This window comes from Oncorhynchus keta, chromosome 1 (genome assembly GCF_023373465.1).
Source record: "Oncorhynchus keta strain PuntledgeMale-10-30-2019 chromosome 1, Oket_V2, whole genome shotgun sequence".
Classification (NCBI taxonomy): Eukaryota; Metazoa; Chordata; class Actinopteri; order Salmoniformes; family Salmonidae; genus Oncorhynchus; species Oncorhynchus keta.
Window position 1 is genome coordinate 59,241,771 of NC_068421.1, and position 144,179 is coordinate 59,385,949.

At 43.1% G+C, this 144,179-nt stretch overlaps 2 protein-coding genes across 4 annotated transcripts in view; one reads left to right on the top strand and one right to left on the bottom strand.

Moving 5' to 3' along the window:
* Positions 1-637: 637 nt before the first annotated feature.
* On the top strand, positions 638-76,535 carry LOC118389438 (potassium/sodium hyperpolarization-activated cyclic nucleotide-gated channel 2). Its single transcript, XM_035779343.2, has 8 exons — positions 638-2,531; positions 8,021-8,444; positions 10,522-10,683; positions 29,165-29,383; positions 55,225-55,371; positions 57,095-57,335; positions 59,583-59,747; positions 69,747-76,535. The coding sequence occupies exons 1-8, from the start codon at positions 1,645-1,647 to the stop codon at positions 70,721-70,723; spliced, it is 3,222 nt and encodes a 1,073-aa protein (XP_035635236.1). The 5' UTR covers positions 638-1,644; the 3' UTR covers positions 70,724-76,535.
* Positions 76,536-91,279: 14,744 nt separating this feature from the next.
* The window catches only part of LOC118389446 (DNA-directed RNA polymerase, mitochondrial-like), a 98,932-nt gene continuing 46,032 nt past the window's right edge, over positions 91,280-144,179 (bottom strand). Inside the window, exons 12-21 of one of the 3 annotated variants that reach the window (XM_035779356.2) lie at positions 142,986-143,108; positions 140,994-141,173; positions 134,754-134,840; positions 133,191-133,304; positions 111,298-111,350; positions 98,082-98,180; positions 97,164-97,236; positions 95,706-95,797; positions 93,412-93,485; positions 91,280-92,191 (exon numbers count right to left, since the gene is read on the bottom strand). In XM_035779356.2, coding sequence (XP_035635249.1) covers positions 92,142-92,191; positions 93,412-93,485; positions 95,706-95,797; positions 97,164-97,236; positions 98,082-98,180; positions 111,298-111,350; positions 133,191-133,304; positions 134,754-134,840; positions 140,994-141,173; positions 142,986-143,108 — 945 coding nt within the window. In that variant the 3' untranslated portion in view covers positions 91,280-92,141. Of the gene's footprint in view, positions 92,192-93,411; positions 93,486-95,705; positions 95,798-97,163; positions 97,237-98,081; positions 98,181-111,297; positions 111,351-131,474; positions 131,565-133,190; positions 133,305-134,753; positions 134,841-140,993; positions 141,174-142,985; positions 143,109-144,179 lie in introns of those variants that run through there. The other 2 variants (XR_008147336.1, XM_052529575.1) reach the window with 2 other exon arrangements.

The following is a 144,179-nucleotide window of genomic DNA, read 5'->3' on the forward strand; positions in this document are numbered from 1 at the left end:
GAGGATGGCCTGGTGTCAAGAAGTGCAGCAAAGAAGTCACTACTCTCCAGGAAAAAATCAGGGACAGATTGATATTCTGCAAAGGGTACAGGGATTGGACTACTGAGGTAGTCATTTTCTCTGATAAATCCCCTTCCCGATTGTTTGGGGCATCCGGAAAAAAGTTTGTTCGGAGAAGAAATGGTGAGCGCTACAATCAGTCCTGTGTCATGCCAACAGTAAAGCATCCCGAGACCATTCATGTGTGGGGTTGCTTCTCAGCCAAGTGAGTGGGCTCACTCACAATTTGCCTAAGAACACAGCCATGAATAACGAATGGTACCAACACATCCTCCGAGAGCAACTTCTCCCAACCATCCAGCAACAGTTTGGTGACGAACAATGCCTTTTCCAGCATGATGGAGCACCTTGCCATAAGGCAAAAGTGATAACTAAGTGGCTCGGGGAACAAAACATCAATATTTTGGGTCCATGGCCAGGAAACTCCTCAGACCATAATCCCATTGAGAATTGATGGTCAATCCTCAAGAGGCGGGTGGACAAACAAAAACCCACAAATTCTGACAATCTCCAAGCATTGATTATGCAAGAATGGGCTGCCGTCAGTCAGGATGTGGCCCAGAAGTTAATTGACAGCATGCCAGGGCAGATTGCAGAGGTCTTGAAAAAGAAGGGTCAACACTGCAAATATTGACTGTTTGCATCAACTTCATTTAATTGTCAATAAAAGCCTTTGACATTTATGAAATGCTTGTAATTACACTTCAGTATCCCATAGTAACATCTGACAAAACTAAAACAGAGGCAGCTAACTTTGTGAAAATTAATGTCATTCTCAACTTTTGGCAACGACTGTATACTGGAACATTGCTAACGTTGTGGGAGGCAATTTATCTACTTAGGTCCCAGGGAGACTAGTAAATGAGTGGACTAAAAGTCCGATGTCATAGTCCAAACCGATAGACTCACTGTACAATATGACATCAGTAGGCCTACACATCCAAATCATTCTGAGAAGATTCGCCACCAGAGGGTGCCATTTAATCATCAGTGGACGAACCATTGTGATTCTATGTGGCATGGTTGACGTAGCCTATCAAGGTGTCTTGAATAAATCGACATCTGGACGTGAATATTGTAGCCTATATTGGCACATATTCCATTTCTCAGGTGAAGTAATCCACCAGTATTATTTGGGGATTACACATGCGTCCTATGCATAAAATTGAGTAAATTTGCCAATGTGCTTATCGATTGACCTTTCAAGGCTACTATTGCATTTGAATGTTTCACAAACTATTTGTATTGAAAATACAATATTCAAAACAGATAAAATATTTCACGCTTGTATTACTTTTTTTCCATCTTTCTCTAGTCCACCATGCTGTCATCTCACATTGGAAACTTCGCTTGGATGTCATTCGTGAGGAGGAGAGGAGGGCTCTGAGGTTATAGGTAATAGGACGGGCTCTCCGTTTCACTGTGACATGAAACGAGTAGCCTGATTGCTGCCATAGCAACGCCACTGGTGCTGTATCCTAAAGTGGTTTCCACTGGATACAATAGGCTGGGGCTGCTTTGAACTCGTCGCCGCCCAGCCACGCAAAGGTTCCGAAGGCGCGCGCACTATTCCTAGGCGCTGTCATGGACGAGGCTGAGGATGGAGAAGATGAGTCCAAATTCCAGCAGCCTTTATTGTGCGGAACCGGCTCCGTTGGTGGCGGAGGCGATAGGAACGGTCTAAGTTTGAAGATGAAGCAATTTACGCCAGGAGGGGGAGCATCATCAACAGCGCGCAAGAACTCCAACAATGAGCTGTGGTTCATGCAAGGCGAAGAGTCCGCACCTTGTGCTCCTACAGGCGCCACAAGCTGTGCTCTGTTGTGCCAGGGAGATGCTACTGCCCGTGGCGGCTCATACTATAGGGCTGGAGGGGACTTAGCCCCAGGGTCAGCGGTAACCGGGTTGGCTACTTGTTGGACAGGTGAAGGCACTACCGGTGTGATATGCAACAACAACGGAGATTGCAGAAGGGACCCCAACATTTCAGGGAGCCTGTCCTCCATCGTCTCTAGGCAGGAGAAACAGACCGGTGGAATAGTTGCAGCGGACAACGGGAAAAGGCCAACTAGATGTAATTCCAGAGTCGCCAGCATGGACGGTTCGATCACCTCAGTACAGGGGCAAGGGCCCGAGGTGGCCGGGGCCACAACGACTGGCAATGAGAAAAAGGACTCCAGAGTTTCATTCTCAAGTGCCCCTAATAGAAAAGCATCGTCCTCTGTGCAGAACCAACAGAACAGGAATTCTCTCGCATTTTTTAAATCTGAGGATGGACCCCAGATTGTGCCAGATGATGGGGAACCGCAGGACAATCGGACTTATATGCAGCGCCAATTTAGTTCCATGCTTCAGCCTGGAGTTAATAAATTTTCCCTGCGTATGTTTGGGAGCCAAAAAGCGGTGGAAAAGGAACAAGAGCGCGTCCAATCGGCGGGTAATTGGATTATTCATCCATACAGCGATTTCAGGTATGGGTTGAGTGAAGTGCCACTCTGAGGTGGGCGCAAATTGTTAATGTGATCTATGTGCTAAACAATTTACCCAATAAGTAACTTGAATATAAATTAACATAACCAATTTGATATTAAGCATTGGAAGTAGTTTATGAGTTGTTAAATTATAAGATTTGTTGACATCCATTTTGATGTTTGCTGTCAGTGCGGTCTGCTGCTTTTCATGAGTAATGCATTGCCACTAAATGTCAAATTAGGCAACATATATTGAGAGAACAACACCGAATCTAAAAGCTGAAAAGTTATGTTGCACATTCTCATTGCGCAGTTTTGATTTATTGGGGTCGAAAGACCTATTCCATGGAAATACTTGATTTAGGGATTAGAGTTGCGTTGCTGAAATCTCTGTAGTTTAAAGTTAAGGCCTATTTATGTCTCTCGATTTCCAGTGAGGACGCGTGTGTAAAACAGCTGACCACAAAGGCCTTGTTGTTGGTGAAGTTACTTGGCAAACATATACCGCATGAAATCAATCTAAAACACCCACGCAGTTGATAAAATGTGTCCCAGGTTATCACCTTTATGAAATGCTACATGCGCTTTTTATTAAGCTCTTAATGGTAGCCTATTAGAAAGCGTTTGTCTCAGATCCCCTAATAGTAGTCATATTTCAAGCAGGGATGGGCAACTTTGATGGGGGTGGGGGCCACACAAAAAAATCGGAGCTCATCATGAGAAATGTTTGCTGTTTTTAAAATGATATCCGAGTGAGACTAATAAAATCAATGGTGGGGGCCGCCATTAATTCGACGCTGATAACAAGTTTAGATAAGTGGCTTCTAAATTAATTTAGCAATATATATTTTTTTTAGCTGACATGGGCTAATTTACTGACTAAAAACTGCTGATGCACAGCCAAATCTCTGAATTGCACCTTGTGTAGTTTACTTCTCGAAATCGCAACAGTAAATTGAGACACTGACCAAGTTCTTTAAAATAAGTATATATATATTCAAGGGTTTCTTAATTTGGACTTTTCTACATTGTATAATAATAGTGAAGACATCAACTATGAAATAACACATGGAATCATGTAGCATCCAAAAAAAGCTTTAAACAAATCAAAATATATTTGAGATTCTTCAAAGAAGCCACCCATTGCCTTGATGATGGCTTTGCACATGCTTGGCATTCTCTCAACCAGCTTCATCTGGAATGCTTTTTTCAACAGACTTGAAGGAGTTCCCACATATTAACAGCACTTGTTGGCTGTTACTTGGTGTCCTTTAGTAGTGGTTTCTTTGCAGCAATTCGACCACGAAGGCCTGATTCACTCAGTCTCCTCTGAACAGTTGATGTTGATTTCTGTTACTTGAACTCTGTGAAGCATTTATTTGGTCTGTGATTTCTGAGTCTGATAACTCGAATGAACTTATCCTCTGCAGCAAAGCTAACTCTGGGTCTTCCTTTCCTGTGGCGGTCCTCGTGAGAGACAGTTTCATCATAGCGCTTTATGGTTTTTGCGACTGCTCTTGTGGCCTGATTGACTGACCTTCATGTCTTAAAGCAGGGGTGGGCAACTCCAGTCTTCGAGGGCCTGATTGGTGTCACACTTTTCTCCATCCCTAGCAAACACAGCTAATCGAATTGCATTCTAAACTGAAGATCATGATTAGGTGATTATTGGAGTCAGGTGTGTTAGATGTGGTTGGGGCAAAACATTGACACCAATCAGGCCCTCGAGGACTGGAATTGCCCAGACCTGTCTTAAAGTAATGAGGGTGTTGCTTATTTGAGCTGTTCTTGACCTAATATGGACTTGGTATTTTACCAAATCTTCTGTATACCACACAGAAGATCTATACCACATCTTCTATATACCACACAGAATATCTATACCACATCTTCTATATACCACCCAGAATATCTATACCACATATGCTGTATACCACCCAGAATATCTATACCACATATTCTGTATACCACCCCTACCTTGTCACAACACAACTGATTTGCTAAAATGCAATAAGAAGGAAAGAAATTCCACAAATGAACTTTTAACAAGGCACACCTGTTAATTGAAATGCATTCCAGGTGACTACCTCAAGAATCTGGTTGAGAGAATGCCAAGAGTGTGCAAAGCTGTCATCAAGGCAAATGGTGGCTACTTGGAAGAATCTCAAATGTAAAATATAACTTGATTTGTTTAACACTTTTTTTGGTTACTACATGATTCTGTATGTATGTGCTATTTCATGTCTTCCCTATTATTCTACAATAATAGTACAAAATAAAGAAAAACCCTTGAATGAGTAGGTATGTCCAAACTTTTGACTGGTACTGTATATCTTTTTTTGGGGGGTGGGGGGACTGATCCGAGGGCCTTCAAAAGGGTGTGTGTGTGCTGCCAGTTGCCCATCCCTGGATTACATTATCATACACAGACATCCGATATTGTTTTGTCACATAACTTGGTCAAACATGTTTCATATTTATTTTTGTCAATGCTTATTCATAAAATATGAATGTTACATGAATGGAACCGTGCATGACTCTTGACAGGATATTATTCCATGCAAATATATTCATATTAGATTTCATATTGAAAATACTAAATGCACCAACTAGTTTGATCTTTTGGATTTCGTTATGGGTAGGTGTCGGTGTTAATTCTATACTCTGTAATTAAAATCGGGAACAATTTCTTTCATGAATGCAAAATCAGCTTGAGCTATCTCACTGTAGCTGCTTCGTCCCTATCCCTCACTATTCTCCTCCCATTTCCTCACATCGCTCCACAATAGATTCCCATAAACATTTAGGCTTTTCCCCCGAAATCAGACGCTTCGGTCTAAGACAGACTCTCCCTCGTCTGGTGACAGCTATTTTAAGCCGTCTGATAATTAATTTCATTACGTGCATGTGTAATTATAAGAGGCACCATGATTTTTTATTAAGTCAATTCCAGGTCTTGATGTCAAGAAAGAGTCGAGGTATCATCTCTCTTCTAGGGTTAAGGTTGGAGTGGTTTTTAAAGTGAACAATGAATTGTGTTATTAAGCAGCACCCTGTCTCATTGCTCCCTCTTTCCGAAACATGACCTTTTAGAGAAACAAACAGGGACGTACACTGACCAATTACTCAGTAATACAAATGTAAAGTAGTACTGTTATGTATGTTTGTTAGGTAGCCTTCAGTGTGCAGGTCAGGTTTACATAGGGTGAGATACGCTACATGACCAAAAGTATATGGAAACCTGCTCGTCGAACATCTCATTCCAAAATCATGGGCATTAATTATTAATATGGAGTTGATCCTGCCTTTGCTGCTATAACAGCCTCCATTCTTCTGGGAAGGCTTTCCACTAGATGTTGGAATATTGCTGCGGGGACAAGCTTCCATTCAGCCGCAAGAGTATTAGTGAGGTTGGGCACTGATGTTGGGCGATTAGGCCTGGCTCGCAATTGGCGTTCCAATTCATCCCAAAGGTGTTCGACGGGATTTAGGTCAGGGCTCTGTGCAAGCCAGTCAAGTTCTTCCACACGGATCTCAACAAACCATTTCTGTATGGACCTCGCTTTGGGCATGGGGGAATTGTCATGCTGAAACAGGACACAAATGACTTCACCAAATTGTTGCCACAAAGTTGGAAGCACAGAATCATCTAGAATGTTATTGTATGCTATAGCGTTAAGATTTCATTTCACTGGAACTAAGGGGCCTTGCCCGAACCATAAAAAACAGCCTGCATTCAAAACTGTCAACATGACAGCATACTGTCACATACTGTGCGTTTAGACAGAGTGATTTTTAGGCCTATTTCACAACCATTAACTTCTCCGATACAGTAAATTTGAGCAATTTGCAAACTTCAAGGCAACATTTAGGGCATTTTTGTTATGTAGCCTACCGTAGCAATTTCTTGTTGGAAGGATGATCACTCACTCAGTGGAGTCATCGATGTCCGTTTCCGATCAGGCAGGATCATTCAATCAAGACATGACTCAGCGTCCCACCTATCAGTTACACTCTTTCCAAGCATTACCTTGGGTTGATTAGACAGCATTATTGATAGCCACTGATATTACACTAGGTGCACAATTCAATATGTATTTTCAGTTGAGCTCTTCAATATTAATCAATCTCTTACCTCACACATGTTATTGTCAAGTGTAACATTCCATATGCAAAATTCCATAAACTTGTAGTGTAACTATCTTACATAACCTGGCAGTCACAATAATTCAAATATACCAATATAGGCCTACTATTCTGGTTTCACCTATGCCACCCTTTGTCCTTGTAGCAAGGATTTAGAATCAATTCACCATCCAGCTGTACCCTTATATTACCCTCTTCCCCCATCGCCTCCCCTCCTGTCCTTGACATGACCTTGTCATGCATGAGCAGGAGGATGGACTTGATTTCTGACAGGTTGCAGTGATATGACTGTTGATTGTTAACTGTTTTGCGGCAGGCTATGCCACCAGCCTTGTTGTGTGTGTGTGTGAGCTTGCATGCACATGTTTGCTTGACTCTGTGCGTGTGTGTGTGTTATTGTCAGTGTGCCCCTGTCTGACAGCGGGTGCTGTGAGATGTGGACAGTAGAGAGCAGGCTGCAGTAAGTCGAGAGGGTACTTGTCAGAGTGATAAAGCAACATCAGCGACTTTTAGTGATTAGAGGGAAAAAATCCACACAGTTACATGTCGTGATATTATTTTTGGATGATACTATATTGATATTTGTCTCCAAGTATCGTTTATTTATTTGTGCCACTGTAGGTAAGGTAGCATCAGCTTGTACTAGTCGACTGTACCTGCATCCAAACACCAGTACTTTTCCTTCATAGCTTGTTCTCCATCTTTAAAAAAAAAGAAATAGGGAGCCAATTTCTTTTCAGCACTTATATTTCCCGGACTGATCATAACGCATTTTCTCACGCTCTCTCATGTCTCTGCAGCAGACATATAGTGAGAATATGTTTAGAACATCAAATCGCAATAAATGTAGAATCGTGATTCGTGTGAATGGTGGGAGTGTTGAGAATCGCAGTACATACAGTATCTTATCAGCTCCTCGGTATAGTGATAATGTATTGCGACGTTCCTGGCCATTCCCTACTACTTGCATGTGATATGCACAGCCAACAGAAAATAAGAACATTTGCTCATAATGAAAACAGTGATACTACAGTTTCTACTTGAACTAGTACTCATCATACCCTAGTCACTTACTGTACTGTTATTGTAGTATACTTACTAAGTAAAAGCACCTGTCAATTGGTCCCGCATAGATTATGTGATGACAGGAAGCCCTGTCTCCGAGGATCTTCCCTCGCGACAAGACCATTCCCCAAACAATTTAATAAAATGTTATATTGCATTCTTTGTTTTTAATTTAGTTAAGTCTGTACTCGATTGAACAGGAGTTGAAGTTCAGGTGTCCCGAGTTCTTCCACCATAACTGTCTCTCAGTCCCCTAACCTCCTTCTCCTGCCGTCTAGGTTCTACTGGGATTTCACCATGCTGATGTTCATGGTGGGCAACCTCATCATCATCCCCGTTGGGATCACCTTCTTCAAGGACGAGACCACCGCGCCCTGGATCATCTTCAACGTGGTCTCTGACACCTTCTTCCTCATGGACCTGGTCCTCAACTTCCGCACAGGCATTGTATTTGAGGACAACACCGAGATCATCCTGGACCCCAGGAAGATCAAGAGGACGTACCTGAAGACCTGGTTCTTGGTGGACTTTGTCTCCTCCATCCCTGTGGATTATATCTTCCTGATCGTTGAGAAGGGGATCGACTCTGAGTTGTATAAGACGGCCAGAGCCCTGAGGATCCTACGCTTTACCAAAATCCTCAGTCTGTTGAGGCTGCTCAGGCTGTCCAGGCTAATCCGCTACATCCACCAATGGGAAGAGGTAAACTGGGCTCTAGAACTTACTTTGACCTAACATAGCAGGCGTGAAAAAAAATGCCTGAAACTAGATCTCCTACATACTGGTCTTGAGGAGAAGAAAAATAACTGGGGAGGTTCTCTTCTGCACTGTTCAACTAATACATTAAATGTGGAGGAGCTTGTTGATGACTCGGCAGAGTCTAACTTTGACCAGTGGCAGGAGGAGATGGGATTGGCAATGTGTTTCTAGAATTTACAATGAGAGGCTACACACTATGGGTTAAGTACTTGCATTGACCAATGGAAAGAGGGGGTAGGCCGCAATAATACCCCTATGATACAAAGGCAGCAGTAGAAAGAATAAGCTCTTTTAGTTTGTCAAATCAGGGCAAGTACAGAAGGGAGTCAGATATGAACATCATCAGCCCAACCTACTTCAGAGTAATGTCCTTCCAATAATAGGCTAGTCTCACACTATCACAGGCCTTCAACACTGTTTTCTCTCTGTATCTGTAGTGATATACATCAGCAGGATGCTGAGATTCACAGCCTTGCTTTCTCAGTGACTGTGTTGGCCAGTTAGCCTCATCATCACAACATTTGACTGTGGTGTGCAGCCAATCACAGTGGCCTGTTTTACCCTGATGTGACTGGATGTGTAAAGCTGTGCTGGCCAAACAGAGGGGTGGATGGCCATACATACATTTATGCCCCTTGTGTGCTAGCTAAGATATTCCAGAAGAGGCTCTGAGCTGACCCAAGTCTGATGACTCATTTGTGTGTGTTCTGTACTCTACTTAATGGGACAATTATTTTCTTGATTCCAGAGTGGTAATTTGAGCCAGACACAACCCCCTAATTATTGAATCAACCCCTTGCGTAACCGAGTGCCTCTCACCCACTGCTCAGCTCTGCTCTGCACAGGGCAGCTGCTCACCTCATCTGGAGCATGAGAGGGCCAGTTAGACAAGTCACCGAATAAAGGAGGAACCTGAACTGCAATATTTTTCACAGCTGTTGTCATAGTGACTTCATTTTCTTAGAGAGCAATGTGCTCATCAAGATGTACCTGGGAACACGGTCTTCTTTACTACTGCATGTAGCTGACAGCTGTTTGGCGCACTCCTCTGATACCCTATCTAGACCCACGTATTCCCTGAGTGTCATCCCCTCTGCATTGGGCTGTTTGTGTGTACGTGCTTGTTAGTTTGTGTTCTAGGTGCTAGACAGGATGCAGCAGTAAAAACACTGAGGCTTTCTGAGAATAGGAAGCTTGTATCAACCTCTTCCATTTGCAGTCACGTCCAGACTGAGTGGATGTTACCTTTCTCATGAGCTGGGCTGGCCAGGCAGCAGTGCACTAGGCACTCTGGGATTGCGTTGTGGGTTCAGGAGGACTTTCACTTAGCGTGCTCTCATTTCTGATTCCCATCTAGAGCATTATGATTGAATCAGAATCCTTAAACAATTACATTTTAATTGAATTGATACAGTATTTCCATATTAGTGGCTGTGGAACTGTTGCGTAATGCTTTGCCCTGTGTTTCTATTTGTGTAATGGGCTGCAGGCCATAAGGTTCTTGTTACATCTGCGCTATGTGCCCTGGCCCTTCCGGCCAACTGACAGTGACACATGTTACATGTCATAGTTCTGCTAGTTAGCTGAAGACTTAGTTTTAGCCCATGATTGGATCCTAATCAAAATGCAAGGCCTTCAAGTGTTTTCTCCTCCTGTTGCTTGCGGGCAGTGAGTCTGATAGCAGAAGCATGAAGGGGTGAGTTGAGAGATGGCGAGCAACTGCCTGTGAGGGCACCGCGATACGCTAAACGCACCAATCTGAGCCCTCTGACCTTAATGGTGTAAGACAAGCCATTGCATTTATGTAGGTGTGTGTGTACGCTGCAGGTAAATTGTCCATAAACAGATACAGAAATAGCTGTACAGGCACCGTGAAAATAACCCAATACCACCCAAACTCAGTAATACAGGGATTTTGTGTTCATTGGCTATGTTAACAGGCTAAGTCCATGTGAAATGGTGAATGAATGAGGTGTGTAACACACCACTTACTCCTCTCTCTCTGACCCTCTCGTGACAGATCTTCCATATGACCTATGACCTGGCCAGTGCAGTGATGCGTATCTTCAACCTGATTGGTATGATGCTGCTGCTGTGTCACTGGGATGGCTGTTTGCAGTTCCTGGTTCCCATGCTGCAGGACTTCCCCCAGGACTGCTGGGTCTCTCTCAACAAGATGGTGGTAAGTGCTGCTTTATACACACTCTAGAGTGTAGTTCGATCCGGTACTCTAGGGGCCAATTCCTGGACACCAGACTGGACTACCGGGCAGACGTTTGGTATTTTAAGTAAATATTTGCATTTCCAATAAGTCTTATATGTTACATTTGGTATGGTTACTTAAGACAGAAACGATCGGAGGGACGTTTGACCGTCTAGCAATCCAAAGGTTGCGTGTTCTAGACGTGTCAGGGACAACTGTAGCATTTGAGCTAATCCATGTTCTAACCTTAACCCGATTCATCTAACTTTTTTACTTCATTTTCTGAACCTTTGTCATTTTAGTTCCCCTGACTTTTTACATATATTATCCTAACCTTTGTTGATATTTATCCACCAATGCAAATTCTCCCTGTAATTCTCCTTTGTTGTTACCATGCAACAAGCAACTTGGTTTCAGAGAAGAACGTATAATACTATACGTCCTTTAATTCGTATGATATATATATATATTGTACGACCACTATTCCATTCGTAATGTAACCTAACGTAGTGTAATGTTTCGTACTAAATGGAGGGGAACAGATTTACATTCCAAATCTTACGAATTGCCCTGAGGCTAGGCTGCGGACACAGATGAAGCCTATTCCTGGACTAAAAACACTTTCAGTGGTGATTCTTCACGGAGCATGCTTTATAGTCCAGGAGTAAGCTTAATCTAGGTCCGGAAAATCAACCATTCAAATGCTGCCGTGAAGGACTATTTCCTACCTCAAAAGAGGTCTGAGGTAGACGCTCATCCAAAATACCAGTGCTGGGAAAAGCAAGAATCCCAAGGCACAGACCGTATTAGGGTGAATATATTGTCTTTACTGAGACAAAAATATTAATGGACCAACAGGTGTTTCCTAACCAGCTCCTGCTAAGAACGACACAGTCACCCAGGCCTGCAGTAAACAAGCAATTATAGTAGTACTCAAGGGGCTTGTTGAAGGTTTGTTCTAGTCTCAGGCTCTCTCTAGTCTCAGGCCCGGACCCCAATCATTCAGCACACAACGCTTTCTCGCTGTCAGAAAGGAAGACAAAAAGGCCCTGTCATTCTCTCTCGGCATTCCGTTCCTTTTCTTTGCTTAGATGTCTGTGGACTCACAGATGATTCGTTGCTTGTGTCCACCTGCAGACTCCTCATAGAGAGAGGAGGCTGACAACACTACAGAGAGAATAAAGACAGAAGACGTGAACAGGAGGGGGCACTTTGCAGCAGCACACCGTTCTTCTCCTTCTCCACACATCATAGTGCTAGCAATCCATCAGCACTCACAAGCCATAAATCTCTGGCTGAGTGCTCACAGACAAATGTGTTTTGAACTGGCTGAGGGCTAGCATAACTGAGGATCAACATAGATGCACCTGGTTCAGAGATTCAACACATTGCTTGGTTCTGAGGTCCTTGATGATCTTCTTGGCTTTCATTTGACACTGGGTGCCATGGATGTCCTGGAGGGCAGTGTGTCCCCGGTGATGCGTTGGGTTGAACCAGCCCGACAGGATGCTCTCAATGGTGCATCTGTAGAAGTTTGTGAGGGTCTTAGGGGCCAAGCTGTTGTACCTTCTTCATCACACTGTCTGTGTATGTTCCCGCTGGCATCTAGCCCCCTCCGGCCTATACAACCCCTCCCATCTGGGAACAAAGTCTTTCTGGGGTCTGGGGCCATACCGAGTTAAAAAGGCATTTTTCAGCCCTACTCTCTGTCCAATAAATTGCAGTGATCCGATATGTTTAAACGTGTGTGTATGCCTGCATTCCTGTGTATTGATGTTCCCGTGCCTCTCCTGTGCCCTCCTCTGGGGTTGAGGAATAGAGTTCACCTGAAACGGAGGAGCTTTAGCAGACAGGTGGTGTGACTGACTGGGACTCCCGTACAGCTGAGAGAGTAGCTGGCAGTCCCAAAACCACCACCCCAGGTCTTCAGGACCTTTACTGCCATGCCATTACAACTAACAGCCATGCCATAAGCACTGTCTAACAACACAGGAGACACATTTATGTTCTACAAGCATAGAGTAACCTGCAACCTGTCGAGTTGCCTTAATGATATTGCTGTGCTGTAACATAAAACTCCAATGGGTAAAAACACATGCTTCTGCACATGCTGATTCCAAGTCCAAATAAGAAAGTATTGAGACACGTCCATGTGAAAACAAATCGTTCAGGCAGGAACTAAAAGAGCCACCCAAGCCACAGCCTGTTCATCCTGCTACCATGTAGAATACGGGGACAGTACAGGTGCATCAAAGCTGGGAATGACAGACTGAGAAATAGCTTCTATCTCCAGTCAATCAGACTGTTAAACAGTCACCACTAGCCGGCCTCCGCCCAGGACCTTGCCCTGAACCTTACTGTTCTAGTCGGCTACCACCCAGCACTCTACCCTGCACCTTGGAGACTGCTGCCCTATGTACAGAGTCATTGGCAAAGGGAAAGGGGGATACCTAGACAGTTGTACAAATGAATGCCTTCAACTGAAATGCGTAAGACACAATTAACCCAACTCCTCTGAATCAGAGAGGTGTGGGGGGCATTGCCTTAATCGACATCCACGCCTTCGGCGCCCGGGGAACAGTGGGTTAACTGCCTTGCTCAGGGGCAGAACATCAGATTTTTATCTTGTCAGCTCGGGGATTCGATCCAGCAACCTTTCGGTGGTCACTTTAATAATTTTTACATCCTATTTCACCAAATTTACATGTACAGTACCAGTTAAAAGTTTGGACACCTACTCATTCCAGGGTTTTTCTTTATTTTTACTATTTTCTACATTGTAGAATAATAGTGAAGACATCAACACTATGAAATAACACATGGAATAATTTAGTAACCAAAAAAGTGTTAAACAAATCTAAATATATTTTGTATTTGAGATTTTTCAAATAGCCACACTTTGCCTCGATGACAACTTTGCACACTCTTGGCATTCTCTCTCAACCAGCTTCATGAGGTAGTCACCTGGAATGCATTTAAATTAACAGGTGTGCCTTGTTAAATGTTCATTTGTGGAATTTATTTCCTTCTTAATGTGTTTGAGCTAATCAGTTGTGTTGTGACAAGGTAGGGGTGGTATACAGAAGACAGCTCTATTTGGTAAAAGACCAAGTCCATATTATGGCAAGAACAGCTCAAATAACCAAAGAACATCATTACTTTAAGACATGAAGGTCAGTCAATCCATAAAATGTCTAGAACTTTAAAAGTTTCTTCAAGTGCAGTCGCAAAAACCATCAAGCGCTATGATGAAACTGGCTCTCATGAGGACCACCACAGAAAAGTAAGACCCAGAGTTACCTCTGCTGCAGAGGATAAGTTCATTAGAGTTACCAGCCCAAATAAAAGTAACAGACACATCTTAACAGAGGAGGCTGCGTGAATCAGGCCTTCATGGTCAAATTGCTGCAAAAAAACACTACTAAAGGACACCAATAACAAGAAGAGACTTGCTTGGGCCAAGAAACACCATCAATGGTCATTAGACCGTTGGAAATCAAACCTTTCGTATGGGTGGTCCCAGTAGCTGAAAGGATGATCTGTGGGTGGGTCCCACCGTGAAGCATGGAGCCTGCATTGCTTGCTGTTTGGGGGTTTAGGCTGGGTTTCTGTACAGCACTTTGAGATATCAGCTGATGTAAAGAAGGGCTATATAAATACATTTGATTTGAATGAGGAGGAGGTGTGGCGGTGCTTTGCTGGTGACACTGTCTGTGATTCATTTAGAATTCAAGCCACACTTAACTAGCATGGATACCACAGCATTCTGCAGCGATTCGCCATCCCATCTGGTTTGCGCTTAGAGGGGCTATCATTTGTTTTTTAACAGGACAATAACCCAACACACCTTCAGGCTGTGTAAGGGCTATGTGACCAAGATGGATAGAGATGGAGTGCTGCATCAGATGACCTGGTCTCCACAATCACCCTACCTCAACACAATTTTGATGGTTTGGGATGAGTTGGACCACAGAGTGAAGGAAAAGCAGCCAACAAGTGCTCAGCATATGTGGGAACTCCTTCAAGACTGTTGGAAAAGCATTCCAGGTGAAGCTGGTTGAGAGAATGCCAAGAATGTGCAAAGCTGCCATCAAGGCAAAGAGTGGCTACTTTGAGGAATCTCATATATAAAATAAATTTTGATTTATTTAACCCTTTTTTGGTTGTAACATGATTCCATATGTGTTATTTCATAGTTCTGATGTATTCACTATTGTTCTACAATGTAAAAATAGTAAAAAAATAAAGAAAAACCCTTGAATGAGTAGGTGTGTCCAAACGTTTAACTGGTACTGTATATGCTGTATTCCAGTCATGGCTTATACTATATAACTCATTTTAGTATTTTTCTGGATTATGTGTGTATTGTTACTTTTTTAAAATTGCTAGATATTACTGCACTGTTGAAGCTAGAAACCGATGCATTTCGCTGCACTTGATTTGATTTAAACTAAAAGAGCTGTATGTTCCAGGTCTCTAGTTCCAGATGGCCACCATTACCCCATAGTAGAGAGCAGTGAGAGGGTGGAGGGTGGCTCTATCTCTCCCACATCTCCCCTCAGACTGGCCTGGGTGGACTGTGCCTGCCTGGGTAGACTGCTCCACTACTACGTGCCAGCTCTACATCACTGTCTCTGAACCAGGCCCAGGATTATGGCAAGCGCAGACGTTGACTCAGTGTCTCTTACTGTGCAGTAATTGTGTTTGGCCCCCTCCCCTACCTCCCTCCTTGATTTGGGATGGTAGCTAGGGTGCAGTGCTGTGTGTATACCACACACAAACACACACACACACACACTCTCTGACACACTGTGAGTGTACGTCGTGTACGCCTCGTGCAGAAACATACACACGAACCCATGCCTCTCGGTCCTGTTGATGTTCTGTTCCTCTGAGCTGGGCCCCTACCCTGTGTACTCCATGCCAATTTCCCTGAGAACAGTCGTCCTGGGCGATCGGGTGCAGGCAGGCGCAGGCTGGCTGGCATCTCCCAGCAACCAAGGTCAGCATTTCTCTGGAGGCGGATGGCTTCAAATGAGAGACGCAGCGTTAAATGATCCATCTCCCTGCCACTCGAGACTTGTTCACTTCGAGTGGCTGCCTGTCTACTCACTGCATCCTGGTCTGCATCCTTCATGCTGCTCAGAGAACAGAGACACACACATCTCTGTGGCCACAATACTTTTCACATTTTTGATGGTTTGACTGTATTTTATGTTTTTGAATAATAACAGTTCTACATTTGCTTTATGAGTAGTCTATGATCCTAGGGTGGCAACACATACAGTTGAATTCGGTTTACATACACCTTAGTCTAATACATTTAAACTCAGTGTTTCACATTTCCTGACATTTAATCCTAGTAAAAATTCCCTGTCATAGGTCAGTTAGGATCACCAATTTATTTTAAGAGTGTGAAATGTCAGAATAATAGTAGAGAGAATGATTTATTTAATCACATTCCCTGTGGGTCAGAAGTTTACATACACTCAATTAGTATTTGGTAGTATTACCTTTAAATTATTTAACTTGGGTCAAACGTTTCAGTTAGCCTTCCACAAGCTTCCCACAATAATTTGGGTGAATTTTGGCCCATTCCTGACAGAGCTGGTGTAACTGAGTCAGGTTTGTAGGCCTCCTTGCTCGCACATGTTTTTTCAGTTCTCCCCACAAATTTACTATAAGCTTGAGGTCAGGGCTTTGTGAAGGCAACTCCAATACCTTGACTTTGTTGTTCTTAAGCCATTTTGCCACAACTTTGGAAGTATGCTTGGGGTCATTGTCCATTTGGAAGACTCATTTGGAAGACCCATTTGCGACCAATCTTTAACTTCCTGACTGATGTCTTGAGATGTTACTTCAATATATCCATACAATTTTCTTTCCTCATGATCTATATTGTGAAGTGCACCAGTCCCTCCTGCAGCAAAGCACCCCCACAACATAATGCTGCCACCCCCGTGCTTCACAGTTGGGATGGTGTTCTTCGGCTTGCAAGTCTCCCACTTTTTCCTCCAAACATAAGGGTGGTCATTATGGCCAAACGGTTCTATTTTTGTTTCATCAGACCAGAGGACATTCCTCAAAAGTATGATCTTTGTCCCCATGTGCAGTTGCAAACCATTGTCTGGCTTTTTTATGGCGGGTTTGGAGCAGTGGCTTCTTCCTTGCTGAGTGGCCTTTCAGGTTGTGCCGATTATAGGACTCGTTTTACTGTGGATATAGATACTTTTGTACCTGTTTCCTCCAGCATCTTCACAAGGTCGTTTGCTGTTGTTCTGGGATTGATTTGCACTTTTTGCACCAAAGTACGTTAATCTCTAGGAGACAGAACGAGTCTCCTTCCTGAGCGGTATGACGGCTGCATGGTCCCATGGTGTTTATACTTGCATACTATTGTTTGTACAGATGAACGTGGTACCTTCAGGCGTTTAGAAATTGCTCCCAAGGATGAACCAGACTTGTGGAGGTCTACAATTATTTTTCTGAGGTCTTGGCTGATTTCTTTAGCTTGACATCATGGGAAAATCAAAGAGGCACTGAGTTTGAAGGTAGGCCTTGAAATACATCCACAGGTACACCTCCAATTGACTCAAATGTTGTCAATTAGCCAATCAGAAGCTTCTAAAGCCATGACATCATTTTCTGAAATTTTCCAAGCTGTTTAAAAGCACAGTCAACTTAGTGTATGTAAACAAAGTAGGTGTCCTAACCAACTTGCCAAAACTATAGTTTGTTAACAGGGAATGTGTGAAGTGGTTGAAAAAAAGTTTTAATGATTCCAACCTAAGTGTATGTAAACTTCTGACTTCAACTGTACATTCTAAGTGATTTCAATGGCTCTGTCTCCTTTCTGAAAATAAGCATTTTCATACATTTCTGGATTCCCTGCACTCATTTGAGATTATTTCCACACTGCCATGTTGGTCTGCACAATATGTGCAAAACATAGAGTCCGAACTATTGAAATTGCGATTTGACTTGCAATTGAAAAAGGGGAATACAATGATTATTATAATTCTATAGTTAGAATATAACAATAGGCACTTTGAATACCGTATTGTTTGACAACAAATGAAAAAGCCAGGGTGGCATTATTGTGACAGGGTCGGAACCAAAATGTTGGCCAGTGTTTCCAAGGAGACCCTTTAATCTAAATCAAATCAAATCAAATTGTATTTGTCACATACACATGGTTAGCAGATGTTAATGCGAGTGTAGCGAAATGCTTGTGCTTCTAGTTCCGACAATGCAGTATTAACCAACAAGTAATCTAACAATTCCTAAACTACTGTCTTATACACAGTGTAAGGGGATAAATAATATGTACATAAGGATATATGAATGAGTGATGGTACAGAGCAGCATAGGCAAGATACAGTAGATGGTATCGAGTACATTATATACATATAAGATGAGTATGTAAACAAAGTGGCATAGTTAAAGTGGCTAGTGATACATGTATTACATAAGGATGCAGTCGATGATATAGAGTACAGTATATACGTATGCATATGAGATGAATAATGTAGGGTAAGTAACATTATATAAGGTAGCATTGTTTAAAGTGGCTAGTGATATATTTACATCATTTCCCATCAATTCCCATTATTAAAGTGGCTGGAGTTGGGTCAGTGTCAGTGTGTTGGCAGCGGCCACTCAATGTTAGTGGTGGCTGTTTAACAGTCTGATGGCCTTGAGATAGAAGCTGTTTTTCAGTCTCTCGGTCCCAGCTTTGATGCACCTGTACTGACCTCACCTTCTGGATGATGGCGGGGTGAACAGGCAGTGGCTCGGGTGGTTGATGTCCTTGATGATCTTTATGGCCTTCCTGTAACATCGGGTGGTGTAGGTGTCCTGGAGGGCAGGTAGTTTGCCCCCGGTGATGCGTTGTGCAGACCTCACTACCCTCTGGGAGAGCCTTACGGTTGAGGGCGGAGCAGTTGCCGTACCAGGCGGTGATACAGCCTGCCAGGATGCTCTCGATTGTGCATCTGTAGAAGTTTGTGAGTGTTTTTGGTGACAAGCCAAATTTCTTCAGCCTCCTGAGGTTGAAGAGACGCTGCTGCGCCTTCTTCACGATGCTGTCTGTGTGAGTGGACCAATTCAGTTTGTCTGTGATGTGTATGCCGAGGAACTTAAAACTTGCTACCCTCTCCACTACTGTTCCATCGATGTGGATAGGGGGGTGTTCCCTCTGCTGTTTCCTGAAGTCCACAATCATCTCCTTAGTTTTGTTGACGTTGAGTGTGAGGTTATTTTCCTGACACCACACTCCGAGGGCCCTCACCTCCTCCCTGTAGGCCGTCTCGTCGTTGTTGGTAATCAAGCTTGAGTTGGAGGCGTGCGTGGCCACGCAGTCGTGGGTGAACAGGGAGTACAGGAGAGGGCTCAGAACGCACCCTTGTGGGGCCCCAGTGTTGAGGATCAGAGGGGAGGAGATGTTGTTACCTACCCTCACCACCTGGGGGCGGCCCGTCAGGAAGTCCAGTACCCAGTTGCACAGGGCGGGGTCGAGACCCAGGGTCTCGAGCTTGATGACGAGCTTGGAGGGTACTATGGTGTTGAATGCCGAGCTGTAGTCGATGAACAGCATTCTCACATAGGTATTCCTCTTGTCCAGATGGGTTAGGGCAGTGTGGTTGAGATCGCATCGTCTGTGGACCTATTTGGGCGGTAAGCAAATTGGAGTGGGTCTCGGGTGTCAGGTAGGGTGGAGGTGATATGGTCCTTGACTAGTCTCTCAAAGCACTTCATGATGGCGGAAGTGAGTGCTACTGGGCGGTAGTCGTTTAGCTCAGTTACCTTAGCTTTCTTGGGAACAGGAACAATGGTGACCCTCTTGAAGCATGTGGGAACAGCAGACTGGTATAGGGATTGATTGAATATGTCCGTAAACACACCGGCCAGCTAGGTCTGCGCATGCTCTGAGGGCGCGGCTGGGGATGCCGTCTGGGCCTGCAGCCTTGCGAGGGTTAACACGTTTAAATGTCTTACTCACCTCGGCTGCAGTGAAGGAGAGACCCCATGTTTTCGTTGCAGGCCGTGTCAGTGGCACTGTATTGTCCTCAAAGCAGGCAAAAAAGTTATTTAGTCTGCCTGGGAGCAAGACATCCTGGTCCGTGACTGGGCTGGATTTCTTCCTGTAGTCCGTGATTGACTGTAGACCCTGCCACATGCCTCTTGAGTCTGAGCCGTTGAATTGAGATTCTACTTTGTCTCTGTACTGACGCTTAGCTTGTTTGATAGCCTTGCGGAGGGAATAGCTGCACTGTTTGTATTCGGTCATGTTACCAAACACCTTGCCCTGATTAAAAGCAGTGGTTCGCGCTTTCAGTTTCACGCGAATGCTGCCATCAATCCACGGTTTCTGGTTATGGAATGTTTTAATCGTTGCTATGGGAACGACATCTTCAACGCACGTTCTAATGAACTCGCACACCGAATCAGCGTATTCGTCAATGTTGTTATCTGACGCAATACGAAACATATCCCAGTCCACGTGATGGAAGCAGTCTAGGAGTGTGGAGTCAGCTTGGTCGGACCAGCGTTGGACAGACCTCAGCGTTGGGAGCCTCTAGTTTTAGTTTCTGTCTGTAGGCAGGGATCAGCAAAATGGAGTCGTGGTCAGCTTTTCCGAAAGGGGGGCGGGGCAGGGCCTTATATGCGTCGCGGAAGTTAGAGTAACAATGATCCAAGGTTTTTCCACCCCTGGTTGCGCAATCGATATGCTGATAAAATTTAGGGAGTCTTGTTTTCAGATTAGCCTTGTTAAAATCCCCAGTTACAATGAATGCAGCCTCCGGATAAATTGTTTCCAGTTTGCAAAGAGTTAAATAAAGTTTGTTCAGAGCCATCGATGTGTCTGCTTGGGGGGGGATATATACGGCTGTGATTATAATCGAAGAGAATTCTCTTGGTAGATAACGCAGTCTACATTGGATTGTGAGGAATTCTAAATCAGGTGAACAGAAGGATTTGAGTTCCTGTATATTTCTTTCATCACACCATGTCTCGTTAGCCATAAGGCATACGCCCCCGCCCCTCTTCTTACCAGAAAGGTGTTTGTTTCTGTCGGCGCGATGCGTGGAGAAACCCGTTGGTTGCACCGCTTCGGATAGCGTCTCTCCAGTGAGCCATGTGTCCGTGAAGCACAGAACGTTACAGTCTCTGATGTCCCTCTGGAATGCTACCCTTGCTCGGATTTCATCAACCTTGTTGTCTAGAGACTGGGCATTGGCAAGAAGAATGCTAGGGAGTGGTTCACGGTGTGCCCGTCTCCGGAGTCTGACCAGAAGACCGCCGCATTTCCCTCTTTTTCGGAGTCGTTTTTTTGGGTCGCTGCATGCGATCCATTCCGTTGTCCTGTTTGTATGGCAGAACACTGGATCCGCGTCGCGAAAAACATATTCTTGGTCGTACTGATGGTGAGTTGACGCTGATCTTATATTCAGTAGTTCTTCTCAACTGTATGTAATGAAACCTAAGATGACCTGGGGTACTAATGTAAGAAATAACACTTAAAAAAACAAAAAACTGCTTAGTTTCCTAGGAACGCGAAGCGAGGCGGCCATCTCTGTCGGCGCCGGAAGTATCTTTGTCTTCATTAAATGTAATACAGCTAACATATTCATGCTTTGCCTATTTCTCTCTGATTTAGAAGATACTAATGCACAAACAACCAGCTAGCCAGCTAACTAGTGAAAAGCAATTGGAGCAAACATGATTTATTGTAGCTACAACTTGCTAAGAAAAGACAAACTAGCTGTTTGCAGACTGTAAGATACACAATCTAAGTGTAATTATAGAATACTTGTGGATTTATATTAGGAAGCAAAGTGGAATGGAGCAATGTTGTCAGTCTTGAACATGCAGACTGAAGAGTGAACAGCAAATGGTCGCGAAACGACAACTGCGCTCCTCGAGTCACATGGCAGGGTGGGGCTTGTTGTGTGAGAGAGGGAGAGAGACAAATTAAGTATAGCGAAGTAACCTATACAAACGGTCTTTACACGCTGCAGAGTGGAGTATCACATTTAACAAACCAAACAGTGAAATACCGTTATAGAAGTAAAAACACAAGCCGGTCCTTGCATCAATGCAAGTCTTCAGTATAGTAAAATATGGTATTCTACCCAGCTGTAACACACACACAAACACACAGGAAGCCACTTCTCCAGGTCCCTACTGGGCTAATTCACTGAGCCAGAGCATCAGGTGTGGGAGAGGCTTTCCTCCAACTATCTTAAGGCCCCGTGGGAGAGAATTACCAGGAGGTCCCTTCATCAAACAGCCAGTCAAATCAAATGTATTTATAAAGCCCTTCTTACATCAGCTGATATCTCAAAGTGCTGTACAGAAACCCAGCCTAAAACCCCAAACAGCAAGCAATGCAGGTGTAGAAGCACGGTGGCTAGGAAAAACTCCCTAGAAAGGCCAAAACCTAGGAAGAAACCTAGAGAGGAACCAGGGGTGGGGGGTGGCCAGTCGTCTTCTGGCTGTGCCGGGTGGAGATTATAACAGAACATGGCCAAGACGTTCAAATGTTCATAAATGACCAGCATGGTCAATTAATAATAATCACAGTAGTTGTCGAGGGTGCAGCAAGTCAACAAGTCAACATGTTAATATACCTGACCCTCCCTGATCTGACCACTGATAGCAGGTAGCCTAGCGGTTAGAGTGTTGGGCCAGTAACCGAACGGTTGCTAGTTTGAATCCCCGAGCCAAATAGGTCGAGCAAGGCAATTAACCCTAATTGCTCCAGGGTTGCCATTGGGTGTCTCGGGGAGTTGGGATTTCCAATTCACACATGAGTATGATACACACTTGGTACATGTCTGAAATAGGACAAATATAAGCACCCACCTCATTGTTATTAGATACGGACTGTTCTGCTATAAGCCAGGATTTAAGTTTATTGCCACCTGATCAAATTAAATAAAAATGTCCTCTCTGTTATGAATCCCAAGTCAGGGCCAGGTGCTTTCATCTCATATACCTTATCCTGTATGGCTCTTAGATCAATGGAATTATAATAAAGCCCTGGATCATCTCACTATCCATCTGCCCTTTATAATCTTAGACCTGAGATAGAGTAATCCGGATCTCATGCCAGGGTTCATCTGGCTAGAAGATGCAGGGCAGCCAGGGAAAATACAGTTACTAAGACGAGACTTATATCTCCCTCTCTAACTTTAAGCATCAGCTGTCAGAGCAGCTTACCGATCACTGTACCTGTACACAGCCCATCTGTAAATAGCACACCCAACAACCTCATCCCCATATTTGTATTTTTTTGTTGTTGTTGCTCTTTTGCACCCCAGTATCTCTACTTGCACATCATCATCTGCACATCTATCACTCCAGTGTCAATGCTCAATTGTAATGATTTTGCCTCTTTGGCCTATTTATTGACTTACCTCCCTAATCTTACTACATTTGCACACACTGCACATAGACCTTTTCCATTGTTATTGACTGTACGTTTGTTTATCCCATGTGTAACTCTGTTGTTTTTGTCACTGCTTTCCTTTATCTTGGCCAGGTTGCAGTTTTAAACTAGTCTACCTGGTTAAATAAAGGTGCAATGTATATATATATATGTATTTTATTTATTTATTAAAAAAACACATCAAATCAAATTTATTTATATAGCCCTTCGTACATCAGCTGATATCTCAAAGTGCTGTACAGAAACCCAGCCTAAAACCCCAAACAGCAAGCAATGCAGGTGTAGAAGCACAGTGGCTAGGAAAAACTCCCTAGAAAGGCCAAAACCTAGGAAGAAACCTAGAGAGGGTTGGGGTGGCCAGTGCTCTTCTGGCTGTGCCGGGTGGAGATTATAACAGAACATGGCCAAGATGTTCAAATGTTCATAAATGACCAGCATGGTCGAATAATAATAAGGCAGAACAGTTGAAACTGGAGCAGCAGCACGGTCAGGTGGACAGGGGACAGCAAGGAGTCATCATGTCAGGTAGTCCTGGGGCATGCACATACACACACATACAGAGCCTTCAGACAGTGTTCACACCCCTTTACTTTTTCCACATTTTGTTGTGTTACAACCTGAATTTAAAATGTATTAAATTTAGATTTTGTGTCACCGATCTACACACAATACCCTATAATATCAAAGTGGAATTTTGTTTGTAGAACATTTTCGAAAAAAAAAAAAAATGAAAAGCTGAAATGTCTTGAGCCGATAAGTATTCAACCCCTTTGTTATGGCAAGCCTAAATAAATTCAGGAGTTAAAATGTACTTAACATATCACAAAAGTTGCAAGGACTCATTCTGTGTTCAATAATAGTGGTTAAAGTAATAATGTAATATATTAAACTTTTATCCAAAGCAATTTAGTTGACAAAAAAATATATATATATATTTCACATTTATTTAACCAGGTAAGTCAGTTGAGAATAAGTTCTCATTTACAACTGCGACCTGGCCAAGATAAAGCAAAGCAGTGCGACACAAACAACAACACAGAGTTACACATGGAATATCCCTTTACGCATGGTGAAGTTATTTGTTAGGCTTTGAATGGTGTATTAATACACCTAGTCACTACAAAGATACAGGCGTCCTTCCTAACTACGTTGCCGGAGAGAAAGGAAACCACTCAGGGATTTTACAATCAAGACAATGGTGATTTTAAAACAGTTAATAGTTTAATGGTTGTGATATGAGAAAACTGAGGATGGATCAACAACATTGTAGTTACCCCAAAATACGAACCTAATTGACAGAGTGAAAAGAAGGAAGCCTGTTACAGAATACAAATATTCCAAAGCAAGCATCCTGTTTACAACAGTGTAAAACATTGCAAAGAATGTGGCAAAGAAGTTCACTTTTTGTCCTGAATGCAAAGCGTTACGTTTGGGCCAAACCAACACAACACATCACTGAGTACCACTCTTCATATTTTCAAGCATGGTGGTGGCTGCATCATGTTATGGATATGCTTGTCATCGGCAAGGAATAGGGATATTTTTTTTAGGATAAAATGAAACAGAATGGAGCAAAGAACAGTTAAACCTAAAACTCAAGGCCAAATCTAAATTGGAGTTGCTTACCAGGACGAGACCTAGTTACTTACATTTCTGTCTTAAATTGGCTTGAAAATCGATGGCAAGACTTAGAAATGGGTGTCTAGCAATGATCAACAACCGACTTAACAGAGTTTAATGAATTTTAAAAAAGGGCAAATATTGTACAATCCAGGGGTGCAAATTTCTTAGAAACTTACCCAGAAGACTCACATCTGTAATCACTGCCAAATGTAATTCTAACATATATTGTCTCAGGGGATTGAATACTTATTGAATCAAGATATATTAGTGTTTATTTGACACAAAAAAAAATAAAAAAATGTTAGGATTTTTCTTCCACTTTGACATTACATAGTATGTTGTGTAGATCGTTGGCCAAAAATGACAATAAAATCCATCATAATCCTCCTTTGTAACGCAACAAAATGTGGAAAAAGTCAATTGGTGTGAATACTTTCTGAAGGCACTGTATGTGCGCACACTCACCCACCCACCCACCCACCCACCCACCCACCCACAGAGCCACAGAGCCACAGGAAATATCCTTGTTTCAATGTCTAATAAGGATATCCTCCATTTATTAAATGACTGAATCCATTAGAGTGGCTCAGCATCTCAACCTCCTATCATGCCTACCCACGGTCCTTAGGGATGGTAAAGATGGCTGTACCAGTTTAGGCATCTGACATGGTGAATGTAGCTGAAGAAAGAGCCTTTTACTCAGCTCTCACTGTTATCCATCTATGAAGGCAGGCCACTCAGAGGTTAAACGTAAGCTCCGAGGCACAGCGCAGAAGTGAGGGAGCAATAGTGACAAAAAGTCCACAGACGCACAAACACACACATACACATGCACACACACACACACACACCATGACCCCTCCTTCCTTCTCCTTCCACATCTTACCTCCCTCCAGGATCTTGGAACAAATCTGTGTTTATCTCTGATTATGCCATCATAGCTCATGCACAACCCATACTGCATGAGTGCTCCTCTCTGTAAATGGATTATGTACAATTAGGCTTTGCCCCTGTTCCTTTAGCTGGGGAATGACTAATGCAATGGATGGGGGAGATTATGCTCTGTATTGCTGCTGAATTGTGAATAACAAAACAGAGCTCAGTGGCGTGCATCATGTAGTGAAAGGTGTAGTTTGATCCTAAGTGACGGTTGCACACTCGACTGGGGGATTTGATTTTTCTCTAGCATTTGCACCTTCTTCTCCTTGGCAGAGAATGTTGGGTTGTAGCCTGCTTCAATGGAGCTGTCGTGTGTATTCCACACTATCCCTCAGAGCCAATACCTTATGAGCTGGGTCCACATGTCACCCATTGTCATTGTAATGGGTTATTTTTAGTGGAAAGTGTATGCCTATATCATATCGGTGTGGGAATCAGAGTACAGAACAGAGATGATTCACCTGCTCCTGTCTAAACACCAGGCGGTCTGTTGACGTTATTGCTGTGGGGATTGGGGACTATGTTTCATCATTTGATCACAAATCTGAGCTCCCGTACCTGTAGGATGGATGCATGTTCTAATGGATTAGCATTTCTGTCAACTCCCTGTCATTATGGAAGCAGTAATGGTGCGGTGCGACACACACAGGCACACATACACACACAGTGCGGTGGGTAAAATATGGTATTGTCCTACCGAGACAGAGAAAATGGATGTGTCAGTACTGTGGAGGATGTTCAGTCATCTGCACTGGGGATTGGGTCTTTAGATCACAGGCGCTGTGTGTGTGTGCTGTGCTCAGTTCCTCAAACTCGGGAGTGCAGTGAGGCAGCATAGAGACGTTAGTATAAAAGCCTGGGTGAACATTGTAAATTCAGATAAGCTACTGCAAGCAGGCCGAGCCAGAGCAGCTCGCTACATCTGCCTGTCACATTCCTCAAAGGCATGTCTTTATCTGAATGTATTCCTTTTTCATCCATGTTGGACTGTTTCTCTGGTTCTGACAGAGTTATTGTAGCTACCTGCACATGTCAGTCAAACAGGCCTGGTGGTAGGGAGTATACATATCCAGGCTGTATCACATCCGGCCGTGAGAGTCCCAACAGGCAGTTAATAACCCACTGTTCCGTCATTGAAAATGACTTAACTGACTTGCCTGGTTAAATAAAGGTAAAATACATTTAAAAAAATAAAAAAATAGGGCGGCACACAATTGGCCCAGCGTTGGCCGGGGTAGGCCAATTCTTTTCTTAACTGACTTGCCTAGTTAAATAAAGGTTAATATATATAGATATATATAGATATATATTTCATCAGACAATATTTCAGCTCAGTCTTGAGACCACAGTCCACAATAGTGAACATTCGCTGCTAATTCTGTCCTGATCTGGCATTGGATGGGTGCGTGTGTTTGTGTGTGTGTGTGTGTGCTATTTCCGGCTCAGAGTTTGGAGCTCAGGGTGACTGGTTGCTGCTGCTGTTTGCCTGGCAGGCATGCTCTGTAGACAGCATGCTGATAGACCAGGGGGACAGAGAGAGAAAGAAGGAGATGCAGCTCTGCCTCTATTGCACACCCAAGGTATTGGGACCAGGTCTGAGGCTAAAGCTGCCCCTAGCAAAGAGAGAGAGAGGGAGGTTCCATATAACGACACACAAATACATCTCCATCTCTGCTTTGGCTCTTTACTGGCAGTCCCTCCTCAGTGCTGACTGCTGAGTGCTCCCAAGATCTCATCTCATCTCATCCCCATGCAATTCCACACAGTACCTATCTGTCCTCTTCCATTATTCCTTTCCATCCAATTCGCTCTGTCACATTTCAAAACAATCTGATGGTGCCTCGCACTCATTTCTCCTGATTTCCACCCCAACTCCTCTCCCAACTAAAGCATTTTGAATTGAATGCAAATGGTGTTCAAAGAAATTCAAAACCGATACAATCCGATCCAGAAGGAGTCAACCGTTGATAGTGGAGACTGCTCTGTTGGGCTCGGCTCTCTACGGCATGCAGATCGCAGATCCAGAAGGAGTCAACCGTTGATAGTGGAGACTGCTCTGTTGGGCTCGGCTCTCTACGGCATGCAGATAGCCGATCCAGAAGGAGTCAACCGTTGATAGTGGAGACTGCTCTGTTGGGCTCGGCTCTCTACGGCATGCAGATAGCCGATCCAGAAGGAGTCAACCGTTGATAGTGGAGACTGCTCTGTTGGGCTCGGCTCTCTACGGCATGCAGATAGCCGATCCAGAAGGAGTCAACCGTTGATAGTGGAGACTGCTCTGTTGGGCTCGGCTCTCTACGGCATGCAGATAGCCGATCCAGAAGGAGTCAACCGTTGATAGTGGAGACTGCTCTGTTGGGCTCGGCTCTCTACGGCATGCAGATAGCCGATCCAGAAGGAGTCAACCGTTGATAGTGGAGACTGCTCTGTTGGGCTCGGCTCTCTATGGCATGCAGATAGCCGATCCAGAAGGAGTCAACCGTTGATAGTGGAGACTGCTCTTTTGGGCTCGGCTCTCTACGGCATGCAGATAGCCGATCCAGAAGGAGTCAACCGTTGATAGTGGAGACTGCTCTGTTGGGCTCGGCTCTCTATGGCATGCAGATAGCCGATCCAGAAGGAGTCAACCGTTGATAGTGGAGACTGCTCTGTTGGGCTCGGCTCTCTATGGCATGCAGATAACTCTGTAAAGCATGTTCTGATCTCTGTTTTTTTTTAAATGTCGGTTTGTACTTCATGTATTCATGTTTATATGTTCACCTGCCAGGGGACTGCAGATGTAAATGTCTGCTAAAGCTGGTGCAATGGATCACTTCTCTTACTCTGAGACGTATGTTTTGTTGTACATTGTACCTGCCAAATAAACGGAATAACTAATACCGCCAGGCCAGTCTAACTCTGAACCAAAAGCACTGTAGATGGCAGAGGAGAAGATTAACAGTGACATTTCCCTGGATGAGTAAACCTGTAGCCAGGCAGCGTTTCTCAGTCAGTGTTGCTGTTTACGGCTGAGTAGACTGTTTATAATGACTCTAACATGACTAGTCTCACTGTATACACAAATCAAAGGCAGAGTGGAGGAGGCAGATGTAATGGCTCCTCATTAGAGCCCAGTCTGAAGAGGCCTTCTATACCTGACTCAACAACACTATGGTGGAGTGATTAGGCCTTCAACAAGCAGCAAGCTAGTACAATGGAGCCAAACTCCTTACCTACTCCAGAGGAGAGATCGCAGCTTTCTTTCAGGAACTTTCTCATATCCCCCCCCCCTCTCTCTTTCTCTCTCTTTTTAAAGGCTTTCTATTTTAGACTTTTAGGTTGGTATCATAGTCATGTTTTTTTGTACAGTGAGATTGAAAATGTGGTTTTAATGCAATGTTATTCTTTCTATATAATATCCTCTTTTGTAACAGAAACCCTGTTTTTTTTTCTCTCTCCCAACAGAACGACTCGTGGAGCGAGCTGTACTCCTTTGCCCTGTTCAAGGCCATGAGTCACATGCTGTGTATCGGTTACGGGCGCCAAGCCCCAGAGAGCATGTCTGATATCTGGCTGACCATGCTCAGTATGATCGTGGGCGCCACCTGCTATGCCATGTTCATTGGCCATGCCACCGCCCTCATCCAGTCCTTGGACTCATCCCGGCGCCAGTACCAGGAGAAGGTAAGACCGCCGTCGATGAGGACCAAGCCATGTGACCAGGAGAATCTCAGAGCCGTAGACATAGGTTATTAGTACGGCCTAGAGTTTTCCCTGGTCAAGTCACGTAGTCAGGGAAATCCCTGTCCCTGTCCCTACCAGCATCCACCAGTCTGTGTCGTCAGATCAAAGCATGTGGTCAAGTCTCTTAAGAAGGAGAACACTGCTCTATAAGGACATTGCAGCTGAGTCTCCATGGAGTTCTTAGATACTGGGTGATCTGGTGGAGTATTATTCAGTCTGTCAGCAGCACGTCCCCCTGGCCTGCAATCATTTGCCAGGCTTTGTTGTCTAATTGCAGCATCTGGCTAATGTTGAGAACAGAGGAGAACAGTGCCTCCGACTCCGCCTCTGTCATCTACTGTTTGGCTTCTCTTCAAGACCTGAGACAGGATTCCATCCTGTCTCTAGTTTCTGTCCCTCTATCTCAGTCTCCAATACCTTTTTGTTATTATCTTGGAGAGATAATCATCCTGTTTTCTGGTTCACAATACTAGGGAGCGACGAGGGGAAATTGTGTGCTTGAAACAGAATGAATTTGCATTTGAATGAGGGATTATATAAACCAAGTCTCCAATCAGATAACATTTAAGTCGGCTAGTACAGTAAGATAAAAGTTAGACTAAATTCACAGGAAAGGGTTTCCCTGAACCAATTTGACATGATCTGTATCATACACAAGTGCACCCGTTGTAAGTCATTTCACCCGCATGGGATAATGAATACAAACGTTCAATAGAGATGTGCTTCTCCCTATTCCTTACGCCCTAGTGATGGAGATACAACAGTTAGTGCTATGTAGCAATTTGTACCTACTCTCTAACTACACTACCTCTTTATGTAACTTCTCAAAAACATACATTTAGGCCACTTAATGTAGAGTGAAACCACACTCTCTGTTCCCTAGCTAAATATATGCCCATTACATTATCTCACGACTGTTCGGACCGGTTACAACAAGTATGCTCCTGACACCGCACATCAATCCCTACTACTCCCTACTTGGTGACCGAGATGGAGAGAGAGAGAGAGAGAGAGAGATCTCTAGCTGAAGAGATGCACACGCCTCCTATCACAGGAAGAGCACGTAAAGCCAGGAAGGCCCCGTTATTCCTGGAACTGCTCTCTCCCTCTCATGCTCCCCTTCTTCCCTAATGTCAGAACCAACGATGTTACTACCGTGATCCAGCCAAGACAGCTCATCACATCTAGATCTTCCTCAGGCCATCAGACATGAGGGTGTTTTATTCATCATCAGCTACTTGAGATACAGTATACTGGGATACACACTGATGCAGGCATCCGATTACACGGTGATAATGGCACAATGAGTCTGAACTGTCGCCTCCGATCCCCACAAAAGTGTTTCTTTGTACAGGGTAGTGTAAACACAGGCGTCAGTGCGTGGTCGTATTGACAGCGCAGTGTAAAAAGTTAGCCGTGGTTTCAGTGTTGAAACAGATTAGTCATGATACACTATATATACAAAAGTATATGGACACCCGTTCAAATGAGTGGATTTGGCTATTTCAGCCTCACCCGTTGTGTATAAAATCTAGCACATGGCCATGCAATCCCCATAGACAACATTGGAAGTAGAATGGCCTTACTGATGAGCTCAGTGACTTTCAACGTGACACCGCCATAGGATGCCACCTTTCCAAAAAGTCAGTTTGTCAAATTTCTGCCCTGCTAGAGTTGCCCTGGTCAACTGTAAGTGCTGTTATTGTGAAGAGGAAAAGTCTAGGAGCAACAACGGCTAAGCAGCAAGGTGGTAGGCCATATAGGCTCACAGAACGGGCCCACCAAGTGTTGAAGCGCGTAAAAATAATCTGTCCTCGGTTGCAACACTCACTACCGAGTTCCAAACTGCCTCTGGAAGCAACGCCAGCGCAATAATTATTCGTTGGGAGCTTCATGAAATCGGTTTCCATGGTCGAGTAGCTGCACACAAGCCTAAGATCACTATGCACAATGTGAAGCATCAGCTGGAGTGGTGTAAAGCTCTCTGGACTCTGGAGCAGTGGAAATGCGTTCTCTGGTGTGATGAAACACGCTTCACCATCTGGCTCTCCGACGGACGAACCTGGGTTTTGCCAGGAAAATGCTAATGCTAGTGCCAATTGGAATTTTTGGTGGAGGAGGAATAATGGTCTGGGGATGTTTTTTCATGGTTCCGGCTAGGCCTCTTGGTTCTAGTGAAGGGAAATGTTAACGCTATAGCATACAATGACATTCTAGATGATTCTGTGCTTCCAACTTTGTGGCAACAGTTTAGGGAAGGCCCTTTCCTGTTTCACCATGACAATGTCTCCATGCACAAAGCGAGGTCCGCACAGAAATGGTTTGTCGAAATCGGTGTGGATGAATTGGAACGCCGACTGCGAGCCAGGTCTAATCCCCCAACATCAGTGCCCGACCTCACTAATGCTCTTGTGGATGAATGGAAGCAAGTCCCTGCAGCAATGTTCCAGCATCTAGTGGAAAGCCTTCCCAGAAGAGTGGAGGCTGTTAAAGCAGCAAAGGGGGGCCCAACTCCTTATTAATGCCTATGATTTTGGAATGAGATGTTTGACGAGCAGGTGTCTACATACTCTTGGTGATGTAGTGTACTTCTGACACCCAGAAAATCCACTTTTACGTTGAGAGAAAGGTATTGTCATTGTTTGCAATGTCCACACTGTTAGACAATGCGTAGGCTACTGATTTATCAGAGTGTGGCGTCTGGGCCTTAGGCGGTCAGAGTTTCTGTTTCTCATTAGACATTCAGCAGCTCATTCTCAATGGCTCTCTAAAGGTATACATTGTCCCTCTCCATGTATCTCACCCGGTCACACATTCCATGTACACTCTTAGGAAAAAAAGTTTCAAAAGAGTTCTTCAGCTGTTCCCATAGGAGAACCCTCTGGGGAAAGGATTCCACACACACACACATACACACACACACACACACACGCATACACACACACACACACACGCACACGGGCACACACACGGGGGCACACACACGGGCACACACAGGCATGTCTGCTGGGTTTTCTCACATAGGAGACAAGGAATACCATCAACCTGTGTCCTAATCATCTGATGGTGTTGAGTAGAGGACACAGATACACTGTCGTAACGTGTCTGTCTCCCATATTGAGGACAGTGCGGCAACAGATGAAGCAGCAGCAGCATGTCCCTGTGTCCTCTCTTCCTCTGAGGTGACACAACCCCCATCCCCCTCGCACCTCTCCGCCCCCCCCCCCACCTCCCTCCATCTTTGACATCTAACTGGGTGAAACATCATCTGCCAGAGGACACAGCGTGCAAGTGGCCACACCGCCCAGAGCTTTAGGCTTTATGTAACTGTTACTACTGTCCTTCTCCTCCTCCAGAGGGATGCAGCAACACTGCTGAATAGGCTCTGAAGAAAGATGTTACCCAAGGGGCCTCTAGGGCAGAACAGTTCTCCACTGGGGTCCAGTCAACCTACTGTCTTCGTTGACTCAGCACAACCCCTGTGGTCTCTCTGGTACATGAGTCAATATTTCCATAGTGTGATTGGTATTTATTTGCTTCTTGTGAAAGCTCATTGGAATAAGACCAATAAAAAGTAAATCCTATGGAATGTGTAATGGGAAATGATGGTGAAGAAACACTTTACTTGTACAGTGGTTCCTCCTTTAATAGTTGCGAGCTTACGCCATGGGACTTCTTCATTGCTCCAGACCAGCGCAAGGGGGGAGTTAGAGCACTGATTATGATTTTGGGTCCTACCGTGTCTCTAACGGACTATGAATCGGCAACATAAACCTAAATAGAAACTGATAATTGTGCACGACTTCAGTATTACTTACTAAAACTGTTGTTACACTAAGGTTTTTATTATTTTATTTTGTTAGGATTATTTTGCTCTTACTGTAGTACTGTAGCACAACGCCTGAGTGGTGCAACGGTCTAAGAAGCTGTGTTGCTATAGATGCTGGTTCAATACCCCTGCCAGCCTCAACTGGGAGACCCATGAGATGACTGTAGGTTTTTGTTTTTTCTCCCTCTAAAAACAGAAATAAATCCTAAATAACAAACTGGATTTATTTATAAATTAGTAACAATGTCTCACCCCACCGTAGGCGACATGAATCTCACTAGTGTTGAGTAACGTGCTGTTAAAAGTGGTGTAGGTAGGTATTATTTATTTAAAGAGCATATTGAAGTTAGAAGCAAAAGCCTACAACTATTTTAGCATCGTTTCGTGCTGCTCTGAGACAAGCATGGGGACTGGTCTTGATAAATCAATGAGATTTTTATTTTCACTGAATCTCCATTTGGGTTTTTGGTTAGACTAGAATTAGAAAATCAGGGTGCAGATGTTATGCTCTTAGTTAAGAACAGGGACAGCCTACTCCTTCCTCCCCATCGGTGAATTGAACCCAGGTCTCCCGTGTGCCCTGCCCACACGACACAGGGATTTAGCTAAATAGCCCAGAACTGTACTCCCGACCGTCATATTGTACAGCGCCAGATTTTCCGTTCCATCCTAACGGAAACCCTGAGGGTTTTTCATTTTTCTTGGAATAGAAACATAATATTCATTAAATTAATTAAATTAAGCAAGTAACAGTCAAAAGTTTGGACACACCTACTCATTCCAGGGTTCTTTATTGTCACTATTTTCTACATTGTAGAATAATAGTGAAGACATCACAACTATGAAATAAGACATATGGAATCAGTTAAGAACAAATTCTTATTTACAAGGACAGCTTACACCTTCCTCCTCGTCAAGGAATTGAACCCCGCGTGCCCGCATTCTCTAGTACAGTCATTATTGAAGGCTATCAAATGCTTCTCAAAGATGTCCTCTGCTGGTCAAACTAGCACTAACTAGCATTAATGGTACCAGTGGTTTACACTTAAATAACGTGCCATGGAATTCTGCCGCAACATGCAAGCTGTGCCACAGTACACTGCAACTTTTAAAGTGTTAGCTCACTGTGTTAACTCATGTTTATGACTTTATCCCTATTCAGGTCCCCCTTTGTCCTTCCTTTGGAGCAGCATGCTTCATTGGCGGTGTAGCATGTGTCCTGGACGCTTACATTTCCGGCTCGTTGAGTTTTATAGGATCCTGACTTTATCGAACAAAACAAACATTTATTGTACAGCTGGCACTCTTGTGACTGCAACCATATGAAGATCTTCAAAGTTAAGTGATTAATTTTATCGCTATTTCTGACTTTTGTAATTCCTTTACTTGGTTGTAAAATGTTTGTATGCTTTTGTAAGCAGGGTGCTGACCTGGTGGTCTGCTTTTGCCGTAAAGCCTTTTTGAAATCTGACAAAGCGGCTGGATTAACAAGAAGTTTATCTTTAAACCGATGTATAACACTTGTATTTTTTATGAATGTTTATTATGACTATTTCTGTATTTTGAATTTGGAGCTCTGCAATTTCACCGGATGTTGTTGAGGTGGGTCGCTAGCGGAATGCCTGCGCCAGAAAGGTTAAGCTAAGTCAGTTCTGATGTGATCCACCTTTGACACCCCCTCTCCACACATCCACACATAAGTCATTGAGCCCCACCTCGTCCTGCCTGCCTATGGTATCCTGTGTTAGTTCAAGGGACAATTTAATTTCCTCCTATGGTTCTGTGGCAGCTCCCACTCCTAATGACAGTCATGCATCATGCCAGTACGCCACAGACCAGTAGCTTTATGTCCTATAAAATATATAAAGGAACTCTGAACTCTTCCTCCCCTAAGTCTACAGGCTGACGGGAACAGATTGGATTTCAGAAAATGTAATGCATCTTTATATAAGTGCAGGAAGAGATATAGCCCCGGCTCTGCCTGTATCTCTGCTCTGAGCCTAATTTCATAAGATGGACAGTGGCACAGAAATATGACCTTGGAGGACAAGCTATATTGTAGCAGACATGGAGGGTCACATGTCAGTGGAGCTTTAAAGAACTACACTTTCTGTCTGACTTATAGTGAAGTGGAATATCCAATGCAGTAACTATTGTATAACTGACTCTCCACAGACTCACATAGGTGTCCGTCTTACACAGGTATTGTATGGGGGGTCTTTGTCTTTAAACACAGTGCTGTACACTGTATGTTCTGTGTGTGTTTGATTGCCATGGGGGTCCCTTTGTCAAATACTGTACTTCCTCCCGGAGCTTTGTGACAGAGTGTGTGTGTGTGTGCTCAGTGTGATGTGGTGTCAGAGCTGCCCTTTGGCCTGCAGTGATACAGTGAGTCAGAGCTGTAGAGAAGATCAGAGCTGCTGACATTCAGCCACCGACGGCCTGGCAATTTAGTGGTAAAAAAATATACTTTTCCGTGGCGTATGTCTGCCCCAAATCTCACAATTCACCCTGTGCCTAAAGTGACAGTGGCAGGGGTTTTGGTAGGAATGTACACTACTGTTCAAAAGTTTGTGGTCACTTGGAAATGTCCTTGTTTTTGAAAGAAAAGCACATTTTTTGTCCATTAAAATAACATCAGATTGATCAGAAATACAGTGTAGACATTGTTAATGTTGTAAATAACTATTGTAGCTAGAAATTGATTTTTTTTAATGGAATATCTACAAAAGCGTACAGAGGCCCATTATCAGCAACCATCTCTCCTGTGTTCCAATGGCACGTTGTGTTAGCAAATCCAAGTTTATCATTTTAAAAGACTAATTGATCATTAGAAAACCCTTTTGCAATTATGTTAGCACAGCTGACAACTGTTGTCCTGATTAAAGAAGCAATAAAACTGGCCTTCTTTACACTAGTTGAGTATCTGGAGCATCAGCATTTGTGGGTTCGATTATAGGCTCCAAATGGCCAGAAACAAATAACTTTCTTCTGAAACTCGTCAGTCTATTCTTGTTCTAAGAAATGAAGGCTATTCCATGCCAGAAATTGCTGAAGGGAGTAGTACACAACGTTGTGTACTATTCCCTTCAATGAACAGAGCAAACTGGTTCTAACCAGAATAGAAAGAGGAGTGGGAGGCCTCAGTGCACAACAACTGAGCAAGAGGACAAGTACATTAGTGACTAGTTTGAGAAACAGACACCATACAAGTCCTCAACTAGCAGCTTCATTAAATAGTACCCACAAAACACCAATCTCAATGTCAACAGTGAAAAGGCGACTCCGGGATGCTGGCCTTCTAGGCCAATGTATATATAAGAAGGCTTGCCCCTAGACACTTGTACCTTCAGTGGGTGGCTCCATGCGGCTCCCCCAGCATCATACTTGAGTAAGCATATATGATAAAGTTGGCCTCAGGCCCTTTCAAAGTCCAAAATAGGCCAAGGCCACACCCCCCCAACATGTCACATGACTCCTCGGTCAATCGGAGCAATATCAGATTATAATTGTACTGAGCCCTTACTAAGTCCATCCATATACCTACTATATGCTCAGTTTGGCCAGGCGGCCAGCTCTAGGAAGAGTTGGTGGTTCCAAACTTCTTCCATTTAAGAATGATGGAGGCCACTGTGTTCTTGGGGACCTTCAATGCTGCAGAAATGTTTTTGTACCCTTCTCTAGATCTGTGCCTCAACACAATCCTGTCTTGGAGCTCTACAGACAATTCCTTCGACCTCATGGTTTGGTTTTTGCTCTGACATGCACTGTCAACTGTGGGACCTTATATAGACAGGTGTGTGCCTTTCCAAATCATGTCCAATCAATTGAATTTACCACAGGTGGACTCCAAGTTGTAGAAACATCTCAAGGATAAACAATGGAAACAGGATGCACCTGAGCTCAATTTCGAGTCTCATAGCAAAGGGTCTGAATACTTATGTAAGTAAGGTATTTATGTTTTTAAAAATGTATAATACATTTGCAAACATTTCTAAAAACCTGTTTTCACTTTGTCAATGTGGGCTATTGTGTGTAGATTGATGAGGAAAAAATAAGTTTTAATCAATTTTGGAATAAGGCTGTAAATGTAACAAAATGTGGAAAAGGGAAGGGGTCTGAATACTTTCTGAATGCACTGTACTTACAGAATAATAAGAAATTCTCTGAGACCAGGGTTGGTTGTGGTAGTTTATGTTTTAGGGTGAATTGTTTGATTCAAGTGATGCCACTGACCTTAATTTTCTCCACTCTTTATTCTATTCCAACTTCCAGTTTTCAAAACATCATAAAACTGGTTGATTGAATGAGGGGCTCCTGGGTAATTCTCCCACTGTGAGCTAAAGGCTAGAGCTGCCATATTCAAGGTGCAGGACACTGATCCGGACGCTTTTAATAAATCCCGCTATGCCCTCAGATGAACCATCAAACAGTCAAAGCGTCAATACAGGACTTAGATTGAATCCTACTACACTGACTCTGATGCTCGACGGATGTGGCAGGGCTTGAAAACTATTACAGACTACAAAGGGAAACCCACCCGGAGCTGCACAGTGACGCAAGCCTACCAGATGAGCTTGATGCCTTTTATGCTCGCTTCGAGGCAAGCAACACTGAAGCATGCATGAGAGCACCAGTAGTTCCCGCATGACTGTGTGATCACACTCTCCATAGCCGATGTGAGCAAGAACTTTAAACAGGTCAAATCAAATTTATTTATATAGCCCTTTGTACGTACATCAGCTGATATCTCAAAGTTCTGTACAGAAACCCAGCCTAAAACCCCAAACAGCAAGCAATGCAGGTGTTGAAGCACGTTGGCTAGGAAACACTCCCTAGAAAGGCCAAAACCTAGGAAGAAACCTAGAGAGGAACCAGGCTATGAGGGGTGGCCAGTCCTCTTCTGGCTGTGCCAGGTGGAGATTATACCAGAACATGGCCAATATGTTCAAATGTTCATAAATGACCAGCATAGTCAAATGATAGGTCTGGGACAGGTAGCACGTCCGGTGAACAGGTTAGGATTCCATAGCCGCAGGCAGAACAGTTGAAACTGGAGCAGCAGCATGGCCAGGTGGACTGGGGACAGCAAGGAGTCATCATGCCAGTCCTGAGGCATGGTCCTACGGCTCAGGTCCTCCGAGAGAGAGAAAGAAAGAGAGAATTAGAGAGAGCATACTTAAATTCAAGCAGGACACCGGATAAGACAGGAGAAGTACTCCAGATATAACAAACTGACCCTAGCCCCCCGACACATAAACTGCTGCAGCATAAATACTGGAGGCTGAGACAGAAGGGGTCAGGAGACACTGTGGCCCCATCCGATGATACCCCCGGACTGGGCCAAATAGGAAGGATATAACCCCACCCACTTTGCCAAAGCACAGCCCCCCACACCACTAGAGGGATATCTTCAACCACCAACTTACCATCCTGAGACAAGGCCGAGTATAGCCCACAAAGATCTGCGCCACGGCACAAGCCAAGGGGGGGCGCCAACCCAGACAGGAAGATCACATCAGTGACTCAACCCACTCAAGTGACGCACCCCTCCTAGGGACGGCATGAAAGAGCACCAGTAAGCCAGTGACTCAGCCCCTGTAATAGGGTTAGAGGCAGAGAATCCCAGTGGAAAGAGGGGAACCGGCCAGGCAGAGACAGCAAGGGCGGTTCGTTGCTCCAGAGCCTTTCCGTTCACCTTCACACTCCTGGGTCAGACTACACTCAATCATATTACCCACTGAAGAGATGAGTCTTCAGTAAAGACTTAAAGGTTGAGACCGAGTTTGCGTCTCTCACATGGATAGGCAGACCATTCCATAAAAATTGAGCTCTATAGGAGAAAGCCCTGCCTCCAGCTGTTTGATTAGAAATTCTAGGGACAATTAGGAGGCCTGCGTCTTGTGATCGTAGCGTACGTGTAGGAATGTATGGCAGGACCAAATCAGAGAGATAGGTAGGAGCAAGCCCATGTAATACTTTGTAGGTTAGCAGTAAAACATTGAAATCAGCCCTTGCCTTGACAGGAAGCCAGTGTAGGGAGGCTAGCACTGGAGTAATGATCCAATTTTTTTTAGTTCTAGTCAGGATTCTAGCAGCCGTATTTAGCACTAACCGAAGTTGATTTTGTGCTTTATCCGGGTAGCCGGAAAGTAGAGCATTACAGTAGTCTAACCTAGAAGTAACAAAAGCATGGATTAATTTTTCTGCATAATGTTTGGACATAAATTCTGATTTTTACAATGTTACACAGATGGAAAAAAGCTGTCCTTGAAACAGTCTTGATATGTTCGTCAAAAGAGAGATCAGGGTCCAGAGTAACGCCGAGGTCCTTCACAGTTTTATTTGAAACGACTGTACAACCATTAAGAGTAATTGTCAGATTCAACAGAAGATCTCTTTGTTTCTTGGGACCTAGAACAAGCATCTCTGTTTTGTCCGAGTTTAAAAGTAGAAAGTTTGCTGCCATCCACTTCCTTATGTCTGAAATACAGGCTTCTAGCGAGGGCAATTTTGGGGCTTCACCATGTTTCATTGAAATGTACAGCTGTGTGTCATCCGCATAGCAGTGAAAGTTAACATTATGTTTTTGAATGACATCCCCAAGAGGTAAAATATATTGTGAAAAGAATAGTGGTCCTAAAACGGAACCTTGAGGAACACTGAAATTTACAGTTGATTTGTCAGAGGACAAACCATTCACAGAGACAAACTGATATCTTTCTGACAGATAAGATCTAAACCAGGCCAGAACTTGTCCGTGTAGACCAATTTGGGTTTCCAATTTCTCCAAAAGAATGTGTGATGATCGATGGTATCAAAAGCAGCACTAAGGTCTAGGAGCACGAGGACAGATGCAGAGCCTCGGTCTGATGCCATTAAAAGGTCATTTACCACCTTCACAAGTGCAGACTCAGTGCTATGATGGGGTCTAAAACCAGACTGAAGCATTTGGTATACATTGTCTTCAGGAAGGCAGTGATTTGCTGCGCAACAGCTTTTTCAATTTGTTTTGAGAGGAATGGGAGATTCAATATAGGATGATAGTTTTTTATATTTTCTGAGTCAAGGTTTGGCATTTTCAATAGAGGCTTTATTACTGCCACCTTTAGTGAGTTTGGTACGCATCCGGTGGATAGAGAGCCGTTTATTATGTTCAACATAGGAGGAAGCAGCTCTTTCAGTAGTTTAGTAGGAATAGGGTCCATTATGCAGCTTGAAGGTTTAGAGGCCATGATTATTTTCCTCATTGTGTCAAGAGATATAGTACTAAAACACTTGAGTGTCTCTCTTGATCCTAGGTCCTGGCAGAGTTGTGCAGACTCTGGCCACCCTGACTATTTACATTGACCCCCCCCCCCTTTGTTTTTACACCTCATTTTACAAATTACTTTGATTTTGGATTACATTTTTATTGTTAATGACATGCTGGAAATAAAACATAATTGTCAATATTAAGTGAGACCGCTTTGTTCGTCCTTTATCAGCTGCAGTTGTTTGATAGCAGTAGAAAAGTAGACATGTCATGCCCTGACCTTAGAGAGCCTTTTTATTCTTCTATTTGGTTAGATCAGGATGTGATTTGGGTGGGCATTCTAGTTTGTCTGTTTCTTTATTGGCCGAGTATGGTTCCCAATCAGAGGCAGCTGTCTATCGTTGTCTCTGATTGGGAATCATACTTAGGCAGCTTTTTTCCCACCTGTGTTTGTTTGTTTTCTGTGAGTGTTTGTGTGCGCCACGGTTGCGTCACGTTCGGTTTTTGTTTACCTGTTTTTTGTGAAGGTTTCACTTCGATTAAAGATGTGGAATTACATGCACGCTGCACCTTGGCTCATTTATGACAGGGAGTTTGAAGGACTGGGGAGGAGATTATGGCAGGGGACAAGACCCTGTCATGGAAGCAGGCAGAGGCAGCGAAGTTAGGTCAAGAACGGAAGCCCGAGAGGCAGCTCCAAAACAAATGTAGGGCACACGGGGAGATTGGCTGTGTCAGGGTTTAGACCTTAGCCAACTCCCCGTGCCTACCGTGGGGAGCATGTGACCGGTCAGGCACCGTGTTATGCGGTAGCACACTGTCTCTCCAGTGCGCATTCACAGGCCGGTGCGCTCTGTGCCAGTGCCCCGCATTTTTTCGGGTGAAAGTAAGCATCCGGCCAGGATGGGTTGTGCCAGCTCTACACTCAAGACTTCCAGTGCGCCTCCACGTCCCAATGTATCCGGTGCCTGCTCCACGCACCAGGCTTCCAGTGCATCTCACCAGTCTGGTGAGACCTGTTCCGGTTCCACGTACCTGGCCTCCAATGATGATCCATGGCACGAAGCCTCCAATGATGATCCATGGCACGAAGCCTCCAGTGATGATCCATGGCACGAAGCCTCCAGTGATGATCCATGACCCAGAGCCTGTAGTGATGATCCATGGCACGAAGCCTCCAGTGATGATCCATGGCACGAAGCCTCCAGGGATGATCCATGGCACGAAGCCTCCAGTGATAATCCATGACCCGGAGCCTGTAGTGATGATCCATGGCACGAAGCCTCCAGGGATGATCCATGGCACGAAGCCTCCAGTGATAATCCATGGCACAAAGCCTCCAGTGATGATCCATGGCCAGGAGCCTGCATTGACGGTCCCACGTCCGGAGCCACCGGCGACGGTTTGTACCTGTTCTGGTATTGATTTGCACTTTTCGCACCAAAGTACGTTCACCTCTAGGAGACAGAACGCGTCTGCTTCTATCTGCTTCCTGGTAGGCCTTGAAATACATCCACAGGTACACCTCGAATTGACTCAAATGATGTCAATTAGCCTATCAGAAGCCTCTAAAGCCATGACATCATTTCTGGAATTTCCCTAGCTGTTTAAAGGCATAGTCAACTTAGTGTATATAAGCTTCTGAGCCACTGGAATTGTGACACAGTGAAATAATCTGTCTGTAAACAGTTGTTGGAAAAGTTACTTGTGTCATGCACAAAGTAGATGTCTTTTAACCGACTTGCCAAAACTATAGTTTGTTAACAAGAAATTTGCGGAGTGGTTGAAAAACTAGTTTTAATGACTCCAGTGTATGTCAACTTCCGACTTTAACTGTACCTTGATATTGACTACTACAGTGGCTTTAGAAAATATTGACACTGCTTGACTTTTTACACGTTTTGTTGTGTTACAAAATGAGATTAAAATGGATTCAAATGTTTTTTATTGTCAACGATCTACACAAAATACTCTGTCCATGTGAAAGAAACCCATTTGGAAAAAATAAAAAGTAAATACTAATATCTTGATTAGATAAGTTTTAAACCCCCTTAGTTATTACCGGAATTATAACGCATCGACTAATTCTCTCTAAACCATATACCTTTGACTAATCCGGAAACTATCACCTCGAAAACAAAACATTTATTCCGTTCTGTACTTTATCTGTCTCTCGGGTCTTATGCCATTTCTTTATTGTTTTTTTTCTTTCTCCCCCTTCATTTTGCTGTTCATTCACTTTAGGCAATGATTACAGTTGTAAGTCTTTCTGGGTAAGTCTCTAAGAGCTTTGCACATCTGGATTGTACAATTTACACATTATTATTTAAATTCATCAAGCTCTTTCAAGTTGGTTGTTGATCATTGCTAGACAGCCATTTTCAAGTCTTGCCATAGATTTTCAAGATGATTTAAGTCAAAACGCTAACTACGCCACTCAGGAATATTCAATGTCATGTTATCCTAAAACAACTCCCTAATCCTTGCCAATGACAAGCAGACCCCTAACATCATGCAGCCACCACCATGTTGACAATATGAATAGTGGTGTACTCAGTGATATGTTGTTTTGGATTTACCCCAAACATAACGCTTTGTATTCAGGACATAAAGTTAATTTCTTTGCCACATTTTTTGCAGTTTTACTTTAATGCCTTATTGCAAACAGGATGCATGTTTTGGAATATTTTTATTCTGTACAGGCTTTCTTCTTTTCACTCTGTCATTTGGGTTATTATTGTGGAGTTAAAGCCATTAAACTCTGTAACTGTTTTAAAATCACCATTGTTTTGATTGTAAAATCCCTGAGTGGTTTCCTTTCTCTCTGGCAACGTAGTTAGGAAGGGCGCCTGTATATTTGTAGTGTCTAGGTGTATAAATACACCGTCCAAAGTGTAATTAATAACTTCATCATGCTCAAAGGGATAATCTTTGTCTGCTTTTTTTTTTACCCATTTACAAATAGGTGCCCTTCTTTGCGAGGCTTCGGAAAGCATCCCTGGTCTTCGTGGTTGAATCTGTGTTTGAAATTCCGTTCTCGACTGAGGGAACTTAGAGATGAGGTAGTCCTAAAAAATCTATGTTAAACACTTTTATTGCACACAGAGTGAGTTTATGCAATTTATTATGTGAGTTTTTTGCCATAACAAAGGGGTTGAATGCTTATTGACTGAAGGCATTTAGCTTTTATTTTTTAATTTGTAAACATTTCTAAAAACATAATACCACTGACATTATGGGGTATTGTGTGTAGGCCAGTGACACAAAATCTAAATTAAATTAATTTTAAATTCAGGCTGTAACACAACAAAATGTTGAACATTTCAAGGGGTTTGTGACAAGGGGTGTGAAGACATTCTGATGGCGCTCTACATACATGTATGGGATTTGGAGATGATAGCAAACTGGCTACTGCTCTCTCCGGTGAACACTTTAGAATGACTTTATATAAGCAATCCTAAATATTTCTAAGCATTTTAAACATTCAAGCACGATAAATTACAAGAATCATAGGCAATAATAAATGATCAATAGGCATTTATTAGCCAATTGTTTTGATAGGAATCGGGAGTGAAAATTGCATGCTTCTATGGATGTTTATGCCAAAAAAAGCCAAGACCGATTGTAACTCATTTGGAATGAATTAGATTATGATTAAAATTGGATTACGTGGAAAACAAAAGGATTTGACTGAATGTTTTGAGGGGGATTTCCATACGATTAATGAATGATTTCAACATTCACATATCCAGATTGTGTGTGGATGTGTGTGTGGATGTGTGTGTATGTGTGTGTGTATGTGTGTGTGGATGTGTTTGTGGGCGTTTGTGTGGACGTGTGTGTGGACGTGTTGGTCTCCACAAGAATAGTAAATAAACAAAAATTTGACCAACTAGGGACATTTAGCTATTTCTACGGGGTGAAGGTTAGATTTACATTAAGGGTTAGGGGCTAGGTTTATGGTTACGAGCAAGGTTTAGGGTTCGGATCTAGGGTAAGAGTTAAGGTCAGGGAAAATTGGGATTTTGAATGGTACTGAATTGTGTGTCCCCACAAGGTTAGCTGTACAAGACTGTGTGTGTTTGTGTGTGCTCGTGGGTGCATGTACTCATGGGGGTGGGGATGTTTTTCTATTTGGCTATGAGAATTTTCTGTTTTACCAACCTTTTAATATTTCCTGTTTGGCAGATATTTCATAAATCAGTATTTTATCTTTTTGTATTTATGTTGACTTATTCTACTTATGTAATCACTCTCTTAATACTGTCCTATAATGTGTATATATATCAAAGCCTACCCTGGTGTTTTTGTAGAAGTAAAAATAGGTCTAATTATTATACAGTTGAGGAAGAAAATACATTTGTAGTCATGCTAAGTGTGATTGAAAGTGTTTCTGACACACCTTTGACTGCATGTACACTGAGCTTTACTTGGAGCTTCATTAAGAAGAGGTTGTCAAATACATAGCCAATTTATATTTTATCTCTATTTTCTTATAAGATGATATAAAAGTGAGAAGGATTATGCCAGATAACCCCACAACAAGGACTACAGCCCAAAGGGTCACAACTCTGTTTCTGACATTACGCTCTTCTCTGTAAGGGACAGATCGAAATGTATTGGGAGGAGGGGTGGTCCATAATAGAGGAGGGTTGTCAAACTTATTGTTTTTTTACTTGGAAATGGTTGTGTGTGTTTTTATTGGGCACAGGAGAGGTAGTGTGTTTTTTTCCCTGGTTTACATTCACTTTTCTGCTTGTATTTTTCCTATCAACAATGGCTTGACTTACTTTTGATATTACCCTAATAAAGTTTATGTAACGGCATTCATTAGAAGGTGAATACCAAGGTGCAGCGTGGTCAGTGTTCATCTTGTTTATTTAACTGAACACTGAATAAACAAAACAACAAAGAGAACAACCAAAACAGTTCTGTCTGGTGCGAAAACGCTACCTAAGTATGGTTCTCAATCAGAGACAACGATAGACAGCTGCCTCTGAGAACCACACCCGGCCAAACAACAAAGAAATCCAAAACATAGAAAATGAACATAGAATGCCCACCCTAGTCACACCCTGGCCTAACCAAAATAGAGAATAAAAGCCTCTCTACGGCCAGGGCGTGACAGTTTAGAAACATTTGTGAAGGTGTGGTTATTATTCAAATGTAGCTACTGCATAGACTATGATATGAAGGCAGTGTGCCCCGGCGCACTGACTCAACACTTGAGGTGAGGAAGTCTGTTTCAGGCCTACCAGAGTTACTCCTATAATCTAACAATAAAATGCTTATCTTTATAAAAAAAACAGTTTGATAAAAACGTACGAGTTACACTCCTTCTGTACTTCTATATTTGTATAGCAGACGCAGTAGCCATCTCACATACAGAAATACATGACGGTGTCGTAGGATGCCACCGGCATACTGTATCTTTATATCTCTGGGGTTAGGCCTAAACTTCTCTTCCTTTATATAGGCATTATATATAGTACCAGTCAAGTTAGGCACACCTACTCATTCAAGGGGTTTTATTTATTTTTTTACTATACTTTAGAATAGTAGTGAAGATATCAAAACTATGAATAACACAAAGCTGTCATCAAGGCAAAGGGTGGCTACTTTGAAGAATCTCAAATATAAAATGTATTTAGATTTTTCAACACTTTTTTTCTTACTACATGATTCCATATGTGTTATTTTATTGTTTCGATGTCTTCACTATTATTCTACATAGTAAAAAATAAAGAAAAACCCTTGAATGAGTAGGTGTGTCCAAATCTTTGACTGGTACTGTATAACTCATACAGTGGACACCTAAGCCTATAGGCCTTTGCATACAATGCCCTGATACATTTAGTGCTCAAATCTCTGACAGCTGAACCGCGAGGTGGACATTTATTGCTTTAAGAAAGTAGCCAAAAAATACAATAAAAATAAGCTACAAAGTTTTGTATATGCTACACATTGAAACACAAGTAATAGTGTTTTTGTCATTTGTTAAAGCCATATATGTGGCTCATTCAGCCAACATCACTGATTTATTGACGGAGCTGAATGCGCCAGGTTGGATCTGAATGCATATGGATGTGCGTAGAATTTGTCAAATCTCCGGTAAAGTTAAATCTTCCCTGTCATGTTGTCCGGCCCCAAATTTCGCTAAAGGAAACTCTGAAGTGGCATATTGTTTTCATAAGGATTTTAGAAAATTCACATGAAAATGTGTCTCCAATTGGATGGAATGTAGTAAGGTGCGTACTGGCGGCAGAGAAGACAGGCGCAGGAGAGCGGAAACTGATTTACAACGGTGTCCTTTAATATCCATAAACCACCGTCAACAGAACAATACAATAAATGGGTCAAACAAAACCCGGTAATCACCAGCATACCGTTGCACAAGCACTACATGAAACAATTACGGACAGGGACATGGGGGAGAACAGAGGGTTAAAAACACAACATGGAATTGATGGAATTGGAACCAGGTGTGATGGAAGACAAGACAAAACCAATGGAAAATGAGAAGTGGATCAGCGATGGCTAGAAGGTCGGTGACCTCGACCGTAGAACGCCGCCTGAACAAGGAGAGGGACCAACTTCTGCAGAAGTTGTGACATGGAAACCTAGCTGTAGACACCCTAAAGACTGACAAATGCATTAGTCTACTGTCACTTTGAACATGCCTGCACATCATGGTTCACTAGCAGCCCCAAACATCTAAATAATAAGTTACCAGCCCAACAAGATTGTAAGAATTGTACTTAAACTCCCCCCTCAGACTTATCTGGAGGTTAAGCATCTTTTTGTCTACAGTGCATCTTTGTGTCTATATCTATGTAATTGTATTTATGTTAAAAATAGGGACCACTGGAAAAAAGTCCCTGAGTACATTGTGCAATCCCGGTACCTAAAAGCCAAGATGTATTTTCTGTTTGTTGAGATTTACATTTATTGTGGTGTTGAAAATGCTAACCATGATATTGCTCCCATCTTCCCATTCATCCATTCATATACGTCATGAATGTTGGGATGGGCCATTGACATGCATGGAACACATCAGCACCATAAATTATTAAAGAATGGGGTTTGCATGTATGAAAAGTCTGATGCTGAACTGAATTCCCCAACTGCATGACCACAAACACGATAATAACATAATCACATAATTACATAATTAAACTCTTCTCATCAGCATGGCCTTATTTCTATTACAGCATATCGGATGATTGTCATTCATATTGCTTTCACCCAGTTCAATGTAACATCGATAGTTTCAGGCTACTACATGATACTAAAACTTTCCCTATACCCATCATGAGGTTGCTACAACCTAGCCTATGAATGAAAGTTTACAATGTAGGTGTACACAGGTAGAGAGAGAAAATCTTTACGTGACGAACAGTGACACATTCAAAACTCCCTTGCACACTCTTGCCCCGTATCTAGCTGATCTAGGGTGTAATAATTAGTCCAACAGTTTCTATTGGACAAATCCAGGTATGTTTATCCCTGTTTCGTTCTGTTTGCTTCTGTTTAAGAAATGTTTTACAACAGAATTGGTGGAAGGACTACACCCCTGATCACATGGTAACAGAGTTCACTTCATAACAGCCACGTTGTATTCCTTCTCGCATCTATGCGATCTCCTCCTCTCACCTTTTCCCTTCGTTTGTGGACTTCAATGCACAACACATCAGCTGTATGTGTATAGGCGAAAAAACCTTTCCAAGCAAAACCATATCATAACCGTCACACAGCCTACATAGTTTTCATCATATTAGCTAAAGTAACGTCATAGTCAACATAGCTAATAGAACTAACACGCTAGTGAACCCGCTACAATCATACAGTAATGTTACAGTGTACAGTTAGTAAGCAGTTCAATAAGCAGCTTAGCAGTTACACTGGCAGGCCCAGGTGGCAAGAAATTAGTAAAACCAAAAGCTTACCTTGATTTGGAAGATTTCCAGTGTTGTGTTGGATAGTCATAGCCAGCTAGCTACTATAGTATCCCTCTGTTTGAGCCGAGTCTTTGAGTAGGCTAAACTCGCTAGCTAGCTGCATTTGTTTGCTAAGTAGGTGAAGTGACAGCGAAAATAAATGACGAAATATAGTTCTCTCACTCTCTCTCTCTCTTGCTTCTCCTTCCTTTTTGAAGAAATTAATTTGTTGTTAACTGTTCAACTATTGTCTTTCTCTCTCTGAGTCAACTACTCACCACGTTTCATGCACTGCAGTACTAGCTATCTGTATCATATGCTTTCAGTACTAGATTCATTCTCTAATCCTTTGACTGCGTGGACAACACCTCCAGAAGTAGTCATAATTACTGTGGAAGTCTATGGAAGGGGTGAGAACCACGAGCCTCCTAGGTTTTGTGTTGAAGTCAATTTACCCAGAGGATGGAAGCTAGCTGTCCTCCGGCCATATCATGGTGCAGCCCTACAGAGTGCTGTTGAGGCTAATGTAGACCTTCATTGCAAAACAGTGTGTTTTAATCAATTATTTGGTGGCGTGAAAATATTTAGTATAGTTTGATCTGAAAAGGATAACTTTTTAAATGTTTCACTACTTTTATGAAATTGACTACAGAGGATGGTCCACTTCCTCCTCGGAGGATCCTCCACTGGTGGAGATAGTCTTCTGTGATGCATGCTGTATTTTTCATCCACACATGACACCGCCCTGACAATATTATACCATGGGAGTGGCCATGTGACGTATGTAGCTTTGATTCATTTCCTGCTTGACAGCTGACTTGACAGGAACAATCAATTTCAGCACACATTTCATAATGCGGTGTGAAATATTTACAAGCAAAGTAGTCATATTAGTAGGCTTGTGAAAAGTCCATAAAATTGTTTTCGCATTCAGAGCTAATCACTTTAAACGATAATCAGTATTTTTACATTTTTAATTTCACCTTTATTTAACCAGGTAGACTAGCTGAGAACAAGTTCTCATTTGCAACTGCGACCTGGCCAAGATAAAGCAAAGCCGTTCGAAACATACAACAACACAGAGTTACACATGGAATAAACAAACACACAATCAATAATACAGTAGAAAAATCTATATACAGCATGTGCAAATGAGGTAGGATAAGAGCGGTATAAGGCAATAAAAAGGCCATGGTGGCGAAGTAATTACAATATAGCAATTAAACACTGGAATGGTAGAATGTGCAGAAGATGAATGTGCAAGTAAAGATACTGGGGTGCAAAGGAACAAGATAAATAAATAAATACAGTATGGGGATGAGGTAGATTGGATGGGCTATTAACAGAGGAGCTATGTACAGGTGCAGTGATCTGTGAGCTGCTCTGACAGCTGGTGCTTAAAGCTAGTGAGGGAGGTAAAAGTCTCCAGCTTTAGTGATTTTTGCAGAGTCGGCCCGATCCAGTCATTGGCAGCAGAGAACTGGAAGGAGAGGCGGCCAAAGGAAGAATTTGCTTTGGGGGTGACCAGTGAGCTATACCTGCTGGAGCGTGTGTTACGGGTGGGTGCTGCTATGATGACCGGTGAGCTGAGACAAGGCGGGGCTTTATCTAGCAGAGACTTGTAGATGACCTTGAGCCAGTGGGTTTGGCGACGAGTATGAAGCGAGGGTCAGCCAAAGAGAGCATACAGGTCGCAGTGGTGGGTGTGTCGGAGGCTATTTTGTAAATGACATCGCCGAAGTCGAGGATCAGTAGGATGGTCAGTTTTATGAGGGTATGTTTGGCAGCATGACTGAAGGATACTTTGTTGCGAAATAGGAAGCCGATTCTAGATTTAATTTTTGATTGGAGATGTTTAATGTGAGTTTGGAAGGATAGTTTACAGTCTAACCAGACACCTAGGTATTTGTAGTTGTCCACATATTCTAAGTCAGAACCGTCCAGAGTAGTGATGCTGGACGAGCAGGCAGGTACGGGCAGCGATCGGTTGAAGAACGTGCATTTAGTTTTACTTGCATTTAAGAGCAGTTGGAGGCCACGGAAGGAGAGTTGTATGGCATTGAAGCTTGTCTGGAGTTTAGTTAACACAGTGTCCAAAGAAGGGCCAGAGGTATACAGAATGGTGTTGTCTGCGTATAGGTGGATCAAATAATCACCAGCCGCAAGAGCGACATCATTGATGTATACAGAGAAAAGAGTCTGCCCAAGAATTGAACCCTGTGGCACCCACATAGAGACTGCCTGAGGTCCGGACAATAGGCCCTCCGATTTGACACACTGAACTCTATCAGAGAAATAATTGGTGAACCAGGCGAGGCAATCATTTGAGAAACCAAGGATGTTGAGTCTGCCAATAAGAATGTTGTGATTGACAGAGTCGAACGCCTTAGTCAGGTCGATGAATATGGCTGCACAGTAATGTCTCTTATCGATGGCGGTTATGATATCGTTTAGGACCTTGAGCGTGGCTGAGGTGCACCCATGACCAGCTCTGAAACCAGATTGTATAGCGGAGAAGGTACGGTGGGATTCAAAATGGTCAGTGATCTGTTTGTTAACTTGGCTTTTGAGGACCTTAGAAAGGCAGGGTAGAATAGATATAGGTCAGTAGCAGTTTGGGTCTAGAGTGTCTCCCCCTTGATGATCGCGGCATTTTTCCAATCGATGGGAATCTCAGACGATACGAAAGAGAGGTTGAACAGGCTAGTAATAGGGGTTGCAACAATTTCGGCATATAATTGTATTAATATGACTATCCACTGTGTGTCTAACTGCTATGTTCAATGAAAAAGCTAAATATTTATAGATTTACAGTTTTCGAATCAAAGGCGATTTATTTGGATTTTATCACCATGGTTTACCCAAGTTCCCCATTATATAATAATTTGAACTGTTTATGATGTTGTACTTGGCACCAATGTAATCCCTGACCATAAAAACATAGCTGTAGACATCACCCTTCCTGTGGTGTCATGTTTGGTTCAGCAGATATGAAGAAAAATGCATTTTCCAGCTATGGCGGAATAGCAAAATGGCCGTCAGAGCTGCCAGGGGGGGGTGTTTTTTCGGTTGTACATGGCAAAATTGTAGTCCTTGACCATAAAAACATAGGAGTAGACATCACCTTTTCTCTATTATCATTTTTGGAGGAAGTACATTGTCCGGCAATGGCTCCTTTTCTGAAAATGTTCGGGACCCTAAACTGTACAAGTGTACCAAGTTTGATGCTTTTAAGAAAAAGTTAACATCCTTTTCACGTATAGCCTGGACTAAAACACATATATACCCCCCCAGGCCCATACATAAAGGCAACAAAATGCCTGTTCCATGTTGGGGCAGAGAGCGAGAGAAACCAAAGCCCTTGAGGTGGGAGGTGGCTGGATTGGCCCTTTGTCTCGTCCTTGGTGAGTCCAGTAGTGAGTACTGAATCTGTACTGCAGCAATTTCTCACAGCTGAACCCAGTCAGAGAGAAAGGAAAGGGAAATGGGATACCTAATCAGTTGCACAACTCAATGCATTCAACCGAAATGTGTCTTCTGCATTTAATCCAACCCCAGAGACAGAGAGAACAATATGGAGAAGGACAGATAAAGAGAGAAAGATAGAGGAAATGAGAGAGGGAGAGAGAGATAAAGAAAGGAAGAGAGAGCTTATGCAAAATCTTCCTCCTTCAGATGTGGCTAGCATTATCAACCCATGTGGCTTGTCAATTAGTCACTATGACTCTATAGGACCACAGCTTCCTGTTGGTTCATTCACGTGTGGATTCATTGATACTTGATGTAATGATGGGTGGGGACCGGTGGTATGAAAACCAAGGTTGTTGATTACAAACGCAACATATTTCACCATTGTTTCTGTCTGATTCTGCATCTTTATAGTACTCTATTCACGTTTTATAATTAAATGGAAGCTGAAAAGGTTGTCCGTGGTTGGAAGGCGGCGTTCACTGTATTGTTTTAATACACAGCTAAGTCACATGATTAAGCTACATTCTTCTTCTCTGTCCACGTGTTTCGCGTTGTGTGTGTGACAGGTGTGTGCATTGTTAACTGAAATCCAGTGATGCTTGAAACTAGAATAAAACCCCATTTTCTGCTCTTATATCAAGGGATGAGCAAATACCCTGCTTATTCTTCAGTTGCAGCAACAGACTGTACACATGAAAGGGCACCATTTTACACTACTGTCTATACATGAAAGGGCACCATTTTACACTACTGTCTATACATGAAAGGGCACCATTTTACACTACTGTCTATACACGAAAGGGCACCATTTTACACTACTGTCTATACATGAAAGGGCACCATTTTACATTTTTTTTCATTAAACCCAGCGTTAAATATGTTTTGATGAGACAGAATTGACACATTTCAATTGGCAGCTACCTCAAAGAGAGGAGGAAACACTGGATTTTAACACTGAATATGGTTTGAATCATTGAAATTCCATTTGAGCAGGGACCTTCTCTCCATGAACAAGCATAGAGTAAACTTAGAGTACTACAGTCCAGCCACCACTTTACAAACATCAGATCAGAATGGTAAACTAACCCTGTGCATATACCCATCAATTCCACTGGAAGTAACTTACATCTATGCCTCTTAGAATAGTACCCAAGTACAGGAATGCATGATGCTCCAATTAAAACCCTGTCCTCCACTGAATACAGTCATCATCATCATCACGCCAAAGAGTGGCTCCATGTCCAATCATATGACTACTGTTGCAAGATAAACAGTCATGGCAGGGTTATATTGGTGTGTGTTGACTGTTGTTTAATATATGTCAAATAGAGCCTGGTACACATCTGACATACTCTGACAGTCAATGACTCAAATGTAAATGTGGGAAATCTCTGGGGCTTTCTGGAGCTGTCACTTTTCCTCAACAAATGTTTTCCCTCTCCCACCAGCTCTGTAGCATAAATAGGTCAGGTGATTGCGGTGAACGTGTCTTCCTTGTCTTCCCTATGTATGTTTATGTTCAATGTACAGTAAGAGGTATAGGACCACATATGTTTAGCTCATGGTTTCATGGATATGCAATAGGTTGTTTATGGTGAATGGTATTGTATGAGAATGCATACAACAACCACAATACATTGAGTACTAGTGTTAATATTCTCATGACCTTAAAGTAATAGTTAGGTTAAATATACATTTATCAAACGTTGTCTAAGCATCTATCGGAGTCCAACACGTGAATGCGTACACACAGCAGTGTTCTAGAATATTGGACCGTTGGCTTTCATACTTTTCAAATTCTCAGCGCTGCTAGAGCAATTTCTCCAACCCTCACCCCGTTCAAATGGATGGCTGACGAGTGCGTGGAGCCGCATTGGTTGGGAATTTGGGGAGTTGCACATTCGGGCTGTGCATCGCCTGAGGACGTTGGTCTCAGAGCCGCATTGCTATGTCTGCCAAACATATTTTTATTTACAAACTGTTCCTTTAATAAGCAGGTGCTAACTCCAGTCCATGAGTGCCCCCAACAGTACATATTGTTGATGTGGTCCCGGAAATGCACACCTGATTCTACTTGTTAACTAATCATTGATCCCTTTACAAGTTGAATGTGGTGTTTTTGTCCGCGCTACAACAAAAATGTGTGCTGTTGACTCGAGGACCAGAGTTCGGAGACACTGCTGTAGAGCATATTCCACATTCTCCATTTATATCAACCTGCACTCAGGGGTAGACGTAACATTGTAAATGAAAATCCAGGACACTCAAATTAGTATTACATACCATACCAAATGTAACATATCATTTATTCATTTATGGATGTCCATCATCCATTTCATATGATATGTTACAAATTACAATTCATGATATGTTACAAATTACAATTCACATGATATGTTACAAATTACAATTCACATGATATGTTACAAATTACAATTCATGATATGTTACAAATTACAATTCACATGATATGTTACAAATTACAATTCACATGATATGTTACAAATTACAATTCATGATATGTTACAAATTACAATTCATGATATGTTACAAATTACAATTCACATGATATGTTACAAATTACAATTCATGATATGTTACAAATTACAATTCATGATATGTTACAAATTACAATTCATGATATGTTACAAATTACAATTCACATGATATGTTACAAATTACAATTCACATGATATGTTACAAATTACAATTCACATGATATGTTACAAATTACAATTCATGATATGTTACAAATTACAATTCATGATATGTTACAAATTACAATTCATGATATGTTACAAATTACAATTCACATGATATGTTACAAATTACAATTCACATGATATGTTACAAATTCCAATTCATGATATGTTACAAATTACAATTTGTTGTGACTAACATTAGCTAGGTGGCTAACATTAGCTAGGCTAGGGGTTAGGTTTAGGGGTTAAGGTTAGGGTTAAGGATTGGTTTGTGGTTAGGAATTAGGTTAAAGGGTTAAGGGTAGGGAAGGGTTAGCTAACATGCTAAGTAGCTGAAAAGCAGTAAGTAGTTGTAAAGTGGCTAATCAGCTCAAATGCTCAAGTTGTCCATGATGAGATTCGAACGCGCAGCCATTGGGTTGCTCGACGTTAAAAGCCCAACCAACCACCCTCCTTTCATTTTTGCCTTCAGTAATCTTCTGTCTTATGTAACCATACAAAACGTAACATATCATGCTAATTTGAGTGTCCCCTCTTTCTTCCCTCTTTCTTTCTCTTTCCCTCTGCCTCTATTTCTTGTTCTCTAGTACAAACAAGTGGAGCAGTACATGTCTTTCCACAAACTGCCAGCTGACTTCCGACAGAAAATCCATGACTACTATGAACACAGATACCAGGGCAAGATGTTTGATGAGGAGAGCATCCTGGAGGAGCTTAATGAACCACTGCGGGAGGTAAAACAACCAAACACACCATTAAAAACCCTGACAAGGTCTTACACTTAAAGAAAGGAACAAAGGAACTGAAAAACAATGTTTCTGCCCCAGATGTATTTTGCAAACATGCCCACTGAGAACTTCTGAAGTTCTGAAACACTTCTTTTAAATCACAAAAAAATCAAATCATACTTTATTGGTCACATGCGCCGAATACCACAGGTGTAGACTTTACAGTGAAATGCTTACTTATGAGCCCGTTCCCAACAATGCAGAGTTAAAAAGTAAGACAAATATTTGCTGAAATAAAAAGGAAATAGTAACTCAATAAAAACCATAAGGAGGCCATACACAAGGAGTACCAGTACCAGGTCAATGTGCAGGTGTACGAGGTAGCTGAGGTAATTGAAGTAATACAGTATTTACATGTGGGTAAGGATAAAGTGACTAGGCCATCAGGATATATAATAAACAGAGTAACAGCAGCGTGAGTGAAAGTGTGTCTGTGTACGTGGTGGTGTGTGTTGGAGTGTCAGTGTAGTAAGTGTGTGGGTAGAGTCTAGTAGGTGTGCAAGAGCCAGTGAAAGGGGGTCAGTGCAAAACCATCAAGATAAATGAAGAAGTAATAAAGGAGGTTAATTTAAATTGTCTGAGTGGCCATTTGATTGATCGACTGTTCAGCAGTCTTATGGCTTGGGGGTGGAAGCTGTTCAGGTGCCTTTTGGTCCAAGATTTAGCGCTCCGGTACTGCTTGCCGTGCGGTAGCAGAGAGAACAGTCTATGACTTGGGTGGCTAGAGTCTTTGATAATTTTTAGGGCCTTCCTGACACTGCCTGATATAGAGGTCCTGCATGTCAGGAAGCTTGGCCTCAGTGATGTACTGGGTCGTACGCTCTACCCTCTGTAGCACCTTGCAGTCGGATGCCGAGCAGTTGCCATACCAAGCGCTGGTGCAGCTGTAGAACTTTTTGAAGATCTGAGGACCCATGCCAAATCTTTTCAGCCTCCTGAGGGGGAAGATGCGTGCCCTCTTCCTGACTTTGTTGGTGTGTTTGGACCATGATATGTCCTTAGTGATGTGGACACAGAGGAACTTGAAGCTCTCAACCCGCTCCACTGCAACCCCGTTGATGTGAATTGGGGCGTGTTCGGCCCTCCGTTTCCTATAGTCCACAATAAGCTCATGGTGATTTTAGGCTTGTGTGATGCTGCTCGGCCATGGAAACCCATTTCCTGAAACTCCCGACGAACAGTTCTTGTGCTGACATTGCTTCCAGTGGCAGCTTGGAACACACTAGTAAATGTTGCAACCAAGGACAGAAGATGTTAAGCATTTCAGCACTATGCTGTCTCGTTCTGTGAGCTTGTGTGTCCTACCACTTCGCGGCTGAGCCGTTGTTGCTCCTAGATGTTTCCACTTCAGAATAATTGCACTTGCAGTTGACCGGGGCAACTCTAGCAGGACAGTAATCTTACGAACTAACTTGTTGTAAAGGTGTCATCCTGTGACGGTGCCACGTTGAAAGTCAGCTCTTCATTAAGGCCATTCTACTGCCAATGTTTTCCGAAGGAGATTGCGTGGGTGTGTGCTCAATTTTATACACCTGTCAGCAACGAATGTGGCTGAAATAGCCGAATCCACTTATTTGAAGGGGGGTCCACATAATTTTGTGTATGTAGTGTATGTTAGTCTTAGACTTAACAATTCAAATTCAGTTACATTAATTATATTTTCCCTCAGGAAATTGTCAACTTCAACTGCCGTAAGCTGGTGGCATCCATGCCCCTGTTTGCCAATGCCGACCCCAACTTTGTGACAGCCATGTTGACCAAGCTCCATTTCGAGGTCTTCCAGCCCGGAGATTACATCATCAGGGAGGGCACCATCGGCAAGAAGATGTACTTCATCCAACATGGTGTGACCAGCGTGCTGACCAAAGGAACTATGGGCATGAAGCTTTCTGATGGATCCTACTTTGGAGGTTTGCTCAACAATATATATATATATTTTTTATTTTTTTTATTTTTTTTTATTTTATTCAATTCAATTATATTCTATTGTGGTGCTGATAACATACTGTAGAACAGATATTATATAAGTTACAGTATATTCATGTAGACTTAATTCACATTCCTTTCTCGCTCTACATCAGGGATCATCAAGTAAAAAAAATTCTGGTCGGGGGGCCTGAACGTATTTACAAATCATTTGTAAATTGACCGAAAGAAGACCAAACCGATAAAATATCTGACTAAAACATAACATTTGTATACAATATTTTATGTGAAGGAATACTTGGGAACAGTTTTTAAAAATAAAAATGACTTGGAGCTGATTTTCTGGTGTTTTTACAGTCTTTTATGTCCAACAATACAAATTATTTTTTTAAATAAAAAAATAGAACCACCGGCGGCCCATCAGTTGGGGAACCCTGCCCTAAATCCTATGATCCAAACCACCAATGTCTCAACTATGTTAATATAAAAATTGTAGCAGGCAAGATAATAAAATAAAAACACCCTGACATTTGACTTCTTCTCGCTAGTCTTTTCGCCCTGCAGCCAGTTTTGTCCCCATTTCCCATGCAGTCTGTCCTCTTCCCTGCCTGTTTTTAGATGCATCGCTGCTGTTGATCCACAAAAAAAGCACAACTTTTCCCAATGTGTCTGGGCCATGGTCTGGGGGCATTCTTCACATCCGGGTCCTCTTCAGAAGAGTTCAGTTCAGTGGTGCTGTGGGTTGGGCTGTGAGGTGCCAGGAGCCAAAGGCGGATGCTGAAGGAGAGAGATCTACAGCAGCACCCACGGCTCATAAATAACAGCTAATTAGTCCACAGAACACCAATGACAGAGCAATTAGTAATGTTAACCGTCAACGTTCAAAGCCAAGCCATTATACTTTATGCCACCAGGAGGCCAACCCTTTTCTACATGGCATGGGCTAGACACAAACTTGAATCAGAATGTCTGTTGGATTTGTGGTGGCATTTGCCGATTCATCTGCTATTATTTACAATTAATAATGTTACTGGAGAAGATACCGTATTTTGGTCATGTTGTTGTAGTATGATGAGGGCATATGGAAAAAAGGTAGAAACTAGGCACTGTAATAGTTGCCCTGAGATAAATTAAATCTGGGCATAAGGGAAACGACATGCCCCATATTTGCTGTAATTTGTTTTTAAAGGAGGAAATACTGGAGTGAGTAAATGGGTGTAGAAGAGTCAGAATCACATCCCGGCATTGTGTTCTGCTGCTTGCCTCTGCAGCGCTCGCCACAGCGGAGAGAACGGAATCTCATTAATCTTGTGAAGAACTGTAAATCCCCCATCAGATAGCGGAGAGACACAGGGCCAGCGCTGGCACTCAAGGTCACACTTTAATACCCTGTGAATAAGGAGCCATTTTGAGAGTGGGAGGGGAGCTGGGTGGAGAGGGTTTGTCACTGCGGCTTACTGACAAGATTATTATGTAAATGTATAACTCATGAATGGAACATCCCTTTGTTGCTCCTTAATGGTATGTGGGCCTCTGTCCAGCCGGCAGGAGCTGATCTTTTACTTGACTGCGCTTCTTGTTAAATCCTATTTTTCCATGGTCCCCGGGGGGTTGCCTACCACTGTAAAAGCTGATATGTAGAGTGGAGCCAGTGCAGTTCCCCCATGCATACAGTAAATACCCCCCTTTACTGAGAGCCAGAGGATACCCTTCACACGCGACAGCAGAGCGAGGGGGGAGAACGGGGAGGCAGCAGAGTAAAAAGAGCATATGGTTGTCAAGACAACCATCAGTCACAGGCCAGAGAAGGAAGGGTAACACCTGAATGTAATGAGCCTTGGCTCTACTACGTATCCAATCCTGTAGCTCCCTCCATACACTAAGCAGTCTCAGCAGGGTCTTTGGTTTAAATGCCTTTCTCCTCTCTGTATTCATGCTCTGTATCCTCTCTGTAAATGACAATGTATCACACACATGTGATACATTGATACTGTAGGATTGTGTGTGCATTGTATTTGAATCATAGTGTAGCAGTGTTTTATAAGATAGAAATAAGAAGAATAACGAGTGTGACATGTCCAAGGGAACTTTGCCATGGGGATCATGACATTCGAATGGCTCATGTTTCTTTGACATGTTTTCTGTAGCTGAGTTACAGTAATGATGCTCCCTCTGGCCGCGTAGTAATTGTGTCTGTCTCTGACCGTCCTGTCTTTCTCTCTCTCCCTCAGAGATCTGTCTGTTGACCCGAGGCAGACGGACGGCCAGTGTGCGGGCGGACACGTACTGCCGTCTCTACTCCCTGTCTGTGGATAACTTCAATGAGGTGCTGGAGGAGTACCCAATGATGAGACGAGCCTTCGAGACTGTGGCCATCGACCGACTGGACCGGATAGGTGAGACCAGCCCACCCACTAACCAATAAATAAGCCACTGACCCATACAGGATTAGATATGCGTGTAGTTGAGGCATTTTGTCATTCACAGAATCAGCAGAACAAAAACAGACATACTGTGTTCTATCAATGGAACCTACTGTAACTATGCCACTAATCATTTCTCTTTGACTTCCCTGGTTCCTTTGATTTAATTTTGGACCCTTTATTTAGATGCAGCTGGTGTATCTTCAGCATATGATTTTCACAAGATATGATTATTATCTCAAAATGACTGTGTGTGCCGTCCTCCCCTGGGTTTACTGTAAATGTGCTCTCAGGAGGAGTGATGCTCATTTGTGAAAGGGACTGCTCAGCACACTGTCTAAACAGCTTCCTTATGCTCTCCTCTTCTGTGTGGAAGGGAGGAAGTTACCGTATTCTCTCTTGGTTGCTGCGTTACCTCCAGTGTTGCTACGCTGTCAGTCACTCAGCTATCATCAGAAAGCACCTGGTTAGTGAATTCCGAGCTTTGAGTGTAAACATATAAATGATTAAACAGTGAAGGCAAGGTCAATGTGATGCTGATGTCACCGCTCGGTGACGTGCAGGGGCCCTGCATCCACCACCTGCCAGCGGTTGCCATAGCAGCCAGATTCCACATCAAGTACGAGACATTCGGTTTCACACATTCAGATGAGATTGAGTTGTCTTTGATCTTTGACAACAGATTAATACCTAACCTGAATAGAGCATAGGGGAGCAAGAAAGGTTTCATATTCTGTTTAACCCATTCATGTCCATGACAGAAATGTAAAATGTATTTTAGTACACTTGTTCTCTGAGCTTACTGATGGACGAATATGAAGACATCTTTTAAATCAGCCAAAGCATTTGTCTACAATGTGAGTTGTTGATATTGTACTATATTTTGTCTCCGGACACATGGGGTTACTGTTTTTACACATTTCATGAATCACGTCATGTGAATGAATACATGTTTAAATGATTCAAACTTTTTAAAACATTTGGTATATAGATTGTCCAGAACAATATATACAGTGCATTCGGAAAGTATTCAGACCACTTGACTTTTTCCACATTTTACAGCCTGACACTAAAATAGATTAAATCATTTTTTCCCCCCTCATCATCTATACACAATACCCCATAATGACAAACACAAAAACAGTTTTTAGAAATGTCTGCAAATGTATAAACCCCATCCGCCTAAAATATCACCTTTACATAAATATTCAGACCTTTTATTCAGTACTTTGCTGAAGCACCTTTGCCAGAGATTACACCCTTGAGTCTTCTTGGGTATGATGCTGCCAGCTTAGCACACCAGTATTTGGGGAGTTTCTCCCATTCTTCTCTGCAGATCCTCTTAAGGTTGGATGGGGAGCTGCACAGCTATTTTCAGGTCTCTCCAGAGATGTTCGATCAGGTTCAAGTTCGGGCTCTGGCTGGGCCACTCAAGTACTTGTCCCAAAGCCACTCTTGCGTTGTCTTGGCTGTGTGCTTAGGGTCATTGTCTTGTTGGAAGGTGAACCTTCGCCCCAGTCTGAGGTCCTGAGCGCTCTGGAGCAGGTTTTCATCATGGATCTCTCTGTACTTTTCTCCATTCATCTTTCCCTCAATCGTGACTAGTCTCCCAGTCCCTGCCGCCACCATGCTTTACCATAGGAATGGTGCCAGGTTTCCTCCAGACGTGACGCTTGGCATTCAGGCCAAAGAGTTCAATCTTGGTTTCATCAGACTAAATAATCTTGTTTCTCAAGGTCTAAGAGTCTTTAGGTGCCTTTTGGCAAACTCCAAGCAGGCTGTCATATGCCTTTTACTGAGGATTGGCTTTCGTCTGGCCACTACCATAAAGGCCTGATTGGTGGAGTGCTGTGGAGATGATTTTCCTTTTGGAAGGTTCTCACATCTCCACAGAGGAACTTTGTAACTCTTTCAGTGTGACCATCATGTTCTTGGCCACCTCCCTGACCAAGGCCCTTCTCCCCCAATTGCTCAGTTTGGCTGGGTGGCCAGCTCTAGGAAGAATCTTTGTGCTTCCAAACTGCTTCCATTTACGAATGGTGGAGGCCATTCAACCTCATGGCTTGGTTTTTGCTCTGACGTACAACTGTCAACTGTGGGACCTTATATAGACAGTTGTGTGCCTTTCCAAATCATGTCCAATCAATTGAATTTATCACAGGTGGACTCCAATCAAGTTGTAGAAACATCTCAAGGATGATCAATGGAAACAGGATGCACCTGAGCTCAATTTTGAATCTCGTAGCAATGGGTCTGAATACTTATGTAAATAAGGTATTTCTGTTTTTATTTTGTATACATTTGCAAAAACAATTGAAAAAGTTGCTTACGCTTTGTCATTATGGGGTATTGTGTGTAGATTGGTGAGGAAATTGTTTTATTTTAGAATAAGGCTGTAACGTAACAAAATGTGGAAAAAGGAAATGGGTCTGAATACTCTCCGAATGCCCTGAGTATACCAAGCATTAGGAACACCTTCAGAACAGCCAATCCAAACACATCCAAACTCACTCTCTTATACACACACACCGCTAGAGTACATGCAGTATAAGGAAATCCAGTGCAAGTCAATGGAGACTGCAGAGTGAGTCATTTTACAGCAATTTCCTTAACTCAATATTAGGAAGGTTTTACAGAACATATATTGTGTTGCGCCCCCTTTTGCCTTTAGAACAGCCTCAATTCATTGGGGCATGGAGTCTACAAGGTGTCGAAAGCATTCCACAGGGATGCTGGCCCATGTTGGCTCCAATGCTTCCACAGTTGTCAAGTTGGCTGGATGTCCTTTGGGTGGTGTACAATTCTTGATACAAACCCAGCAGAGTTGCTGTTCTTGACACAAACTGGTGCGCCTACTCCCATCCCCCGTTCAAAGGCACTTAAATCTTTTGTCTTGCCCGTTCACCCTCTGAATGGCTCACATAAACAATCCATGTCTCTATTGTCTCAAAACTTCAAAATCCTTCTTTAAACCGTCTCCTCCCCTTCATCTACGCTGATTGAAGTGGATTTGACAGGGGACATCAATAAAGGATCATAGCTTTTACCTGTGTTTTTAATGCTTTGTACACTCAGTATATACAAAACAAATATCTAAAGAAATACATATAGAATATATGCTTTATAAGTAAATTCAATGGAGACTGGATCTTTCTCTCTCTCAGATCTTAAGAATTATTATGAATGTTTCTTTTGAATGTTTTGCATTCATACCAAACATAATTTGATTTGTGGCACGTTTTTGATATTGTGCTAAATATTGTACAAGCATGCGAATGGGTTCATTCGTCTGCTGTTTAGCTATTCTCTAGATTCACTGACAACAGAAGCATCCTGGATCGAAGGCTTACTGGCGGGTAGAAAGCTAATGAATTCCAGATCTAAACAGTAATTCAGAGGATGGTCATTCTCTGTTATCCTTGGAGTTATTTTGGTCTTTTTCCGACACCTTCACTTAAAACATCCAAAGAAATCATGTTTATAAAGTCTTGTAGTTTATGCAATGTAATGATCCTTCTGTTTAGCAGATCAGGGTGTGTACTACAGTGCTCTGGCGCCTTTAGATGTCTATGGAAGAGACAGTATACTAGATTCATTGAACTCTATCCTGACCCTAAGGAAACATAATAGACTTGGCCCTTTTGGCCTGGGGCCTATAGCAGCCAACCACTCTGCAGTCAACTGGACTGTGTTGTACCATGCTAGCTAGTTATGCAGCTTGAATTAGAGTTAATGTCCCTGTCAGACTGTATTTTCCATGTTCTCCCAGTCCCTCAGACTCATGTTTCAAATCCACCTGATGTTTTCATGTGGGTGTCACTCTATTTGTTTTTAAAAGCCCGACGGACAAGTTGAAAATCCCCTGCTGATAGGGAGAAAAACAGAGAGTAGTAAAGAAACTTGAGAGGGGGCGGAAGTAATAATCCTGGGAGTTTTTTTTAATGCGCATTCAACTAGAAATGTTTTGAACACTGGAGAGATGAGAGAGATGGATCTGTGATCTTACTTGGCCGCCTGCGTGAGCTCCGTGAAGGAGGCAATTTCAGCTGCAAATTGGTTTCTCCCCCAGCACCACCACCAACCCAGGCCTACACAACCACTACACACATGCACATGTTGATCCACCTCATGTTTGAGAAAACACAGGCCACCCATCCTCACACCCTTGTGTTTACAATTCAGGTGGTGCATGCTATAGATGGGACGATTAACTGAAAATTGCAGACACCAACATTGCCTGCATCTTACCAAAGCATTTTGCTTACGTCCGTAAACTGGTAATTAGGCTACACAATGTTTTTTAGGGTTCTATTCAAACCATTATTTGGTCAACTGTAATGTGCATTAACCTGCTTCCTGCAAGTAAAGTATCTGCCCCTCCACCCCTGTTTCGCTGCCCGCTCTCAATCCCTCCCCCCACCTTGTGCACGGAGTGAAGGGAGCATACGAAATGCAGGAAAAAGACTTTTTGCCTAATGTTACTGTTGTTAAAGAGAGGAGAGTCTCAGCTTTCTTTATGTATGAAAAACATTTCTCAACACTAAATATTGAGAAATTACCAGCGCTTTACAAACAGAGTATATAATTGAGGTGATGCGTTGGCGGAACCGAGCGCACCGTTTGTGGTGAATACATCATCAAGTGCCTACATCGGCCTAACCAAAGGAACGTTTTTTGTTGGATATTAATTAGATCAATTACATGGCTATCTAGCAACAATATCATATTTAGGGTTGGCAATCTAGCTAATATGTTTTGATTTCCACTTCCTTAGGTGTTGAATTATGTCGTATATAGCCTAAGCCAATATGCACAAAAAGATGCAGGTAACTTCATCTCTAAAGAGCCCCAAATTAATCTGATCATTCTAGATCCTGTTTTGACTCTGTCACGTCTGTTACATGTGCTCAGTGTGAACCTGCTTTCATCTGTGAAGAGCACAGGGCGCCAGTGGCGAATTTGCCAATCTTGGTGTTCTCTAGCAAATGCCAAACGTCCTGCACGGTGTTGGGCTGTAAGCACAACCCCCACCTGTGGACGTCGGTCCCTCATACCACCCTCATGGAGTCTGTTTCTGACCGTTTGAGCAGACACATGCACATTTGTGGTCTGCTGGTGGTCATTTTGCAGGGCTCTGGCAGTGCTCCTCCTGCTCTTCCTTGCACAAAGGTGGAGGTAGCGGTCCTGCTGCTGGGTTGTTGCCCTCCTACGGCCTCCTCCACGTCTCCTGATGTACTGGCCTGTCTCCTGGTAGTGCCTACATGCTCTGGACACTACGCTGACAGACACAGCAAACCTTCTTGCAACAGCTCGCATTGATGTTCCATCCTGGATGAGCTGCACTACCTGAGCCACTTGTGTGGGTTGTAGATTCCGTCTCATGCTACCACTAGAGTGAAAGCACCGCCAGCATTCAAAAGTGACCAAAACATCAGCCAGGAAGCATAGGAACTGAGAAGTGGTCTGTGGTCACTACCTGCAGAACCACTCCTTTATTGGGGGTGTCTTGCTAATTGCCTATAATTTCCACCTGTTGTCTATTCCATTTGCACAACAGCATGTGAAATTTATTGTCAATCAGTGTTGCTTCCTAAGTGGACATTTTGATTTCACAGAAGTGTGATTGACTTGGAGTTACATTGTGTTTTTTAAGTGTTCCCTTTATTTTTTTGAGCAGTGTATTTATATATATATATTCATTTCCTGAACATGTTGGATGAAATAGCTAACGTTTTTCATGTCTTACTTGGCACCTTAAAAGTCCTGCCGCTAACGGAAAGTGATTGTGCATAAAAAAATATACAGTACCAGTCAAAAGTGTGGACACACCTACTCATTCAAGGTTTGTCTTTATTTGGAATATTTTCTACATTGTAGAATAATAGTGAAGACATGAAAACTATGAAATAACACATATGGAATCATGTAGTAACCAAACAATTGTTAAACAAATCCAAATATATTTGAGAAGCTACCCTTTGCCTTGATGACAGCTTTGCAAACTCTTGGCATTCTCTCAACCGGCTTCATGAGGTAGTCACCTGGAATGCATTTCAATTAACAGGTATGCCTTGTTAAAAGTCAATTTGTCAAATTTCTTTCCTTCTTAATGCATTTGAGCCAATCAGTTGTTTTGTGACAAGGTATGGGTGGTATACAGAAGATAGCCCTATTTGGTAGAAGACCAAGTCCATATTATGGTAAGTACAGCTCAAATAAGCAAAGAGAAACGACAGTCCATTAATACAGTCCTTAATACATGAAGGTCAGTCAACCTGGAAAATTTCAAGAACTTAGAAAGTTTCTTCAAGTGCAGTCGCAAAAACCATCAAGGGCTATGATGAAACTGGCTCTCATGAGGACCGCCACAGGAAAGGAAGACCCAGATTTACCTCTGCTGCAGAGGATAAGTTCATTCGAGTTACCAGCCTCAGAAATTGCAGCGCAAATAAATGCTTCACAGAGTTCAAGTAACAGACACATCTGAACATCAATTGTTCAGAGGAGACCGCATGAATCAGGCCTTCATGGTCAAATTGCTGCAAAGAAACAACTACTAAAGGACACTAATAAAAAGAAGAGACTTGCTTGGGCCAAGAAACATGAGCAATATACCCTAGACCGGTGGAAATTTGTCCTTCGATCTGATGAGTCTAAATGTGCGATTTTTGGTTCCAACCACTGTGTCTTTGTGAGATGCAGAGTAGGTGAATGGATGATCTCCGCATGTGTGGTTTTTCAAGAGGACAATGACTCAAAACACACCTTCAGGCTGTGAAAGGGCTATTTGACCAAGAAGGAGAGTGATGGAGTGCTGCATCAGATGTCCTGGCTTCCACAGTCACCTGACCTCAATCCAATTGAGATGGTTTGGGATGAGTTGGACCGCAGAGTGAAGGAAAAGCAGTCAACAAGTGCTCAGCATACAGTTGAAGTCAGAAGTTTACATACACCTTAGCCAAATACATTTAAACTCAGTTTTTCACAATTCCTGACATTTAATCCTAGTAAAAATTCCCTGTCTTAGATCAGTTAGGATCACCACTTTATTTTAAGAATGTGAAATGTCAGAATAATAGTAGAGAGAATGATTTATTTCAGCTTTTATACCCTTCATCACATCCCCAGTGGGTTAGAAGTTTACATACACTCAATTAGTATTTGGTAGCATTGCCTTTAAATTGTTTAACTTGGGTCAAACATTTTGGGTAGCCTTCCACAAGCTTCCCACAACAAGTTGGTTGAATTCTGGCCCATTCCTCCTGACAGAGCTGGTGTAACTGAGTCAGGTTTGTAGGCCTCCTTGCTCACACACGCTTTTTCAGTTCTGCCCACAAATGTTCTATCGGATTGAGGTCAGGGCTTTGTGATGGCCACTCCAATACCTTGACTTTGTTGTCCTTAAGCTATTTTGCCACGACTTTGGAAGTATGCTTGACCTATTTGCGACCAAGCTTTCACTTCCTGACTGATGTCTTGAGATGTTGCTTCATTATATCCACATAATTTCCCCTCCTCATGAAGTGCACTAGTCCCTCCTGCAGCAAAGCACCCACACAACTTGATGCTGCCACCCCCGTGCTTCACGGTTGGGATGGTCTTCTTCAGCTTGCAAGCCTCCCCCTTTTCCCTCCCAACATAAGGATTGTCGTTATGGCCAAACAATTTTATTTTTGTTTCATCAGACCAGAGGACATTTCTCCAAAAAGTATGATCTTTGTCCCCATGTGCAGTTGCAAACCGTAGTCTGGCTTTTTTTTATGCCGGTTTTGGAGCAGTGGCTTCTTCCTTGCTGAGCGGCCTTTCAGGTTATGTCGATATAGGACTCGTTTTACTGTGGATATAGATACTTTTGTACCTGTTTCCTCCGGTATCTTCACAAGTTCCTTTGCTGTTGTTCTGGGATTGATTTTCACACCAAAGTACGTTCATTTCTAGGAGACGACGTCTCCTTCCTGAGCGGTATGACGGCTCTGTGGTCCCATTGTGTTTATACTTGCGTACTATTGTTTGTACAGATGAACATGGTACCTTCAGGCCTTAGGAAATTGCTCCCGAGGATGAACCAAACATGTGGAGGTCTACAATTTTCTTTCTGAGGTCTTGGCTGATTTCTTTTGATTTTCTCATGATCTCAAGCAAAGAGTCACTGAGTTTGAAGGTAGGCCTTGAAATCCATCCACAGGTACACTTCCAATTGACTCAAATGACGTAAATTAGCCTATCAGAAGTTTCTAAAGCCATGACATCATTTTCTGGAATTTTACAAGCTGTTTAAAGGCATTGTTAACTTAGTGTATGTAAACTTCTGACCCACTGGAATTGTGATACAATGAATTATAAGTGAAATAATCTGTCTGTAAACTATTTTTGGAAAAATTACTTGTGTAAAGCACAAAGTAGATGCCCTAACCGACCTGCCAAAACTCTAGTTTGTTAACAAGAAATTTATGGAGTGGTTAAAAATCAAGTTTTAATGACTTCAACCTAAGTGTATGTAAACTTCCGATTTCAACTGTATATGGGAACTCCTTCAAGACTGTTGGAAAAGCGTTCCTCATGAAGCTGGTTGAGAGAATGTCAAGAGTGTGCAAAGCTGTCACCAAGGTAAAGGGTGACTACTTTGAAGGATCTCAAATTTAAAATATATTTTGATTTGTTTAACACTTTTTTGGTTACTACATGATTCCATATGTGTTATTTCATAATTTTGATGTCGTCACTATTATTCTACAATGTAGAACATAGTAAAAATACAGAAAAGCACTTGAATGAGTGTCCAAACTTTTGACAATTATTTATGTATTGTTATCGAGCAAAATGGGTCAGGAATTCAATTGATCACAATATGACCTTTTGCCCAGCTCTAGTACACAAACACACACAGTTAAAACATCTACAGTGAGCCATTGACACATACGGAGGCTGGAGCTTATCTTCCCTTCTCAGTGAAAAATTCAGTAGCGAAGGTGCGTAAAGATGGCGTGTACTTACCACAGACACCTAATTTGCTAAGCTTGCTGTATTGTACAATGCTGTCCAATACTACTTTTTTGTATTGGCATTAATTAGCACAGTATACATGATCCCAATTTTAGCCCCAAGAAGGTGGCAATTAAAAAAAACAAAAAGTAGATTGTGCTGATTTACACATTAAACGCGTTGATTTACACGTTGCGCACCGTAGATTAAAAAGTCTGTGGATAGTGCAAGAACAATTAATTCAATTTTTCTTTTTACCCCCTTTTTCTCCCCAATTTCGTATTATCCAACTGCCTTGTCTCATCACTACAACTCCGAAGGTCGAGAGTCATGCGACCTCCGAAACACAACCCAACCAAGCCGCACTGCTTCTTAACACAGCGCACATCCAACCCGGTAGCCAGCCGCACTAATGTGTAGGAGGAAACACTGTGCACCTAGAGACCTGGTCAGCGTGCACTGCGTCTGGCCCGCCACAGAAGTCGCTAGTGCGCTATGAGACAAGGATATCCCTCCCGGCCAAACCCTCTCTAAGCCGAACGTTGTGCGTGGACCTCCCGGTCGAGGCCGGCTGCGACAGAGACTGGGCTCGAACCCAGAGTCTCTGGTGGCACGGCTAGCACTGCGATGCAGTGCCTTAGACCACTGCGCCACCCGGGAGGCCCAAATTCCTCCATCTTTATGCACCTTAGCCATTACAGACAGCCTCCAGATAGGCAGACTGAAAGGAGATGTGAATACATGTCTGTCCTGATCAGGTTAACTGCTTCCAACTGCCCCATACTCTGTTCTGCTATGCCAGCAACTTCTCTAATACCAACTAATCAGGGGGGAGAATGCTATTACTGTAGGGCACTGTTAGGAGTATTCATTGGACCATTTGGCTGTTTATTACTTTGTATAATGTATTGATTGTGCTGATTCTACAGTGGAACTGTGTCTGCTCAGGTAACAGAGTCTCATTTCTTCTCTTCTATTTTCCGTCCTCAGGGAAGAAGAACTCAATCCTAATGCACAAGGTTCAGCATGACCTCAACTCGGGTGTCTTCAACAACCGAGAGAATGAAATTATCCAAGAGATTGTGAAATATGACCGTGAGATGGTGCAGCAGGTGGACATGCAGAGGCCTCGTGCCATGTCCATGTCCAACCCCCCCACGCACGGGGGTATCTTCGCTCCTCCAACCCCACCTCAGAGCTCAGCCATCGCCACCCTCCAGCAGGCTGTGGCTATGAGCTTCTGTCCCCCCATGGCAGGCCCCCTGGTAGGGGCCGGGGCCCTGCAGTCACCTCGGATGGTACGGAGGTTCCAGGTGATGCAGAGCATGTCAGCCTCCCCTCCTCCCCAGACTGAGCAGACCATGCAGCCACAGCTACACGCCGGTGGTGCCTTCGCCTCCGCCCTCTCGAGCCCCCCCATCCAGAGCCCCCTAGCTGCTGGGGGACGGACATTCCAGTACGGCCACTCTTCTGGCTCCCAGCTCTCTCTGGTCCAGCAGATCGTACCCAGTCCCCCACACCGGCCCAACACCCATAACAGCACCCGCTCTCTGCACATGGGCAGTCTGAGTCAGGACGCCAGGGCACTGTCTGCCTCTCAGCCCTCTCTGCCCCAGGGAGGGGCTCAACCCGTGGCCCCGAGCCCATCACAGTCCAACCGTGTTTCCTCAACATCCATTGGTCCACCTCAGACCCCCCCGGGCTCTGTGGGGCTCAGGAGCGCTGTGACTCATAGGATGGTGCTGCCCCACCAGATGTCTGTGGGGGCGTTTCCTCTAGCCTCCCTCCCGGGGACTCTGACATCGCTGGGGACAGGCATGGGTGCGGGTATGGGAATCGGCATGGGAGTGGGCATGGGATCAGGCTTGCCGCCAGCCCTTCCGGACTCGGGTTTACCCAAAAAGGACTCCAAAGCCAGCCACCCTGAGACAGACCATGTCAGATCGAGGCTATCTTCCAATTTGTGACCTTTATTAGATTTCTGCAGAGCCAGGAGTTTTTGGTTGTGGGAACTGTGGAAGGTTTTGTCCTTAGACCCAATAATCTCCCCTCTCCCTGTCACGTGGGTCTGAATATGACTATAAGAATGTATGCTGTGGGACCTTGGAGAGGGAGACCGTAGCTGGAAGACAATGTATGACTAACAATATAGTTATTATCAGAGGTGGGATGTTTCTACTCCACCCACAGACATAGATTGTAGATACCGGCTGTACGTAGTAGTAGCACCTTCTCCCCACATCTCTCCTTTATTTACTCTCTTTACTGTAACCATATTCAACATAAATAGCACGCATCTCTCACCCATTATCTATATAGTCGAACAATACAAACTGGCAGGGACAAGAAGAAAATCAGGAACATGCTTCAGATGACAACGATGACATCAACGCTTTGCAGAAGTTCTTCTGGGATTTTATCTTTTCTCTACGGACTGGTTTTAACAAAAGTTCTACTCATGTCACTGTAATATTGTTTCAGAAAACAAGAAAATGTTTTTTTTAGACCATGTCTTAAATTATAGGTTTTTTTTTTTTTTTACAGGTCGGGCTTAATAAACAAAATGTTGCATTGCATTAATGGGATTAATAATGTATTTCTGAAAAAAACGAGTGGATAGATAATTTCACTGCCTTGATTTCAACATTTGAAGCCATATCCTTTGTGTGTGTGTGTGTGTGTGTGTGTGTGTGTGTGTGTGTGTGTGTGTGTGTGTGTGTGTGTGTGTGTGTGTGTGTGTGTGTGTGTGTGTGTGTGTGTGTGTGTGTGTGTGTGTGTGTGTGTGTGTGTGTGTGTGAATAAGGAATTCATATCTATAAATATATCTTCCCCCGTCCTCAAATTGTATTTGGAGATGACAGTGTAGGTAGAATTTCAGTATATTTCTTGGAGTCTACAGCCTACATTTCATTCTGGCTTGGCCAGAATACAGCAAGGGTGCAAGTGATATACACTACATGAGCAAAAGTATGTGGGCACATACTCGTCGACCACATCTCATTAGAAAATCATGGGCATTAATATGGAGTTGGTCCCCCCTTTGCTGCTATAACAACCTCTACTCTGCTGGGAAAGCTTTCCACTAGATGTTGGAACATTGCTGAGAGGTCTTGCTTCCATTCAGCCACATGAGCATTAGTGAGGTCGGGCACTGATGTTGGGCGATGAGACCTGGCTCGCAGTTGGCGTTCCAATTCATCCCAAAGGTGTTCGATGGGGTTGAGGTCAAGGCATTTCAACTGCTCCAGTATCCAATGGCAGCAAGCTTTAAACCACTCCAGCCTGCGCTTGGCATTGTGCATGGTGCTCTTAGGTTAGTGTGGGGCTGCTCGGCTATTGAAATCCATTTCCTGAATCTCCCAATGAACAATTATTGTGCTGACGTTGCTTCCAGAAGCAGTTTAGAACACTGCAGTGACTGTTGCAACCGTGGACAGACAATTTTTACGCTCTATGTGCTGCAGCACTCGGCAGTCCCAGTCTGTGAGCTTGTGTGGCCTACCGCTTTGGGCTGAGCCGTTGTTGCTCCTAGACATTTCCACTTCACAATAACAGCACTTACAGCTGACTGGGGCAGCTCTAGCAGGGCAGAAATTTGACGAACTGATTTGCTGGAAAGGTGGCATCCTATGACGGTGCCACGTTGAAAGCTCTTCAGTAAGGCCATTCTACTGCCAACGTTTGTCTATGGAGATTGCATGGCGGTGTGCTCAATTTTATACACCTGTCAGCAACGGGTGTGGCTGAAACATCCAAATCCACTCATTTGATGGGGTGTCCACATACTTTTGTGCATATAGTGTTTAAACCAAGTCATCCATCCCCATTGGTTGCTCGGCTATTGAAATCCATTTCCTGATCTGAGTTATGAATCACATGAATATATCAACATACTGTATCTCATTCAACCCTGATGGAAATGCGTATCAGGTTTTTTGCATAGCTGAAGTTTAGAATAGACAGATCATAGTTTTATATTTTATAGTCTGACTGATGTTCTGAAGGCACTGTGCAGTGTAATTACGCTAATATGTATTATTATACTGTACAGACTGATGCACCCTGGTCAGATCCACACATTACACCATTTAATGAATACATTGAACTTTTCGTCTCATCTGCATTGTCCCATCCATTCCAAGACTTTTTAGATTATTTGAAGTTTAAAACAAATCCATTTTCTTTTTCCTTTCCTCTCTAATTCTAACAGTAATATTGAATCAAATTGAGGTATATTTTGTGTGCATAAATTACATAATGCTTCTGGAATGCTGAAATCTAAATGACTCCCATTCTATTCTAATCTGCAGCAAGGACAGAGCAGACATTTTGGAGGGTGCATTTCAATGATGTGTCTCCGACCATAAGTGATGCCACTGAATGTGTGTACCGGCCTCCACTGATTAGTGTCCAAAAGTATTAGTGGAAGAGGCTTTCCAAGCGCTGATATCCACTTCATCTGCTGCTCAATAACCCCCACACCACCACCACCACCACCACCACCATTACTATGTAATGAGAGAGAAGATTGGATCCCCTCAGGCCCCATTTATTTTGGACTGTTATTACTTTCCATTGTGTTTCATCATAAGTTTTACTGTATCATCCACCTTGTCAGTGGCGCCAAGGTTGTGGGTTTGGAAGGGATTTGTTGCTGGAAATTATGCCCAATGAAACTTCTTTGGGAACTTTCATGTGTTTGAAGGTGGTTTTAATGGCCGAATTCCTTTTAGATTGCTGAGCAGGTTTTGAGACTATTTGTCTAGCAATAAATTAGGACATTTAACAAACATGTAATAAATACCATACAATACAGTGTAGATGAAAAGCCAAAATTGGAATAAAATGTCAATGTTTTTGAATTGCTTAATAAGATTTGTTGATGGGAAGCGTTTGGAAGTTCTTGTATCTACTGTACATGACACACTTAAGATGGTAAATGGTGGGAATATTTCATGCAATCCATATACACTGAATAAAAATATAAACGCAACATGTTAAGTGTTGGTCCCATGTTTCATGAGCTGAAATAAAAGATCCCAGAAATGTTCCATACGCACAAAAAGCTTATTTCTCTCAAATGTTGTGCACAAATTTATTTACATCCCTGTTAGTGAGCAATTCTCTTTTACCAAGATAATCCCTCCACCTGACAGGTGTGGCATATCAAGAAGCTGATTAAACAGCAAGATCATTATACAGGTGGACCTTGTGCTGGGGACAATAAAAGGCCACTATAAAATGTGAAGTTTTGTCACAATACAATGCCACAGATGTCTCAATTTTTGAGGGAGCGTGCAATTGGCATATTGACTGCAGGAATTTCCACTAGAACTGTCGCCAGAGAACTGAATGTTCATTTCTCTACCATAAGCCACCTCCAACGTCGTTTTAGAGAATTTGACAGTACATCCAACCAGCCTCATAACCGCAGACCACGTGTATGGTGTCGTGTGGGAAAGCGGTTTGCTGATGTCAATGTTCCTAGGCATGTGAAATCCATAGATTAGGGCCTAATTTATTTATTTCAATTGACTGATTTCCTTATATGAACTGTAACTCAGTAAAATCTTAGAAATTGTTCCATGTTGCGTTTATACTGTATTTGTGTTTAGTATACAATCCATTTACAATCCTATCTGAAGCATGTTCATTTTGTCAGGGTAGAATGACAGTTATCCTCTCCAATAGCTACATTTGTTGTCATGTGTTTAGCCTTTACCCAGCATTTTTCTTGGGATGTTTCCTTGCCAAATTGTGATTTAAACTGTAACTTGAATAAATATATGACGCAATAACAAGCAGTATAAGAAAGAGTCCTTGATGTTTTGGCTTACATTTCCAGGAAGAGACGGAAATAACTTTTTAAACCCTTACATTTACTGTACGTACTGTATAGGTCATATTCTATAACAATTAGTACAGGTTTTGTTCTATTCAGAGGAACTGAAACAATGAAATGTGTTGTACTGTTTTATTCATCGCTATACACAACAGAAACTCTATCAAGAATTTGAATGAAGTGTTTATTTGCTCATTTGATTTTTCCAGTGCAATACAATTACATGAAATATCTATCAACACTATCTTCAGGGCATTGTTGTCTCTCAGCTCTGCAAACATTCCTGACCACTTTTCCTTAAGTATCCTCAAACCAATTATCAATTTAGCCTTGAATCCTGACACTGGTGTAACCCTTTCTCTCACACTGTCAGAGAAAAGCTATTTTTCTGTAAAACAAATAATGCGCCTGAGCTTTTTACAGAAAAACACAGAACACCCCTGGGCCAAGTTAGGCATCTGCGTTTGTCAAAATCCGCAGCATCTGTGTTTTACAAATGCTTTATTAGCCCCCCATATTTCGTTCCCTCTGTCCAAATATAGTGTACTTTACAGAAACTGTTGCAGTTTTAGAAATGGCTTCAGCACAGTGAGTTAATTTAGGGAGACACTGATGACTGTTTTTTTGTTGTGTTGCCGAGCAGGTGATTGTGGAGAAATAGCATGTAAAGCTGGGACATAAATCAGGGAGAACATGGATTAGAGAAGGGCGACAATTTAATACTAATCAACCTCGCAAATAAAATATTCAAATAGCTGCGATTGGGAGAGAGGTAATTTTGAAGTGGCCAGTCATGGTGGAGAGAGAGGGTTTGGGGTGACTGTTACGTGAGCTGACATTTCACAGGCTTTGTAGTCTACCAGAAAGCTTGGCCCAGTCTTCAAACTCACATTTTAGGGGAGTTCCACAATCATCGTAGTGCTTAACTTGAGATTCATACTTGAACAGAAATCCCATTGACACTGCATGATGGGGGGCCTCTGGAATAATCACTCCACCAAATCAAATTAATGATCAGTTAGTCCTTTCAGTTTGACATTATATTGCAAGTGTTGCTGTGGTCGGACAAACATCTTTGACATTTGAACAAAATCCATTTCGGTGTATTACCAATATCCTAAACTGTAAGCAATGAGATAGATGGTATATTCATGAATGTTATTCCCCCCAAAAAGTGTGAATTCATGGCTTACAGCCATAGATGTGTATAATGTTCCCCATACTCATAACCTACACATCTCACTCTCATACAGTAGTTTCTGAAACAATACTCAGTATGGAACTAGCAGTGTGATTTTCTGTTTGAGACACTTTCCATCTCTATTGGCGGACGCTGTTGTGACCGATGTGATGTGAGCACATGTACAGTATGCTGCACAATATGGTCTTTGTTTTTGTTCCTCTCTAATGCTGACCCCATTTAACCTGTAATGTTTTTAGCTGCGTCACAGACTATATGATTCAATTTGAGTGCGTCTTTGAGTGGGTGTGGACATTGAGAGAGATTGGAGGGAGGTGACTGTATACAAATGGTGCTTTGAGCACAAAGTGGCAGAGTCAGCTGTTATCGCCTAACATTGTTCCTAAATTACAGCACTCAATTGACTTAACAGCTGATGGTCTCTTTTCAGAGCTGGTTGGAAACCCAGCCATGAAGAAAAAATATATATACTTACAGCTAGTCAGAGCAACAGAAACAATAAAGGTACATGCTAATCAGAATTGGGAGCTGGTTCTTTTAAAGAGCAGTAAATGTCTCATCTCTCTAGAAAAGGGATCCCATAACACGTGTACTGTATATACCTAGTGCCTAGCATACCTAGTTTCCACATACTACATCGAGTTCATTGTCTCTGTGGCTGTAAAACAAAAGCTCCCCAAATGCAAATAAATTCAGTTGTGATGTATATCTAACTGCAATACATGTAATAAGGAAAGCTAATAAATACCATTTGGATTACTAATGTTTGTTGTTGGCTGATCAGCTATTACATAATGCACATTGCACTTCTAACAAATGTTAATAGGGATTATATCATATATATATCATTATATTATACATATCCTTGTCATTATATAATCAACTGGTGTTCCCCTGTTCTCTGCACTCAACCAATACACCATTTACTGTGCAATAAAGCATTCACTCATAAGGTTACTTTTTCCTCCATTAGTGACACTTGCTGCATCAATATGACTAAGTGGTCATGACCCTTGACATTCATTGCCAATGTCTGTAATGATGGAACATCCTCTTGACTGTTCTTGATTCAATTGTAATTGTACACAGGGATAAATTGACATGGTTGTCAAAACCATACCTTATTGTTATTCTTCCAAGGTTAATTTGCTCGATGCAATGACGTCCCAGCACAATAATCTCACTCACTCACTCACACATGGCGTGCACTCGCACACACACACACACAAGCACGCACACACACAAACACTGCTACATCACTGAGCAGACAGTGACAATAGCTAGGGTCGCTGCATCAGTGATGAGGTGTGTGTGACAGTCAGTGAGCCACGCCACCCATTAGTGTGCGTCAGAGCTCTAGGTCAGAGTACCCCCTAACCCCCCTCTGGGGCTGCCAGTGGCCAGCGCCCCCCTGCCGGCTCTGCTGAGAGGTGGGCACTCATCACGCCACGGGGCAGCAGATACGCAGCGATACTGGGAGAGCTTGGCAGATGACCCAAAGAGCTCGCTCAGTGAGTGAGTGTCCTGGCTAATACATGGAGACATTTGGATCCCTTACAGCTTGAGCCATGCTAAAACTCCTCACACTAGGTTGCTTCAATAGCTAGGATACCCGCTACTGTGCACATTATGTACCATGACATCCGATCATTAGTTAAGTGTTTATAAATCCCTCAAATGTACACTACATCTTTTTGAAATCATGCATTAGAAACACTTTGGCTTAACAGCAAAGGCTGTTGTAAAACTATGTTCGGTTGCTTTTCATCAACACTTGTGTTGCTTTCACGTGCAAGCTTCATCTATCTATCTATCTATCTATCTATCTATCTATCTATCTATCTATCTATCTATCTATCTATCTATCTATCTATCGAACTTATCTGAATTCACCTGCTATGGAGTATAGCCATCGTTGCTTCAATGGTAGTTGTTCCAAGCGAGAGCAGGACTTATTTTATGACGCTGGACATCGTTTCTATTGCACGCATTTTCCGCCATGGATTATAGATTAGCATCGGCCTTGGAATTATAGTTTCGGGGAGTTTGCTGCGGTACTGTGAGTAATGTTGCCTTTCCATTTGTTTTCATCACTTCAGTGAGAGGTTTTAAGAGAGCACTCTATACCCAGGCTTTTGTTTTATTTCTGTATCGTGATTGTGTTGTGTGCCTAATAATTTTGTCTAATAATATATTAACGTTAATTGCATTCCTTGTGTAGTTGTATTTTTATTGAGTTATGATTGCATGGGAGAACATCCTGAAAACAGTCATCTCTGTGACTCGGATGGATCAGCATGGGAATAATTGTGAAAAGGACATCTCAGTAAATTAAATTCTATGATAATGACTTGCTAGGGGAAAAACGAGAGGCGAGGGATATTACTAATAGATATTTAAAGTTTAGATGATTGTTTTCAGAATAGATGTAGTATGAAAATACAACCACACACTGAATGCAATTTGACTTAAATGTATTAGTTAAAATAATAATGATTAGGTTTACAAACGCAATACAATAAAAAATAAAATCCTGGTTATAGAGCTCCCTCTTAAAACTCAGTCAATGACACTGTTTGACCTAGCAAGCTAATGTTGACTCACGTTGGAGCTCAATTAATGATTAAACAATGAATGTGAACACAATGTTACTCACAGTACCGCAGCAATCCCTTGAAACCAGCTGGCTGGAGTGTTACCGGACATATTCAATCTCTCCAAATCCCAGTCTGCTGTCCCCACTTGTTTCAATATGTACACCATTGTTCCTGTACCCAAGAAAGCAAAGGTAACTGAACTAAATTACTATTTCCCTGTATCACTCACTTCTGTCATCATGAAGTGCTTTGATAGGCTAGTCAATGATCATATCACCTCCACCTTACCTGAAACCCTAGACCCACTTCAATTTGCTTATTGCCCCAATAGATCCACAGACAATGCAATCTTACATATGAATTAACTATGCAAGAATGCTGTTCATTGACTATAGCTCAGCATTGAACACCATAGTACCCTCCCAGCTCATCATTAAGCTCGGGGCCCTGGGTCTGAACCCTACTCTATGCAACTGGGTCTTGGACTTCCTGATGGGCTGCCCCCAGGTGATGAAGGTAAGAAACAACACCATTTCTCTGATCCTCAACACAAGGGCCCCACAAGGGGGCGTGCTCAGCCCCCTCCTGTACAGATGCACAATTGAGAGCTTCCTGTCGGGCTGTATCACAGCCTGGTATGGCAACAGCACCGCCCGCAACCACAGGGCTCTCCAGAGGGTGATGCGGTCTGCCCAGCGCATAATCGGGGCAAACTACCTGCCCTCCAGGACACCTACAAAACCCAATGTCACAGGAAGGCCAAAAAGATTAAAGGACAACAACCACCCGAGCCACTGCCTGTTCACCCCGCTATCATCTAGAAGGCGAGGTCAGTACAGGTGCATCAAAGCTGGGACCGAGAGACTGAAAAACAGCTTCTACCTCAAGGCCATCAGACTGTTAAATAGCCATCACTAGGATGCTTCCATCTGGTTACATAACCCTGCACCTTAGAGTCTGTTGCCCAATTAACATAGACTTGAAATCACTGGCCACTTTAATAATGGAACACTAGCCATTTTTAGTCATGTTTACATATTTTTGCTTTACACATCTCATTATGTATATACTGTATTCTATTCTACTGTGTTTAGTCTATGCCACTCCGACATTGCTAACCCTAATATTTATATATTCCTTAATTCCATTCTTTTACTTTTAGGTTCTGTGTATTGTTGTGAATTGTTAGATATTACTGCATTGGAGCTAGAAACACAAGCATTTCCCTACACCCACAATAACATCTGCTAAACATGTGTACGTGACAAATAAAATTTGATTGCATTTTGATTTGAAACAATAATTCCAAGACTGATGTCTATCTATAATCCAATTGCGGAAAATGCCCTGTACGCAACAGAAGAGGCGACTCATCTCAGAACAAAGTCTTCCTCTACAGCTCCCGATCCGACGAAGCCAGGCTAACTTTTTGAAGCGATGACGGCTAAATAAATAATATTTAAGTAATAAAACCAAGATGGAGTAGCAGTCAGGAGTCTGTATTCGTCTTGTCGTGTCCCGTGTATATATATTTTTTCTTCGCATATATTATTATTATTTTTTTTTTTTACCTCAACTCCAACATACTCTCCTGCAACCCGCCTCACCTAATGTGGTATGAATCTGCTATATTCTTTACTTTAGAACTGGAACCCCCAACAGAAGCAAGCCAGCTAACTAGTTACTAACTAGTAGTCAGCTAGCCACTGCTAGCGGTCATCAGCTAACCTTTAGCCCGGACAACTCCTGCCGGTCTGCACAGCGCGATTCAACCTAGAGCATACCGTAGTCTTTTTCCTCACATCTACATACCCACCGCAAGCTCTGAACCTTTTCACCTGGATATATCGCAGCTAGCTACCTGCTATCCGAGTGGCTACTCCTGGCTAACGTCTCTGTCCCGAAGCAAGCACCAATTAGCCTGGAGCTAGACTATGCTAGGCCCATCTCCCGGCTATCTGAAAAGGTCCATCTGCCACTTCCTTGGGCTACAATACCCATTTTGCCAATTGGCCTGGACCCCTTTTAATGCTGATATGGAACCCGCCGATCCTTCACAACTGGTCTACCGATGTAATCAGCCCGAGGGGGTTTTCAACAGGCTTCTCCGTCGCAACGTTCCCTGATTTAAATGGTGTCTCTAGAGACAATACCTCTCTCATTGTCACTCAATGCCTAGGTTTACCTCCACTGTATTCACATCCTACCATACCCTTGTCTGTACATTATGCCTTGAATCTATTCTTCAGTGCCCAGAAACCTGCTTCTATTACTCTCTGTTCCGAACGCATTAGACGACCAGTTCTTTTAGCCTTTAGCTGTACTCTTATCCTACTCCTCCTCTGGTGATGTAGAGGTTAATCCAGGCCCTGCAGTCTCTGCCAACCCAGATGTCCTAGCTTTGTCTGAATCCTGGCTTAGGAAGGCCACTAAAAACCCTGAAATTTCCGACAAGACAGAACAGCCAAAGGGGGCGGAGTTGCAATCTACGGCAGAGATAGCCTGCATAGTTCTGTCATACGATCCAGGTCTGTGCCAAACAATTTGAGCTTCTACTTTTAAAAATCCACCTTTCCAGAAACAAGTTTCTCACCGTTACCGCTTGCTATAGACCACCTTGTGCCCCCAGCTGTCCCGTGGGCACCATATGTGAATTGATAGCCCCCCATCTATAGTTAGAGCTCGTACTGTTAGGTGACCTAAACTGGGACATGCTTAACACCCTGGCCGTCCTACAATCTAAACTAGATGCCCTCAATCTCACACAAATGATCAAATGAACCTACCAGGTACAACCCAAATTCCGTAAACACGGGCACCCTCATAGATATCGTCCGTAACAACCTGCCCTGCAAATACACCTCTGCTGTCTTCAACCAGGATCTCAGCGATCCCTGCCTCATTGCCTGCGTCCGTAATGGGTCTGCGGTCAAACGACCACCCCTCATCACTGTCAAACGCTCCCTAAAACACTTCTGCGAGCAGGCCTTTCTAATCGACCTGGCCCGGGTATCCTGGAAGGATATTGACCTCATTCCGTCAGTAGAGGATGCCTGGTTATTCTTTAAAAGTGCTTTCCTCAACATCTTAAATAAGCATGCCCCATTCAAAAAACAATTTAACCAGGAATAGATATAGCCCTTGGTTCACTCCAGACCTGACTGCCCTTGACCAGCACAAAAACATCCTGTGGCATACTGCATTAGCATTGAATAGCCCCCGTGATATGCAACTTTTCATGGAAGTTAGGAACCAATATGCACAGGCAGTTAGGAAAGCAAAGGTTAGCCTTCTCAAACAGAAATTTGCATCCTGTAGCACAAACTCCAAAAAGTTCTGGAACACTGTAAAGTCCATGGAGAATAAGAACACCTCCTCCCAGCTGCCCACTGCACTGAGGCTAGGAAACACTGTCACCACCGATAAATCAACGATAATTGAGAATTTCAATAAGCATTTTTCTACAGCTGGCCATGCTTTCCACTTAGCTACCCCTATCCCGGTCAACAGCCCTGCACAATCCACAGCAACTTGCCCAAGCCTCCCCTTTTCTACTTCACCCAAAACCAGATAGGCAATGTTTAGAAAGAGCTGCAAAATCTGGACCCCTACAAATCAGCCGGGCTAGATAATCTGGACCCTCTCTTTCTAAAATTATCCGTCGCAATTGTTCCAATCCCTATTACTAGCCTGCTCAAACTCTCTTTCGCATCGTCTGAGATCCCTAAAGATTGGAAAGCTGCCGCGGTCATCCCCCTCTTCAAAGGGGGAGACATTCTAGACCCAAACTGTTATAGACCTATATCTATCCTACCCTGCCTTTCTAAGGTCTTCGAAAGTCAAGTTAACAAACAGATCACCGACCATTTCGAATCCCACCGTACCTTCTCCGCTATGCAAGAGGAGCTGGTCATGGGTGCACCTCAGCCACGCTCAAGGTCCTAAATGATATCATAACCGGCATCAATAAGAGACAATACTGTGCAGCCATATTATAGACCTGGCTAAGGCTTTCGACTCTGTCAATCACCACATCCTTATCGTCAGACTCAACAGCCTTGGTTTCTCAAATGACTGCCTCGCTTGGTTCACCAACTACTTCTCAGACAGAGTTCAGTGTGTCAAATCGGAGGGCCTGTTGTCCAGACCTCTGGCAGTCTCTATGTGGGTGCCACAGGGTTCAATTATCGGGCTCTCTTTTCTCTGTATACATCAATGATGTCGCTCTTGCTGCTAGTGATTCTCTGATCCACCTCTACGCAAACGACACCATTCTGTATACTTCTGGCCCTTCTTTGGACACTGTGTTAACTAACCTCCAGACAACTTCAATGCCATACAACTCTCCTTCCGTGGCCTCCAACTGCTCTTAAAATGCAAGTAAAACTAAATGCATGCTCTTCAACCGATCGCTGCCCGCACCTGCCCGCCCGTCCAGTGTCACTACTTTGGACGGTTCTGACTTAGAATATGTGGACAACTACAAATACCTAGGCGTCAGGTTAGATCGTAAACTCTCCTTCCAAACTCACATTAAGCATCTCCAATCCAACATTAAATCTAGGATCGGCTTCCTATTTCGCAACAAATAGACTGACTATCTGACTATCCTACCGATCCTTGACTTCGGCGATGTCATTTACAAAATAGCCTCCAACACTCTACTCAGCAAATTGGATACGGTCTATCACAGTGCCAGCCATTTTGTCACCAAAACCCCATATACTACCCACCACTGCAACCTGCAACCTGCTCTTGTTGGCTGGCCCTCGCTTCATATTCGTTGCCAAACCCACTGGCTCCAGGTCCTCTATAAGTCTTTGCTAGGTAAAGCCTCGCCTTATCTCGGCTCACTGGTCACCATAGCAGCACACACCCGTAGCACGCGATCCAGAAGGTATATTTCCCTGGTCACCCCCAAAGGCAATTCCTCCTTTGGCCGCCTCTCCTTCCAGTTCTCTGATGCCAATGATTGGAACAAATTGCAAAAAAACACTGAAGCTGGAGACATATCTCCCTCTCAAACTTTAAGCACCAGCTGTCAGCAGAGCAGCTCACAGATCACTGCACCTGTACATAGCCCATCTGTAAATAGCCCATCCAACTAGCTCATCCCCATGCTGTTATTTATTTGCTCCTTGCACCCCAGTATCTCTACTTGCACATTCATCTTCTGCACATCGATCTCTTCAGTGTTTAATTGCGAAACTGTAATTATTTCGCCACTATGGCCTATTTACTCCCTTATCTTACCTCATTTCCACACACCGCATATACACTTTCTATTGTGTTATTGACTGTATGTTTGTTTATTCCATGTGTAACTATGTGTTGTTGTTTATGTCGCACTGCTTTGCTTCATCTTGGCCAGGTCAGTTGTAAATGAGAACTTGTTCTCAACTGGCCTAACTGGTTAAATAAAGGTGAAATAAAAAATAAAAAATAAATCCACAGCAGGCGAATTCAGGTAAGTTAGATATTAAACTAGAATTTCTCTAGACTGTAACATGTAAATAAGATTAGGCAACAGTCGTTTTGCTAAATAAATGCAATTCATATCTTCACAGATGTAAAAGTTTAAGCTCAACAAAAAGTGTCCTTCTCTTGTCTCAGCTCAAGCAGAGAGTCAGAAGTCCCAAAAAGTCTTCCTCCCAACAGAAATCCCCCAAATTCACACGTTATTCCAAAACGTAATGTTTATTGTTGGCTAAACCAAACCAGGTTGCTTTAGTTCACTTGAATGTAAAAGAGCAAAATAATTTAGTGGACGGCAAGAAATCTACCAACTTGACTGTTAGATTATTGCACATGAAAGCAACACTTGTTTGAAGTAATGCAATCACATAGGCTCAACAGCAACGGCTGTAGTAAAATGTAGTGTTTCTAAGCCTTTAAATATCTATTAGTAATATCCCTAGCCTCCCCTAGCGAATCAATATCATACAAGTTAATTTACTGAGATGTCCTTTTCACCATCATTTCCATGTTAAACTAGTCAAGTGTTTGGTGAGAGGGTTACCTACACCATTTCAAAACTGTCTACATTTGGAGGGCTTTGAGGGGTAAATGGGCTTGCGAATGTGATAAAACAGACTGAGGTATAAGTATAACAAGCGGAACAAGAGAGGGTCAAAACGAAGGGAAATCCTTCCGGGACTGCAGTGGAGTAGAAAGACACTACCATTACCCCATCGTTCAGGGCCTTTGAAGGCAGATAGTTTTTTTTTCTACAACAGAAGGGGGCTTACATCTCATTAAACCGTAGCTGGGGGAAACAGAATCAGGAGCTAGATAGGAACAGTACTAGTGCACTCAAATAACTGCACGGAGAGGATGAGTTCAAGCACACAGCCTCCTTATCAAGCATTACCCCCTTTGGTGGAGATGGCTTGTTTGGCCATGAAACTGATGCAGCGTGCTGGAGCTACTCTCTTTGTTCCACTAAAAGGAATTAAATAAAAAAAATACCTCATAATGACTAAGCGAAAAAACGTTTTTTAAATGTTTGCAAATGTATTAATATTAAAATTCAGAAATACCTTATTTACATACACTACCTTTCAAAATGTTGGGATCACTTAGAAATGTCATTGTATTTGAAAAAATAAATAAATAGTGTATTAAAATAACAACAAAGCTGACCACGACTCCATTTTGTTGCTCCCTGCCTATAGACAGAAGCAGGACTAAAACATATGATAAAAAATTACAGACCTCTACATGCTTTGTAAGTAGTAAAACCTGCAAAATCGGCAATGTATCAAATACTTGTTTTCCCCACTGTATGTGAGAATGCTGTTCATTGACTACAGCTCAGCATTTAACACCACGGTACCCTCCAAACTCATCATTAAGCTCGAGACCCTGGATCTCGACCCCACCCTTTGCAACTGGGTCCTGGATTTTCTGATGGGTCGCCCCCAGGTGGTGATACTCAACACTGGGGCCCCACAAGGGTGTGTTCTGAGCCCTCTCCTGTACTCCCTGTTCACCCACGACTGCGTGGCCATGCACGCCTCCAACTCAATCATCAAGTTTGCAGACGACACTACAGTGGTAGGCTTGATTACCAACAACGACGAGACGGCCTACAGGGAGGAAGTGAGGGCTCTCGGAGTGTGGTGTCAAGAAAATAGCCTCACACTCAACGTCAACAAAACAAAGGAGATGATTGTGGACTTCAGGAAATAGCAGAGGGAGCACCCCCCCATCCACATCGACGGGACAGTAGTGGAGAGGGTAGTAAGTTTTAAGTTCCTCGACGTACACATCAAGGACAAACTGAATTGGTCCACCCACACAGGCAGCGTGGTGAAGAAGACGCAGCAGCGCCTCTTCAACCTCAGGAGGCTGAAGAAATTTGGCTTGTCACCAAAAGCACTCACACACTTTTACAGATGCACAATCGAGAGCATCCTGTCGGGCTGTATCACCGCCTGGTATGGCAACTGCTCCGCCAACAACCGTAAGGCTCTCCAGAGGGTAGTCAGGTCTGCACAACGCATCACCGGGGTCAAACTACCTGCCATCCAGGACATCTACAAAATCCAATGTCACAGGAAGGCCACAAAGATCATTAAGGACAACAAACACCCGAGCCACTGCCTGTTCACCCCGCTATCATCCAGAAGACGAGGTACAGGTGCATCAAAGCAGGGACCGAGAGACTGAAAAACAGCTTCTATCTCAAGGCCATCAGACTGTTAAACAGCCACCACTAAAATTGAGTGGCTGCTGCCAACATATCGACTCAACCTCAGCCACTTTATTATTGGAAAAAATTGATGTAAAAAATGTATCACTTGCCACTTTAAACAATGCCACTTTTATATGTTTACATACCCTACATTACTCTTCTCATATGTATATACTGTAGTCGATACCATCTACTGCATCTTGCCTATGCCGTTCTGTACCATCACTCATTCATATATCTTTATGTACATATTCTTCATCCCTTTCCACTTGTGTGTATAAGGTAGTTGTTGTGAATTGTTAGGATACCCCGGTGCACAACTGAGCAAGAGAACAAGTACATTAGTGTGTCTAGTTTGAGAAACAGATGCCTCACAAGTCCTCAAATGGCAGCTTCATTAAATATTACCCGCAAAACACCTGTCTCAACGTCAACAGGGAAGAGGCGACTCCGGGATGCTGGCCTTCTAGGCAGAGTTGCAAGTTCCTCTGTCCAGTGTCTGTGTTCTTTTGCCAATCTCAATTTGGTCTTTTTATTGGTCAGTCTGATATATGGCTTTTTCTCTGCAACTCTGCCTAGAAGTCCAGCATCCCAGAGTCGCCTCTTCACTGTTGAGTTTTCAGCTGTGCTAACATACTTGCAACAGGGTTTTCTAATGATCAATTAGCCTTTTAAAATGATAAACTTGGATTAGCTAACACAGCGTGCCATTGGAACACAGGAGTGATGGTTGCTGATAATGGGCCTCTGTATATCTATGTAGATATTCCATTAAAAATCACCCGTTTCCAGCTACAATAGTCATTTACAAAATTAATAATGTCCACAATATATTTCTGATTAATTTGATGTTATTTTAATGGACAAAATATCTGTTTTTCTTTCAAAAACAAGGACATTTCTCAGTGACCCCAAACTTTTGAACAGTAGTGTAAGTATTCAGACCCTTTACCTAACATCCGTATGATGGTTTTTAAACTTTTTTTTCTGTGTTTTTGTTGTTGAATTTTACCCCTTTTTCTCCCCAATTTCGTGGTATCCAATTGTTTTAGTAGCTACTATCTTGTCTCATCGCTACAACTCCCGTACAGGTTGAAAGTCATGCGTCCTCCGATACACAACCCGACCAAGCCACACTGCTTCTTAACACAGCGCCATCCAACCCGGAAGCCAGCCGCACCAATGTGTCAGAGGAAACACCGTGCACCTAGCAACCTTGGTTATTGCGCACTGTGCCCGGCCCGCCACAGGAGTCGCTGGTGCAAGGAGTCGCAAGGATTTCCCTATCGGCCAAACCCTCCCTGTCGCGGCCGGTTATGACAGAGACTGGGCGCGAACCCAGAGTCTCTGGTGGCGCAGCTGACGCTGCAGTACAGCACCCGTAACCACCCGGGAGGCCCATGTTTTTTCAACTTGATTGGAGTCCACCAGTGGTAAATTCAATTGATTGGACATGATTTGGAAAGGCACAAACCTGTCTATATAAGGTCCCACACTTGACAGTGCCTGTCAGAGCAAAAACAAAGCTATGAGGCTGAAGGAATGGTCCGTAGAGCTCCACGACAGGATTGTGTCGAGGCACAGATCTGTGGAAGGGTACCAAAAAATGTTTGCAGCATTGAAGGTCCCCAAAAACACAGTTGTCTCAATCATTCTTAAATGGAAGGCGTTTGGAAGACTTTTCCTAGAGCTGGCCGCCCGGCCAAACTGAGCAATCGGGGGAGAAGGGTCTTGATCAGGGAGGTGACCAAAAACCGAGATGGTCACTCGACAGAGCTCTCGAGTTCCTCTGTGGAGACGGGAGGACCTTCCAGAAGGCCAACCATCTCTGCAGCACTTCACCATTCAGGATTTATGGTAGAGTGGCCAGACGGAAGCCTCTCCTCAGTAAAAGAGACATGACAGCCCACTAGGCACCTAAAGACTCTCAGACTATGAGAAACAAGACTCTGGTCTGATGAAACAAAGTTTCAACTCTTTGGCCTGAATGCCAAGCATCAAGTCTGGAGTAAACCTGGCACCATCCCTTTTTTCTTTTCTTGTAACAGGTAGACCTGCATTTGCTGAAGCATAGCCTATGCCACAGTAGTATAATGACCAAATGTGTGTCTAATTTACACATCTCCATCTGGCTTTCAGGGTCACCTTTTTTCATTTTTTTTTCTATCCCCAATTTTGTCATATCCAAATTGGTAGTTACAGCCTTGTCCCATCCCTGCAACTTCCGTATGGACTCGGGAGAGGCGAAGGTCGAGAGCCGCGCGTCCCCCGAAACATGACTCCGCCAAGCCGCCTGCTTCTTGACACAATATTCACTTAACCCAGAAGACAGCCGCACCAATGTGTCAACACCGTACACCTGGCGACCGTGTCAGCGTGCATTGCGCCCGGGCAGCCACAGGAGTAGGTAGAGCGCAATAGGAAAAGGACAACCCGGCCGGCCAAACCCTCCCCTAACCCGGACAACGCTGGGCCAATTGTGCGCCACCTCATGGGTCATCCTGTCCCAACACAGCCTATGATCGTACCAGGATCTGTAGTGATGCAGCTAGCATTAAGATGCAGTGCCTTAGACCGCTGCACCACTCAGGACGACTACCTCATTTTTTAATTGTAAAGGTGTCTTCATTTTTATTATTGCAGTTTTAAAACAGCCTATCACTAAAATGTTGTTGCTTTAAATCAGTTCACAAGCGAACACTCTCTTGCAGTCTTTCTCAATTTCATTCAAATTGCATCCAAAATAGATAATCCTGTTCTAGATTTATATATAGATGTCCTAGTCTACCTCTTTCAGGTAATAAATTCAATGCAGTATCAGCCTTTATATTAGTCTAATTAATGATGGGTTATGCATAATAAGCTTCTAACTTATAACTTGCACAACATGCAAGCACCTGTGCTCCGCTGGCCTCTCCATAAGAAAATGCTCCTTAGCTCTGAGTCCCATGCAGGAAAAGCTAGACTACAATAGCTTGCCGGGCTTCTTTTTATATCAATAAACTATTCAAAGGGGGATGCAAGTTCTTGTTTGCTGAATGCTAAATACAGCAGCCAATACAGATCACGTGTAGTTTGAAAGAAGAGCGAATGCGCAATGATGGTAGGCTATAGCAGTTATTTATTCAGACTCATAACCATTCAATCTTCATGAAGAGAAGTGAAAGCCATCTGCACCTATTTATAGTCCTATATTATGCAAGCATGTCATTAGAATGATGAAGATAAGGACAACAAAACGTATTTCATGTAATTGTTGAAAGCTAGGAAGGAATGAAGCAATAGAGAGAAAGAGGTAGGCTATAAAAGTAGGGGAAATATAGTATTAGAAAAAAGTATATACAGTACCAGTCAAAAGTTTGGCCACATCTACTCATTCAAGGGTTTTTCTTTCTTCTTACTATTTCCCACATTGTAGAATAACAGCGAAGACAACAAAACTATGAAATAACACATATGGAATCATGCATGTCCTGAAAAGTTTGCTGTTATTACAACGTCATTCTTGTCACATTAGCGCACGTTAGCAACAACCGTCCCATTATAGGGACTCCGATCTTACGGAATCCTTAAGAGGTTTTTAGAAGTTTAAACAAACTCATGTTTTTTTCTTTGTATTATCGTTTACCAGATCTAATGTGTTATATTCTCCTACATTCATTTCAAATTTCCACAAACGTTAAAGTGCTTCCTTTCAAATGGTATCAAGAATATGTATATCCCTGCTTCAGGTCCTGAGCTACAGGCAGTTAGATTTGGGTATGTCATTTTAGCCGAAAATGGGAAAAAAGGGGCAGATCCCATTTAAAGTATGGCTCATCAGGCTCAGGTAGCATCAGGCTTGAATTTTCGATCAAATCTCTAATCAAATCCAGACATAGGCCTATTTATATGCTTTTGAATCACGCTTCCGGTTTTGGTAAAATATTCAACCTTAGTCTGGTCTGTAAGGTGTTCTCCGAGAGAGAGAGAGAGAGAATCTGCCATAATGCATCAGAACAACAGATCATTATTGAAACTCCATGTAGCCATGCCTAGCAGCCATGTTCCATCAGCGCAGACATGTACAGAGCCTTTTCTGTTTGTCTGACAGATTAAAAACCCTTTCACCAATCACTTCTTAGTTCTCTGCTCAGATTTAGCAGACAGAGCTCTGTGCTCTGCGTCAGTAGCCAAGTTGTGAAAGGGGATATGCGTGAGTGTATGAGAACCTGAAAGCACTTCACAGCAACAATCAGAGCTGTGCCCTTGAACATGAACACTGACAGGGAGAAGAGAGAGCTAAGACATGCAAGGAGTGCTTTTTAGACCATTCGAGGACACCGACTTGATTTGCTTCGTCATTGAAATTACACAACGGTAACAGAGGACCTCTTACAATCAACAGGCTTATAACACAGCGAGAGGCATAGTGGGGATGGCCGAGTAAAAACCAGTCCGTTCAATTGAAATCTGAAAATGAACCAAGTCTAAGTGTGGAATTAATACAGATGGCTCTGAGGTGATTGCAAACAAGGCTCTTGAGTTAATGATAGAGGGCTTTGCTCAGAATATGAGGACGTATCCATGCCGAAAGAGCAAATATTACTTCTTTGTAATCACTTGTGAACATTATGAGGAGTTGGTAAACAGATGGCACGAGACAGATGGCATGCGAATTGTTCAGTAATACTATATTTATGAAATGGTTTAGTTTAAGTAGTGTCGCCGAAGTGTTCCGTTTCAACTGCAACACTAAAAGAATTCATCAACGCTACATACAATTGTAACTGTGTCAGATTCATGGCAAACAAATGACCAGTTACACAGACTGGAAAAGCAGAAGAAAAGAATGTGGCTTTCTTTTTTTTTTTCATCCATATTTCATGACGTCCTCCCTCTCACAGCCAGTTCTGTTTGGGTCTAGGCTACATTTGCATTTGAACATCGACTCAGCACCTTTTGTCTGAAACTGCTGTTGCGTTTGAAGCCCAGATCAGATACCATTTCTGTTTTTTTTTTACCTCTAGATGTGGGCACTGGCCCAGAAAAATATGATCTTTGTTGATTAGCAATTCTTCAAACCCTTTGTGGACCATCTTATGACGCTCGATACAATTAAAGGGTACAGATATAATGAAATAAACCCCCATGTCTGTAAACACATAATCCAATCAAAACTCTTATCATCAAATTAACAAGAGATGCTTTAAGAAATACATGTTTATTTAAAAAAAAATCTATTGCTTAATTACTCCAAAAGGTTAAAATAAAAACACGAAGTCACAGATTTCTCCCCCATTCCAATCCATTATTTCTATCTTCTTCCCTCTCTCTGTAAGTGAGAGTAACTGTCTCTATTGGAAACTTGTGATGTAAATGAAGTATCACTCGAAATGTGAGAGTGGGCATCTCTTCCTGGGTGCCTCTGAATCGATGAAAGGCAGGATCATGTGCTTTAATGACCCAGGTGTTAGCCGGAGGGAGAGAGCCGAGAAGGAGGGGGGATGGAGGGCACAGACCGACCACACTGGGCTACACCGTTGATCAACGCTCACTCAGAAGTCTCGCTTACTGTCTCTGGCTCTTTATGTAATGTGGGTATACCTGATAAGGGGAGGACACACAGGTGTGAGGAACACGAGCGTAATACAGTATAAAGCAACGTTCACATTCTCATCAAGAAATGTCATTCGCACACATTGACACACGGAAACGTTCTCTCACAACCACCCACACACTACAGTAATAGGAGAGTGAAAGTCATAGCATGGGTCATAATTGAGCTCTGTTGAGATCTTCAGTCCAGGGTGTGGGAGTTGCTCTGCTCTCCTCTCCTCCCACAATGGTCTGTGGCTAGCTGTCTGTCTGGGTCATTATGAGTGATTGAGCTGCTTCCGAAGGCCTTGCCTTCGCCCAGCGGGCTGTGGATCAATCAGCCGATGTCTGAGGGAGACAAGACCTCCCAGCCTCCCAGGCCCCACGCAGCCCTCCCAGTGTTCAGCCTCACAGCCTGTCAATCCCACTCATCTCCCTCCATTGGCTTCTGCTTCCTGTCTGCCTGTTCCTCTCAGCTGAAGAAGTAAGTGGATTCCTTTACCCGCTGGAGATCAAAGTTGCCTGGGAGACAAAAACAACACAAACACACCTCAGTGAAAAGTGATGATTGCTTAAGTTTTGATCTGTCAAATATTGTGGTCCAATTCGGAGTGACTGATCAGTCTAACATCAATCTCCATCTTCAGATCCGCATTGAATTCAACTCTGAAAAGTTGCCCCTGTACATGACTGTCGACTCCTATCGACACATTATAGGAGTCAATGCTTCCTCTACCATTATATAGCAGGGCCAGACTGCTGACTGTAACCTGTCATTTGTGAGTGTAAGAGCAGGGAGGGGCCTGTCTGTCTATATAAGGGACCAGATTATAATACTGATTCTGTCATTTAGAGGAGGGGAAATGACAGCTAGGCAAGACACCCACTCTGTGCATAGCTATTCTATCTCAACTAACACATGTAACCTACTACAGGAGAGGAACTAAATGTTCCGATTATGTTGTATAACAATGGGCGATGCTGAAATGAACCACGACCTGTTCAATGTAACCTGGCGGAGTGATGCAGAAAATCATCCTGGATTATGTCCAGCTAGTATTCATCCACTGTATCCTGTTAGAGGAGACAGCCAGGGGTTACCGTGGTGATGGCCTCTGTGTGATTCGGACACAAAACAGACCACCACATCTGCCTGAGCCATGTAAACAAATTATGAATGCGGGTGGAGGGTGGGTACAATTAATGGTAATCAACTTTATGCAATTCAGCTGCCGGTGCCAACCAGCCACTACAGATGGACAGAGAGAGAGGTTGAGTAAAGCCTCCTTCAGAACTGATGGATGGACGTGTTGCTGACAGAACAACGGACGCTGTTATCAATCATCCCCTATGTCTATGCTGTGGGAATTAGAGGTGGAATCTGATGGACAGAACACACAGGTCACATAGGGTGCAGATAGCGAGAGAGACAAAGATGCTGAGAGACAGACACACACAAGAGAGTCAGAGAGATGCAAAGAGAAAACGAGGCAGAGAGAGAACAAGACAGAGAGAGAGAACAAGACAGAGAGAGAGAACAAGAAAGAGAGAGAGAACAAGAGAGAGAGAGAACAAGACAGAGAGACAGACAGACAGACAGACAGACAGACAGACAGACAGACAGAGAGAGAGAGACAGAGAGAGACAGAGAGAGACAGAGAGAGACAGAGAGAGTCAGAGAGAGACAGACAGAGAGACAGAGAGACAGAGACAGAGAGACAGAGAGAGACAGAGACACTGACCTGTTTGGGGCACTTTGGCCAGCAGCAGCAGCATTCTCCGGTACTCCAGAAACTTTTTGCTTTTGACCTCGCTCCTGGAGGAGAAGGGAGGACACGATAAAAGCCTTATTTAAATGTTGTTGTTGTGGTGGTAAGAGGTTGGTCAGGAGTCCCGGTTAGTGAGAAGAGCAGGATAGTGGTGCAGGATCCTCAGGCTCATCTCCCTAAGCTCCAGCCTTCCTCAGTCTCTCCTCACCTCTCCTCCTAGGGACTAATGACCTCACGGGGCCTGGGCACAGGGGTGAAGGGCTGGCCTGAGGTGCCCAATTACCCCACAGAAGGAGCAGTGTGGATACCATGTACACTTAACCCAAGTCCAGGGGATTACCGTAAAAACAAAACTTTTTACAAGCAACCTCACTAACAGTAAAAAAGCCTTTTTTACTGTAATACAAGTAGTCTGTTGAGATTCTAAACACATTTATCTTCAAAGGCAGTCTGGGATCTGGGAATTTGTTGACATTAAAAATCATGTCTCTATTGGACAGCATAGTTAAAATCCCATCCAGCGTTTAGTATGTTTACCTTCTACAGTGCTTAAATTATTATTACTTTAACGATGTGTGTATGCTTTACCATGCAACTACAGTGCATTAGGAAAGTATTCAGACCCATTCCCCTTTTCCACATTTTGTGTAGTTACAGACTTAATCTAAAAACATATTTAAAACAAATAAAAAAACATCAATCTACAAACAATTGCCCATAATGACAAAGTGAAAACAGGTTTTTAGAGTTTTTGCAAATGTATTACAAATAAAAAACAGAAATACCTTATTTACATTAGTATTCAGACCTTTTGCTATGAGCCTCGAAATTGAGCTCAGGTGCATCCTGTTTACATTGATCATAATTGAGATGTTTCTACAACTTGATTGGAGTCCACCTGTGGTAAATTCAATTGATTGGACATGATTTGGAAAGGCACACCTGTCTATATAAGGTCCCACAGTTGACAATGCATGTCAGAGCAAAAAGTAAGCCATGAGGTTGAAGGAATTGTCCGAACGAGCCCAGAGACAGGATTGTGGGATCTGGGAATGGGTACCAAAACCTTTATGCAGCATTGAAGGTCCCCAAGAACACAGTGGCCTCCATCATTCTTAAATGGTTGAAGTTTGGAACCACCAAGACTCTTCCTAGAGCTGGCTGCCTGGCCAAACTGAGCAATCAGGGGAGAAGGGCCTTGGTCAGAGAGGTGACCAAGAACCTGATTCGCTGGTCTGATGAAACCAAGATTGATCTCTTTGGCCTGAATGCCAAGCGTCACGCCTGGTGTAAACCTGGCACCATCCCTACGGTGAAGCGTGGTCGTGTCAGCATCATGATGTGGGGATGTTTTCAGTGGCAGGGACTGGCAGGGACTGGGAGGGACAGCCAAGACAACACAGGAGTGGCTTCTGGACAAGTGTCAATGTCCTTGAGTGGCCCAACCAGAGCCCGGACTTGAACCTGATCGAACATCTCTGGAGAGACCTGAAAATAGCTGTGCAGTGACGCTCCCCATCCAACCTGACAGAGCCTGATAGGATCTGCAGAGAAGAATGGGAGAAACTCCCCAAATACAGGTGTGCCAAGCTTGTAACGTCATAACCAAGAAGACTCGATGCTTCAACAAAGAACTGAGTAAATGGTCTGAATACTTATCTAAACGTACTATCATTTTTGTTTTTCTTTATACATTTGGAAAACAAAAACACTATATTTGCTTTGTCATTATAGGGTATTGTGTGTAGATTGATGAGAAAAAAAACCCAAAACAATTTAAACTATTTTAGAATAAGACTAAAGTAACAACACGTGGAAAAAGTCAAGGGTTCTGAATAGTGTCTGAATGCACTGTATATCATTAACGTCCAGCTATGGCATGTCCAGGCTTAACAAGTACATAGCGTATACAGGGTGAGAGAGAGACCACAGCAGTAAACTCCCAAGTAGATGAATGTTTTGTACATTCTTTGCCTACATGGCTGAGAGAAAGTGAAAGGTTCATCGGCAGTGCTGTTGAATATACTTTTTGTTGAGTTATGTATTCTCAGTAAAAATGCTCAATGTGCAATAACAAGTTCTGGTAAATGCACAAAATAGGCCAGGTTTGCATATAAAGACATATACAGTCAGGTTTTTCCCCTCCCCAACACTTTTATCTCTCTATGCTCCTTTCCTCCTATCTTATAGCTAAATAAAGCATACTAAACTGCCAGTCTCAGTGTGGTGTATCAGTGGTCCAGTGTGTGTGGTGTGTAGAAACTTACTGTAGCCCAGAACAGTATTTCTTCAGTAGGAAGTTGGATAGCTCTTGAAGGATGGGCTGGCTGTGCAGTGCCACAAACTGCTCCCGGCAAACCTGGCAACCCAAGAGAGCACACCACACACAGTCACTCTACTGTACTCCCAACACTCATGCAATCACTCTATTCAACACTGGCATTTGACTGTACTGGGAGTTCTAGAGTGATCTGGCAACTCGAGAGAGTCACTCACTCTGTCCTCATGATACAAGCAGAACCAACAACACTACTCAACTCTCCAGCTTCATTGACACAGGACTCGATGTCACACTGCTGACTTGAGTTATGCTAATGATCTCCATTGGGGTTGTTCCATTTGTCCTCTCTAGTCCCGTCGGTCTCCATTGTGTGACTGGGGAGATCTAAACTAGGTTGATGACCCTGATACTACATAGACAACAGGGGAGGACAGGAGGAGAGGAGAGAAGGAGAAGAGGGGGTAGAGGTAGAAATGGAGGAGGAAAGGGATAGGAGACTAGCTAGAGTGATTGGGGACATTCATTTATGCTGCCAGGTCGGTGCCAATTTAATGCTTGCCTGAAGAACAGAAATATGATAATATAAAATCCTATGTCTTATGTTAAGGTGCGGACCAATATATTTAAAGTGCTGCCCCTAGCCTTTGTGTTCAATTGGCTATGTAATGAGGGAAGGGCACTTTGAGATTTAAACATGACAAGAAATAACCACACTGTGAAAAACCGCTTCAATGCTAATTATTGGAGATTGGATGAAGAAATAGCACTTTCCTTAAAATAATTCACACAGAAATACCATTATGGTAATTCGGCCATTTTGGATCTCAACAGAGCGTCTCAATTTAGTGTTGTTGACACCTCAGAGCGTCTCAATTTAGTGTTGTTAACACCCCGGAGTCACGCTAAAAAGGACAGGCCAACACAGCCCTCTACACTCCATAATGGCCCTCTGTAACAGGATGCAACTCTGGGACATATGGTGCTGTCTGCTGCCAATAGCTGTAAAGCCATGTATTAACAGCCAGGCAGGTGTAAAGTAATTGACTCTGGCCACCAGGGAAGGCCTATATGGGGTATTATACTCTGGGTAGTTCAAGCCTTGAATGCTGATTGGCTGACAGCTGTGGTATATGAGACTGTATACCACGGGTATGACAAAACCTTTATTTTTACTGCTCTAATTACGTTGGTAACCAGTTTATAATAGCAATAAGGCACCTCGGGGGTTTGTGGTATTTGTCCAGTATACCATGGCTAAGGGCTGTGTCCAGGCCCCCATCGTTGCTTTATGCGTAAGAACAGGCCTTAGCCATAGTATATTGGCCATATACCACACCTCCTTGGGCCTTATTGCTTAAGTATACTACCCCACCCAGCCACAAGGAGCTGTGTGCGAAGGTCAAAGGAGGAATGAAGCTGATAAAAGAAAATGAAGATGACGTACCTTGTTCATGGTGTCGACTGTGATGGCGTGGGTCCAGAAGCAGTCGTGGACGGAGACGAACGTCAGGCCGGCGCTGGAGAAGCACACAGAGGAAGAAAGAGACATGAGATATAGGGCTAGACGCGGTGGAAGGAAATCGTGGTGGAAACTGGACACCGTAACATGAGGTTACACAGCCTGGGAGACATACTAAGACTTGAATCAATGTGACATAGTATGACAACGGTTTATGGGTTCAAACAGAGATGGTTATTCAGATGGCTATCCCATGCAGAGTTCAGAGGGGTCATGAGAGCTGATACCGTAGCAGGCTAGAGCAGGGATGGGCAACTTTGATGGTGGTGGGGGACACAAAAAATCTCTGAACTCATGAGGGGCAGTGGCTCGAGGGTCTGCTTACCCACCCACACATGCAGTCAGAGCCGGCCCTAGCCTTTTGGGGGCCCCAAGTGACATTTTGTCGGGCCCCAATTCTACACATTTTGCCGGGCCCCAATTCTACACATTTTGCCATGGGGCGTAGAGAAAGTGTAGCAATTTTATAACAAATTTCTTGCAATTCTACACATTTTCCCATGGACCGGAAAGAAAAATGTGCAATTCTACAGCTTATTTCCTGCAACTCTACTCAGTTTGCCATAGGGTGCAGAAAAATCTGAGTGAGAGTGACTAAGAAAATTAATGAATGAATTAGTCTACGATTACTAAAAGTTTAGATAATTGAGTGAATGTCAATGAGTGACAAGAGAAAAACTGCTGATGCACAACCACATTTTAGAAATAGGCCTATTCTACTTTTCTAACTCTCAACAGCAAGTTGAGACCTCCTTGGAAATGGATGCGGCCTGCCACCAGTTTCCCCATCCCTGTTGTAGAGTGTGGTGTGGGTCAGAGGTTATAGGTTAGGCCTTAGTGTACCTGTAGCAGTAGAGAGCAGTCAGCATCATGTGTGTGGAGTCCAGAGAGTGGATGAAGTTAGGAGGGAAGGCATTCTTCTGTTTCACAGTGTCTGGTCTCCTGTGGATGAAAAACAGGACAGTTATTCACAACAGGAGAAGACACACACAGTCACACGCTAACTATGCTTCTCTCATACACCAACACATACCCCCCACTATGAAGTCCCTGATGATGCAAGGAACTGAAAAGCCAGTTTCCAAGTACATAAATCACTGATGGTAGATCAATATGAATTATGTATGAGTGACAAAGAAACAACAGAACAGATGTTCACGTGACAACGGCATCTCGCCAATAACAACTGCACTCTAAACTTCCAAATTCCTGTGCAAGCCTCCAGCTAATTGGGTGTTGGCGAGAAAAGAAAAACACATTGCAGTATTAGAAGCTGTTTTGGCAACTGTCATCCAACTGAAGGGTTGGAGAAATGTAAATGTGCTTCGACCTCTGCTGAAAGTGAGCACTTTCCCAATCTGTATATGCACACATTATCCTCATTAGCCTGGGCCTTGACCTCCCAACCCACTGCTCCAGTGCACTTGTAATGAGGATGGAGTACAGGGGGATAATAGCTTGGGATGCACCCAGCAGCACAGACTAGACATAGGCATGCCAGCTATACAGATGTCAACTCCACTCCCCTGTAACGCCGTTTGGCTGGGAACTGGCCAGAGTGATGGAGGAAATAGCCAAGCCTGTATCAGTGCTTATGGGTAACTTCTACCTACTCTGAAATCTATGCGATTGAAAACTATGCTGTTTACTTTGTCTCTATGGGGAATGGGATAGACTGGGAGTTTAGCTTCAAGCACTTTAGCAACAGTTAGTCAAGTCAAATCAAATCAAAATCGAATCAAATCAAATGTATTTATATAGCCCTTCGTACATCAGCTGATATCTCAAAGTGCTATACAGAAACCCAGCCTAAAATCACATTTTATTGGTCACATACACATGGTTAGCAGATGTTAATGCGAGTGTAGTGAAATGATTGTGCTTCTAGTCCTGACAGTGCAGTAATATCTAACAAGTAATCTAACAAAAATGACTACCTTGTACACACACAAATGGGATGTAAATAAGAATATGTACATATAAATACATGGATGAGCGATGGCCGTGTGGCATAGGAAAGATGCAGTAGATGCTGTAGAATACAGTATATACATATGAGATTAGTAATGTAGGATATGTAAACATTATTAAAGTGCCGTTATTTAAAGTGACTAGTAATACCTTTATTAAATCAATTTATTACATTTATTAAAGTGGCCAGAGATTTGAGTCAGTATGTTGGCAGCAGCCACTCTATGTTAGTCATGACTGTTTAACAGTCTGATGGCCTTGAGATAGAAGCTGTTTTTCAGTCTCTCGGCCCCAGCTTTGATGCACCTGTACTGACCTCGCCTTCTGGATGATAGTGGGGTAAACAGGCAGTGGCTTGGGTGGTTATTGACCTTGATGATCTTTTTGGCCTCCTGTGACATCGGGTACTATAGGTGTCCTGGAGGGAGGTAGTTTGCCCCCGGTAAATGCTTTGTTCAGACCCCACTACCCTCTAGAGAGCCTTACAGTTGTGGACGGAGCAGTTGCCATACCAGGCGGTGATACAGCCCGACAGGATTCTCTCGATTGTGCATCTGTAAAAGTTTGTGAGTGTTTTAGGTGGCAATAAATATTTCTTCAGCCTCCTGAGGTTGAAGAGGCACTGTTGCGCCTTCTTCACCACGCTGTCTGTGTGGGTGAACCATTTCAGTTTGTCCGTGATTTGTACGCCGAGGAACTTAAAACTTTCCACCTTCTCCACTACTGTCCCGTCGATGTGGATAGGGGGGTGCTCCCTCTGCTGTTTCCTGAAGTCCACAATCATCTCCTTTGTTTTGTTGACATTGAGTGAGAGGTTATTTCCCTGACACCACACTCCGAGGGTCCTCACCTCCTCCCTGTCGGCAGTCTCGTTATGGTTGGTAATCAAGCCTACCACTGTAGTGACGTCTGCAAACTTGATGATTGAGTTGGAAGCGTGGATGGCTACGCAGTCGTGGGTGAACAGGGAGTACAGGAGAGGGCTGAGAATGCACCCTTGTGGGGCCCAAGTGTTGAGGATCAGCGGGGTAGAGATGTTGTTTCCTACCCTCACCACCTGGGGGCGACCCATCAGAAAATCCAGGACCCAGTTGCAAAGGGTGGGGTTGAGATCCAGGGTCTCAAGCTTAATGATGAGTTTGGAGGGTACCATGGTGTTAAATGCTGTTCTGTAGTCAATGAACAGCATTCTTACATAGGTATTCCTCTTGTCCAGATGGGATAGGGCAGTGTCCAGTGTGATGGGGATTGCGTCGTCTGTGAACCTATTGGGGCAGTAAGCAAATTGAAGTGGGTCTAGGGTGTCAGGTAGGGTGAAGGTGAAATGGTCCTTGACTCGTCTCTCAAAGCACTTCATAATGACAGAAGTGAGTGCTACGGGTGGATAGTCGTTTAGCTCAGTTACCTTAGCTTTCTTGGGGACAGGAACAATGGTGGCCATCTTGAAGCATGTGGCCACAGCAGACTGGGACAGGGATTGATTGAATATGTTCGTAAACACACCAGCCAGCTGGTCTGCGCATGCTCTGAGGATGTGGCTAGGGATGCTGTCTGGGCCGGCAGCTTTGCAAGGGTTAACACGTTTAAATGTTTTACTCACGTTGGCCGTGGAGAAGGAGAGCCCACAGGCTTTGGTACTGGGCCGTGTCAGTGGCACAGCATTGTCCTCAAAGTGAGCAAAGAAGTTGTTTAATTTGTCTGGGAGCAGGACGTCGGTGTCCGCGACGGGGCTGGTTTTCTTTTTGTAATCTGTGATTGACTGTAGACCCTGCCACATACGTCTGGTTAGATGGTTAGAGGCCTGTAAGCACAGGAGAGCCAAAGCCAACCACACCACTTACTTACCCTAATAAAGGCCTTTTTAAGGCCTATACTGTGTGCGCGCGTGTATACAGTACATGTTTTCCTGCCTTATCAGGACCAGAATGTCCTGACTAATCACCAGAACGTCCTGACAAAGTAGGAAAACAGGAAACATTTTGTAAAGCCAGGAATTGGTTTTAAATGCTATTTTAGGCTTAAGGGTCAGGTTTAGGGTTTGGGGTTAAGGTTAGGGATAAGTTTAGGGTTAAGGTTTAGCAGTTATGAAAAATAGGATTTTGAATGGGAATACATTTTTGCTCCGCAAAAAGTCCTGAAAATTCACGAAAACAAAGCTGTGTGTATGTACACGAGTGAAAGCTGGGGAAATCAGCAGAGAGGAGGGAATGCTGAGCTCGGCTGTAACTGGCAGTGAAATATGGATACTTTCTCTGGCAGAAATCTAAGTTGAGAGGAATAACTCTATAAGCAGCAGCATCCCTCTGCACGCGCGCACAAGCACACACACTTTAGTTTGAGATAAAGAGGAGGAAGCTTTTTGTTGTGTGTCGCCGTGCTCGTGTGTGGCGGTGAATGTCAGGTCAGACAGAAGGCTGTCAATCTGTCTCCTCTCTTTCAGTCAGTGAGGTATTTATGGCCTCTCGATGTCAGTGCGGTATTTATGGTCTCTCTCGATGTCAGTGAGGTATTTATGGTCTCTCTCGATGTCAGTGAGGTATTTATGGTCTCTTTCAATGTCAGTGAGGTATTTATGGTCTCTCTCTCAGTCAGTGAGGTATTTATGGTCTCTCTCGATGTCAGTGAGGTATTTATGGTCTCTCTCTCTGTCAGTGAGGTATTTATGGTCTCTCTCGATGTCAGTGAGGTATTTATGGTCTCTCTCTCAGTCAGTGAGGTATTTATGGTCTCTCGATGTCAGTGAGGTATTTATGGTCTCTCTCGATGTCAGTGAGGTATTTATGGTCTCTCTCTCAGTCAGTGAGGTATTTATGGTCTCTCTCGATGTCAGTGAGGTATTTATGGTCTCTCTCGATGTCAGTGAGGTATTTATGGTCTCTCTCAGTCAGTGAGGTATTTATGGTCTCTCTCGAAGTCAGTGAGGTATTTATGGTCTCTCATGTCAGTGAGGTATTTATGGTCTCTCTCTCAGTCAGTGAGGTATTTATGGTCTCTCTCGATGTCAGTGAGGTATTTATGGTCTCTCAATGTCAGTGAGGTATTTATGGTCTCTCTCGATGTCAGCGGCAGACCTCAGAGTAATGGGGAAACTGTCACAAGGCATAGGCCTCACCCCACTGAGGGATCAGACAGTAGACTACAGACAGCAGCAATTAAAGGGGAGCTCTGCCCCAGTCACGAGCTGGATGAAATAGTCACAAAACATGTGTGGCTGTCAGTCAGCATGGACATTGTGAAGAACAGAGTATGAAATGAACTTTTTATTTTAAAGTTAGAAATGACCCATATGCATTTTTCCAATCTTAGTGATACAGCTCTAGTGTTTTGTGTTAAAGTGTAGGCACTCACTCAAAGATTTACACTAACTAGCCCAACTAGGCCTAGTTCCCTATGTTGCAGAAGAATATGTATAGGCTACTTAAAAAAAAGTTTCAAACCAAATACCCAACAAACAACAACCACGGTGTATTAACCTCCAGCTCTACCTCTGATACTAATCACACATTCAATGGCCCTTTTACAGAAATCATTCAGCGGTGACATTTTAGCCCAAATGCCACCCTACCCAGGGCTATCAGTGGCCTGTCTATCTGTCCGTCTGTCCATCTGGTGCAGATGGCCCCATTGTTTTGAACATATCTTTCCTTTTCAAGTTCAAAAAGTTCACATATACATTATAAAACATGTCAAGGATCGTTCACATCATGCTCTGTTTTTGGAAGAGAAAGAGACAGAGGGAAAGAGAGAGAGAGAAATAAAGTCATTTCTTACAAACTTTCCCTAAAAAGGACAAAAATACTGTAAGTAATACAAATAATAATTACAGCAGTTTACCTCAATGTCATTGAATAGAATTAACACACACGTTCCTGTTTTTGTCTATACAGTTATTTGGCAGGGTACAATATGTCTTTAGTCGCAACACGGCTGTTATAATTGACATTACATACACATTTTTCAATCTCTGAGTCCTTTGACTTACAGTTGGCGGCTGTGGTCATTTTCTGTCCAGTCACTAACAGTTCCCTTAACATGTACATCTGGTTTTCATCATCCAGGTTACAAGGTACTGCTCCCAATACAATCAAAAGTGATTCCAACGGTAACTAAAAGTCTAGGAGTGTCTTCAATAGTGCATTTGTGACTACTTTCACAAATTCTCTCCCATGATTGATCTTCCACCACCAAATTCATCTCTAGTTTCCATTTTCCTTTCACATCCTGCGTGTGAAACCATTTACATAACTGAGACACATATTTTTGGGCTTATTTGACCTTCCAATATGTTTATGAAATTTTGCGCGACACTGAATGCCGATTTTTTTATGACCTCTCATTTCTTGTGTCATTAGGTTGTCTTATCTGGAAGTACCTAAACATGTAATTTGCAGGTAGACCATATTTGGTTTGGAGCGGAGTAAAAGATTTGTGAACATTCACTTCAAAAAGCTGGTTAATTGACCCTTCGCTAAGCCCCACCCGCCTTGGTTACTATTGCAACCTCAGACAGCATTTTCCCAGGAAGCCCAATTCTCCATTCATCCACTGGCGAAATCCCCTCACAATGATCTCAAACTGTGTTTCTAATACACAATGAAATGAAACAGACGACCCCTTGCTAATCAGGAAACTATTGGGTATGGTGTGGTGGATTGTTGCTTCACGGGAAAGGGAACCTGGTAAAATTATGTTTGTAGTATAGCTAGCCACTGAATGGCTCTGAATTCACTGTCAGCATGCAGTGAAAGCTATAAATATATTTGGAGCAAACTAGCTAGCAAGTGCTCTAAAATCATACCCTGACGTTGACAGCAGATGGGAGTTGTATTCATAACATTGCTAACTTAGCTAGCTAACACACAGTACCGGTCAAAAGTTTGGACACACCTACTCATTCAAGGGTTTTGTTTTATATTTTCTACATTATAGAACAATTGTGAAGATATCAAAACTATGAAATAACACGTATGGAATCATGTAGTAAACAAATCAAATTATATTTTATATTTGAGATTCTTCAAAGTAGCCACCTGTTTCCTTGATGACAGCTTTGCACATTCTTGGCATTCTCTCAACCAGCTTCATCAGGAATGCTTTTCCAACAGTCTTGGAGCTCAAATAGCCCTTACAAAGCTGTCATCAAGGCAAAGGGTGGCTACTTTGAAGACTCAAGTATAAATATATACCGTACCAGTCAAAAGTTTGGACACCTACACCTTTTCTTTATTTTTATTATTTTCTAAATTGTAGAATAAGTGAAATGCCAAGAGTGTGTAAAGCTGTCAACAAGGCGAAGGGTGGCTACTTTGAAGAAACTCAAATATAAAATACATTTTTATTTGTTTAACACTTTTTTGGTTACTACATGATTCCATATGTGTTATTTCAGAGTTTTGATGTCTTCACTATTATTCTACAATGTAGAAAATAATAAAATAAAGAAAAAATCTTGAATGAGTAGTTGTGTCCAAACTTATGACTGGTACTGTACATTTTGAGAACATACATTTTATTGAGTGGCTAGCAAGCTATTTAGTATTAGCAACGTTTGTTGGTCAATGATAATGAGAGCTAGCTAAGCAGCGGAGTTAGAAAACAGTGTAACAAAAGTATAATTTTGTATTCGAAAAATACTTCAACAGGCTATGCATTTCAGGAATCACAAGGACAAGTACTTCTGGAACACTGTTAAATTATTTATCAATTTCAACATGTTTTTTTTGGACGAAAACTCTCCGTTTTTGCCATAGCCCTCATTGGCTTTCATGCAATATAAACATGAGCTTTTCCGAGGTGTTGGACTTGATGTCCGTTGCTATCCAGTTGCTGCTGTTGGTTCCCCGGAATTCTGGGGCTAACCAAAGGGTCAATTGTGATCAACCCTTTCTGCCATTATGGACGGCTGTCCATACCTTAAGAGTGTATCTTTTACATTCAGTCTTCAATCTAACTTTCCTCCAATGTAATGGGCCTAAAAACGGTAATGAAGGAAGGGGTATTCTCAGAAGTGAATTGTGAGCTGTAGCCATTCACTCTAACCCTGGATATAGGGTTGGGGATCCATACTCTAATCCTTAATAACCAATGGAATGAATCCCATTCTCAAAAGTGTTTGTTCTAGGTAGAACTAATCAACAGTATGAATGCATTCTCCGCATCTAGGCTGAGAAGCAAGGCTGTTGCATAGAAGCATCGCTGTTTGTTGTCTACCCTTAGCCAGTGACTGAATGTTTAATACCCTCCTAATATTGTTAGTAATTTGTCTGCCAAGTATAAAACCTGTCTGAACCGGGTTAATCAGTTTCCCTACTGTATATGTTTCTGAATTCTCTTAGTAAATTTCCGGTCCGTGGGGAAGAGACTAATATGCCTGAATGAGCTACACTGGGAAGGATCTTTACCTTCCTTGTGGATTACTGTTATGATTGACCATGTTTTGGGTGGGTCTTCCTTTGATAATGCATAGTTAGATACTATATATACTGCACAAAACCAGGGTAATATCCTCAATGAAGGTCTTCACCTCACCTCACCTTCACCTCATCTGTCCCCTGGTGATTTATTCTTTTGCAATCTCTTGATGGCTTCCTCAACCTCGTTCTCTATAACTGGCCATGTCATTTCGGCCCAATCTTCCTGTGATCATTGTGTGAGATTTAGGTTAGACAAGAGGGTTCAAATGTTTTCTTGTTTATGGTCTTGTTCTGCTGAATCATTAAGGTCTTTATAATATGCTGCAAACACCTCCGCAATGTCCATTGGTTTTGAGACTTCTGGTTTAGAGAAGGGATTCATTACTTTAGGGACTACTCTGCTAGCCTGGGCTTTTCTTAGCTGGAAGGCTAACAACCAGCTGTCTCTATTACCCATCTCATAATATCTTTGATTAGTAAATCTAAATGTCCCTTCTGTTTTGTAAGTCAATAACTTACATAACTTCTGTTGACATTCATTCAATTTATGCAAAGTATCATCTTCCCTTGTGTTTTTATGTTCTCGTTCAAGTCTCTTTAAACTATCCTCCAAACGCTGCTGCTTTTCAATACACTGCTTCTTTCATTTGGCAGACAAAGCAATTATCTTACCTCTTAATTACCGCCTTTGCCCCTTCCCACAAAATGGATTGATGATACATCATTATTAAAACGAAGAAGTAATCTTTCAAATGTTCATTGTAACTCTTGCTTTACAATATGTTATGTCAATATGGAGACAAAATGTTAAGTGCTTCTCCATTCCTAGATGTATCTTTAGACATACTTGACTGGGGTCCGATATAGTTTTCAACGCTGCATTCCTTTACTTTACGTAAATACTGCTTGGATATACAAAATAAGTATATTCTGGAGTAGCTGCCATGACCCTTTGAGAATTTATTTAAATTTTATGCTTTGAACGCCAAGTATCAATAAGCCCCAGTTCATTCATCATGGCAGCCAGGGCTTTAGATTTCTTAGAATGTGGACTGTGCTCAGCAGGAAGTCGGTCAAGTCGGTCAGGGCTCCGGGCAGCCGAGCGGAAATGGAGGTCCCCGCCTCCCTGCGGACCTGGCATCCTTTCATCCCTCTCTACATTTTCCTCCTCTGTCTCTGCTGCTAAAGCCACTTTCTACCATTCTAAGTTCCAAGCATCTGCCTCTAACCCTAGGAAGCTCTTTGCCACCTTCTCCTCCCTCCTGAATCCTCCCCCCCTCCCTCCTTCTCTGCAGATGACTTCGTCAACCATTTTGAAAAGAAGGTCGATGACATCCGATCCTTTGCTAAGTCAAACGACACCGCTGGTTCTGCCTCACTGCCCTACCCTATGCTCTGACCTCTTTCTCCTCTCTCTCCAGATGAAATCTTTCTTGTGACGGCCGGCCGCCCAACAACCTGCCCGCTTGACCCTATCCCCTCCTCTCTTCTCCAGACCATTTCCGGAGACCTTCTCCCTTACCTCACCTCGCTCATCAACTCATCCCTGACCGCTGGCTACGTCCCTCCCGTCTTCAAGAGAGCGAGAGTTGCACCCCTTCTGAAAAAACCTACACTCGATCCCTCCGATGTCAACAACTACAGACCAGTATCCCTTCTCTCTTTTCTCTCCAAAACTCTTGAGCGTGCCGTCCTTGGCCAGCTCTACCGCTATCTCTCTCAGAATGACCTTCTTGATCCAAATCAGTCAGGTTTCAAGACTAGTCATTCAACTGAGACTGCTCTTCTCTGTATCACGGAGGCGCTCCGCACTGCTAAAGCTAACTCTCTCTCCTCTGCTCTCATCCTTCTAGACCTATCGGCTGCCTTCGATACTGTGAACCATCAGATCCTCCTCTCCACCCTCTCCGAGTTGGGCATCTCCGGCGCGGCCCACGCTTGATTGCGTCCTACCTGACAGGTCGCTCCTACCAGGTGGCGTGGCGAGAATCTGTCTCCTCACCACGCGCTCTCACCACTGGTGTCCCCCAGGGCTCTGTTCTAGGCCCTCTCTTATTCTCGCTATACACCAAGTCACTTGGCTCTGTCATAACCTCACATGGTCTCTCCTATCATTGCTATGCAGACGACACACAATTAATCTTCTCCTTTCCCCCTTCTGATGACCAGGTGGCGAATCGCATCTCTGCATGTCTGGCAGACATATCAGTGTGGATGACGGATCACCACCTCAAGCTGAACCTCAGCAAGACGGAGCTCCTCTTCCTCCCGGGAAGGACTGCCCGTTCCATGATCTCGCCATCACGGTTGACAACTCCATTGTGTCCTCCTCCCAGAGCGCTAAGAACCTTGGCGTGATCCTGGACAACACCCTGACGTTCTCAACTAACATCAAGGCGGTGTCCCGTTCCTGTAGGTTCATGCTCTACAACATCCGCAGAGTACGACCCTGCCTCACACAGGAAGCGGCGCAGGTCCTAATCCAGGCACTTGTCATCTCCCGTCTTGATTACTGCAACTCGCTGTTGGCTGGGCTCCCTGCCTGTGCCATTAAACCCCTACAACTCATCCAGAACGCCGCAGCCCGTCTGGTGTTCAACCTTCCCAAGTTCTCTCACGTCACCCCGCTCCTCCGCTCTCCACTGGCTTCCAGTTGAAGCTCGCATCCGCTACAAGACCATGGTGCTCGCCACGGAGCTGTGAGGGGAACGGCACCTCAGTACCTCCAGGCTCTGATCAGGCCCTACACCCAAACAAGGGCACTGCGTTCATCCACCTCTGGCCTGCTCGCCTCCCTACCACTGAGGAAGTACAGTTCCCGCTCAGCCCAGTCAAAACTGTTCGCTGCTCTGGCCCCCAATGGTGGAACAAACTCCCTCACGACGCCAGGACAGCGGAGTCAATCACCACCTTCCGGAGACACCTGAAACCCCACCTCTTCAAGGAATACCTAGGATAGGGTAAGTAAGGGTAGGTAATCCTTCTCCCCCCAACAAGATTTAGATGCAAGTGGCTGTTCCACTGGTTGTCATAAGGTGTATGCACCAATTTGTAAGTCGCTTCTGGATAAGAGCGTCTGCTAAATGACTTAAATGTAATGTAAATGTAATTCTGTATGCAATTAAAAGTCCCCGCCAATAATAACCATCCCTTTTGCATTGTCTACGATTACAGTTGCGATATCTTTAAAGAACCCTGGGCAGTCCTCATTTTGATGCATTCAAGTTCAGAATAGTAATTTATGTCCCCACTACCCTCATCTACCCTGATTATCCCTCAACACTTTATTCTTGGCAAAGCACACAGATCTATTAAATAACATTGAAACACCTCTTTTTTTGCCCACCATGAAAAGATGCACAAAATACTTGATCTATCCATTCTCTTCTTCATTTTTTAGTTAATTATTTGTTAAATGGGTCTCCTTGAAATGTTCTACTGAACATTTATATTATAACTAATACAATAAACGAGTCGTTTAATCTGTTGTTTTGCGTTGATACATAACTCCCTCCTCAACTTGTACTCCCCTCCCTCATCATATAAATCCATTTTAAAAAGTAATGTCTGTGAAGTGCAGAAACTCACTCCTAAGCTCAATATGATGGTCAATGATAAATGGAACATAGAACATAACCAAGCAAAATCCCCCCCCAAAACTGGTTCTCTCAAATAAAGTCATGTTGTTGATTATCTGAAATAAAATACACCATCCCCCTTCGACATACAGTGGGGCAAAAAAGTATTTAGTCAGCCACCAATTGTGCAAGTTCTCCCACTTAAAAAGATGAGGCCTGTAATTTTCATCATAGGTACACTTCAACTATGACAGACAAAATGAGAGAAAAAATCCAGAAAATCACATTGTAGGATTTTTTATGAATTTATTTGCAAATTATGGTGGAAAATAAGTATTTGGTCACCTACAAACAAGCAAGATTTCTGGCTCTCACAGACCTGTAACTTCTTCTTTAAGAGGCTCCTCTGTCCTCCACTCGTTACCTGTATTAATGGCACTTGTTTGAACTTATCAGTATAAAAGACACCTGTCCACAACCTCAAATAGTCACACTCCAAACTCCACTATGGCCTCTCACATCTTTTTAGGTGGGAGAACTTGCACAATTGGTGGCTGACTAAATACTTTTTTGCCCCACTGTATGTTCAGAGAGCTGTGCCTTTCCTGTCTGTCTGGAGTAAACACAGACTGTGTGGATGCCATGATCCAAAAGAGTCAAATCCCCATCCTAGGAAGTTCCTGCTTAAACCCGGACTCCCACCACCCCACACACGACCCATTGAACTTATTTTAAGTTTTAAATAAAAGTTTTAGACTTGCTAACATACTATATATGTATACTATCTGTCGACAAAGTCATACAATAATTAAACCAAATAAAGTGGCCTACATCTACATAGCAAATCAATGTGTTCATTACCTCAGTGTAAACACATATTGTAATGTGGGGCAATACATTTCAAACGTCTTCCTGGATGAATGTCTTCAGATCCATATCTGACAGCACTATTCTGTCCCTGCCTCCTGCACCTGCCATCGGACTCTCTCGAAATCTCTCTCCAGACGGTTTCTTTCTTCCATCCGTACCGTGATTCCCAGCTCCCTCAGGGTCAGGATTGCATCCATCAAAAGGTCTTCGTGCCCGAGTTTAGTGTCATCCTCAGTTGGGCTGGGTATGGGCACTTCGCTTTTATGTTGTTCCCTCTCAGCTGTTTGATCACTTCTCGGACTCACATCCTTTTCTTCTGTAGGTCTGGGGAATAATCATGGTCAAAGTAGATTGTTTTCTCCTGAAATGTAACTTGCCTCTGCTCCCAGGCCTGGCGTAGAATAGTTTCTTTGACAGTAAAGTCCAGAAACCGCACTACAATGGACTTTGCCGGTGCTTCTGTATCTCTCAGCTTCGTAACCAGTGCCCTCACAAAGCTCATCATATCATTTATTTCAACGTATTCTGCTACCTGGTAGATCCGAATATTGTTACACCTCAGCATATCTTCCAAGTCGTCACACACCGTGGCTCTGTCCTCACCGGTCTCCTCTGGAATCTTTTGAACTGTGGTTATTTGTTGTTGTATCTACTTGACAAAGTCATTATTCAACTTTTCCTGCCACTTTGTTCAATATTTGCCACTCTTAATATATAGTACTACAGTAGTTAGCTAGTTTTCCATTTGGGTCGCAGCTGCGTCTTCTTTTCCCGTTCATGACGTCACCGGAAACTCCCTTTAGTCCACTGTTAATACAATCCCAAAATGTTTTGCATGTCAGCAGTCAAGTTAAGATATAGGATTTTCAAGACGCGTAGTGTCACTGGCCACATCATCCTGATGATGTGCTTGCTGTCGCTGAACGGATCAGGATGTGACCAATCAAAAGTGGTAAACATGTCTTGTATACTGTTTTTATACAGGGTCTACATGTCAAAGTCTCTAAAGCAAGTTGGAGATGAGTGGAGAGAAAGAAAATGAGCCCTGAGAAGATACCGATGGATAACAGGGTTGGGGTTGATTCCATCTAAATTCCAGTCAAGTCAGGAATGTAACAACTCAATCCCTATGGAGAAATCCCATGTCCAATGCAACTGACAGGAATATAAACTGAATTGATCCCAACTCTGGTAGTGTTAGAAGGATCTGGAGGGAGAGGAACTTACTCTTTAGAGTCGTGGGTGATCTGGAAACTCAGGTACTGGATGGTGGCCTTCAGCTGCAGGAGACATGGGGGGGGGGACATGAATGAGTCAGGTAGGTTTGATGATGTCATTTCGGTCAATGAAATGGTGGAGGTTGGGAGAGGGGACTGGATTAGTATTAGACATTCTGTAAAACACACACAAAGCAAACAGGGTAAACTTCTAACACCCAAAGCAGTCCTTCTGTTTGACATTTCTAACACATTGCTGGAAAATCAAACGAATGTGGAATCCATTCTTATTGAAAGCCTCTGATTGACCTACAAGTGCAACCCATTGATTCCCAGCCCACCTGCCACAGAAATGACAATAGAACACAAGACATTAATGACTGGTAAAACCTGACTTGAGCCAACATACAAGTGTACTGTGACATGCGAACAAACAGTAATTATCTCCTAGGACAGTAGTTTCCAACCTGTGAGTCAATTATAATAAATCAAAAAAGGGATCAAAATATCAATTGTCTTCCAAAAAGAATAACAGTTGGGAGCATCTAGATGTTAGAAACTGTCAAACAAAAATCCATCTGTAATAATAGGCATTTCATGTGTTACATTCACTGATAGAATTGACTAAGATATTTTATGTAAAAAATGGTGGTCCTCAAGAGATTGTGACAGTTATTTGGTGGTCCCCGGAAAGGAACAGGTTGGAAACCGTAGTCCTAGAAATAAACCTGACTAGGCTCAAGTCTCAACAACAGCTACTGACAGAGCAGACACACTAACTACTATAGGTTCTGCCACAGAAGAGAGTTTGGCCAGTCTGAGGTGAATAATGGAGCCCATAATTTTGGCCCTGTAAGAGCTGTAAGGGAAGCCATTTTGTCAAGAATGTGAGTGACTGCTCTCCACATTGGCCCTATCACTGTCACGCCCCTGAGTGCCTCAATCACATTACAGCTCAGATTAGTTTATCCCTGTCTCTCTCTCTCACACACACACACACACACACACACACACACACACACACACACACACACACACACACACACACACACACACACACACACACACACACACACACACACACACACACACAGAGAGAGAGAGCAGTAGAGGAGAGAGGTTCCCTGCTCAAGGTGACACTGCATTGAGCCGGGACAGAGAGAAGACAGAGAAACATGAGAGAGACAAGCAGCACACAGCCGAGAGGGACATCTGAAGTGCTGAGGATAGCTTGAGAGCTGGAGCTTGGGTGGAGTGTGTGTGCTGGCCATGAGGTAAATTGAGATGCAGTCCTGTGGGTGGTCATCAATCATTATGATTTATGAATCTATTAGACCCTAATAGAATAACCACTTAATGTAGGAGAGATGAGAGAAAGAAAGAGAGTGAGAGGGGGGGTCAGAAAAAGAGAGAGAGAATGACATAGAGTGTGAGAGAATTAGGGGTGAGAGAGACAAGGAGAGTGAAGAGACACCTTGCTCACTCACCTCGCTCATTAGTTATTCTGCTCTGCAATTCCTCTACAGGAGAGCTTCCAAAGGGGTGCACGTTTTTGTTTTCGCTCCAGCACTAAACACCTGATTCAAATAATCAACTCATCGAGCCTTTGGACCTGGGTCAGAGTGGAATCAGGTGTGTAGAGCTAGTGCCCTCCTTCGGCTCCCAGGAGCAGGATTAGAAAACACTGCTCTCCAGAGACAGTAGAAATAAAGAACAGAACAGTCTTTTATACTCAGGTTGAAGGTGAAGCGAAGTGATAAGACTAGCAGTGAATGGGAACCTCTACCCAAACAGGCTCTCTACGATAATAGAGTACCCTGATATAGACATAAATGGACATAACTTGAAAGGATCAGTTCAGGCCTGGGGAACTCCAGTCCTTGGTGACACACTTTTGCCCCAGCTAACATATCTGACTTGAATAAACCACTAATCATGATCTTTAGTTTAGAATGCAATTACTTTAAGTCAGCTGTGTTTGCTAGGGACGGGGAAAAAGTATGGCAGTACTCCAGCCTCCGAGGACTGGAGTTGCCCATCCCTGGATCAGGTCATCATCACTGTAGCAGTATATCTCCTTCATCTAAGAAAGACCTTAGTTATGGGTCAAAATGATGCCCATCTAAGAAAATCAAATTTGGGAGCTCGGAATCAAATAGGATTCTCTGCTTGCACTCCTACATCTAGCCATACCAAGGCAGCCAGGGCAGTCCTCCCACTGATACACCCTGGCAGTAGGCTTGTGTGATGAAAACATCTATCAACAACCAGATAAGACTGGCTTCAGACAGCAGACACTACTGCACATCATAGCACACATTACATGAACACTGCTGGTTCTGGAAAATAATGAATGTCTGTCTGCCCGCCACAAGTGAAGAGAACCATTCATTCGTCTGGAACTCCTGACTAACTGAAAGCTCTCCAAATGAAGTGCTCTCACTGACACTCGTTCACTTAACAGTAAATCATCAAAAGCACTGAGAACACTTAAAGACATGCTCCGGGAACTTTGGCGACTAAGTATTTTTAAACATCCCGCCTTGGGCTAAATGTGTCAATGTGTAGTTCATACAAACATCATTTTTTGTAGAATTACTGTCTTACCTAGATTAGCCACAAAATCCCTAGTTGAAAACAGTTTTTCTGGAAGATGGGCTGCGCCACTTTCCCTACATTTCCCCCCACATGGGGCAGCCCCCTAGAAATTCAAGTTCTAGCCAATAAGCTTCAGTCCCTTGCCATTTGAGTGACAGCTAGCAAGTTGAACACACAGCAGAGCGAGAGAAAGAGCAATGACGTGGTGCACATATGTGACTTAGTACGCACATGTCTGGGACCAGTTTTGGCTCGTGACCTCTACTTTCAGAACTACTGGATAAAAATAATACAAAAGGTGAGTTGGGAATCTTTTTAGAACACTTAAATCCATCACCCAGACTGTAGTGTCTCTAACTGAATGTGGTTAATTCATGCTTCCAGTTTAGAACCAGGGGAGAAAAGTGTCTGCAACTGCTTTCATGAATGGAAATGTGCTGCAAAAGCCTGTGTCCTATTCATTAGTGGAACCCGTAGTGAAACATTTTGCAACAGAAAATAAGCATTTGTTATTGGACAGGTTCAGATAGTGCCATCCTGTTTCTACCCGTTTTCTTCCACTTTGTGCCTAATAAAGGCAACCGTGGTCAGTTCTTTATACTAAATTAAAAATAGATAAATCAGGAATTAGGACATAAATCCAATCCCACAGTGACAAGCCTTCATGCAGGGTAGCAGCTCTCTTGATTTACCCAGCAAGCTGCCTCCTCTCCTGTCAATGGCTCCAGGGCACATTGATTTATTACAGAAACAACCAAACAGGTTGAAAATAGACACACACAGACACACAGGGCGATACATTCCCATCAGCATGTGCCATGTAGTGCGATCTCATCCATCAGCCCTCTAGGAGGAGTTGAAGGAAAGATGTGTCTATCACTGTGGCAGAAAGTCCTTCCGATCTCCCCATGTCCTCAGGGATACATTTAGGGAGAAAGGAAGAGGTAATGATGGAAGGATCTGCGGTTAACTCAACACACTACTCTATTGTACGTAGGGGCAGCAGGTAGCCTAGCGGTTAAAGGCAGGGTAAAGTGATTATGCATCAGGATAGATAATAATAGGTGTAAAATAAAGAACAGAATAGAAGCAGCAAATGTTGAGTGTAAAAGTGTGTGTGTGTATGTTTGTGTTGTGAATGTGTGGGAGTATCAATGTAGTGTGAGTGTGTATACAGTGCATTTGGAAAGAATTCAGACTCCTTGACTTTTTCCACATTTTGTTACATTACAGCCTTATTCTAGAAAGGATACAATTGTTTTTTCCCCTAATCAATCTACACACAATACCCCATAATGACAAAGTGAAAACAAGTTTGTAGAAATTTTTGCACATTTATTAAAAATAAAAAACAAATACCTTACTCATAAGTATTCCAACCTTTTGCTATGAGACTCGAAATTGCGCTCAGGCGCATCCTGTTTCCATTAATCATCTACAACTTGGAGTCCACCTGTGGTAAATTCAATTGATTGGACATGATTTGGAAAGGCACACACCTGTCTGTATAAGGTCCCACAGTTGACAGTGCATATCAGAGCAAAAAACAAGCCATGAGGTCGAAGGAATTGTCCGTAGAGCTCTGAGACAGGATTTTGTTGAGGCACTGATCTGGGGAAGGGTACCAAAACATTTCTGCAGCATTGATGATCCCCAAGAACACAGTGGCCTCCATCATTCTTAAATGGAAAAAGTTTGGAACCACCAACTCTTCCTAGAGCTGGCTGCCCGGCCAAACTGAGCAATCGGGAGAGAAGGGCCTTGGGTCAGGGAGGTGACCAAGAACCCGATGGTCACTCTGACAGAGCTTCAGGTTTTCTCTGTGGAGATGGGACAACCTTCCAGAAGGACAACCATCTCTGCAGCACTCCATCAATCAGGCCTTTATGGTAGAGTGGCCAGATATAAGCCACTCCTCAGAAAAAGTCACATGACAGCCTGCTTGGAGTTTGGCAAAAGGCACCTAAAGAAACAAGATTATTTGGCCTGAATGCCAAGCGTCATATCTAGAGGAAACCTGGCACCATCCCTACGGTGAAGCATGGTGGTGGCAGCATCGTGCTGCGGGGATGTTTTTTTTTGTTAGGATTGACGGAAATGAACGAAGCAAGGTACAGAGAGATCCTTGATGAAAACCTTCTCCAGGACACCGGGGCTAAGGTTCCCCTTCCAACAGGACAGCGACCCTAAGTATACAGCCAAGACAACGCAGGAGTGGCTTTGGGGACAAGTCTTTGAATGTCCTTGAGTGTCCCAGCCAGAGCCCGGACTTGAACCCGATTGAACATCTGTGGAGAGACCTGAAAATAACAGTGCCCTCGACGCTCCACAACCAACCTGACAGAGATTGAGAGGATCTGCAGAGAAGAATGGGAGAAACTCTCCAAATAAGGTGTGCCAAGCTTTTAGCGTCATACCCAAGAAGACTTGAGGCTGTAATCGCTGCCAAAAGTGCTTTAACAAAGTACTAAATTAAGGTTCTGAATACCTACCTAAATGTAATATTTCCATTTTTTCTGTGTAATACATTTTCAAATATGTCTAAAACCCTTTTTTTTGGCTTTGTCATTTTGGGGAATTGTGTGTAGATTTAAAAATATATATATATTTTAGAATAAGGCTGTAACTGTAACGGTTTTCTAGGTGTGGTGAAGGAGAGTCGGACCAAACTGCAGCGTGTAGATTGTGATCCATGTTTAATGAACAAAAACGTAACACGAATCTAAAACACAAACACTACAAAACAAAGAACGTAACGAAAACCGAAACAGCCTATACTAGTGAAAACTAACACAGACAGGAACAAGGACACTAAGGACAATCACCCACGACAAACTCAAAGAATATGGCTGCCTAAATATGGTTCCCAATCAGAGACAACGATAAACACCTGCCTCTGATTGAGAACCACTCCAGACAGCCATAGACTTTGCTAGATCACCCCACTAGCTACAATCCCAATACATACACACCAAAACCCCAAGACAAAACACACCACAATACAAAAACCCCATGCCACACCCTGGCCTGACCCAATACATGAAGATAAACACAAAATACTTTGATCAGGGCGTGACAGTAACGTAAGAAAATGTGGAAAAGTCAAGGGGTATGAATACTTTCCAAATGCACTGTCTATATAGTCTAGTGAATGTGCGTAGGGTATGTGCAAGATAGAGTCAGTGCAGATAGTAAGTTAATGGTACCCAAACTACTAAGCAGTCTGGCTATTTCGCAGGCTTGTGGGAAGAAGAGGTCTCAGAGCCTGTTGGTACGAGAGACGATGCTCCGGTAAGATTTGCTCACATCGGCCACAGACAGTGAGATCACACAGTCATCCGGAATAACATGGGCTTTCACGCAAGGCACAGTGTGATATTTAGCTCGTTTGGGAGTTCTGCATCGGTGGGTAACTCACGGCTTGGTTTCCCTTTGTAATCCGTTATCGTGTGCAATCCCTGCCACACATAATATTGCAGCTTTTCAAGTCTCTCTGATAGGAGACTCTCGAACAAAGCTATTCTTGAGTGACTGAAAATTTGCCAATAGAACGATGAGGAGTGCCGTTCAGTTCCCTTCGCCACAATTTGACCAGGATTCCATCTCGCCGGTGACGTTTTGGTAGCTTATGAAACAAAGGAATAGGGTTGAACAGTGGAATAGCTGAGTCGTGGAACAGTGAAACAGCTGTCGATCTGATGTCCAGAAGTACTTGGTGGTCATTATGTGATGATAGTATGAACTTTCTGTACAAAACAAATCAACATAAACACATAAAAGTCACTAAATAACAAAGTTGGGTTGGAGCTCGTAAGATGTCGCCCTTCTCTGTTGGCGCGCAATATCTGCGCTTGTGCACGGTTCGCTTCATGCTCATAGTGTGGGAGCCACGGGACCAAAACAGCAGAGAAGTTGAGCCTCGTGTTGTTTACTTTCTGCATACATGTCATATCGATGAGTCTACCTTGAAAATCTTGATCACTGTAATTTTCCCTAGGAATGGATCTGCAATATATCTTTGAAGAGAGAGATTTTAATTTATGTCTTGATTTGTACACTATACCCACATCATTATATTTGCACCAGTTTTGCCAGCCTAGCCCAATCCTTAGTTTATGATGAATTTGCCCTTGATACAGTGCAACATTCTCTCCATGGAGAATAGTCCCAAATCACCTGAGAGTTACTCTATCAGACAGCACCAGATAAAACAGTCATAAGTATCAGTGAAGAAGCAGCATTGTGCCGGAAGTGGGAGGATTCCCATCACATTACGACTCTGTTGTGGCAGTTCCTACCACAATCATCAGCAGTCCATGTCTAGCCCAGCCCTGCCTCCAGCCCAATGAGCCAACCACTCTACGCTAACCTGAGCATTCCTGGCCCGTCTATCTTACGCCAACTCTCTACCACGCTCACCCCAGCTGTCACTCACTCATCTTATTGATCACGGTGGTCAGACAGTCCACAGATGAAGTACAACACAATTATTCACCTCCCCCTGGAGAGACCTACCAAATTCCCATTGACCTTTTCCTCTCCTCCCCTCCATCCCTCCCTTCTCCTTCTTTTATCCATTACCTCCAGGGTGTCCTTGAAACTCCATCAGCATTTATTAGTTCACCCCAAAACCACGGGGAGTTGCTGGCTTTGGTTCTCGGGGAGTGAGGGAGAGGAGAAGTCAACATTTGGAGAAGTGCGGTATCATGGAATTAGAATAACTCATTCTGATTCTGTGTATGGTACAGTGCATATTCCACTAGCATACTCATCGTGACTACAGCAGCTAGCATGTTTCATCAAGACAAGGAGTTAGGATTGGAAAGGAAATCTTAAGTAGGCCTCCACACAGCAGGCAAAATAGTATGTAGAAAGACTGGAGAGTTGTCTTTAAACCCCAACATAAAGTGTTTTTAACAGTGGGACCCCCGATCCTTTGGGTTTCCACCAGTAAGGTTAGTTGAGGATACGGCGTAGATGGATTCCCTCTAGGGAAAAGACCCTTAATGGAAGGGTTTCAACTCAACATAGATCCACTGTCTGTCTCTCTGGGTAATAAAAGCATGGAGTAACCCCATAATCCACCACTCCTCTCCCCGGTGAAATCCACTTCTCCGGTTTCACTTACGTAACTCAGCCAGCGAGGGTGGAAAGGAGAAAAATCTTTGCCCAGGCAAAAGTGACCCCTAATCTGATTAGTTGCCTACAATCCCGTTAGGCAGCCATATTGATGCATGTCCACGCTGCTCGCAGCTTGCTACTGTCATTTCCTCCAACCTATCATCAGCTTGCTACTGTCATTTCCTCCAACCTATCATCAGCACTGGCCCACCTTCCCTCCCTCCACCACTGACTGATTATGGGACGCTTCTCTCCCTTCTCTTCCTGCTTATTTGTGTACTGGTTGTTCCGGGTGCTTCATCTTCTCCCATATTGTCTACTCTAATTAATGATCCACAGAGTCCATTTATGAAAGGAAAAAAAGATTGAGTCAAGTATGGTGGAATATTAGGGAGAAAAGGTGACCTTTGTAGTGTTTAATTTCTGTTGGCCCCATGATGCAAGTAGATGGAGAGGGAATAGAAGTATGTAGGGTATATAACACGAAGTGTGGGAATAATAGTGTAAGGGTGAGTTACATTCGTCTTGGTAGTGTGTGTGGGTGTATGTTTGAGGATGTTATTACTTACAAAGCAGACTATGATACACACATTTGCATCGGCAGCTAAATATATGATTCACACTACAGAAACAAATCACGTCGAGAGAGAGAGAGAGAGAGAGAGAGAGAGAGAGAGAGAGAGAGAGAGAGAGATCCTGCAGCTCTGTCGCACGCTGGGTATGTACATAGTCAACGGTAGGCTTCGAGGGGACTCCTATGGTAGGTACACCTATAGCTCATCTCTTGGCAGTAGTACTGTAGACTACTTTATCACTGACCTCAACCCAGAATCTCTCAGAGCGTTCACAGTCAGCCCACTGACACCCCTATCAGACCACAGCAAAATCACAGTCTACTTAAACAGAGCAATACTCAATCATGAGGCATCAAAGCCAAAGGAACTGAGTAACATTAAGAAATGCTATAGATGGAAGGAATGCAGTTTGGAAACCTACCAAAAAACAATTAGGCAACAACAAATTCAATCCCTTTTAGACAATTTCCTGGGTAAAACGTTCCACTGTAATAGTGAAGGTGTAAACCTGGCAGTAGAACATCTTAACAGTATATTTGACCTCTCAGCTTCCCTATCAAATCTAAAAATCTCAAATATAAAACCGAAGAAAATTAACAATAATGACAAATGGTTTGATGAAGAATGCAAAAATCTAAGAAAGAAATTGAGAAACTTGTCCAACCAAAAACATAGAGACCCGGAAAACCTGAGTCTACGCCTTCACTATGGTGAATCACTAAAACAATACAGAAATACACTACGGAAAAAGAAGGAACAGCATGTCAGAAATCAGCTCAATGCAATTGAAGAATCCATAGACTCTAACCACTTCTGGGAAAATTGGAAAACACTAAACAAACAACAACACGAAGAATTATCTATCCAAAATGGAGATGTATGGGTAAACCACTTCTCCAATCTTTTTGGTTCTATAACAAAGAACAAAGAGCAAAAACATATACATGATCAAATACAGATCTTAGAATCAACTATTAAAGACTACCAGAACCCACTGGATTCTCCAATTACATTGAATGAGTTACAGGACAAAATAAAAACCCTTCAACCCAAAAAGGCCTGTGGTGTCGATGGTATCCTCAATGAAATGATCAAATATACAGACAACAAATTCCAATTGGCTATACTAAAACTCTTTAACATCATACTTAGCTCTGGCATCTTCCGCAATATTTGGAACCAAGGACTGATCACCCCAATCCACAAAAGTGGAGACAAATTTGACCCCAATAACTACCGTGGAATATGTGTCAACAGTAACCATGGGAAAATCCTCTGCATTATTATTAACAGCAGACTCGTACATTTCCTCAATGAAAACAATGTACTGAGCAAATGTCAAATTGGCTTTTTACCAAATTACCGTACAACAGACCATGTATTCACCCTGCACACCCTAATTGACAACCAAACAAACCAAAACAAAGGCAAAGTCTTCTCATGCTTTGTTGATTTCAAAAAAGCCTTCGACTCAATCTGGCATGAGGGTCTGCTATACAAACTGATGGAAAGTGGTGTAAAACATACGACATTATAAAATCCATGTACACAAACAACAAGTGTGCGGTTAAAATTGGCAAAAAACACACATTTCTTCACACAGGGTCGTGGGGTTAGACAGGGATGCAGCTTAAGCCCCACCCTCTTCAACATATATATCAACGAATTGGCGCGGGCACTAGAAAAGTCTGCAGCACCCGGCCTCCCCCTGCTAGAATCCGAAGTCAAATGTCTGCTGTTTGCTGATAATCTGGTGCTTCTGTCACCAACCAAGGAGGGCCTACAGCAGCACCTAGATCTTATGCACAGATTCTGTCAGACCTGGGCCCTGACAGTAAATCTCAGTAAGACCAAAATAATGGTGTTCCAAAAAAGGTCCAGTCACCAGGACCACAAATACAAATTCCATCTAGACACTGTTGCCCTAGAGCACACAAAAAACTATACATACCTTGGCCTAAACATCAGCGCCACAGGTAACTTCCACAAAGCTGTGAACGATCTGAGAGACAAGGCAAGAAGGGCATTCTATGCCATCAAAAGAAACATACATTTCAACATACCAATTAGGATTTGGCTAAAAATACTTGAATCAGTCATAGAGCCCATTGCCCTTTATGGTTGTGAGGTCTGGGGTCCGCTCACCAACCAAGACTTCACAAAATGGGACAAACACCAAATTGAGACTCTGCTCGCAGAATTCTGCAAAAATATCCTCCGTGTACAACGTAAAACACCAAATAATGCATGCAGAGCAGAATTAGGCCGATACCCACTAATTATCAAAATCCAGAAAAGAGCCGTTAAATTCTACAACCACCTAAAAGGAAGCGATTCACAAACCTTCCATAACCAAGCCATCACCTACAGAGAGATGAACCTAGAGAAGAGTCCCCTAAGCAAGCTGGTCCTGGGGCTCTGTTCACAAACACAAACACACCCTACAGAGCCCCAGGACAACAGCACAATGAGACCCAACCAAATCATGAGAAAACAAAAAGATAATTACTTAACACATTGGAAAGAATTAACAAAAAAACAGAGCAAACTAGAATGCTATTTGGCCCTACACAGAGAGTACACAGCGGCAGAATACCTGACCACTGTGACTGACCCAAAATTAAGGAAAGCTTTGACTATGTACAGACTCAGTGAGCATAGCCTTGCTATTGAGAAAGGCCGCCGTAGGCAGACATGGCTCTCAAGAGAAGACAGGCTATGTGCTCACTGCCCACAAAATGAGGTGGAAACTGAGCTGCACTTCCTAACCTCCTGCCCAATGTATGACCATATTAGAGAGACATATTTCCCCCAGATTACACAGATCCACAAAGAATTCGAAAACAAATCCAATTTTGAAAAACTCCCATATCTTTTGGGTGAAATTCCACAGTGTGCCATCACAGCAGCAATATTTGTGACCTGTTGCCACGAGAAAAGGGCAACCAGTGAAGAACAAACACCATTGTAAATACAACCCATATTTATGCTTATTCTTTTTATCTTGTGTCCTTTAACTATTTGTACATTGTATATATATATATAATATGACATTTGTAATGTCTTTACTGTTTTGAAACTTCTGTATGTGTAATGTTTACTGTTCATTTTTGTTGTTTTTCACAGAGATAGAGAGAGACAGAGAGAGAGAGACAGAGAGAGAGAGACAGAGAGAGAGAGACAGAGAGAGACAGAGAGAGAGAGACAGAGAGAGAGAGACAGACAGAGAGAGACAGAGAGAGAGAGAGAGAGACAGAGAGAGAGACAGAGAGAGAGAGAGAGAGAGAGAGAGAGAGAGAGAGAGACAGAGAGAGAGCCCTCCAGAGGCCTGCCATCTGTCACCTCTGCTCCCCAGCACCTGCTGATGAGGTGCAGCTAGCCCAGCGCATCACCGCTGCTTGATGCCACACTACCAGAGCACGCTGGGCTAGCTGACAGACCTGCTTAGGATGTCTGTCTGCTCTCCGTTAGTGCTGAATGCCAGACACGTAAGCAGCACAGCACACACACAGCTTCACACACACAAACGGATCCATACAACCATATACACACCATTTTTTTGGTTATAACGGGGACAGTAACTTCAGTAATCTCAAAAAGTAATATCTAAAAGGGGGGGGGGTTCTACTAAACTATATGGAATACCAAGGATCATTTTGCTATTTGATTTTGAATTTTAAAGACCCCTTTAAGTATCAACAATAATAGTGAAGACATCAAAACTATGATATAATACATATGGAATAATGTAGTAACCAAAAAACTTTTAAGCAAATCAAAATATATTTTATATTTGAGATTCTTCAAAGTAGCCACCCTTTGCCTTGATGACAGCTTTGAACACTCTTGGCATTCTCTCAACCAGCATCATGAGTTAGTCACCTGGAATGCATCTCAATTAACAGCAGTTGAATTAATTACAAGTTATTTTGTGGAATTTTTCTTTCTTTCTTAATGCATTTAAGCCAATCAGTTATGTTGTGACAAGGTAGGGGTGGTATACAGAAGATGTGATATACATTTTCTGGATGGTATAAAGAAGATAGATCTATTTGGTAAAATACCAAGTCCATATTATGGCAAGAACAGCTCATAAGCAAAGAAAAATGACAGTCCATCATTATCTTAAGACATGAAGGTCAGTCAATCCAGAAAATGTCAAGAACTTTGAAAGTTTCTTCAAGTGCAGTCGCAAAAACCAACAAGCACTATGATGAAACTGGCTCTCATGAGGACCGCCATAGGAAAGGAAAACACAGAGTCACCTCTGCTGCAGAGGATAAGTTCATTTGAGTTACCAGCTTCAGAAATTGGCAATTAACTGCACCTCAGATTGCAGCCCAAAAAATTGCTTCACAGAGTTCAAGTAACAGACACATCTCAACATCAACTATTCAGAGAAGACTGCGTGAATCAGGCCTTCATGGTCGAATTGCTGCAAAGAAACCACTAGTAAAGGACACCAATAATAAGAAGAGACTTGCTTGGGCCAAGAAACATGAGCAATGGACCGGTGTAAATCTGTCCTTTGGTCTGATGAGTCCAAATGTCCGATTTTTAGTTCCCAACAGCCGTGTCTTTGTGAGATGCAGAATAGCTGAATGGATGATCTCTGCATGTGTGGTTCCCACAATGAGGAGGTGTGATGGTGTGGGGGTGCTTTGCTGATGACACTGTTGGTGATTTATTTAGAATTTAAGGCACACTTAACCAACATGGCTACCACAGCATTCTGTAGCAATATGCCTTCCCCATCTGGTTTGCGCTTAGTGGGACTATCATTTGTTTTTTTCAAAAGGACAATGACCCAAAACACACATCCAGGCTGTATAAGGGCTATTTGATCAAAAAGGAGAGTGATGGAGTGCTGCATCAGATGACATGGCCTCCACAATCATTCAACCTCAACCCAATTTTGATGGTTTGGGATGAGTTCGACCTCAGAGTGAAGGAAGAGCAGCCAACAAGTTCTCAGCATATGTGGGAACTCCTTGAAGACTGTTGGAAAAGCATTCCAGGTGACTACCTCTGGTTGAGAGAATGCCAAGAGTGTGCAAAGCTATCATCAAGGCAAAGGGTGGTTACTTTGAAGAATCCAAAATATATTTTGATTTGTTACAACACTTGTTTGGTTACTACATGATTCCATATGTGTTATTCCATAGTTTTGATGTCTTCACTATTATTCTACAATGTGGAAAATAGTAAAAATAAAGAAAAACCCTTGAATGATTAGGTGTGTCCAAACTATTGACTGGTACTGTACTTCCATACATTTTCCCCCACAGATACTGTGGGACCTTCAGACGAGTCTTGAGGCCTGTGGGCATCCTAGAGCAAAATGGAGAACACCATAGCGTTCATGAGAGTCACATATTTCCATAGAGGAAATAATAGATTATAGGCAAACCGTTCAGAGCTACCGTACAAAACATTCAGAGCTACCGTACAAACCATTCAGAGCTACAGATGATTTTGTGAGAAGACCGATTTTCGGGATGTCTTATGGTCTGACAAACACCGCTCTAGCTCTGTCAGCTTTCACCGCAGATGCAGAAGTGCAACATTGGTGGATTGAGACGCATCCAATGCAACAAAAAAACATCTCTCTAGCTTAAACTAACACATTTTTATGGGGATTTTTTTTATTATCATGCTAATTGGATTTCCGCAGGTGAGTGGACATTGACTCTAGGGGGTTAAAGGGCAAATCCACCAGTTTTCAGCCTCATATTCATCATCTCCAGCATTTCTATGATCTGTGGTTAAAAACATGAAGAAGAAAAGTCCTAAAAAATGCTTCTTTGTGACATCACAGGATAGGATTAAAAGTAAAGAACAATGATTTTCAAAACATGCAACAAGGTTCTTATACGAGAGTATTTCCTTGCTCGCCACATCACCCTGAATCTTATAGTGTTTAAAAACACACACATTTAATCTGTGTTAAATGTTTGATGTCAACAGGTAGAACTTTTTAACTTTAAAAATGTTTCTACAAAACGTAGAAATGCGACGTTTTCATATATGCTGACACTGGTATTGTGATGGAGAGAATGAAAATGAGGAAGAAAAGTGATGGAGTTGCCCTTTAAGGAAAATGTTTGTATATATTGCTTCATTTTAAATGTTTATGTTTAGCTCACATAATATAATGTCAAAGAATGCATTAAAAGTGTCTGTAATAGAATAAAATAGGCAAAAACGCATGTAGACAATAAATGGATTTATATAGCTTCCAAAATATTTTTTACACCGGTGGGGGACTACCAAGATGGAGGCCCGGTGGCTTCAACACAGCGCCCCCCATCAGTCATCTTTACAAATCTTTGGGTAGAACATTCCATACAAATGCACACACAACACACACACACAGATTGTTGGGGAAGAGCACCTTCAGCTGAACCCAGGTTGGGCAGAGACGGTTCACATCAATACACTGTATTATTATAATGAAGCCATAGACTTACAAATGCAATTGCAAGTCCTAGAAGCTTTTCCATTTCAGGTACTGCACTCAAAAAGCTTTTCAATTCCAAACCTTGCATTCAATGCACACTCAAATACACTGACTGTACTACAATATATCCAAGAAAGCACATTGCTTCTACTTAAGAATTGGCACATCAATTACAATCTCTGGCAGTCCTTTATCCAAGAAAATTGAAGGATATGGACCTTAACATGAACTCCAGGGCTACTGTCTGTATCCTGACACTCCAGTATTAGAGGCGCTGCAGGAAATCTGTGCTGTGGTGTCCTGGCTATAAGAGGACTGTGGTGGTGCGGATCTGAGGCGGTGTCCTGTCTTTAAGATTATTAATGGAATCCAGGCTGGTTCTGCATGAATCTGGCCAGGCACCGTGACATTTTCAAACAGGGAACTGGAACCCCTACTGAGCAAATCCAGAGAGAGACAGAGAGAGCGCAAGTGCTAAAGAGAGAGAGCAGCAGCACTGCTATCAGTATATAACTAGCCCATCAATGGTCAGTAAAGGTGAAGGAGCACGACACTCTAAATCCACTCTGAAATTCTGGCATTGTATAACATGTAAACCTGACTGGGCAAAGTAGGCTGTGGGGGGTAGATGGAATGGAGGAGTTATTGACAAGGGAAGACAATATTTAATTTAGCCCTCCCAGCCCTATGCTTGGCAATAGGGCACAATGACAAACAGCTAGCTCAAAGACAATCCAATTGTAAGGGCCGGGGCCTTCATACCCAGTTAGGTAGAGGCAAAACAGGGTAGCGTTCAACCACATTTATTTTTTCTAATTGTAGTGGTGCAAAAAATGTGTCAATGATAGACGTGACGATAGTTTACAGTGCACTCGGAAAGTATTCAGACCCCTTCCCTTTTCCACATTTTGAAATAAATGTATTTTATCCTCATCAACCTACAAACAATACATCCTTGAGATGTTTCGACAACTTGATTGGAGCCCACCTGTGGTAAACTCAATGGATTGGACATGATTTGGAAAGGCACACACCTGTCTGTACAAGGTCCCACAGTTGACAGTGGATGTCAGAGCAATAACAAAGCCATGAGGTCGAAGGAATTGTCCATAGAGTTCCAAGACAGGATTGTGTCGAGGCACAGATCTGGGGAAGGGTACCAAAAAATGTCTGCAGGATTGAAGGTCCCCAAGAACACAGTGACCTCCATCATTCTTAAATGGAAGAAGTTTGGAACCACCTAGACTCTTCCTAGAGCTGGCTCCCCAGCCAAACTGAGCAATTGGGGAGAAGGGCCTTGGTCAGAGAGAACCCGGTGGTCACTCTGACAGAACTCTAGAGTTCCTCTGTGGAGATGGGAGAACCTTTCAAAAGGACAACCATCTCTGCAGCACTCCACCAATCAGGCCTTTATGGTAGAGTGTCCAGATGGAAGCCACTCCTCAGTAAAAGGCACATGACAGCCCACTTGAAGTTTGCTAAACGGCACCTAAAGGACTCTCAGACCATAAGAAAAAAGATTCATTGTTCTGATGAAAACAACAAGTGGCAGGAACTGGGAGACTAGTCAGGATCGAGGGAAAGATGAACAAAGAAAAGTACAGAGAACCTTGATGAAAGCCTGTTCCAGAGCACTCAGGACCTCAGACTGGGGGAAGGTTCACCTTCCAACAGGACAACAACCCTAAGCACACAGCAAAGACAAGGAGTGGCTTTGGGACAAGTCTCTGAATATCCTTGAATGGTCAGAGCCTAAAAAGACCTGAAAAAAGCTTTGCAGCGACACTCCCCATCCAACCTTAGAGCTAAAGAGGATCATTTAAAAAAAAATCTATTATGGAATAAGGCTGTAACGTAATAAAATGTGGAAAAAGTCAAGGGGTCTGAATACTTTACAAATGCAATGTATTTCCACTAATATTTCTTTATGCAATAAATATTTTACAATTGGTCATGAACTGGTGTTTTTGCTTAGGAATAGAGCAAATAATTTCACCTACGCACCTGGCTGGTTATATTACTGCGCTGCCCAGTGACGCAAGCCTACCAGATGAGCTAAACTACTTCCATGCTCGCTTCGAGGCAAATAACACTGAAACATGCATGAGAGCACCAGCTGTTCCGGAAGACTGTGTGATCACGCTTTCCGCAGCCGACACGAGTAAGACCTTTAAACAGGTCAAAATTACTAGGCCGCAGGGCCAGACGGATTACCAGAACGTGTACAGCAAGCATGCGTTGACCAACTGGCAAGTGTCTTCACTGATATTTTCAACCTCTCCCTGTCCGAGTCTCTAATACCAGCATGTTTTAAACAGACCACCATAGTCCCTGTGCACAAGAACACTAAGGTAACCTGCCTAAACGACTACCGACCCTTGGCACTCACGTCTGTAGCCATGAAGTGTTTTGAAAGGCTGGTCACGGCTCACATACACCATTATCCCAAAAACCCTAGACCCACTCGAATTTGCATACCACCCCAACAGATCCACAGATGATGCAATCTCTATTGCACTCCAAACTGCCCTTTCCCACCTGGACAAAAAGGAACACCTATGTGAGAATGCTATTCATTAACTACAGCTCAGCGTTCAACACCATTGGTTGCATCACTGCCTGGTATGGCAACTGCTCGGCCTCCGACCGTACAGAGGTTAGTGCGAATGGCCCAGTACATCACTGGGGCCAAGCTCCCTGCCATCCAGGACCTCTATACCAGGCGGTGTCAGAGGAAGGCCCTAAAAATTGTCAAAGACTCTGGCCACAGTAGTCAGACTGTTCTCTCTGCTACCACACGGCAAGCGGTACCAGAGCGCCATGTCTAGGTCCAAGAGGCTTCTAAACAGCTTCTATCCCCAAGCCATAAGACTCCTGAACATCTAGTCAAATGGCTACTCAGACTATTTGCAGTGCCCCCCTTTACACCACCGCTACTCTCTGTTGTCATCTATGCATATTCACTTTAATAACTCTACCTACATGCACATACTACCTCAACTAACCGGTACCCCCCGCACATCGACTTTTTTGGTACCCCCCTGTATATAGTCTTGCTATTGTTATTTTACTGTTGCTCTTTAATTCCTTGTTAAACTGTATTGTTGGTTATGGGCTCTTAATAAGTAAACATTTCACCGTAAGGTCTACCTATACCCATTGTATTCGGCGCATGTGACTTATACAATTTGATTTGATTTTGATTTGATTATTATCATCATCTTTTTCGTTTCTACTTTGTCAAAAGAAGCTGTAACTGCACTTTAGTAATTACTCTAAATTACTTTAGTAATTACTCTAATTACTCTCTATTACTAATTTAATATACAAATAAAGTTGATCAAATGGATTGCACTAATATTTTATTGCAATGGAAATGAAAATAGGCTATAGGCCTATGTTTTTTCTAGTAGAATTATACAAAATATATCTTGGTCTTTAGTTACAATGAGAGTGCAGCGGTTCAGTGTATAGTGCAGACTAGTGATTCAAAAGAGCAATAACTGCACATTTGGTGAAACAAATGTTGACCCTTTTTATACATTAAATACATGCGGATATACAAATATCCTGCCTCCAATGTGTTGTGTTATTGGGGGGGGTCATGCTTACGGTAACTGAAAAAAGTTACTGCTGTTTTCCTTGGTTTCACTGTAACTGCCATCACTCAAGTCAGCTTTTTACCTTGGTTTCACTGAGCTTTGGGCTGCAGTGTCTACGGTTTGTTGACCTTGGTATTATCTATTGTTCTTTGCTGATAGAAGTATCAAATTATATGACATTGACAGCCACATCCGAATAAATATAATAACACAAGTTTGTGTTAAAAAAATAAATTGTCATGGAAACGTATTCCAGTGGGTGTACCAAGCTACAGTCAAAGGTCATGTCAGAGGTCAGGGTAAATATGAAATAACCTTGCAGTAAAACAACAGATCTCCAATAATCTGCCTACAATGTATTTTGCTGGACAATAAAAAAAAACGTTGAAGCAATTCCTGCTCTTTTGCTTGGTAGGGCAGAGCAGTTCAGTGTGTAGTGTAGTAGTCAGGTGATTCTTCATCCATTGAGATTGTGTTGTGTGTTTTCTCCAGCACCGGGTAACATGTGAGATGGCATGGCAGCACGGTTGGGTGTGTGATTAAAAATGATTAAGTGGAGAAGAATTCAAGAGGAGAAGAATTGACACAGCCCCCTGATTTATGAAGACCTTCATCAAGAAATGCCGTAAAAGTCCAATAAAATGTAATGACCTGAAATCACACAGTGGAATGATGATATCCAGCTCCCGAGCCCAGGCTTCCTGAGGAAATGCCAGGTAGCAGACTAATAGGGAGAATATTAATCAAATCAAAACATTGCTATATACCGCAAATAGGCCTGCAAAGGCTCCACCTTGGAGCTGAGATCAAACAACCTCAACCCCCACACACCCTCTCTGTGAACCCTCCTAAATTCATACTAACTCCCTGCATTTAACACTGGAAAATTAAGTCCAAAATTGGGGCAATGTTATTAGAGTAACTCTCTCAGTGAAGATTGGGGAGGGAGGGTCACAGAAACTGCAGTAGCGTGTCTGTGCCTCGACCTTGGTTGGGCAAAACTAAACATGGCGGTGTTCGCCTTAGCAATCTCATTAGGATAAAGACCTCCTCCATTCCTGGCATTATTGAAAGACATCGTGATACCTCACATCTCAAAATAGGGCTACTTAATGTTAGATCCCTCACTTCAAAGGCAGTTATAGTCAATGAACTAATCCCTGAATCATAATTTTGATGTGATTGGCCTGACTGAAACATGGCTTAAGCCTGATGAATTTACTGTGTTAAATGAGGCCGAACCTCCTGGTTACACCAGTGACCATATCCCCGTGCATCCCGCAAAGGCGGAGGTGTTGCTAACATTTACGATAGCAAATTTCAATTTACAAAAAAATAAAATGATGCTTTTGTCTTTTGAGCTTCTAGTCATGAAATCTATGCAGCCTACTCAATCACTTTTTATAGCTACTGTTTACAGGCCTCCTGCCAACTGACATTTACTCCTGAGGTGCTGACTTGCTGCACCCTCAAAAACGACTGTGATTATTATTATTTGACCATGCTGGTCATATTTGAACATCTCAACCATGTTCTGTTATAATCTCCACCCGGCACAGCCAGAAGAGGACTGGCCACACCTCATAGCCTGGTTCCTCTCTAGGTTTCTTCCTAGGTTTTGTCCTTTCTAGGGAGCTTTTCCTAGCCACCGTGCTTCTACACCTGCATTGCTTTCTGTTTGGGGTTTTAGGCTGGGTTTCTGTACAGCACTTTGAGATATCAGCTGATGTAAGAAGGGCATTATAAATAAATTTGATTTGATTTTGATTTAGCAGCACCTCTGTCTCAGTGGGCAGCAGAATACTAACCGTCAGATTAACTCAGACTATTAGGGTGCCATCTGACATCACTGCTGTCTGACTGACTGACAGCACAGGCCTGAAGGACAGACAGGGGCCTGGTGGTGGTGGTGCACTGTATTCTGGAGGACGAGAGGAGAGAGTAGAGGACAAGAAAGGGTAGAGAAGTCACAGCCCTCTCTGCATTGCAGTGATGATAAGCAGAGCTGTGCCAAAGTAGAGTCAGTGTGCCCTCTGCCCATTACCTGGTTCATGTGTTCAGAACAGGGGAGCCCTGCCACACCCTCCTGTTCAACCACAAGGCAGTGTCAGGCACAAAGACAAAATGGCGGTTACACATTTCCTTGGATTTGAATGACATTTGAAATGTAAAACATGTGGCAAAATAACAAAGACATTCATGCATACATAGCCAATATTAAGCAACTCTCAATTTCAGGTGCTCTAATGCCACACCCTTCTCCAGAGGCTTGGGTTGGTGGAGCCAGTGCCAGTGTTGATCACAGGACGTATATTGGCCACCTCAGTGACAATAAATGCTACAGAGACCTCGGTGCCAGTGAGACAGATGTGCAGCCAGATGCTTTCAGCAGAAGTGAGAAGAAGCAGCTCTGCCTAAACTTCCACACAACATAACCACCTCTGAGCTCAGGCTCTGGCTCTTAATACTGCCTGGCAGGCAGAGAGGCAGATGAGAGAGAGAGAAGGGGAGAATAGATAGAAGAGAAAGAGGGGGAAGGAAAGGGGGTGGAGGAGGAAGAGAGGGAGCATGCAAAGCCACTGCTGCAGCTGGCTTATTGTTTCACAAGACCACGAGGCAGCACGAGACCTTTCAGAGGCCCCAGTCTGTCAGTGAGGTCACCAGAGGTCAGGTGAGGTGAAGAGAGCCCTGTAATTGGCTACTGCTTTTAGGCCCTTCTACCAGCTCACGACACACCACTATAACCAAACAACAAGCTCACAGAGAGACACTGGTCTCAATTAGGGGGGAAAGGGGACCTTATGAGGGACCCTAGTCTGCTTGTTATTTTCATGACCTCTCCAGATAACTTGTGACTGGCATTAATGGTGAACACAGCCAGATTGGTTAGTCTACAGAACACATAGACTGAGTGCACAAAATATTAAGAACACATGCTCTTTCTAAGTCACATGCTCTTTCTACGACACACCAGTTGAAATCTATGATCCCTTATTGATGTCACTTGATAAATTCACTTCGATCAGTGTAGATGAAGGGGAGGAGTTAAAGAAGGATTTTTAAGCCTTTAGACAATTGAGACATGAATTGTGTATTCAGAGGGTGAATGGGCAAGACAACAATTTAAGTGTGTTTTAACGGGGTATGGTAGTAGCTACCATGCGCACCGGTTTGTGTCAAGAACCGCAGCGCTGCTGGGTTTTTTACGCTCAACAGTTTCCCGTGTGTATCAAGAATGGTCCACCACCCAAAGGACATCCAGCCAACTTGACACAATGAGTAGGTGTGTCCAAACTTTGACTGGTACTGTATATTGTATAAATATGCACATATTTTCTTTGAAAAGGGCAAAGTTGACATGTATGAGCTTGTATAACAGTGCAGCAGCACAGGGTGCCTTTACTGTAAACACAAGTGTAGTAGGACACAAAGGAAGGATCACCGCTTGGGTGTAAGATGCTCAATATATACTTATTTTGTTTATGCTTCTCTGAACTCCAACTAAGCAATATCTTAAGTATCTAGAGTAAGTGACATTTACTCTTACCATCTGTGTCCGGCTGCGGTGGTAGGGCTGGATGATGGGAAGGCCCAGGGGTGTCACCCACTCTACCGTGCTGCCCGACTTAGAGATGAGCCTGGCGCTCTCCGTCAGCCAGTCCTGAAACAGAGGGCACCCCCACGGGTTAGCTAATTGGAGGCGAGGTGGTCACTCAGTGAAATTTAAGTAGGACACTTAAAACACCACTCACAGGTCACAGCATGCAACTGCTCTGCTGCCAGCTACTGTAGATACACATCAGAGCTTGGGGATTCAAATCACTTTCGTCATCTACTGTTGACTGGTGAGTACATATGGACTATGTTCTGCTCAAATTAGGTTGTTTGTGAAATTGCTTTTAGAAAATAGACATATTACATTCACTCAGCAGCTTGAAAGTATGATCAGTTTAAACTTAGATGCAGCTTCTTCCGTGATTAGTTATATCCAGTGCCAACAGATGGAGCATTTTTGTATAAACAGGTGGACAGTTGTTGCTTGCAGACAGTAGAACACTACACTAGACACATTACAGTGCTGGGCTGGCTGTTGCTGTTGCTGAGTCTGTTCACTCTCTCTCTCTCACACAGATTCACTGTCTAGGAATGGAAGCCATATTAGCGTCCCAGAGGTCATCATCCACTGCCCATTCATCAGACTGTCTGTGTTCCTTGTGGCACTCTTTCTCCCTCCCTCGCTCCTATTTCTCCTCCCTTACCCAGGCAGAGAGGAGAGGAAGAGGAGAGAGGGATTGATCATGTACTTAACCACTGCTGCTCTCTTGTCACACCTTGGTCATAGTGTTTTGTGTTTCGTTATATATTTGGTCAGGCCAGGGTGTGACATGGGTTTATATGTTGTGTTTCGTATTGGGGTTTTGTAGGCATTGGGATTGCGGCTGAGTAGGGGTGTAGCTTAGGTTGGCTGCCTGAGGCGGTTCTCAATCAGAGTCAGGTGATTCTCGTTGTATCTGATTGGGAACCATATTTAGGTAGCCGGGGTTTCACTGTGTATTTCGTGGGTGATTGTTCCTGTCTCTGTGTAGTGTTCACCAGATAGGCTGTAATTAGGTTTTCACGTTTCGTTTGTTGTTTTGTATTTGTATAAGTTATTTCATGTATCGCGATTCATTCATTAAAGAACATGACTAACAACCACTCTGCATTTCGGTCCGACTCTCTTTCGACAAATGAAGAACGCCCTTCCATCTCTCCATGAGCCACTGCTGTGCAGACCCAGCAGGACCCGACCCATTTAGAGATGAACCAGGAGCAGGGGCGAGGCGAAGGGGGGATATTTCATGTCTGCCCTCACACCCTGGTTAGCTAATAGAAAGGGTGGGTGGTGTGTCCTTAAGATACCCTGATCATTCTCACTCCTATGGTTTTAATTTATGAGACCGTACCAGGTGCTGGTGAATGTCGTCCTAAATGTATGTGAACTATAAAGGGAATGAAAATGATGGACGAGCACGGCTATTGCGCTAATAGTAAAGTAAATTAGTCGTTAATAATAAGTTCACGCACTCACAGCAGGTAAATGGATATATTAGTAATGTGTGTCATGTACCTGGATCTCTCTAGTGCCGGTGAACATCTCCTTCAGACTGCTGAACACCTGGTGGACCAGGTAGTGAGAGGCATCCCATACATACTCCTGCAATCACAACACACACATCTCAATGGCAGGACAATACATATACCCAAATTGAGCACATCTATATACACATTTATTTGCACATATTCAAAAAGAGTAAAAGGACCAAGTACAGAACCCTGATGAACTCCACAAGATAAATGATGGTCTGTTCCATACAATTCATGGGTTGATACATGTATTAGGGCTGGGCGATATGGCCAAAAAAATAATTGAATTATAATATTAAATTTATTTTAATAATAAAAGTTCTACATTTGCTTTCGGAGTAGCGTGTGACCCTAGGGTGGCAACACATACATTCTAAGTGATTAAAATGAGTCTGTCTCCCTTCTGATTGTTTTATACTGTTCAATTCTACCAAAAATCATTTTCTGTATTTTCATATATTTCTGTATTTCCTGCACTCATTTGAGATCATGTCCACACTGCCACGTAGGGCTGCAAGATATGGGCAAACAATCAAGGCTTTATTTTTAACAAAATGTTGCGATTTAGAGCAAAACCCTTGGATGAACTGTTGGAATCATGGAAATAGAATGATTATTCTAATTCTATAGTTAGAATATAATAGTGGGCACTTTGAATACAGTGTTGTTTGACATGACAATGAATGAAAATGCCAGGGAGGAGTGATTGTGACAGGGTAGGAACCAAAGTGTTGATCCGTTTTTCCTAGTGGACCCTATAATCTTTGGCTACATTGAATGTTTTCTCTTAGCTACTTCATGTAGCTAACATATTCTTTCTTCACATATTCCTTTTTGATTTAGAAGATACTGTTGCACAAACAACATGCTGATTTAGGTCTACACCATCACCGGTATTATCAGGCTGTATAGGTAATTATGTTTGCTCTATTAGCATTAGCGGTTTAACACGATTTAGGCCCAACTTGCTCAGAAAAGAAACTAGCCGTTTGCAGATGTAAGAAACACAGAGTAATAGTGTAATTATAGAACGTTTGTGGGTTCATATTAAGACACAAAGTGAAAACAGTATCATTGTCATCAACATTGTTACATGTGCTGCATTGACCATGCAGCCTGAACGCAAGTGTCTTGGTGGTCGAGGAACAACAAATGCGCCCCTTGAGTGACAGGGGGCGGCTAGGTCTGTGTGTGGAAAGTAGCATGGAGAGAGAGAGATGACTCAAGTAGCAGAGTAAACTATAAAAATGGGTGTTACACACGGCATATCATATTCAACAAACCAAACATTAAAATACAGTTATAGAAGGTAATGTAAAAACGCAAGAAGGTCTGTGCATCAATACCGGTATATCGTAAAACTGCTCAGCCCTAGTTGATAGACGCTGATGGGTTAAGGGTCATTAAATGTTGTGTGGCTGAAGGGCGGGTGGGTGGCAGGAGGGTTGAATAAAGAGAAACGATAATCCATAAATGTTTTATTATTGCGCAATTTATATAGGCTACATTGAGGATTTATTTAATTATTTTAGGCTCTCTAGTATTATTGCATACACTTTAACTTCAGGGCTTATCTGGACATTGACTAACCAGAATAATCTATTGTTTTTTGGCAAACTCCAAAGTCCTCTGATAATATCGGTCCCGTGCGAATCGACAGCCCTGTGTTTTGAGATAAATGTCTGAGTTTGCCAGGTATTGCTCGCGGTTTGAGCAAAAAAATAATAACTGATTCGATAAATTGAACGAAGTGCTGTGCATAGCCTATATACAGTGCCTTGCGAAAGTATTCGGCCCCCTTGAACTTTGCGACCTTTTGCCACATTTCAGGCTTCAAACATAAAGATATAAAACTGTATTTTTTTTGTGAAGAATCAACAACAAGTGGGACACAATCATGAAGTGGAACGACATTTATTGGATATTTCAAACTTTTTGAACAAATCAAAAACTGAAAAATTGGGCGTGCAAAATTATTCAGCCCCCTTAAGTTAATACTTTGTAGCGCCACCTTTTACTGCGATTACAGCTGTATGTCGCTTGGGGTATCTCTCTATCAGTTTTGTACATCGAGAGACTGAAATGTTTTCCCATTCCTCCTTGCAAAACAGCTCGAGCTCAGTGAGGTTGGATGGAGAGCATTTGTGAACAGCAGTTTTCAGTTCTTTCCACAGATTCTCGATTGGATTCAGGTCTGGACTTTGACTTGGCCATTCTAACACCTGGATACGTTTATTTTTGAACCATTCCATTGTAGATTTTGCTTTATGTTTTGGATCATTGTCTTGTTGGAAGACAAATCTCCGTCCCAGTCTCAGGTCTTTTGCAGACTCCATTAGGTTTTCTTCCAGAATGGTCCTGTATTTGGCTCGATCCATCTTCCCATCAATTTTAACAATCTTCCCTGTCCCTGCTGAAGAAAAGCAGGCCCAAACCATGATGCTGCCACCACCATGTTTGACAGTGGGGATGGTGTGTTCAGGGTGATGTGCTGTGTTGCTTTTACGCCAAACATAACGTTTTGCATTGTTGCCAAAAAGTTCAATTTTGGTTTCATCTGACCAGAGCACCTTCTTCCACATGTTTGGTGTGTCTCCCAGGTGGCTTGTGGCAAACTTAAAACAACACTTTTTATGGATATCTTTAAGAAATGGCTTTCTTCTTGCCACTCTTCCATAAAGGCCAGATTTCTGCAATATACGACTGATTGTTGTCCTATGGACAGAGTCTCCCACCTCAGCTGTAGATCTCTGCAGTTCATCCAGAGTGATCATGGGCCTCTTGGCTGCATCTCTGATCAGTCTTCTCCTTGTATGAGCTGAAAGTTTAGAGGGACGGCCAGGTCTTGGTAGATCTGCAGTGGTCTGATACTCCTTCCATTTCAATATTATCGCTTGCACAGTGCTCCTTGGGATGTTTAAAGCTTGGGAAATCTTTTTGTATCCAAATCCGGCTTTAAACTTCTTCACAACAGTATCTCGGACCTGCCTGGTGTGTTCCTTGTGCTTCATGATGCTCTCTGCGCTTTTAACGGACCTCTGAGACTTTCACAGTGCAGGTGCATTTATACGGAGACTTGATTACACACAGGTGGATTGTATTTATCATCATTAGTCATTTAGGTCAACATTGGATCATTCAGAGATCCTCACTGAACTTCTGGAGAGAGTTTGCTGCACTGAAAGTAAAGGAGCTGAATAATTTTGCACGCCCAATTTTTCAGTTTTTGATTTGTTAAAAAAGTTTGAAATATCCAATAAATGTCATTCCACTTCATGATTGTGTCCCACTTGTTGTTGATTCTTCACAAAAAAATACAGTTTTATATCTTTATGTTTGAAGCCTGAAATGTGGCAAAAGGTTGCAAAGTTCAAGGGGGCTGAATACTTTCGCAAGGCACTGTATGAAGGGCCTACATGTATCAACTTTCAGTGAATTCTTTTGTGCGAATTAATTGAACATTGCCAAATGCATCATTAAAAAATATTGTGTCTATTTAATGCAACCCTTGCTGTTAATAGATCGCAACGCAGCATACAACAATTTCACTTCCTCGTCTATAACCTAAAAACGCATACCAAGTTAACTGTTTAGCTCACATCTGAAGGCTGGGGGACAATTAGGATATCTTCTACTGCAGATCGCTAAAATATCCTAATGATTATCATCACACTTGCTCATTTAAAATATAATGGCGACACAATATCAAATATGGTTTGGTAAGGTTTAGAAACTTGGTAACCAAGCTCGAGATATCAGTGTTATCGCCTGGACTTGTTGAAATATCTTCATGCCTAGAAAAAAACTCCAGCCTTCCGTTATATCTGTAAAATGATAGAAAAAAAGAGAAAGAACGTTCTCTAGTAATACTAGTTCTGTGCGAATAAGGCAGTGGCCTCAATAATAACTCCTGCAGAATTAAGCATTTCTTTGAGTAAAATGATACACCAAATGTCGGCAAAATTTGGACTGGACTGGAGAAATATGATATCTTTATTTCTGCATCTTGAGAGAATGCAATGCTCAGTTATATACCATCTGCGGAGGTGCTGTCTTTATCATAACAGCGTCATAAAATCGGATAGTATTTTAACCACATAAAATATGCATCTAAGCCGAACTGAAATCGTTGGGTCGTTTTCACAGCTTTCCTTACCACCGGTTAAACGGATGTCATTTGGACATTTTGCACAGAAAATCTTTCCCGTTTTTTTGTTGCATTATTAAATTATTTTGCTCCGCGAAAGATGACAGAGAAAACTTTACCAATTTCAACTAAATTGAATAATTAATAATATCGATCTATTACATTATCCTGTTGAGCAAAGGTTTATTTAGTCTTCTAGGGCAACATAATGACAAAAGAGAAGCCCCATCTAATTATAGACAAGTTGACTAACACATAGCCTACCAAAATGTTTGAAATTATAAGCAGAAACAAAAAATGGATATTAGTGTGTGTGGTGCCACAAGCTCCCAGCTGCTGCCTGTCTATCCCAACTCCTTCCCAGTTCTGCTGTTGGGGGAGCACAGAGGTTTAACTGTACCCTACCACAGCAGGGTCCCTTAGACAGGCTGCGAGGCCACGGAACTGCCATCAGCACTCTCATTACCCCTGACACCATTGTAACTAATGACATCCCAACCACCACATTTACATACTCAACTGTATGATTGTATCAACTGGGGGGGGCTTTCTCCATACTGTTTTCAATTACCATAATACAGTAGATTATGATGAGACAATTACCATTTGTATAGATATCAATGATTTTGGCATAGAATTTGACTGAGAATAGGGGTATTAAATTCATGGTGATATTGCTGCGCTGAACTAAAAGGTTATGAGAAGTACGATCGTCACATTACAGTGGTGTATAAATCTCAGTGTGATCAGACGGTTTCCCCAGCCATTCGTTTCACTGTAGTAATAATTTCCCATTACACTGTTCCCAGATTCCCTGTTGAACTAATTACAAGTGTTAACATCTCTCTGGCTATGAGAAAAGAAACTCTAGGGGGGGACAGAAATGGAATTTCTGTATGTTGGGGGGGGCATGTCCCCCCCGAAAGTTGCACCCTTGCTACTGTATTATAACAAGCCTACGTGCTTGTGTGAGATACCTAAAGATCAATAAAAATCAATGGCTATCATTGACGGATATACAGTGAATGACATCAGACATGGGAATGTATCGCTGTGTATGCCATTTCTCGTAACACAGTCATATGATATAGGAGATTGTTATATAATACTGTTAAGTATACATCTAGAAAGTTCATAGTGACATCATAAAACCAACAACAGCTCTCTTTGGGGATTTGAAGTGGTCAAATGGTGTAGAAGGGGCGGGAAGGTAACCTAGTGGTTTGAGCATAGGAACAGTAACCGAAAGGTTGGTGGATCGAATCCCCGAGCAGACAAGGTAAAGATCTGTCGTTTTGCCCCTGAACAAGGCAGTTAACACACTGTTCCCCGGTAGGCCATCAAGTGTAAATAAGAATTTGTTCTTAACTGACTTGTCTAGTTATAAAAGTTATCTCCGTTATTATGGCTCATATTCTTTGTAACCGTTTAGGCGAGAGACGAGCCATTTATTTGCTGTAAAGCTGCAGGCATGCCTGTCCATTTCCCCTCTCTGGCACTCAGAGGCTGCGCATGACAGTGAACCATACTAAGACTAGCCTGTGCTCTTGGTAACAGTCAATGAAATGATGCCAACTTTGTACGCTCTGCTCCAATGTAACACCAGAAGACTCATCAGGGTCTGCATCCCATAAATGATATTTACAAAACTGATGGAGGAACAGATGTGCAGGAAGCTTGGACAGAGAGAGGCATGTGAGTGATGGCTGGAAGGGGATACTGCTGGCTGATTACAGTTGCAACATGAAAGTGAAGTGGATATTATTGGACCGGCGCATACCAGAGACTGGTGGCTGTTGCTTCAAATCAACTGAATATATAAACATTTTATAACAGGCGCCAGCAGGTTCTTTAGATCAGTAGGGGACGAAAATGTGGTAGTATCATATGAAATGGTACTACGGTATTCTAAAATGCTGGTATCATAAGTATCATGACGTTTTGGTACCGTGATACTATCGTGGTATCGGTACACACTAGTATAATGGTATAGCTTAGCCCACACCCGAGGATGGATAAATGGAACCAATCTTTATTGTCCCCCCCGGGGTCCTGGAAGCTACTCGTAGGCCTTACCTTGGGGAAGTCATCAATCTCCTTGAGCCTCTTCTCTATCTGGAGGCGTCCTCCGTAGCGCGTCACCCCGTACACCACCGTCATCACCGTCTGCTTCACCACCTTCCTGCTGATGAAGCCCTCCAGCACCTGGGCGATCTTTAGACCCTTCTCAGCATCCCGCACACGGAACTCCTCCACCTATAAAACCCACAGAGAGCACCAAACACATTGTCATCTTGTCCAAAGGGAATCGCACTGACTCACAATAGTATCATTCACTGACTGACAGGCACAGAGCATCATTTGGGAGCATAAGAGCACCACATTGACTCAGTGTGCTACAGACAATACAATGATTTAGACTGTCAGTGCCTGCGACACAGATACCACACTGCCTCAATAGAGCAATTGCTTTAGCAGCACTTTGCTGTATAGCCTGTACAGAACCTGCTGTACTAGTTATACAAGTGTACAGTCTGAATCAATGAACTGCAATCACTTTAAAGTTACACCGGGTGTATACTTCCTGTAAACATTGTAACCTGGATTATTGGGACCCTGTGTGTACAGGAGGTGTTTCTCCTCCCTAGGACTCAGAGCGGAGATGATTTCATCAGCTGCTTTCTAATCAGAGCTCCCAGGGGTGAGTGGACAATGAGGTAGGAGGGAGCAGAGAGCACTGACACAGCACTATTCTGACGGGCAGCTCAGCTCATTGAGAACTCCTCAATGTACTCTGCTGCTCCAGTTAAATGAGGCTTGATGTTTTTGGCATGGCCGCACTGTGCTTTTTTTTATCACAGCATAAACACTCTCCACTCCCACCAGTGCTAAAATCAATAGGCTCACCATTAGCCTAAAATTATTTCCCCTTAAAATGAGACGCTTGTTCAGAGCAGAATCCTTGGGCTGTAGGAGCTGGGGCAAAGAGGAGCTCTTGGGCAAAGAGGAGCTCTTGGGCAAAGAGGAGCTCTTGGGCAAAGAGGAGCTCTTGGGCAAAGAGGAGCTCTTGGGCAAAGAGGAGCTCTTGGGCAAAGAGGAGCTCTGGGACAAAGAGGAGCTCTGGGGCAAAGAGGAGCTCTGGGGCAAAGAGGAGCTCTGGCAAAGAGGAGCTCTTGGGAAAAGAGGAGCTCTTGGGAAAAGAGGAGCTCTTGGGAAAAGAGGAGCTCTGGGGAAAAGAGGAGCTCTGGGGAAAAGAGGAGCTCTGGGACAAAGAGGAGCTCTGGGGAAAAGAGGAGCTCTGGGGCAAAGAGGAGCTCTGGGGCAAAGAGGAGCTCTGGGGAAAAGAGGAGCTCTGGGGAAAAGAGGAGCTCTGGGGCAAAGAGGAGCTCTGGGACAAAGAGGAGCTCTGGGACAAAGAGGAGCTCTGGGACAAAGAGGAGCTCTGGGGCAAAGAGGAGCTCTGGGGCAAAGAGGAGCTCTGGGACAAAGAGGAGCTCTGGGACAAAGAGGAGCCCTGGGGCAAAGAGGAGCTCTGGGGAAAAGAGGAGCTCTGGGACAAAGAGGAGCTCTGGGACAAAGAGGAGCTCTGGGACAAAGAGGAGCTCTGGGGCAAAGAGGAGCTCTGGGACAAAGAGGAGCTCTGGGACAAAGAGGAGCTCTGGGACAAAGAGGACCTCTGGGGCAAAGAGGAAAAGTAAGCCTGATGCAAGGCTGAGAAGAACAGGTGCTGTTATTATAGACTGTGCTAAGGAAAAATAGCAAGTAGACTGTCATTCTCTAGGAGTCCAACCACCCAAGTAGATGAATAAAGAAGCTCAATAATGTAAGACACTCATCAAGGACATAGGAAGATAAATAGAACATGAATTTGGGCATTACAGCCAAGCTGTTTTGACCGTTGGTGTTATTACTACAGTATAAGGGAAAGGGTTTTACTACAATGCATTCAACTGAAATGTGTCCTCCACATTTAACCCAACCCATCTGAATCAGGTGGTAAGGGAAGGGTGATTCAACCACCCCGGCATTAACTAGAACCCCTTGCCCACTGCGCCCAGGCTGACTGACCTGCTGTGCCACCCCGCTGTAGACATCCTGGGGCACCTCACAGGGAATAAGGTTCACAGAGGTGGCACCAATCACGTCTCGACCCAGGGCTGCATAGTGCTGCAGGCCGTTACACGAGCCATCCTGAGAGAGAGGAGGGAGAGAGAGAGATACAACACTATAACAGATCACAAAACTGGTGGATGGAGTCGAGTTGGCGGTGTGATACATTCGTTTCGTTTAACAATGACATAGCCCACAGATTGTTAGGGTAACAGACAACTAAGTACCAGTCAAATTACTACGCTCATTCCAAAAGACATCTGGACCTTGACTTCTCACACAGAGACAGAGAGACTCGAAAATAATAGAAAGGAAAATAGAGAGCAAATAAGCAAGCAACTTTTATTGGAGTGGCAAATAAAAGATTAACCGTGGCCACGGATGGAGTCCTGAAGCAGCAGAGAAAGACCAGGTCAATGGGCTGCTCAGCTCTTTGTGAGGTTTTAACTGGGCACCGATTGTGCTTACCCCTGCAGATTGCTCTACCACTGGCTCTATTACACAGCCAGAGCCCAGCCAACAGACAGAAGCTAACTGATGTCTGAACACATCATTTCGGCTGGATGACCATATTGCTTACACCTACAGTTAAAGTCAGAAGTTTACATACACCTTAGCCAAATATATTTAAACTCAGTTTTTCACTATTCCTGACATTTAATCCAAGTAAAAATTCCCTGTCATAGGTCAGTTAGGATCACCACTTTATTTTAAGAGAGTAAAATGTCAGAATAATAGTAGAGAGAATGATTTATTATCTGCTTTTATTTCTTTCATCACTTACCCTGTGGGTCGGAAGTTTACATACACCCAATTAGTATTTGGTAGCATTGCCGTTAAATTGATTAACTTGGTTCGAACGTTTCGGGTAGCCTTCCAAAAGCTTCCCACAGTAAGTTGGTTGAATTTTGGCCCATTCCTCCTGACAGAGCTGGTGTAACTGAGTCAGGTTTGTAGGCTTATTCAGTTCTGTCCACACATTTTCTATAGGGTTGAGGTCAGGGCTTTGTGATGGCCACTTTAATACCTTGACTTTGTTGTCCTTTAGCCATTTTGCCACAACTTTGGAAGTATGCTTGGGGTCATTGTCCATTTGGAAGACCCATTTGCGACCAAGCTTTAACTTCCTGACTGATGTCTTGAGATTTTGCT

What these genes read in the sequence shown, in the direction of transcription:
- LOC118389438 (XM_035779343.2), top strand. Translation starts at nt 1,645, where the DNA reads ATGGACGAGGCTGAGGATGGAGAAGATGAGTCCAAATTCCAGCAGCCT. An exon ending in CATCCATACAGCGATTTCAG is followed by an intron (nt 2,532 to 8,020) that starts GTATGGGTTGAG and finishes CCTGCCGTCTAG; the next exon opens with GTTCTACTGGGATTTCACCA. An exon ending in CGACCGACTGGACCGGATAG is followed by an intron (nt 59,748 to 69,746) that starts GTGAGACCAGCC and finishes TTCCGTCCTCAG; the next exon opens with GGAAGAAGAACTCAATCCTA.